A 101,237-nucleotide genomic window follows, 5' to 3' on the forward strand; every position below is an offset into this window, starting at 1 on the left:
TGTGAGCACAGCTGAGCGGCCCCCTGAGCTCTGAATAAATCACCGTGTTCATCAGCAGGAGCGCGAGGTTCCAGACGGCTGGATCTATTTCTCTGCTGGTTTAGGCACTGGAAACAGACTCTGTGGTGTTTGCTACAGGTTGGTGTTGATGCTCTTTGGGTGAAATTGGCCTCTTTTCATCAGGAACCCTGCACGCCAAGCTGGAGGGAAGCCCGGTGCTGTTGCCACGACAGCAGCGGGTCTGAAGCTCTGCAGCATCCCTCCAACCTGGCGCCAATTAACGACGCAATGAACCGACAGGTTCGTCAAAGGTGTGTTATCAGCCGAGGTCGTTACACACACACACACACACACACGCACACGCACTGTACTGACAGGGACTACAAAGAGAGAGAGCCTGGTTCTGCAGGTTTCTTCTTGTTAAAAGGGTTTTTGCTTCCCACTGTCACCTGTAGGGTCCACCTTATGAAGTGCCTTTATGCAACTGTTGTTGTGATTTGATGCCGTATAATAAAGATTTAATTGAAGCTCTGCAGCTGCAGGTCATTATGAAACCTTAAGGTGGAATTTCTCTTCTGTCGTGCCTCCTTAAACACTCGCAGCATCCAGAATAGATGACCTGGTTTGTGAAACAGGGGCAGAGGAAGTGTCCTCCAAGTCTGAGCCGTCAGGCTGATCTGGGGTTAGTTTTCGTCTTTCTCTTCCTGTTTCTTTGTGTTGCCTGCTGCAGATTAAAAACGTTCCTATTGGCTCTCTCTGCTGCCTGTCAGCCAATCAGATAATTAACCTCGATTCTTCATTTTCTCCTCTTTCCTCCATCAGTGCGTGAGTTCATTCTTTCTGTCTCTCTCACACACACGCGCACACACACACACAGGGTGTTACTCCACTGTGATGGGCGGAGCATCAAAGTGCCTCTCTCACCTCTCGGCTGGACTGTCACTCATCCCTGCTGTGCAGGTGGTTTCCATGGAAACGGGAGGAAACTGGACTCCAGGTCTGTGATGATGAGTTTTAAAGCCTCACTACAGCCCATTAAATACAGAAATCATGAAGAAAATGTTTTATTTTGGAAAAAGTTTTGAACCATTTATTTATTTAGTGATTATTATTATTAAATAAATTATTTAAAGGAACTGTGGTCAGTAGTAGGACCCTACATTCTGTTTCTCTTAAATACTTTGTTGACAACTGGAGTCTTCCCTGAAAGTTTTAAATCAGCTGTGGTATGCTATGAGGCGCGCACATAGTAACATTGTGTGGATTTTCTAAAATGTTTTGTTATATTAATTATGTTTCTCTTTCTTTGAGTTACCTGGGTTTGGGCGGTGGCTGTTTCCTGTCTGGGCAAAAGGCGTGGCTTAGGACTCTGGGAACAAAATGCCTGCTCTGCAGGACCAACCATGGGCTTACCAGGTGCAGGGGTGTTTTAGGTTTAGTTAGGTTATGCTGTGCTTAGTTAATATTAGTGTGTTTTTGTTTTTCCCCCCTATTGTGTGTAAATGGTTTGGCCAAATCATTATAAAAGCTACCCTCATGTGTCTTTGTAATTAGGTCAGTTTGTGAGTTAAGTTGTGTCTCACTTTGTTTTGTTTAAGTTTCTGGAAATTCCTTTTTGTAGAGTTATAGTTAGTTGGCCAGGACTCTGGCCTTCTAAAGGTTCCTAGGGACAGAAAAAAGACAGTTGGAGAGCTTTTACTTTTCGTGCCCCGTTTCTGTGGAACAACCTCCCTCAAGATATTCGGCAGGCTGCTCTGTGGAGGTTTTTAAAACTAAGCTGAAGACACATTTGTTCACCCCATCCTACAGGTCTTAATTCTGTGGCTTTTAGTTTTTAAATTCTTACTGTTTTTAACTTGTATAGTATTTTTTACTTGTATTGCTATGTATCGCTTTTATTTATCTTTTTAGTTTCAAATAACCTTACAGTTATTTGAAAGTGCTTTTTATAAATAAAGTTATTATAATGGCAGGGCTATTATTATTACCAAAAATTACTTTATTTTGAAAGTATGCTATTGCTTCATGCTATTTTTAAGTTTTACTTTTCAGTGTAAAAGTGTTTGTGTGCTTTTAAAATTTAAATAATTTTATTTTGAAATGTTGTGCTTTTATTTGAGAAACAAACACAATCAAATCTAAAGATAAACAAGTGAAACTCTGATGTCGCCATTCTCGCAATGTAAAGTGACTCATTAACTGTCATCAGGTCGTTTGGGCGTGATCACTTATTAATAGTTAATCAATAATCCCAAAGGACACAGTAGTGCTGCTGCTCACCCCTCTGTGACCTTTGACCCCGTGGCTGTGAAGCAGCTGATTTCATTTATTGATGGTTCGAGCCTGAGCGGCTGCAAAGCAGCCAGAGGCCAGTCAGCAGACTTCCTGTGATGTCAGCAGATCTGAGGTCAGATTAATGCGACATTTGACCTTTCACCCTGCATTTAGGGCAGAGGTACAGAGTAGTTCAAGTCGGATCCATGCAAAAAAAACAGAACATAAGCTGTTCAAACCGCTGCCTTCAGGAGGCGCTACAGAGCGCCGTTTGCTAAGAGTGACAAAGCGGCATGAAGTCATTGACCACTTGTCCTTTGACCATATTGATAATTTATTGCTCGTTATTTTACAGATGACCGTAATGCTTTGATTTAGATGCTGCTGGTTAACACACTATCACGGGTTTGTCTGTGGCAGCAGTCGTTACATCCATGCATGTTTTTAAAGCAAACACTACGAACCATCAGGTCATTTCAATTTTCTTCTGTTCACAGGCAAAAGTCTCCTAAATGATGTTTCTTCACGTTTGGTTATACTCACCATGTTCGCCCATTTATTCAGGTCCTATATTTAAACAGGTGTGTGGGAGGGGCCGCCCCAGTACTTCCTGTTTATATAGGGTCATGAGGTCACGGATTGGCTCATTGGGTGCAACCAAATGAAGGGTTTTTCATTTTGTATAGTGTTGTTTACTTTCTTTAAATTAGCCTTTTGAGTTGTATTGCATGCAGTGTTTTACTTTTCAAAACATTTAGCCGAGTAAATGAGTTTCATGCATAATCTTATTGCTGTTCTTTGTATTGTTTGACCTGTTTGTTTCAATGGTAGAGCCTAACGAGGCTCAGGTGTATGTCGAGTCCCGTACAAAGCAAGTGGGACCAGGTTGGTTGTTTTATGGTCGAATGGAAAAATAAAGAGAAACTTGACTAGTATGCTGATGCTGGCCACTTATCACCTTCTGTGGTAGGACTCGACTTAAGCGGGCAAAGAAGTGCAGGAGACTGATGCTGTCCAGTGTAGCCAGTGATTTATTTACCATTTTGTGACCCAAACAATATTTACAAAGAAACAAATAAGAAACTCAACTCTATAATTAACTCAGTCAAATAAACATAACTGAACTTAAATCAACGGAAATTAAGGTCAAACTGCACACAGCTACACTGACCTGAACCTCTTGAAACACCCGAGTTCTTCTGCTTAAATCGTCCACTTAACCAAACACTTTCTCCTCTGGACTATTTCACTCAGTAGGTAAGATGAACATGATTATATTCAAACCTCTGCTACTCCTCTTTACTGGCAACATAAACTCTGTGGTGTAATCAATACATATTCAATACACTATTTCTCCATAAACCCTCTAAAATCAACTTGATTAAATTATAAGAGTTCTTCCCCTTCTCCACTTGGTCTCTTCCTGTGACCTCAGATGAACCCAGAAGCTATAAAGCAGGAAGTAAAACTACATTTCCTCCTTTTGTTTCTGGAAGACAGGTAGGTAAGGTAAGTTTAAACAATACAAATTAACAGTTGAAATAAATAACATGTTAACTTAACAAACTTGTAGGGATTGATTTAAACCAAGATGTTATATAATCTGTTGAAGTGCAAAACATAAACAAACCCGGGATAGTAGATGTTTGCCTGTTGCAGACGACATGTGAAATATGGTTCAATCAAAACAAGAATGTTAACTAAGAATATGGACAAATGCTCTTCTCACCCACTTTGTCACACCTTCCTTGCTGCGTGTGTTACCTTGCTGTACGCTACCTCACAGGAGACTGTTTCTTCCCTCAGGCTGTTGCTCGGTGATATCAGACATTTACATTCACACGACTGCTCAGTTACAGCTTCATAAGACTTGGTGCAGCTTGTTGTTTCTTACTTGTTATCTCTCTCTCGGTCTGTATCTACCTCTGGAACGTATGCACAGCTGTAACTGATCTCAGGTCAGCAGCCAGCGTGTCCCAAAGAACAGAGCACTGAGATCTGACCCCAGAACAGTTCAAAGAACTGCAGCTGATGGCCTGAGAGGTGAGATGTGCTGAACCACTCACAGCTTTCTGAACTAACAGAAGGATTTAAAGGTAACTCTTCAACACCGGGGTAGTGTGGTCACATGACTGTGGTCACATGTCATGCACCTGTGAGGTCGACCGGCTGATGAGTCTGAGGGTCCTGCAGCGTTACAGTAATCTGAGCTGTGTCAGAGGCAGTGTGACGTTAGAATTCGTAACCTCGGACATTTTGAAGTGACAGAAAGCAGTTCTGGCAACATCACCGATGTGATCATCATAACTCACATCATGTCAAAGTGACTTAAATATAAACAGATTTACATCAGAGGAAACGATAAGTACGCCTGTGTGTCATCCTGAGGCACTGAGCATGAGCAGCGTGCCTGCAGTCAGAGGAGCGTGTCACAGTCTGAGGGGGCGGGGCCAGACCTGCTGCTCTGCGTGTGCGTTCAGTCAAATCAGCTTCACCTTTACTCTGAATTTGAATGAAAACAAAGCAGAACTTAAAATACCAGCATGACACACACGCACACTCACGCACGCACGCACGCACACACACACACACACTCTGCAGGACACAAGTGAGTATTTCACTGCAGTTTTGTTGTACTTGTACTTTGATTTCTTATTCTGTACTTTTGAAACATGAAGTTGTTCTGCTGTGTACGAGTCACAATCATCCAATAGGACTTCCTGTGAGTCCACGGTCTGATTTGTCTCTGTGTACTTTGTGAAGCTCGTATTAACCAACCCGGATACCTGCGATCCGTCTGTACGAGCCTCATGTCTCTGTCCTGGATTCCTTCCTGCTCAGATGTTGTGGTTCCTGTGGACGCCCTGATGTGGACGCAGGCCCCACTCACAGGTCATGAACTTGAACGTGGCTGTCTCCTCACTTGGCAGCCGTGGGGGTAAAGCCTCTGGGCTCTTATTTTGAAGGTAAATGTCTGATGTGACCTGCAGCGCATGTCTGAAGGTTCAACCTTCGCTGCTCAGGCTGCACCTCTGATCTCTTTGAGGACGCGTCTCTATCAGACACATGCTCCTTGTCTCCATGGTGACAGAGTCACGTGTTTGTTTGTTGAGCTGAAATATAAAGTGTGTGATGTCATCGTCTGGAATCTGACTCCATCTCAGCCCACAAGCACCGGAAAACATCAGGCCCAAACTAAGTGCCCCCCACAAGGTATCCAACTCAAATAAATCCTCTCTCACACACACACAGACACACACACAGCTGCTGTGAAGGGCAGCAGGGATTTGCTGTATGTGATGGTGTTGAGGGAGGCGAGCAAATGGTTGGAGAGGGGGTGTGTTTCTGTGTGTTTCTCTCTCTGCGTGCGTGTGTGTGTGTTTAAGGGCACTCTGAAGGATTTTCAGTGTTTCCTGTGAGCAACACTGCAATGATTTATTTCTCTGTTCCCTCTGAGCCGACAGCCTGATCCTCTGTGTGTGTGTGTGTGTGTGTGTGTGTGTGTGTGTGTGTGTGTGTGTGTGTGTGTGTGTGTGTGTGTCGTCTTGCAGCCAAACCTGCGGCTCAGATGGAAAAACAGGGAAAAAAAGTGAGCTGGTGCATTCAGGCTCCTCTGGAAAGCGTAGCATCTTCTTCGTGCTGTCAGTGAAGCTGCGGTGCAGACTGATCCGTGATAGGTTCATCCTGGGGACACTGTTTTCAGCATCAGTGCTTCCTGATTGTTCCCCCGGGAAATTCTCCAGAGTCCAGAGGGAACGTGGACAGATTAGCTCGAGTAATTTCACACAAAAGAGACGAAATCTGCTCGCCTGCGAAAGCATCAGAGGGGAAGAGCGAGCGCTTCTGCTGCACCTTTGAAAAGACGCCCGAACGTTTCATTTTACCTTCTCACAGCTGTTTCCTGCAGTTTAAACATGATTAGTTGTGTTTTTGTAGATTTGACTTGTGTATACAGTTTTATGTAACATGAACTACAGCCACCTACGTCCCCGTCCGGCCGTCATTCAATGAGACCACGCCCCTAAAAACTTAAACTTCAAGCCTTAATGTGAGTTCTAAAACCATGGTGGGCCCGTGATGCCGTGACACCATCTGCAGTTTGTGTATCAGGCTGTAAACATGTTTATTTTAACATGGGAGCCATGAGGACCGCCGGAACCCCCGGTGGACATTAGAGGAACTGCAGGTTCTGGTGATTAAATAGTTAATTTGTTAATGATTTAATTTAATGACGTGAAGCAGCTTTAACGTGAATCTGCAGCTGGACTGTGTGAGCGTGCTCGCTGTGCGTGCACGTTAATGCAGTTCTTATCAGCCGAGTCTTCAGCAGTCGACTTCCATTACAGTAATGATCAGATAAAAGCCATGAGTAATGACCTCACACACACACACACACACACACACACACACACACACACACACACACACACACACACACGGTAAGAATAACAGTAATGAGGTCGACCCGCCCCGTCAGCGTGCAGTGTTTGAACACGTGCACGCTGCCCTGAAAATGCAGACGTGTCTGGACATTCGTCTTCATTTTTCCTGGCATCTGACTCAGCTCTGCACACAAAACCAGAGGTCAGCACACACAGGCAGGAGATGTGCGGACACGTTCAACTTCAGGCTTTTTAGACCTTTTAAATGAAATGTATACAAATGCTTCACCTGCCTGTGTCTCACCTGGAAGCCCACAGGCCTCAGTCTTTCACAGTCAGTCAGTGCCGCTGGACTCCGTCTCTGGCTGTGTGCCCGTGCAGAGTCTGCAGCGGCAGGATGATGATCCCGTCAGAGTCAAACAGAGCCTCAGTCTGCACATAGACTAAGTGCTGAGGACAGCGGTTGCATGGAAATGAGTCTCAGGAGAACACACACAAAACTCCGCCTCCTCTTTACGTTCAGAGGAGGGACCAGCAGGAAGTCTGCAGACTGATGACGCCACGAGGAGAGACAGACGGACGTTTGCAACACGACGTCGTCACAGAGAGGAAATCAGCTGAAGCATGCAGACTCTGTGAGACCATCTGGACAACCATATGTGTACACACACACACACACACACACAGACCTGTGTGTGTGGAGCTCCATCTGATCCAGGATCAGAGAGCAGAGCGTGAAGAAACCAAACTGAAACATTGACTCACACCTGTTCTGGTGTCTGAAGGTCTGAGGACGAGACCTCGGCGGATCCTGGTTCCTCGCCGTGTCGAACGCTCAGTGAGCACGCCGACGACTCACTCAACATGTCACGTTTCGAACCACCAGGACGGCAATGACAAAAACACAAATCAGCGGGTCCAGTCCATGGATCTCTTCCTGTTAAGATGGAGTTCTTTCTTCCCACTGTCACCATGTGGTGCACGCTCACGCAGACTTACCCAGAGTGCTTTGCCCCTGCTGTACAGACCCACATGATGGCTTCTCCTGCATGGCTGTTATATTTATTGTTTTGAGCTGCTTTCTTACCCGGCTGTGTAAATAAAGCTGAGTCTAAATGAAAGTGTGTGTGTGTGTGTGTGTGTGTGTGTGTGTGTGTGTGTGTGTGTGTGTGTGTGTGAGAGAGAGAGAGCAGAACAAAGGTTTGTTTGAATAATGAAGCTCAGATCAGACGACAGCGCCGGAGTCGACATCAGAAGAATCAGATCAGAGCTGCAGATTAAATTCTTCAACTTTCTCTTGAATCCACGCACTCAGCTCTCGCTTACATAACCGATTCATGCGGTGGAGAGCCGGCGTGTGTGATGTGACGAGCTGAACTCGCTCTGAACTCTCTCTGAAAACAGCACGAAGATTTGTGGTTCCACTAATTACAGCCATTAGTCATCGCTCTGAAAACACGGAGCTGGTTACAGCCTCCGTGGTGAGGAACAGTCAGGCAGAGCCACGGCAGCTCTCTTTAACCAACTGATGAGGCATCCCGAGAGCGAGGAAATCCTGCACAGCCTTCAAATACGGTTCAGACAAGGATGCATCATAAGAATCAAAGGCGATGAAACAAACCCGGACAATGACGCTGTCTTCATGTCCACCTGGCGCTTCACAGGTGTCTGCGAGGAATCTCTGACTGCAGCCGGAGATTCTGCAGAAACAAAACGTCAGCGTTTACAAAGAAACAGGTCAGAGATCAGTTTGAGGAAGGAAATGACACAAAAATATGGGCATCGACCGGTTGGCAACAGGTTGCCGGTTTTCTCCGGGTGAAGTCTGCAACCAACATGTTTCAAAAGGCAAAATTTCCACGTCTCGATTCTCAGTTTCACTCGTCAGCGTCTTCCATGCAGACGTCAGGCGACCGCACCAACAACCCATCAGGGAATACAGCGACCGACTTTCTTAACGTTAGCCGGCAACACGAAGCCACAAACTTGTCACTGTGTAAACGGCACGCTCACTAATAGCAGAGCAGGACTAGGACTACCCACCAAGCCACGTATGCACATCCTGGGACGATAACAAAGCAGGCCACGAATAGTCTTCATCGCACACAGTGTGAACATTGCATTACTCACATTAAACTGAGGCTCTGACCCGAGTCAGACACGTTAGAGATCTGCAGAGTTCAGCTGTTCAGCTTCACAGCTAATTTAATTTTTTAGCCATTCACAAGTTTCCACCTTGAAGGCAGCTTCTGTTGGCAGTGCCGCCGTCAGTCGCACAGACACATAAAGCAGTGTCATCAGTGTAATGATGAAAACATCCCACCAATACTGACAGCTGCATCCTGCCTGTGAAGCCGGACGTTATCCACGACGTATGCTGCATCGGCGTCAGCTCATTGACGAAAGGTCCAGAGCTGCATCAGGATCACACGCTCCGTCACGTGAAGCACGGAGGTCGTTTACCGTCACACTTTCTGTGCTGAACAGACTGAAATATCTCAAGACGCGTTCGTTTTTAGTGATCCTGAAGCAGAGACGCTGCCGTCCTCTCCAGGACGTTTGGAGATCACAAGAGTTTCCAAAAAAGCTTTTGGCCAAACCTTTTCTTACTTTAGCTCATGTGTCAAAGTCAAGGCCCGCGGGCCACATCTGGCCCGGCGTACATTTATATCCGGAGATCATTTTATACAGAGTTATTATTATTGTTATGCATGGCCCGGCGATATGAGGCGCTAATAATATACAAACTACAGTTCATGGACATGTATGATGCGGTGAAGGCATTTCACGTGAAGCTGTCACAAATGCACCAGTGCAACCTGCCTCACTTTCCCTGTTGCCAAGTAATGTTGAACCAAGTCAGCGGACTTTGCTGAGCTGCACCTGTGCAGATTCAGATGGAGCTGCAGTGTAATGATGCACTCAGGGAAAGTACGACACTGAATGTCCCGCACAGTTTATTAGCTCCACTCCTGCAGCAACGCCCAGCTCCGTCTACATGCGGCTTCAACCTTGTGTTTGCTGTCATTTATTTTTTCTGGGGTTTTGGCAGCATGTTCATATTTCTAACTTGCATAATTTTGACAGTATATATTTTTATGAAGAGCAAAATGTTTAAAGTTAAAGTTTATTTTTTAAAATTTATTTAATCTGGAACAGGGTTTTAATAGTTTTGCAATTTTCATTAGTTTTTATTTTGATTTAGTTTTGACTTCAGATTTTCAATTTTGTATCAGTTTTAATTAGTTTTTACCAATTGTTTGCTAGTTTAGTTTAGTTTTTATTTTTTTGAAAATCCTTAGTTTCAGTTTAGTTTTGATTAGTTTCAGTTATAGTTTTAGTTGTGTTTGCAATAATTAAGTGTAACAAAATCCCAGTTTCATCATATCAGTCATGCTCTTCTGCTTATCCTTGGTATGTTGCTATTCCAGCTACCATACCCTGCACAGGTCGTAGAGACAGACAACTCACATTCCCACCTATGGGTTCTTTACATAAATAAATAAATACATAAAGGCAGATGAACAACCATTGATACCAGGCAACTATAAAATGTATATCTTGGCCCCAATGAGACTATTAACTCTTGCACCACCGGGTGTTCGTAATTTTGGTTCAAGTGAATTGATAAACTTTTTGAAGGCAATTGACTCACATAGTTATGTGGATGTCCCCGTCCTGTTGTCTCGGGATGCATCACGCTGCCTTGCCTGGGGTTAGCGTCTGTTTCTGGGGATGAGGGTTGAGTGTTCTCCCTTACCTTCTCAAGGTAAGCTAGGTTAGCTTTCTTGTTTGAGCTTTTCAAGTGCACTTTTAAGGTTTGTGGGATTTTTTTCCCTTTAGAAATGTCCCTCATAATTTGTCTCTTTCCACTACAAGACACTTGCTTTTAGAGCAGGGCGATATGGCCAAAAATATTTATCACGATATATATTTGAAAATTTGCGATAACGATATAACTGACGATATAATTGATGCGAGACAAAATACAACTCCACAACATTACTAGCGCAAAAACACAACCTTCCATTTATTTTCACTTAAACAAGAAGCTGGTTTTTATGTACATTAAAGCCTTATAAAAATTTAACAGTGCAAATGCAAATTCCTTGCTGAAAGTTTAACCAAAAGGCATTTCCAGTAGAAATGGGCTGACATATCCTGAGCACAGTGTTGGGGAGTAACGGAACACACGTACCGCCGTTACGTATTTAAAATACAAAATATGAGTAACTGTATTCCGTTACAGTTACCGTTTAAAAAGGTGGTATTCAGAGTACAGTTACTTTGTCTAAATAAATGGATTACACTGCGGTACTTTCCTGTTTCATTTTGTCGCGGGTCAGGACTGTTTGGGTTTTGTTTGACAGCTACGTTCTGTTGTTCCAGGCGGCAGCGTTACGGTTGCCATGGTTACAGGGCGACGCGACTCTCTCTCTCTCTCTGCGACTGTGTTTCCTGGGTGAGAGAGCGCCTTTTCGTTGTTGTTGTTGTGCTAAGCTAACAGGCAGAATGCTACAAGCATAGCTCTAAAGAATGAAGCATCATGGGCAGTGTAGTCCGTGTTGCAGGGAGAATGGACTGCCATACACGTTATGGGTCTGTGAGCGCGAGGAGGGAGAAAAAGGGGAGTGGAAAGGTACGAGTTGTCATCGAGGAAAAACGGGAGCTGGAAGCATGTAAATATAATAATAACCACTTCAGCCAAGAAGAGAGCGTGACGAGCCCAGTTGTAAGTAAGCTATTAAGACTCGACTGTACGCTGTGTTCGTGTTTTCCTCCGAAAACAATAAGTTCCGTTGGAGCAGTCTTTCAACGCCTCTCTCTGTCTCTCGCAAGCAAACTTGACCCACACAACAAAGTAAAGCTATTTTTCGGCTACGAGCCGACAGGGACCCCGCCGTATTAGTCAGAGGTCCCTTTACTACAGTTCGGAGTCGCGGACCTTCAGTAATAGTAATAAATCACACAGCAATAGTACATTCACGTTGTTGTAAAAAGCATGATAATATATTAAGTAATCCAAAGTATTCAGAATACGTTACTGTCATTGAGTAACGTAACGGAATACGTTACAGAATACATTTTGGGGCATGTATTCTGTATTTTGTAATGGAATACATTTTAAAAGTAACCTTCCCAACACTGCCTGAGCATAACCATGTATAATATCCATTGAAGTTAAAAAGAGGTGCTTTGCAACATTAAACTGCAGTGTGCAGTACGTATTTTTTGGACCATAAGGTGCACAGGATTATAAGGCACATTAAGCGAAACAAAGCAGTCAGATAAATCAAACTTTATTAAACTCATTCTTCTTGCTTCCTCCACTTCTGTACCATTGATTCATTAATGTTGAATTCTCTGGCAGCTGCTCTATTCCCATGTTGTTGCAGTAGATTAATAACTAACCTTGTATTGTGGATGGATTATCTCAGTTGTTCTCCTGACTGAAGTTTGGTCCGTTTACAGCATCCTGCCATGCGATTGCATTTGTCTATAACTATCAGGAACCGTAACATTAATTTTTATAAGTGGAAAAGTGTTAGTTCGTCCTTCAGCTTCACTGTTTATGTTATGCTAACATAACTAAAAGCAATATAAGTGATAAATATTACCATTCTGTGGAATATTCTTATATTTCACTTTTACTTGTTCCCATGTTCTAGTGGGTCCTGTTGTGGCTCTAATGTGAAAGAGGATATAATGTAATATAATAAATTTACCCTACCGCCTACTGGTGTTGGCCAGAGGGGCCGATGGCGCGATATGGCAGCCTCGCTTCTGTCAGTCTGTCCCAGGGCAGCTGTGGCTACAACCATAGCTGCCTCCACCAGTGTGTGAATGTGAGAGTGAATGAATAGTGGCACTGTAAAGCGCTTTGGGTGCCTTGAAAAGCGCTATATAAATCCAATCCATTATTATTATTATTAAATTACTTACGAGTTTGATTTGTCAGCAACTTTCTGCCAGCCCTCTCTCCTTGCTTTTGCAGCCTTTGCAGTGTTCCCTTGTGTTTTAATTAAACTCTGAAACTCCTGAAATCCCTCAATCAAGAGTTCTTGCTCTGCTGCCGGAAAATACTGAGCGCGCTCCTTTGACATTTTCGCCGACCAATCAAAGGGTTGCCGATCAATGTTTCTACTATCGATGCGTAGCCCCTGTTAAGCCACCCAGTGATCTCACATTACTTCATCCAGCTATACTAATCGTCAACAACAGGTGTGTTCGGAGAACCGGAATAGCGAGCTCAAAATTGGCGCGATGATTTGATCTTGGATGTGTCATTTGATCTTGGATGTAGTAAGCGAGGTACGAAGAACGGACCCCAATTGTGGTTCATCTGTTTCACTCAACAATCGGCCATGTGCGTATGAAAACAAAGGCACTGCGCATGCGCGTTTGACTCATATTCTATCGCGATATTTCATTTTCCTATCGTTGCCTAACATTATACCGGTATTACCGTGAACGGTATAATATGGCCCAGCCCTACTTGCTTTATCCAAAGCACAGTCATATTCAAAGTAATCCCAAATTGGACTCTGGCGCTTTCTCCCGACTTTTCCTGACATGATTCTGCGCGTGGACGGAGCAGCAACACAGACGACTCGACTAACGTACTGCCACCTGCTGGCATAATGAGACACAGCAAGAACAAAATCTGGAAACTAAACTTCATTTTCACCCTTGACTATTGTAGGACACGCACAATAGTCCGTTAACGAAAATGTTTTTTCACTTCTAGTTTTCGTTATTTCGTTAACGATAATAACCTTGATCTGGAATAATATTCCTGTCTGTTTTTATTCACATTTATGTTTTAAAAAAAAACATTGTTTTAGTGTTCAATAAATGTTTATCTTGTTTGGCCCGCGACCTAAAGTGTGCCTTGAGTTTGACGCCCCTGCTTTAGCTCATCTGGACCTGAGTCATCTGATTGTGTCATCTTTGCCTCATAAAGCACCTCAGAGCGACTGTTGTTGTGATTTGTTGCTAGATGTAGAAAGCTGTGTTGTCTGTCCGGCTCAGCGATCCGCAGGCCGAACGGTGAAAAATGTGCCGATAAAAAGGTTCGATGCAAAGGTCAGAAGTGTGACGCAGCTTAAAACACTTGTGATCAGGCTGAGCAGCAAACAGGAGCTTACAGCTGGGACAAAGCCCTCACGGGTCAGAGGCAACACAGAGTCAGGACACGGGCGCTGAAAGTCCACATTTAATGAAGCATAGAAGGTAAAGCACCATTGTTGCCATACACAGGTTTTATACACAAATCAGTAACAGTCGTCTCCAGCTGCATATGTGAACATTTACAGAGTGGAGGTGGTGCAGGAAAAAACAAATAGCTCAACACAAAGGGAGAACAGCACATGGCAGCTTTAATGAGCTTTATATGGCTTTTAAAAGCTGAGGAGCTATTTATATCCTGAACATGTAAACTGTGGCCCCGACCAATGAGAAGAGAGGACTGGAAACTGAAACCTCTCGAATATCTTATTTGAATCCTCTTCGTTCCGTCATCGCAGAATCAGATGAGACGACGGAGGAGAGTGCGTGAAACATCCCTGCAGGACACGTTTAGCACAAACACGTCCACAAGCAGAGCTGAAAACTGACATTCAACCGACGTCCACAGACCTCACACACTGATACTCGTGTCAGAGTTTGATTACAGGATAAAAACGGGAGAAAACCACAGAGTTTCCATTTCTGTGTCTACATCCTTAAACATTTCCTGCTTCCAGCTGAGCTCGGTAAACACGCTGCTGTGTAACTGTTAGTATAAAAAACAGATGCAGTAGAAACATTTGTGTTAAAAAGTTAGACTCGAGTATAAAGTCATAAAAGCCCAGATCAGAACCTGTCAGTACCATGTCGGCTTTTCTCAATGCACCAAGCAAATATATTAGGCTTTAAATAGATTTCATCAAAAACATCTCAGGACCTGAAAAAGAGAGAAGCATTTACAGGCATTTGGCGTGCTGCGCAACAGCAAAGGTCACGTGATAATAAATACAAACCAAGGCTACATACAAACAACAGAACACCAGCGTTACGCCGCCGCCCTGTCCGCTGACAGCTCATCTCAAAGTGCAGGAAATAAAAAGGTTACTGTGGTGAGAACCTCCTCAAACCTCACACCAGGTTTTAAAGGAGTCCAACAGAGCCGCAGTGACGAAGAACCACGGCAGGAACCACCGTGGGAACCACGGCTGGAACCACCGCGGGAACCAGGGTCCAAATTAAGCTCAAAGAGCCAAAAAGTCCAGAAGTCTGACGGCAGAAAGTTCTAGACTAATTTCCTGCATTACAATCAATTTTTTAAAAAGGCAAAAAGGTCCAGCGTGAAGCTACAGGAGGAACCTGCTGACAGTCCACGCCTCGAAGTCGGAGAACCCCAAAAATGTCACTGTGTTCCTCATTATTTTGTCCTGACACACATAACAAACCGGAGGAACTCTGACTGCCCGGACAGACCCTGGACAATCAGTCCCTTCAAGTTCTTGGACTTTTGGTAGAACGTTGGAGAAACTCTGAGGAACCAGACTAAAGTTCCACTTCTAGAACAGATCAGAGGACACAAGGCTCGAGTCCAGGTTGCTTCTGACAAATATGTCGTCCGACCGAACCGCCGCCACCGGATGTTTCCACACATTTGCTCTAAATTATTTCTGGTTTAATCAGTGAGTGACGCTGTTGTCAGTGAATCTATCACGACTCAGGTCCACTGCTTGGCACAGACCGAGGAACCAATCGGGGAAGCCAGACGGTGGTGGCGAAGGCGGCCTTCAACGCGTTTGAAGCAGTGCGGTTCCGGGTTCAGCCGAGTCACGTGTTGGACCAAAGTAAGGACAGTAAAGTGATTGGCTGGACCCAAACCACACCTTCACGTCATTACAGAAACAAAGCATCTCATGCTGCGTTTGAGGGAAGTTGGAAATAGAAAACTTTTACAATCAAAGCGTTTTTAGATTTTTGGATTGTAAGAACAGTGAAAGGATGAAATTCAAAGATGCTTTTTTAAGTTTAAGAAAATTATGCTTGTTTATACATTTCCTACTTTAACCGATGTTAATTTCTTTGATGTCCTGAACTATTGTACCCAGAGTCCAGGTGAATCACTCAGTGTTGACCTTCAGGTTGCTTCCCTAGATTTCTGAAGAGTGGGACCAGTAAGCAGGTGGTGTGGTTTCCAATCAGGTGGCCTGGTTTGTCGCATTTAAAAATGACAGTGAAGACCACAAGCAGGGGAAGAAACACATTTACTAGGTCACCGAGCTGAGCTCGACTGTGTTTGCCTAAAATGTACTTTAATTACAAAAGATCCAATCAGAACGGTTTATTTGTAGGGAATCAACAGATAAACCAGGTGAACCAAACTGTGCCGCCACCCTGCGTCTGTCCACCGGGTTAGTGTTGGAAAGAGTCGGGTCTGGGCTGGGTAAACTGGGTTTGGGTCAGGCCCACCTGAGGCACGTGGGTAAGGCAGGTGTGGCTACGGTCCAGTCTGGGAGGTTACACGGTGGTCATGAGCTTCAGCGAGCCCGACCTGAATCGCAGGATCTTCTTCTTCAGGTTGTGAGATGCCTTAATCTTAACAAAAGCCTTTGCCTGAGCTGACATAATTTCCTGCCCCGTCGCCCTGACCCCAGCTCCCCCCAGCTGGCCCCGCCCCCTGCCCATGCCTCCCCCACCACTCTCCTCCGTATCGCTGGTGTTGGTGCTCTCCTCCACGCACTCCTCCTCACTGGACTCGCTGTCTCCAAAGCAGTTTGTGGTGTAGTTCGACCTCTCGTCTTCACTGGTGTCCACGATGGTGGAGTGAAAGAGTGAGGCGCACTCAGCTGAGTACTCGGAGTCACTTCCTGCTGTGTATGAGTACGGGCTGGTCAGCCGCGCTCCGGCGGGCGGGTACACGCTGCTGTTCAGCAGCTCCTTTCTCTGACGCCGCTGAGCACGTCTAAACGCCTCGTCGTACGGGACTTCCATCATGGCTCGTAACCGCCGGTAATCGTTCCTTTTGTACTTTGGTTTGGCCACGACCACGACCTGGTTGCGTCCGTGGTGATGGTGGTGGTTACCACTGCAGCAGTGATGGTTTCCATGGTGATGGTGCTTGGATATGCTCGGTCGTGCGCCGTGTAGTGCCGATGGGGGCTGTCTGTCCAGCACTCTGCCTTCTGGGATGGATGCAGGTAGGCGCTTTATTCTTGAGGAAGCAAATCTCTTGGAGACTTTAACGTGGGCGGAGCCTCCATCTTCCAGGAGGCGGGACCTGTGGCGGAGTTTGTCCTGTCTTCTCTCTGGTGGAGGCTCGCTGTGCTCAGAGACATGACTCGTCTTCATCAATGAGCTCCTCACCTTCACATTCTTGAAGCCGCCCTTGCGAAGTCTGTGCTGGTGGGCGGGGACATACCTGTTGGTAACCGTGTGACAGCTTCCTCCTTCGGCGGCTGCTTCGTCCTGACTCTGGGAGGAGGACCCCACACTGGTGAGCTCCAGTGCTGACCTTCCTGTTCCTGGACTATTCCTGGGAGTACTCGACTGTGTTTTCATGACTGGAGCAGATTTCAGGAACATCTCCTGGTCCGGGGGGCAACATGGCGGTTTGACCTCATTGGGGGCGGGGTTAGCTTTGGGACTGCCCAGGTCCCTGAAGTTTTTAGGGAGAGTTTTGGCAGACAGCGTGGCGTGAGGAAGATCTGCTTTGCTCTTCTTTCTCAGACTGTTGGTGCTGCTGTCATGGTTGTTGGCAGTGCAGCTGCTCTGTACGTCGTACCGAAGAGGAGAGCCGGACTCGCCGCTGCCCCTCCTGAAGCCATCGTGCGTCGCCTCAAAGCCGCCATCCTTCAGTACGCTCTGGGTCTCCTGCTCCTCCAGTTTCCCGTCCACAGACCACTGCCTCTGTGGAGACGAGGTCCCAGCTCCCTCTGCCGATGTTCCTCTAGCCGTCCACAAGGCTTTAAATTCGGATGCACTCAGAGTCCCAAAACCAGAGCCAGGGCCGGACACCTGCCTCACACACAGACTAGCCTGCCTGAGGATGCTCTTTGAGGGGTCGGTGCTGATGCTGGTCCTGGGTTTGCTGGTCCTGATTGGCTGGGCCTTCCTCTGGAGCAGACTGTAGATGTAGCTGTCCAGTCGCTTATGGGAAGGAGTCTGTGAGGAGGAGGCCGGCCAGGAGTAGCTCTGAGATACATGGGGGGCTGAAACAGAGGGGGGAAGAGCTGAGGTGTCTGCCTCATCTCTGCCGGGACCTCCGAAACCCAACATCTGCAGAAAGGCGGGGCTTTGGACCACCACGGCGTGCAGAGGACTCGGGTAGCGATAAACATCGTTGCCATTTCGGGCCACCAGGTCACAGTGGTATTTAGACTGAGGCTCAGTGGAAAGAAAGGACGAGGCTGCATCCACAGTGGGCGGGTTTGGAGCCGAGAGCGAGCGGCGGACCGTGCCAGAAGACGATGACTCATCACAAAGCCCTCCAACCAGGACGTCACACTCCAAACAGCTGGCCAGCTCATCTGCAGACAGAAAGAAGGCGACATTAGCGAGCAGTCGGGGATGTTCGTTTACATGGCGAGCGCGTGTGATGGTGAGCGTGTGCCCTCCCCTCACAGCTTCAAACGTAAACACGGTGAGCTTATTTTAACGCCGCTGTGTTTGCTAACAGCTGACAGGAAGTTCAGGGAGAGCGGGCCGTTTCCAGGCAGCGCTGCTCTGACGAAATGCTCGGCTGTTTGGGTCGCTGTGGAAGCTCGGGCATTAGTAAGTGGAACATTCTTTCAGTGGAGACAGTGTGCTGTGAAACGCTAACCCTCCACACCCACTGCTCTCCCTGCAGTGGAAATCAGACTGAACACAGCGTAACCGCATGGGCCGCCTCACGGCCGAAAACGCCGTTTATTCAGCAGCTGAAGTCTGAGAACAAAGCCGAAGCTCCGCCGACCTCGCGGGGCCAACGAGAACGCCCACGCTCGCACATCAGACACAAACACGACCAGCGGCTCGATCAGCTTCACAGCAGCTCTGAGCTCCCACAGGAAGGATGGCGGAGCTACGAGGCATCCACACACACACACACAGAAAACACACACACACACACACACAGAAAACACACACACACAACACACACACACACACACAGAAAACACACACACAGAAAACACACAGAAAACACACACACACACACGCAGAAAACACACACACACACACACGCAGAAAACACACACACACACACACACACACACACACACACACACACAGAAAACACACACACACACACACACACACACAGAAAAAACACACACACACAGAAAAAACACACACACACAGAAAACACACACACACACACACACAGAAAACACACACAGAAAACACACACACACACACACAGAAAACACACACACACACACACACACACAGAAAACACACACACACACACACAGAACACACACACACACACACACACACAGAAAACACACACACACACACACACACACACAGAAAACACACACACACACACACACACACAAAAAACACACACACACACACACACACACACACAGAAAACACACACACAGAACACACACACACACACACACAGAAAACACACACACACACACACAGAAAACACACACACACACACAGAAAACACACACACACACACACAGAAAACACACACACACAGAAAACACACACACACAGAAAACACACACACACAGAAAACACACACACACACACACACACAGAAAACACACACACACAGAAAACACACACACACACACACACACACACACACACACACACACACACACACAGAAAACACACACACACACAGAAAACACACACACACACACACACACAGAAAACACACACACACACAGAAAACACACACACACAGAAAACACACACACACACACACACACAGAAAAAGCACACACACACACACACAGAAAAAGCACACACACACACACACACACACACAGAAAAAGCACACACACACACACACACAGAAAAAGCACACACACACACACACACAGAAAAAGCACACACACACAGCTTCCACAGCGACCCAAACAACACACACACAGAAAACACACACACACAGGTTGTTACTCCACTGTGATGGGCGGAGCATTAAAGTGTGGCGGCGCTCTGGCAGGCGTCGGTCAGCTGCAGCCGATAACGTTAATGAAGCGTCGCTGATGTCTTTCTCGCTGTGATGCGCCGCGCTCCGCAGCGGGGTTGGGTCTCACGCCGGCACTCGGGGGCTTCGTGGACACAAATAATCAGAGAGGCAGGAATGAAAGAGAGCGTGAAGCGGACGTGCAGATGGCCCGCGGTGCCTGAACATGACCATAGAAGGTGACGCTGCAGCGTCTGGCGGTGCGTTCGGGCTGGTCGTGGAGTACTTGTTGCTGCAGATCGGTCGCACAGAGACAGAAATGCGTGGGCGTGTTCACGCCGCTTATCTGATGATGTGTTAGTGCCAAGTATGAGCAGTGCCTCAGGAAGCCTGCAGCGCTCGAGGTTTGTTTAAAGGAATCTTCTCTGTGCTGCCAGAGGAAGCCGGCAGACTCCCGCTGGAGGTCAAAGGTCACAGAGTGGCTCATTTTAATGCAGACAGACTGGCTTTGGGGCGCTTTTTCAGCGTCCTGTGGGATCTGCAGGCTTTGCTCACGCTGAGCAGCGAGACTTTAAACTGATGTTAGTTAAAGTGCTCCACGAGGTCTGCATCTTTCAGCCTCAACAATCACAGTCCAGCCTCCAAACATCCCCAGCTGTGACCCAACACATCCTTAGAGACATGCATCTCGAGGACATCTTGATGAGCGCGAGGAGGCTGCAGGCCTGCTGTAACCGAGGACCGAGCTGGTCCTCCACAGCTCCACAGCCAGCCGCTTCTAAACCAGCTGCCATCATCAGGAATCTAACACGTCCACCCAGTAATCTGAAAGCTTTTATTCTGAAAGTCCAAGTCCTCCTCTGTGTGTGTGTTTGTGTTTGTGTGTGTGTGTGTGTGGGGGGGGGGGGGGTGTCAAGTCACTGTGTGTGTGTTTATACATCAAAGTGACCAAATGGATAGTTGAGTCATGTGACATCAAAGAGCAGAGGTGAGGAGGGGCTGTGTGTGACCTCACAACAATCAGCTGTTTGGCAAACAGCTGCAGCAGCTGCAGCAGCGCACATCTGGACGCCACGCTTGTTGCCTTGAACGAACGTTTTAGGGTCCGCGGCAGGAAGTGGCACAGCAGATTTTGATCGGACGGTTTTCATCAGCACGGGTCTGTGCGAGGTCACGGCAACTTCCACCATCTTTTACATACAGTCTATGAACAGAGTGGCGTTTCCGCCTAGAGGGCACGGGTACCTGTGGACGGCAGGCGTCCGTCGGCGTCGGCCGTCGAGCAGAAACATTCGCTGAAGACCGAGTTAGACGAGTTGGAGAGCGAGCCGGACACGGCGTCGCTGAGGTCGTAGAAACCTGAGGGAGGGAGGAGGCGGGATTAACAAAGCTCAAATTTACATCTATCGTCATGGCAACAGTTAAAGACCTCACTTTCAATCTGACATTTTTTATTTTGAAACTTTTTCTGCTCAGCTCAAAACTTCTGAATCTGAAAAATCATCTCACTTCCTGTTTAATCAGTTTAACCTCCACCAGTCTCAGCGTGCACACACACACACAGACACAGACACACAGACGCGCACACACACAGACACACAGACGCGCACACACACAGACACACACACACACACAGACACACACACACACACACACAGACGCGCACACACACACACACACACACACACACACACAGACGCACACACACACAGACACACACGCGCAGACGCACACACGCAGACGCACACACACAGACGCAGACACACAGACACAGACACACACACACACACACACACAGACGCACACACACACAGACACGCACACACACACAGACGCAGACGCACACACACACAGACGCACAGACACACACACGCAGACGCACACATACAGACGCAGACGCACACACACACACAGACACACACACACACACAGACACACACGCACACAGACACACACACGGCGTACCTGAGCTCGGTCGGCTGTCGGGCTCATGTGACGTCCCAGTGTCCAATCGCAGGTCACTGATTTGTCGGTCGAGCTCCTGCAGCTGAGCAATGAGGCCGGCGTCCCGCCTCCTCAAACAGTTCTGACACACAAACAGCTGAGATCGCACACCGCCGTGACAACAACACACAACAACAACCACAGTCTGAATGACTAACAGAGAATAAAAGGGGACAATCTGGACTTTTGATTTATGTTATTCACAGACGACCTTTGACCTTTGTATTAAAATCAGTCAAAAGTATTTTTCTTCATTTTAAAAACATTTTTATGGTTTTTATCTTTGAGGTTTCTGAACTTTTAAATCTGGACTTTTGTGTTTTTGTCATCACGTGTGCAGCAAAAGTCAAACTCAACTTTTCTCTTTTCACGTATTTCTAAAAAAAAATTTTTCTCTTTATTCTCAGGTTTTTATTTTCAGGCTCGAACTTTTTTCTTGTTTTGTTTTAACTGTCAAAAAAAGACCCTCCATCTGAGGGTTTCCTCTTCATCGCCGTGGGGTCCGCTGTTTCCTGTTTCGTCTCTGCTCCGAACAGCAGAAGAAGAACAGGAGCACTCATCCCAGAGAGAACACACCTGAGATCAGCTGAAAGATCAAACTTCAGGAGCACGCAAGGGAGGCGGAGCTGATGTGAAGACCTCAGACTCAGAGCAGTAACGCTGCCCCTGATTGGTCCTGCTTATAAAAATAAAAGCTTTGAGCACAAACAGAAGAAAACCAGAGACTCTTATCAGTGTGAGACCAGACACTGAAGGTCAGAGGTCACAGAGACACCAAAGATCCTGGATGGTCATAGGACAGACCACCGGGCCTCAGACCGTAAGATTATTGATTACTGATTATTGATGGAAGAACAGGAAGCAGCTCAGACTTCAGACAAATCAGCGTCGACTTCACAGGAAGTACCAGCTGACTCTAACATCCAAAATCACCTCAAACATTTTTCACATCGAAACGTCCTGAAAGGCTTTAAGGACAAACAGGAAGTCATGTGACAAAACATGTCGCTATAAACAGAGACCGAAGGTAACAAACTGACACACACAAACACACACACACACACAGACACACAGGCTGAAGCAGCCCCTCCCCCGCTACAATGGAAAACATACGGGCTATGCGGCGCTGCTGCGGGTCATGTGCTGCATTCCTGCAACTGAACTGCAACACACACACAGCTGCTGCCACCAATACATCATCAATAGTCGATCAATAATAAAGGATCATGTGTGTGTGTGTTACTCTGTGTGTGTGTGTTACTCTGTTGTGTGTGTGTGTGTGTGTGTGTGTGTGTGTGTGTGTGTGTGTGTGTGTGTGTGTGTGTGTAACCCATCCAGCTGTTTTCTCTATCAGCTGCCTGCTGGCTTCAGTCTCCACGTGGTGATATTTTAAACCAATCGGGACGAAGCGGCTTCGGTCAGATCGATGCTGAGGCTAAACACTACCTCACACACACACGCAGCCGTCCTGCAGCACTGAGCATGCTCCAACTATAAAACACACATAGAGGACTTAAAGGTTTAAATTCACTATCTACCTGACACCATTCAAAAAACACGGATTTTAGCTCAGAGTGGCTTCAGTGGCCCAGTTAATGCCCGAAAAGACACAAAAACACAAACGAATCGGGACAGCCCACCTGTTCGCCCAGGTAACACTGTTTCTACTCGTAGCTTGCTGTATGTCTGCTCATTCAGCTTTACGAATTCACCCTAAGAAACGTTTAAAGGACCTCTGTGAGCCTTCAAAATAAAAGCCTGCCTCTTCACCATCATGCTGTTCCAATAAAGAGCGAAGAGCTGACCTCATGACTGCGTCGGTCCTCAGCGCTTTAATGTGCAGCAGCACGAGCTCCGTTTCAAGCCTGGAAGCTCCTCCCTGCTGCGTTCAAACGCTCTGCAGCCCACCACAGAGCAGCCAATCAGGCGCCAGCGTCGGTCTGATCGTAAAAACAGAGCTGATGTCACAAATCAATCAGCTGTTCCAAAAAGAACAAAAACACCATGTTTAACGACACTGATGTCCCTATAAAGTTACAGGTTACTGTAATCAGATTACTCTGTTTCGACACCTGTGCAGCGATCGGCTGGTTTCAGTGAAGAAGCTCGAGCGGCACTGCTGCCGACGGTCTGCACAAGCCGACAGCGAGCGGCATGAGCCACGGGCCAATCAGAAACCTCCAAACAGCAACATGGCGCCCAGCCTGACGTCACAGCAGTACATACTACAGTACAGTACACACAGTGCTACTGCACACAGTACACACAGTACACACAATACTACTGCACACAGGACAGTACACAGTAGGTCAGAGGTCAGAGCAGCCACTCGGTTCAGAGTTTGTGGACATTACGGGTCGGACCAGAATAGCTGTGAGACACAGAGCGTTCTGAGCGCACTCAGTCCGTTCTGAGTCTGATTTTAGAGAATGAGTCAGCCGCCTGGTTTGTGTCTCAGCTGAAAGTCGAGCTGCAGAGTTTCCAGCCGCTCGCAGGAATCTCCATTTGTTCGTAAGGGGAGGGGCAGGGCTGAATGTGGTGGGAGGTGGGGGGTCACTAATGCGATCCAGACTGCGAGGAAGAGCTTCAGCTGCAGGACAGACAGCAAACAAATGCTCGACCAGCTCAGACATGTGAGCCGGGAGCAGATCTGAGGTCAGATCCTGGACAAGAACACAGCGCCCGCATGTCCAGGCTTCCCAACGTGCACCTGAATGCGCCTTGACCGAGCAGATGAAGACGAGGAGACTCTTCCTCCCCTCTGTGCGCCTCCATCCTGTTTGACTTCACGCCCACACTTCAAAGCTCTTACTGACACGCCGGCGTGTGAGGAGCGGCACCTGAACGCAGCACGGGGACAACAGCTGACGGTCAACTGACAGGAAGTGCTCTCAGTGGAGATCCAAGTGAAGGCCGGGCCCGTTCCAGCGTTTCCACATCTTCAGCTTCAGCCTGACATCAACCTCGGTGTGACATCACTTCCTGTTTTTCTTCTTCCCAACTTGAAGCTTCCTTGGTCTCTGACCTTTGACCTTTTTGGTTTTAGCTTCACGTCAGCCTGAAGCTGTGTTCGTGCGCCTGTGTTTGGGTCAGTGAAGCTCTGGATTGTGGGAATGAGGCACATGATTGGTTGCAGCCGTCCACGTGATGCCGAAGTTTGAGCGACAAAACAGCCGATTTAGATGTGCCTCACACCTTCACTTCCAGCTCCGCCCTCAGTGAACACCTTCCTGATATGTTTCTGAACTCAGTCGCTCATTTCAGGTGACGCCGACTCAAACAGGAAGTCCAGGTTTGTGCAGGTACGCAGATGTTCTCAAGTCCGACAACAGAGCAGGAGACATTCAGCCACAGAGGTGTGACTGTCCCACAACTGATGTAGGAGGCGTGGCCTGACAACAGGTGATTTTCCAATCTGATGGATCAGCAGCTTTGAGGCCTCATAGAAAATCTTCGGGAAAAATCAGAAGCCTGTTCCTCTTCCTCTGATAAATTATCGCCATGGGAACCACTGCTCTAGCATACCTGCCACAGGTGAGCTGATCTCAGGTCAGCCTGAGGAGTTCCTCAGGGCTCTGTGCTCAGTCCTCATCTCATCTCTGTCTGCTGCACACCCACTGTGAGGTTCCGCCTCCTCGTCTCTGCTGTTACCGATCGATCGATCAATTCTGTGTTTTCGCTGATTTTAACCTAAAATTTAAATTTAATAACTCGATTTTCTGAAACCCGCCCAGCAGGTTCAAATTCACCAGAAAGAAATAATTGATTTTGAATATTTATTGATGTAAATAACAACATAAAGTTATTTCTTTATGATAACATAATGATAAAATAAGTTTGTTTTACTCATTTTAATATAAACGTATACTTTTAATTATTAATGAACGACATTTTTCTTTCACAAACACATTTTTAGTGTTTTTCATGTAAAATATGGAGAAGTGTAAATATTAAATGGTTTTTGCTCACATGTCATGGGAGATGATCAGCTGACTACCTGCAGCTCTGCACGTGACCGTCAGGCTGACCACTCCCTGCACCCTGACCCAGGCTCACAGAGGTCAGAGGTCATAGACAGACACAGGTGAGGACCTACCAGCTGTTTCCGGAGCAGCAGGATGTTCCCCTCCAGCAGTTTCTCCTCCGAGCTCAGCTGAGCCTCTCGCCGTTGCCGCTCCTCCTCCTCTCGCGGCTCCCGGAGCTCCAGCGCGGCCCGGACCAGCACCTCTTGCCGCCGCCGCAGGAGCTCCAGCTCCCCAAGCCCGGACACGGAGGCCTCCAACCGCTCTCGGACCGCCGCTTTGTCCCGCCTGGAGGTCCCGGACGGCAGCATCTCCCAACAGAGCTCAGGGCGGGAGCATCCCGCGGAGACACACCTGCCGAGCCCACCTGGACCTCACCTGAAAGCCCCGGAGCGCGAACCGGGCCCTCAGGTCTCCGCCGGTGCCGTCCGCAATACGCTGCGGGGTGTCCTCGAGCGGTCCGCAGGGAGCTCCGAGCCTCCCCGGAGCCGCCGCACGCACAGAACCCGAGAGAAGGCGCAGAGATGCGGGCAGAGCTGGGAGCTGCTGGCGCCACCGAAGCTCCGAACACACTGAACCTCCGCTGCACCCTCTACCGCTAAACCCCGCCCCCTGTGTACAGACAAGCCCAGCAGACAAACGCGCGCTTCCTTTCCTCTCCTTCAAAATAAAAATACCTCAGTTTCACTTTTTATACTGCAGAAGAGCTCATTCCATACCCCTAAAGGATACGCACGCTGTGAACCAAGAACACGATTCAAGCTTTCATGTAGATTTTGAAAATGTGTTTTGAGACTTGATTTTTGAAGAAATTCAAATTCAAATTTTATTTGTCACGTACACAGTCATACACAGTACGATATGTAGTGAAATGCTTGGACAACTGCTCGTGACCTAAAGAAAACAAAAAAGGAAAAGGCTATGAATAAGATAGGAAATAAATATGAAAAATTAAAAAGGGTAAATTTAACTAGGAAGGAATAAAATATAAATTAAGGTTAAAAATGAAATAACTGTACAACACAAATTAGAATGAAGGGTAAATTTAACTGGGAAAGAATAAGATAAAATATATAAATTAAAGTTGAAAATAAAATAACTGTACAACAAAATACACAATATAGAACTATATAAGAAATCTAAATATAAATAAATATATACACAATAACAGCAGCTGTACAAGTATTAACCGGAAATGAAGAATGTAGTGACCAGTGTTGTGCAATCCACATTATGTCTTGTGCAGTGCAAATATGCTTAAAGTGATTTAAGTGATGAAGTGAAAACAATGTCCAGTGTGTGTGTAAGAACTATATGTGTGGGTCAGTACTGTGTGGTGGTGTGATTGAGAGACCGTATCGCCTGCGGGAAGAAGCTCCTCCTCAGTCTCTCTGTGTTGGTCTTCAGGGAGCGGAATCGCTTTCCTGACCTCAACAGAGAGAACAGTCCATTGTTGGGATGGCTGAGGTCCTTCACGATCTTCCTGGCCTTGGTCCAGCACCGCCTGCTGTAGATTGAGTGCATGTCAGGGAGCTCTGAGCGGATGGTGCGCTCAGCTGACCGCACAACCCTCTGTAGAGAAACGAGGCCCAATCGTCACAGTAAATATGAACAAACACAGTCATCAACATGAGCATCAGGACAGATGATCAATAATATCAGTCATAAAGTTCATTAAAACTACAAACACATTCGATCCTTTTCAGGAAATGAAGCATATAAAAGAGAAACCGTCCCAGTGGATAGTGAGCATGCTGAAATATGAATTTATTATCATTTACGTTTGTGTCTGCTGTCCTGATCTCTGCTCAGCTGTTTGCAGCAGAAACGAGTTTTTAACTTATGACTGGAGTCGAATGACTGCAGACGAGAGCAGCAAAAATACTGAACCACTGTCAAGGCTTTTATTTTAACATCGGACCGAGCATGGGGTTTTATTTTGGAGGGCGGAGTCAGGGCACTTCCTGCCTGATCATGTTAATTATCGTTGGCATGATGCGCTGCAACTCAGGCCGGTCTGTTCTCTGACGGTTTCCCGCAGGTCCTAAAGCCGTCAGCTATGCGATGTTATTAGAACCGCTTCGTGGTTTTAATAAACCACAAAATGGAAACATTTAGTTTCTATTTTTTATGTTACATTAGAATTTATTGTCACTAAAAAAGGAAATAACTGCAAACAACAAACAAGTTCTACCAAAACCAAACTTTTTATTAGAAGCTTTTATTTTTCTACCAGTTCATCTGCAGAGGCGGGGGGCGTGGCTGAGAGCTGAAATCGTGTTTGTACGCGTCATTACTTTGACTAATCTTTATTGTTCTCCTGCAAACAGCTGAACAGACAGTGAGAGGTCCTTTGTGTGGTTTTTGGGTCACAACACTCTCAGTCAGCTAATGAGGTCATGCTTCATTAACACGTTAAGGAGGCGCTCACAGCACAGCGCCCCCTGCTGACCACGGTCGGCAGTCACTCACTGTCTGACAGGCCGAGACCTCGTGAAGCTGATCAGAGATCAGACAACATAAAACAAATCATCAAAGTGTAGCGAGGCAAGGAGAGTGTCTTGGAAACCTCACAGTGCCAGAACGTGGCCTTTATCTCAGACTGGGCGGGGCTATGATGGCGTGTGAGGTGTTCCTCTCACAGGTAATGATGATGGGTGGATGATGTGGACGGCGTACCGGTTTGTCGTGGTGGAGCGAGCTGAGCGTGAAGGTGAAGTTGACCTGTGGTAGGACACGCTACACTTGACCAATCAGAGGTCTAACAATGCTGCGCTGAGAAGCCTTTGTTCTTCTGTGCAGCGACTTCCTGTTAAGCTCCTGTGATGTCCTGGCGTCGGGCCTTTTCATGAGGAATAAGTAATCTGCTGAGTCTGAGACCCAGAAATCCTCCTAAAAACCTGGAGCCTGCTCTCTGCTGCAGCTCGGGACAAAACGTCCTGTTAGAAAAAACTAATCGGCTTGTCACCTGTCGACCAATCAGGCGAGCCGGCAGGCTCAAAGACGCCGCTGAGCCGGGTACGGGAACACAAAAAGGCAGCAGAACGGTGCTCCTTCAGGTTCAGCCTGAAGGTTTAAAGGGACGGGACCAGCTGCTGATGGGGGAGCAGGAAGTGATGCGTTGCCCTGACGACCCTGCATGTGTTACCTGGTGATGGTTCCCGGAGTCCTCAGGGGGATGCAGACTTTAACGTCCAAATCATCCACATCTTCAGCTCCAGCTCGCTCTAAGGTGGAGCACTTCAGACATCTTGAAGGTCACGAGAACCTCCTTAAGCCGTCCTGAGCCCCGCCTCCTGCGAAGGACAGCCCCAGTTTCAGTCAGCTCAGACAATCTGTCGATGAGCTTTAGTTCCTCAGATTTTTACAAGACAAACTAATTTTTAACCATCAGAGCTCCAGACAGAGGGCAGCACACGATGACCACACGATGACATCTCATCTTCTGCTTTGGTGGAGCTGAACGTCATGACAACAAACTTCTGTTTTACAACAAAAAAAACACAGGATGGAATATTGATCAGGACCAGAGGAGCAAACGCAGCTCCATGAAAGTTTCTGTACATATTTATGGATCAGTAACACACACGCACACGCACACACACTGTTCTGCTCAGTGCAGCACTCGAAGCATCCTTGCTCTCATGTTTGTCTTTAATCCCTGCAGAAAATCATTTTTTCTGATTATTTCTCAGCTGACCTGAACTTCAGCCTCGTTAACTGTGAAATGAGATCTTTGAGTCAGGGCTCAGCTGATCAATCAGAAACACGACTGCAGGTAGAGAAGCAGTGTGTGTATGTGTGTGTATGTGTGTTTCCTGTGGCTGGAGATTCGCTGATCATCTGCAGCTTAGTTAAACCTGCACAGAGTTCAAGCCTCTTTCTGAGAACATCGCTCGTCACACAAACACACGGACCCTCAGAGAGCCGATTGATCAGCCTGATCGATACTCTCTCTCACACACACCAGCAGACGTGCTGGATTCCTCACACTGTCAGGATCGTTTCACTTCTGATGAAATCATAAAATATTTATTTCGTTTACATAAAACAAATTTCTGTATTTTCAGCTCAGCTTTTATTGTGAAGAGCTGACTTTATCGCTGAGCTCTTATTGTCGTAAATAACAGCTTCCTGCGGGGTTTTCTGTGCTGGATTCCTCACACTGTCAGGATCAGTCTGCTACCACATGACCCAGAGGCCCCTGCAGATCTGTGTGTGTGTGTGAGAGCCCTGGTCAGTGTCAGTCTCACTGTCTCCCTCGCTGCTTCACTAATCCCATTTCCTCCCCATCATCCTTTTATCTGCAACACAGTCTGTGTTTGCTGAGTGTGTGTGTGTGTGTGTGCGTGCGTGTGCTGTGTAATAGGAAATGTTCCCATGGTTTGGACTTGCAGGCTGACTCTGTGATTTCGAATGACTGATGAGTGAAATTCACCGTGAAGGTGAAATACAAAGAAACACATTTTCCAATACGGCGATGCCGGGATGGTCCATCTGGTAAAGTAAATCCGTTGGGCATCTTTCTTCGCCTTTAGACAATAATTCTGATGGCCAAAGAACCAAACGGGACAGGCGGAAAAAAATTAATAAAAAGAAACATTTTCACATGAAGGCGACACCTGGAGAGTTTGGTTTACGTCTTTAAGCGTCGTCATGTCACAAAAGCAATAGAGTCAAACTATCGCTCTTTAAATTCCATGACAGATGTGACACGAATCCTCCGTGGCCAGCAGGTGGCGCTGCATTTATGTAATTTGATTTTAAAGGTAAACTGTACAAATGTTTTTCACCATTAGATGGCAGTAGATCTGTTTTCCTACCCCTTCCCCTGGAGCCGTTGAATGGAGGAGTCGAGTCATCTGCGTTCTTACAGCGTTTTTACAGCAATGGCGTTTTATGGAGCCTCACATTAGTTCCACATGTTAGCAACATACGGTAGCTGTGCCACATTTATATTTACAGGTGAGAAGTTAAAAACCATCAGCTTGTTATCAGCACACATTCTAACTGTCCGATAAGAAGTTTCGGGAACTTTTTGAAGGCTACGAACGCCCGCTGACAGGACTGACTCACACAAAGGCCCCGCCTCTCCAGATTCAACTGCATAATCCTGGCTAAACATGTTTTAGTCATTCAAGAGATCAAAAACATTAAATATGATCATTAAATATGATCGTACCGTTTACATCAGCTGTCTATGCCGGGGGAGAGGCGTCCATCTTTATTTACTCTGGGGGCTGTAACGCTTTGTGAAAGGAGCCGATACGAGTCAGCGAGTCAGCGAAGCTCACTGCTGACCAGCTGTTGAACATATGCTGAGCTGTCTGTAAGGGCTGCTGTTTAGCTGGGATCTCTGTTAGCTTCTATTAGCTGCTGTTTGCCCGGGTTAGTGAAACTTTATTTGAAGTATATCTAACATTATTTGAGTCTCAGAGAATAAACTCAAAGAGGATGGTGTTTGATTAAGATGTTCACGTGTCTCTTTGGGTTTTTGTTTCTTTGGTTAAGTGTAGCATTAAGCTTTTATTGCTGTGAGCAAATTTTAAAAATGAAGTTATTATAACATCTGTTTGGTTTCCATCAGACTTTATTTATTTGAAATGAGTTGAAATATAAAAATATTCTTTTTAAAAACCATCGCTGGTGGAGGAATCCGAGTCTGCCACCGCACTGACCGACGCCTCCATCACCTCCTCCTCCTCCGGAGGTCTTACGGCGGGCAGGTGGACGCCCATCTTCCTGCTTCCTCCCTCCTCCTCCTGCTGTCGAGCTGCAGATACAAACACATAAGATGAATTCAGCTGCGTCCACACAGGAAGCTGGGCCCGCCCACCTTGCCGTTATTACACTCACGTGGTGCGAGCAGAATCATCTGCAGCTCAACGTGGCAAAGACCAAGGAACTGATAGTGGACTTCAGGAAAACCAGGAAACACTTGACCCCTGTTTCAATCCAGGGGGTCAGTGTTGACATTGTGGAGGATTATAAATACCTTGGAGTACACACTGAAAATAAACTGGACTTACAGGAAGGCCAGAGTCGTCTCTATTTTCTGAGGCGGCTGAGGTCCTTCAACATCTGTCGGACAACGCTCAGGATTTTCTATGAGTCTGTTGTGGTCAGTGCTTTCCTCTACGCTGTTGCATGCTGGGGCAGCAGGTTGAAGGTTGCTGATGCCAACAGACTCAATAAACTGATCAGCAATGTCGTGGGGATGGAGCTGGACTCTCTTAGGGTGGTGCTGCAGAGGCCATTGTTGTCCAGGATAAAGACAATGTTGGATAACACCTCCCACCCACTCCATGACATGCTGGTCAGTCACAGGAGCACGCTCAGTGAGAGACTGAGATTACCCATAATGCACCACTGAACGACACAGGAAATCATTCCTGCCTGTGGCTCCCTGTACAACTCCTCCACCCAACACACTGTTTACTGCCATAGCTACACCTTTTTTGCACACGCTCTTCTTTCTTATTCAGATATTTATTAGTAAGTGACTTATATGTATATTGTATATTTTGTATATGTGTGTGTTGTCTGTTTTTATTACTGTTTATACTGGAGCACTGTAAACAACAGAACTCTGATTCGTCCCGCTGTTGAATGTGCTGAACTTCTTCCTGCTGAATCTTTTATTCTGGAGAGCAGCTTTGCATGACTCCATTAGTAATAAACTCCTCAGCTCCTCCCCCCTTTAACCTAGCCTTCTTCTGACTGGCTGAGCTCTGGAAGCCTGCAGAGGGGCAGCACTCGGAGCTGCAGTGTTCATATCTGCTGAGTGAGTAAAGCGTTTACATAACGCGCTGACATCAGAGCACTGTGAAAGGAGAAAGAGGCTCGCTGAGGTCACAGCCGAGCATTATGGCGCGCTCGAGGCGAGGAAGAGGAGGTGACGAGAAACCCTTTGACGCGTCCGTTTCCTTCTGCCGGCTCGGCTCATGAGGTTAGTCTGAAGCCTGAGAGCAGCAGGAACTCGCTGACCCTGAGCTGCCACCAGGAATGGAAAAGCAGCTGTGGGTTTCTGGGACACACTGAGCGGCTGTCTCCAGCAGGGAGGAGCATGAAAGAGGAGCTCTGACGGGGAGACGGGAGGCGGTGTGAGGAGCTGCAGGACACTGAGCTCACTGTGAGGAGGAGCCGCCATGATGGAGGTCTGGACGCCTCACTTCCTGTCCCTGAAAACGATTTATTTTTGTTTCAGTCACTGAATCGAACCCTCTGTGAAACTGCTGCTCCTCACTTCCTGTCACATGACTCCTGCCGCTGGGACGGGCGTTCAAACAGGACAATGAGCTCAGTGTGAGGACAGTAACGACGCTGCCTGCTCTCAACACTCAGGGGTCTGTGTGATGTCACAGAACGGCTCCTCCCGACCGCCGTTCAAACGCTCCTTTTAATTGCCTTAAAGGGGGCGGAGCTAAGACCGCTTGTTTCACACAGCAGATGAGCCGAGACACAGAAGGATTATTATGTACTGAGTTATGCAGAGCTGTTCTCACGGTGTCCAGAGATAAACCAATCAGAGCGAGTGGCCCATGAGTCTGCGTCTCTATGGCGATCAAGACAGAGCCATCGCTACTACACATGCCTCCGTTGTTATGGTTACTGAGCATCTTCTAATTAAAGAGACGAAGGTGGACCTGACGAACCTTCACACGCACAGATGTATGTAAACACGTGCTCTGATTGGTCGGTGAAGCCTGCGCGCACTAGAGATGGCACGATACCACTTTTTTATGTCCGATACCGATATCATAAATTTGGATATCTGCCGATACCGATATGAATCCGATATAGTGTGTTTTAATCAACAAAACTGTTTTTTTTAAATATCTTGCTGCATTTTGTATAAGTTCATACTCAAGTTTAAAACAACAACTACACTAAAGCTATTCTGTTATACCTGTATGCAAAAAAAAATATTTCATAGTTCAGCAATACTGATCAATCTAATAAACTTAAACCTACACCATCCTCCCTATTCTGGTATTTTAAAGAGTACTTAGCATAAATATTAAGCAACCTAACTAATAGGGTTCCAACTCCCAGCAACAACAAAAATAAATAAATAAAAAATAGGGAACCACCCCTCACGCTCCACCTCATGATGCTTAATCGACGTAATCAACCTTAATTTGATGCAGTGTGAAAAAAAATGCACAGAAATCAATTATTTTTCAAGAAATATTAAATAGATTCAACATCTTTCTTCAACAAAATTGCAGACTGCACAGATGGTACCTTCCCAAAGGAAAAAGTACTATAGCTTACTAGGGTATATATATTAGACTTAATAGTCACTATATACAGTAATTGACTTCTATTCATTTTACATCAAATTAAAACTTTGGGTGTAAGATTCGGATAATTATTTATTAAAAGCTAGACATTTTAAATGAGAATAAGAAAGAAAAGTATGTCTTTGTGCCCCCTTTTCCCTGTTCATGCCCTATCGGCCCCCCTGGCTAAACTTTGCTAGATCCGCCCCTGCACAGTTACCAGCGTCAGCTACGTAGAAAAAGATCCTCGAGTAGAAAGTAATATTAAATAAATTCTTACAACAGCTGATCAAGCTTAAACGTGCTGCTGTTGTTCAGCCGTTGGTTTCCTCTTTCTGGTGCAAAGTGGGCCAAAAAGAAACAAGAGACACGGACTCGCGACAGAAAAGCCGATCAGCTGATCATTAAGCAGTTTCATGATTGAAGTAGCAGCAAGAAGAGGCAGTCGCTCCATATATCGTTTGTTAAGCTTAACGCAGGAATGCTTTACAAACATTCAGAGATGGACTTACACACTTGCTTTACTTCTCTCGGGATAACTTTGTCGGAGATGAAATGCCGGGTTGCTAGCGAAGCTCCAAATGCTATCCAGACCACCGACAGGTCCCGCATGCCACAGCCGCTCTATCACGTGATGCATACTGCTCCGATGTGCTAACGTTCTGAGGTGAGTTACGGCGTGTTGCAAGTTTTGTGAGGTGCTTTCGTGATATTTAATGGATCGGATTACATTTTTTATTTTTCTCCGATATCCGATCCAGTAATTTAGGTCAGTATCGGACCGATACCGATACGTAATATCGGATCGGTCCATCTCTAGCGCGCACACCAGCTGTGATATATTTCCATGACAACCAGAGCACAAAGAGAGAGGTTGATGTTCTTCGTCCTTGTCTTCAGGCACGTTTCATTCACAGGAAGTGAACCGCAGCAGTTTCTGGTTCCTGTAAGGCGCTGGTTGTATGATGTCACAACTGCCTCGTTGTTGAGATCTAAAGCTAAGAGTACACGCCCACATGCTCCCATTTCCTCAGAGCGAGTGTTTGACCTGCTCAGCTTCCCGTTAAAAAGTTTGCCTTCACCACCTGACACCTCGCCGAAGGAGGCGGAGTCAGACAGAAGCCTGTTCCTTAAACACTTCACCCAACTCAGAGCGCCCCAGCTCGACGTCCGTGACCCATGTGATCAAATTCCAGATGTAATAAGAGAACACCTGGTCATGTAACATCGACCTGAGCACCGTGCCGCCGTGCGGGGACGCCTCGGTGGCGTCTCGCCGCCGTGATGCGGTGTTTGTGTCGTGTTACAATCAGCATCACCAAATTTCCAACTTTAAAACAAAAGCTGAAGAGTGAGGAGTCACCTGATCTCGTTAACAGCTGCGGCTCTCAGCAGGTCAGTTTCATACTGATCTACCTGTCAGGTGTTTCCTGTGTCTGATGTCATCTTTAGGAATCAAACAGGTCTCAGTGGGCTGCCCTGGTTCACTGGGCAGTGAACCAGGGCAGCCAACTGGGAGACTCGGGCTGGTTTTTGTGTGGACACTTGACACCCCCTGCTGCTCACACGATGAAGAGCAGCCATTTTATTCTCTATGTGACCAAAAGTATGTGGACAGCTGACCTGGGGTCAGTTTCTGTTCCTCAAATGTTGTTCCAAACTCGCTCATTTCATTTCATCTCCTCCATCGTCAGCCGATAAAAAGTGACTCACTTTTTATCGGCTGACGATGTTTCCTGTGCTGCTCCAAGCTCGCGGCGTCCGTGATCTCAGCTAAAAAAAAAAAAAAAAAAAACAGCAGACACACAAATCGTTCAAGAATCACAGACAGGTGTGTTTCTTACCTGTGTGACTGTTGGACGTCCTGACCAGCAGCACCTGAACACACACACTTATCAGCATAAAAATTAAAACACACGAAAACAGCCAACGTGTGTGTGTCTGTGTGTCTCACCTGTCCTGGAGTGTGTGTGTTCTCCAGGTGTGGAGGAGGAGACAGCGACAGCTCTGTGTGGAGGTCAGAGGTCAGTGTACCTATTAGCTCCCCCGTCAGGTCGCCCAAAGTAAACGAGCCCTGATTGGTGGCTTCAAAGCTGACCTCTGACACATCTGCAGAGAATGGAAACCGAGTGATGTCAGAGGTGAATCAGAGGCGGGGCCAGTTTCTGACTGAAGCCAGGTGAGAGTGTAAAACCTGGAGGTGTCTGAATGAGAACAGTGTGAGTGGCTCTGTTGTGTTAAACGAGACAAAACTTGTGTTTTTGTCCCTGAGCGTCGTCTGAAGGCAGGCGTACCTGCAGCCTGACTGATCTGTCCAGGTGAGCCGGACTGACCGCTGTGGGTGAAGCTTACTTTCCCGTCCGCCCTCTCCCAGGAGCCCTAAGGACATACGAGGTCAGAGGTCATAAGCTGAGGTGTGGTGCCTCTCACATGCACTCTGATGCCTGCAGGCTCACCTCGGGCTGAGGCCTCTCTCCTCTCTGTGTGACTCCCTGCTCCATTTTGGTCAGCAGGGCCCGCAGGAGGTCGCGACCTTTCACCTGTCCTTCACTGGGGGGGTCAAAGTCCTGGAGGGGGCACATCATTATATTAATATTCAGCTTGTGCTAAGCTTCCAGCAGTGCCTTGCTCAGCGGTTCCTCACCATATCCTGCAGCTCCTGCAGAGAGCTGTTGAAGCTGCACACAGCCCCGCCCCCTGACAGACAAACAGAGCACAGAGTCACACCTGCAGGCTACAGATGTCCTGCTAACACACACATGATGATGATGGTACCTGTCATGGCTGCCGGCTGGTTGGCACTGATGAGCAGCTCTCCCTCTGAGATGTGTTTCAGAGCTGCTTCAGTGCCGGCCGTCACCGTGCTGGAGCTGCTGGACTCCTCGGAGGAGGTGGAGGGGGACGCCGGTCCTGCCTCAAGAGGAGGAGACGGGGAGTGAGCAGGGGGGAGGGAGGGAGGAGGAGGAGGGTGAGGAGAAGAGAGAGGAGGTTCCTCCTCCGCTACTGACATCAACCTGCAGGAGAAGAAACGTGTTAATGAACCAGGAAGTGTGTGTGTGTGTGTGTGTGTGTGTGTGTGTGTGTGTGTGTGTTGGACATACAGAGGTGGTTTGTGTGTGGTTATGTCTTCCACCAGTCTCTCCTCATCCAATGGAAGCTCAGTTTCTTCCCAAGTGAAGGGAGGCGGGGCTTGGTGTACAGTAGCTGGGCTTTCTGCAGAGGGGGTGGGCTCTGGGCTGAGAGTGGGTGTGGCTACGAGCTCTGAGGTCACCAAAAGACCTGGTGGTGCGATTGGTTGAGGAGGCTCCTTATTCAGCGGGCTTGTCGGTTCTGATGGAAGGGGTGTGGTTACTGCCGTAGTCTCTCTGCTGGGCGGGGCCGGGCTGGGCGGTGGGGTTGGTTCCGGTGTGGGGACCAATGGGAGCGGTTCGTTCTGGAAGAGAAGCGGTGGCCTTCAGAGACGGGGCTTAACGCTACGACGCTACGACAGAGTTTCCGTACCTCCTGAGGGTCTGCTGGTCCAGCTGATTCCAGCGCCGTGTCTGGTCCTGCGCCCAGCGGGTCTCTCTGGCCCAGCATCAGGGCGATAGTCTCAGCCAGAACCTCGTTCACAAGCTGCCGGATTAACTCAGAGTCCACGGGCACGCTGGCGTCCACGAACAGCTGCAGGCCTGCGTCTCCTGCTGCCTCCACTGCAGACACACAGAGGAGCAAACAGTCAGGGAGCAGCGGGGGAGCAGAAGAGGAGGAGCAGGAGGAGGTACACCTACCAATGTCTGAGGTGACGCTGCGCTCCTCTGGATCTGACTGGTCCACGTCGCTATTGTGGGCGTGGTCAGAAGGCGGGGGCCAGTACAGCTCTGAGATCATCCTGGACATCAGCTGCTGCTCCACCCTGAACACAGAAACCAAAATGGTGACAATGTGGCGTTGTTTCCACGGTCTGGGGTTCGTGCTGGTTTCTCACCATTCCACCAGCCGGGTCTCCAGGACGTCCCGCTGCAGGGCCGTGCCCAGGACGGGGACCTGATCCTGGGCTGGGAGGGCAGAGGGAGCCTGGGGAGGGAAGATGGGACCCTGGTAGAGGACCGGAGGGGGAGACGGACCCCCGTCCAGCTCCACGGCCTCCTCACCCGACACGCTGACCTCCTGCTGAGAGGAGGTTCACTATTCAGTGACATCACTACACCTGAGCTCAAGATTTCTGCACGGCACTGTAACCTACATGTGCCTGACATTAATATTAATGAGTCAATAGATTATTTTAAAACTCTACACAACATCTTCACCTTCTTCATGACTGAAAACCTTCCAAAAATCGTAAAAACCCCAAAATTCTGAAACAGCGGCTCAGTTTTTAAAGTTTTCTGAGATTTCTACTAAAAGTCTAAAAAACCCAAAAAAACATCACAACTGAAAATCAGTGAAATGACGGGATAAAGGATCAAGATATAAATCAGATGTTACTGAAATCACTGAGAAAAAACGAAAAATGAGACCAAAGGATTAATTAATCAAAGTCTCCATGTGTCCAAAAACATGAATAGTAATAGCAATCATCATCATCATCTTCTTCGCTCTGAGTTGCTGCTGTTCTGTTTTCGTCCAGCAGGTGGCGCTGCAGCCTCACTGAAAACACTGACAGTCTACAGCAGAGGTCTCAACCTGGCGGCTGCATGTTGACGTGAAGAAATCGAATGCAGTGACTTTTTTGTTAAGGAGGAATTGTTTTTGTTGAGTACGATGTTAAAATAAGTTCTTTAAAATGATGGAATATGTCATGAGCAGAGAGCACAAACATGCTGAGGGATGTCTGTTAGCTCAGTGAGAGTCACAAACTCACGTGTTTACTTATGTCTGATTTAGTTAAGAACACAATGACAGCAGCAGTGCTGCCACGTGTGCACAGAACAAACGTCCAATGAAAGGCTTCAGTTAGTGAAGAGGGAACAAAACATTTCAGGAAGTATTTGTGGGCATTTTTTTGTTTTTATACTACTTGAAGACTAAAGTGGCCGTCCTATGAGACGACGGTGGCTGCTCTAAAGCACAGAGGAGGGGGAGGGGCTTACCTGCACAACATCAACAACAGACAGGAAGTCAGTTCCAGGGAAGAAGTCGTCTTCTTCCACTTCTTCCTCGTTCCCTTCGATGATGTCAATCGTGTGTGATGGAGCACGGGGAGGAGCTTGTTCTGCCTCCAGGAGCTGCTGTGAACACACACACACCTGTCAGAGCTCACACCTCCACCCTTGACTGACTGAAGTCCTCAGAGGCTCAAAGCTGCTCACCTGGTCAGGTGCTTCATCGCCCACAGAGGCTGTTGGAGGGGCAGCGAGCGCTGATGTCACTTCCTGAGGATGCTCACACCTGGAGTCCATCCGGGGTGGACCTGCATGGGGAAGGTTGTGTGTGTTATACTTGACCTTTGACCTGGAACTGTTGTTTATGTTTATTTTAACCTTTACAGAAACAGGTTACTATGTTACTGACCCAGTGGGATCGCTATGGCGACAGGGCAGCTGTTTGCAGGGGTCATGCTGAGGTCATCAAAGTGACCTGAGGTCAGGTGTGATGAGCTGAAAATGTGAGATCGTCCAGGTGAGGAGGAAGCAAAGGGAGGGGCTGAAATGATTGGTTGGGGCTGAGTGAGGGGTGGGGCCAGGCTGGTCTGAGTCTTGGAGGACTTCAGCTTCACACCTGAGACGCAGAGCAGAATGTTTGACAACGCCCACAGGTCAACCTTTACCATCACACTTACTGATGTTGACTTTCTGACCTCGGACACTCTCCACTAGTCGGGGGCGGGGCTTCCTTCCGAGTGGTGAGGCAGGTGAGCTGAGGCGAAGGTACGGACTCTTCTTCAGGGTCCGTCTCAGACCTTCATACGGCGCCCGGCCATACAGCCGGGTCAGGTACGATTCTCCGTCCACTTCCAACTGATGACGCTCAGCTGCTCCACCTGTGCCTCGGTTAGGCTCCACCCCCTGCAGGTGCATAAACACATAACCAATCAGTGATCGCTTGTTTGTTATTGATGAGAAACTAATCAATGGCTTCCAGAAGAATCCAGCCTCACCGCTCTGATTCCGGCTCTCTGCCCTCTGCTTCCTCTCCTCGCTGTCCTCATACTTCCTGTTCCTCTGAGCGCGCCCACTGGCCTCTCCTTCCCTGAGTGGGCGGAGCTATCAGCGTCCACAGCTGAGTGATGGTTTCTGATGTTCCCTGAGGACATCTCAGCCTGATGGCAAGGCAGAAAAGGGTCAGTCCCCGTTTTACTTCTTCTGCTCTTTCTCTGAGCACCGGGGGAGGAGCAGAAGAAGAAAAGTTCAAAGAAGAAGAAGCGTTTGTGCTGTCGTATGAGTGAGAGAACAGATGGCGCCACATCGGAGTTCTAGAAGTGAAGTTTAGAAGAAGCAGAAGAAGAAGCAGACAAAAAGAAAGATGAAGGTGTTCCCAGCCTGCTGGAGCTCACCTGGATGTCTCTGCTTAACCTGCTGATCCAGGCGTCCACTGTCTTCTTGATGCGGACCTCCTCGCTGTGGTCTCTGCCGGTCAGAGAAACCATCCTAAGTGTTTAAACCTGTCCTGTGTTAGCGAGCACACCTGAAGTCAACACTACCATTAGCTACCTGTTAGCAGCTAGCGCCTCCAGCTGGCAGTGCAGAACCTCTCCGGTCCGGGCTCTGAGCAGAGCCTCCAGGTTCTCCTCCAGAACTTTCTTCTGCTTTCGAACCTGATGGAGAACCTGACCCGCCTCCTCCAGCAGGGACGGGACCGCGGACCTCCTCTGGACCAGCACAGACTGGGACTGCTGGGACCAGAGGTTATGTTCTTCATCAATGGTTTTATTGGGCTGGGGTAGTCTGGACTGGTTTTGCTGGGACTGTAAACTGTTTTCATGGGATAAGTTTTGTTGGAGGTGGGAAGATCGGGACCTCGGGCGATTTTCCTTTGAGGTGGTTTGTTGGGACTGGGTTTGCTGGGACTGGGACTGGGTTTGTTGGGATTGCTGGTGCTTCGGTGAAGGTCTGCTGGTTTTCAGAGGGTCTTCTGGCTGCTGGGGGACAGAACGTGTGTCAGGCTTCAGTATTACAGACTCCCGTTAACTCGAGCTGAGCTGAACTGTACACTGACCGTCAGCAGCATCTTCATCTCATTCTTCAGATGCTTCATCTCCTGCAGTACGTCATTGGCTCTCCTCGCTGCCTCCCAGCTGTGATTGGCTAAAGACCGGAGCTGAGACCTTTCAGGCATGTGAGCATGTCTGAAGCATTAAAAACATGCAAAGGGAACAGATTTAACTTCCTAGATCGCTCAGCCTGAATAAATGACCAGTGTAACGCTATAATATTAATATCTGTTAGTTTTTGAGTGTCTTATCTGACTAAACACTCACGCCTCAACAACGCTGTTGTTACTCAAGAAGTGAAAGTAACAGCCCATCCAGCGCTCCGCTCCACGCAGCGTCACATATCCTAATACACAATCTGACTCACATCATCATCATTTAGATAGCACTTTAAAAACACACCTGGTAGACCAAAGTGCTGTACAATACAAATATGCATATAGTAATAAGATGGTAAATGGTAAATGGCCTGTATTTATATAGCGCTTTACTAGTCCCTAAGGACCCCAAAGCACTTTACATATCCAGTCATCCACCCATTCACACACACATTCACACACTGGTGATGGCAGTCACTACAGCCACCCTGGGGCGCACTGACAGAGGCGAGGCTGCCGGACACTGGCGCCGCCGGGCCCTCTGACCACCACCAGTAGGCAACGGGTGAAGTGTCTTGCCCAAGGACACAACGACCGAGACTGTCCAAGCCGGGGCTCGAACCAGCAACCTTCCGATTACAAGGCGAACTCCCAACTCTTGAGCCACGATCGCCAGGTTGGTGGAATGAAGCTGACACTGAGCTGAGCCCCGCCCTTCAGGCTGCTCCCGATCACCAACGCTTACACTCTTAACCGTGTTCTCGCGTGGAGGGGCGGGACTTATGATGTACCCTACAGCCATCCACCAGGGGGCGAGAAAGCTACCCACCCTCCGAAAAGCACACGCTGCTGCGATCACACAGCAGCACTGAGGACCGACAGGAAACCAAGATCAGAACCATTAAACAGAAGTAAACAAACAAATAAATGATGCGACAGCGTGGAAGAAAACTACTGACACTGAACGTTACACTGATTCAAATTAATGAGATCAAACACACAACACACAGTGTCACATTCTTGGCAATTCAGCTGAGTCTAAAGCGCGCGCGCGCACACACACACACACGCACACACACACACACACACACACAGCGGGCCGTCGGAAGCGTCTGGAATCACTCTGAGGACAGTGTGACTCATGCAGCGAGGACATTGATGCGTTGGCGCCTTCACATCGTGGGGAGTTTGCAGGTACAAACTACATAAAGTGAAAAAAAAGCATCACAAAATGGTCTCAGAATATCAAAACTAAAATATACAGACTGAGGAGGATGTACGCAATGATGCGAGCTCGGAGAGGAACGCCCCCCCGAGGCTCGCAAGCGAGTCCCACCGTAACATCGCGACTATGGCCTGACAGAACAGAGTTCGGTTATTTCTGATGATACAACAGAGACGTTCTGAGGTCCCTCAGAAACGTCTGACCCAGGGCGATTTTATGAATGAATCATAGCATCCCAGCTCGCCTCTCCCCTGCTCTGGCTGTAGCGCCGTTGCTGCCAGAGCGATGGTGGCTGAGACGCAGCGGAGCGGAGGTGTAAGTGCCTGGCTTAAAACAGGACGTTAGCCGCATTTAACCTTCAGTTATTCTTTATATAGTTGGTAGGAGTCAGACCATGTTTCTGTTAGCTGAAAACATTACAGCAGGTAACCTGTAGTGTTGGAAACGTGTTTTCCGACGATGTTTGCTACCCTACAATCCGTCCTGCTCTGTAGTAAAATCAGCGACATTTGACCGTCCTGTTGCTCCCATTGAAATTTATGCAGCCTATTTAAAATCTAAATCTTTAAACTGTCCGCAGCCTACTGCTGTTACCACTGTCCTGTTTGAAATGGAATGGGAGAAGCTGGTTATTTTGTCATATGTGCCAAGATTAAACCCAGGAGCCACATTCAGGTAAAAGTGTAAGAACAAATGATCAGTGTTTCAATATTTATCTTTTATTAGATGTTCATGTGGTTTGGTTATTTGCCTTTTGGTTGAAAGTACACTGAGAGAAGATTTTTCATTAGTGATCTTAATAGTATTTGTTTTTTCATATTAATGTAATTTTTTATCTAATTGAATACAATCTATTTAAAAATAATAATAATAATAATAATAATAATGGATTGCATTTTTTATAGCGCTTTTCAAGGCACCCAAAGCGCTTTACAATTCCACTATTCATTCACACACAGGTGGCGGCAGCTACGGTTGTAGCCACAGCTGCCCTGGGGCAGAAGCGAGGCTGCCATATCGCACCATCGGCCCCTCTGGCCAACACCAGGCAGGCGGTAGGTGAAGTGAATCTCTGTCAAAAAAATGCAGTCAGTTTACTTCTTATTCACTATGAGCATCATTCATTATCCTCCCCCAGTAATTAAGGTTAGGATATGTATTTTTTCTATTCCAATCCATTCTTCTTTAGCAGCATCTAACCTTGATCAGATTTGATGGTTTTGTTACAGACTTTTCAAAAAAGTGTTTTGCTTTTCTTTCACAAATGTGGGATTAAATTGTGTTAAAATGTACAAAACAGTGATGTTTTTTTTTTGGACGAGGACCCAGGCACAGAGACACTTGATGAATTCAAGAATCTTATGATTTAATAAAGAAATTTGCAGACTTGCACAGAGAGGGTAAAATTATGATGACTGATAACAGAGATGAAGACAACAGACGACGAGGACAGGGAGGAACAGGGGTTTAAATGCACCAAGGAGACAGTCAGAGGGAACTCGGGACAACTGGAGACATGTAGGGATGCAGGGACTGACAGAGACGGGGAAGACGTGTCATTGTAACGAGTAAAGTTTATCTTGCCTGGCTGGGCAGTTCTCTGGGTGCTCAGCACGCCCAAAGCTCTGATCCTAGAATCGCCCCTGGTCTGACCTTCATCTCAGAAGGTCCAAACGCCCTCAGCTAAAGTCGTGACGCTCGCTGAAGCTGGAAATGTGGCGGTGGGTGGGGATAAAATGGGCGCCGCTGTCAACTTGCCCTCTGTCATTTAATCGCTCAGAAACTATCACAAACAGCTGCTGCAGGCTGTCTGCTGCTGCTGTTGCTAGGCAACACCCCAGTGGTTTCTCATGGTGACAGCGAGCAGAGATGCTGATGGAGGAAACGGGCGGGGGGAGGGGGCCCGGGCCTCCCCTTCCTCCTCTCTGTAGACCTTTACATGCCAGCAATAATTCATGAGCGCCGTAGTAACGGCTGCGGATGACTATTAATGCCGCGTCTTTGTGCTTCACCCTTTTCTTTGTCCTTGTGCTTCCCTTCAGCGCTCCGAGCACGCTGCGTGTTCGACACACGAGCTAAAACCGGATCGGTGCAGGCCCACGTGGACCACATTCCTTCGATGATTAATGCTGAGCACAGGTGGACTGCTGTGCTGCCTGAATGTGGACCCGAACAGGCTAACCTGCCTAGGACAGATGTGGAGCCACATGTGTGGTGGGGTCTGGGTCTAATACTTAAACATGTTAAATAAAGAGAGTCCCCGTGTGTGGCACGAGGCCCTGTGGGTGAGTTTCAGCAGGCAGACCCGGCTTAACTGCTGAACTACCTGAGACAAAATCCATTATGGTTAAATGTGGACCAAAAAGGGACACTTTGTGGACGTAGACCCCCCTCCCCCTTTGCTGCCGTACAGGCTAAATGTGGACCTGCCACACACAGCTGGCTGAATGCTGACTGAACCTAAGTGGGGTACATGAAGTGGAATAGACACACAGCGGGTGGAAAATGTCAGGTGGGCCAGATGTGGTTCAAATATCATGACATAGCTGACATCTGGCCCACATAAAGCGTTTTAGCATCCGGACTCCAAAATACGGATCCACCGACTCCAGATGGATCCGCTGCAGGTGTGGAGCTAAATCAAGTTTGCATGAAATCTGCAGCACGAGCTGAAGTGGACCAATCGGGCAACATAAAAACACAGCGAGACGGAGGCTTCTGAGCGGGCCAGTGGGGGAGGGTCGACACCACAAACAGTCATAGGTGTGTGTGTGGGGTTGGGGGGGCCGGCGGGGAGTGCTGATGGACATTAAAAAAAAAAAGTTTAAAAAAAAAAAGAGTGCTGACATCATCGTCTTAAATGCAGTCAACGCCGTGACACGCAGAGAGGGGTGGGGGCTTGTTTATCGGCACAAATGTGAAGTTATTGACGCCTACGATTATGATTCTGTCAGTGTTTAAAGAGCGGCCGATCACTGCAGCGCTTGTCTCTGCACATTCCTGAATAAATTATGTCTTTAAATGTGAAGCTGGTAACCATGGCAACAGCATCCTCCTCCACGGCTACAGCGAACGAAGAGGAGGGGGAGAGAACCGACCGCGGTGCTGCGCAGACAGATGAATCAAACCTCGCTGCGACTCCATGTCTTTATTTAGCTCTGCACGTTCAGCCCACGTGAGCGCCGACTCACTGACGGAGGCTCTGCCCACTCCGCCTAACTCAACCGTGTCTGAACATGGAGACTGATCCAAGCTGGCATTCTTCACCGCACTGTGCCAGACTTCAGACTTTTCAGTTTTCGAGCGGATGCTGTCATGCTTCTGTGGTTCAGGATAAACATGACGCTTCTAACAATGAGCTCAGGCAGGGAGCCCCAGACATCCCATGAAACCACCTATATCACCTGTTATTGCAATTTATGACCTTTCAACTGCAAGTGAACTTTGTCAATATCTACGTTTTATCCAGTAAGGATAGCTCGCAGAGAGGCTGCCTCCTCTGTGATCAGAACAGCAAGCGCGACACCCTCGAGCTGTAGGCAACCGTGTCGTCCCCACACGCCGCAATCAGCCACAGAATGTGAAAACATTCAGAGCAGCCGCTGATGTTGTGGATGTCCCGACTCGCTCTCAGAGCGCGAGAAACGAGCTGCAGGTTTGAGAGCAGCTTGCTGTAAATCCACACACCTGCAGCATTGTGTCTTTGTCTGAGCCGCTTCGGCTGCTGCAGCTGCACGCACAAAAACACTCTGTCAGACACTGCGCGGCCAATCAGAGCGCAGCAGAGGTGAACTGAGCAGATGCAGTTTCTGGATCTTAATACGACGCCGTGTCTTTAATCAGAGTCCTTGCTGTCTCGTTAACAAACTCCTGATGCAGTACCGGTACTACCATTACTGCAGTACTCGCTGTACTTGTAGTTTCTTGCTGCATTGCAGATTTTCTCTTTGAACAACAAAAACACCCCTGGTGTGTGTGTGTGTGTGTGTGTGTGTGTGTGTGTGTGTGTGTGTGTGTGTGTGTGTGTGTGTGTGTGGACAGTGATGGTTAAGGTGCCCTTGGCTCAGTGCAGCAGCTCGCTGTGTGAATGCTAACCACGCTGATCTGCGTTTCTGCTGGTTACACTTTGGTGCCGCTCGGCTCCTTCTCACATGATCATTTCTAACATTTGTGACTCCAACATGTGGCTCGGGGGCCACATCTGGCCCACCAAACAGTCCAACACAGCCCGAAAATGGACGAGTTCCTCAAGCTTTCATTACAATGCTGATCACGTTTGGTGACAAAGGAAAGGTCACAGTTCAAGTGAATGTAAAATGAAAAGTAAGGCTCAACATTTCGAGTTTCTTCATCAACGCATAGACAGCAGAGAAAGTTTCGCTCTTGGCTTCAAGTCAATCAAATCTGCATCTTTGTCAAATACAAATGTTGGAATTACAAGAACATAAAAGCGTCCATGTGAAGACGCTGAGTGCAGGATTTCAGGAGCTGACAAATTCAGAAAATACCTGTGCTGTGTTTAAGCTCCACAGCGAACGGTGGAAATGTGGCTGTTTTCCCTGAGAGGCCCGGATTTGATCCGAACACAACTTCCTGGAGACGTAAAGATCAATAAGTGAGACGCTCCAGTGTTCTTACTTTAGCTGGACTTCTGGAAAAACAGGTGAGCCGCTCCATCACAGCCTGACTCAGTTTCTACTGAAAGAAGCCTTTAGCCACAGGACGTGAGTGATTCCAGCACCAGAATTTCAAAATAAAGTCGAGTGTGGCATTAAAGAAACGTCACGTTTGACAGAAAAGGAATTTATTACAACCGACTCAGCTCCAAGGCACGTTACAAGATCAAATGTGTTAGTTTCATTTTTATCTGAACAGAAACACAAAACAAGCTGAACCTTAATGTGAGGCAGGAACAGAGAGGAGGGGCTTCTTATTGCAGTACAAAATATATTAGAAAGGAAAAATTAAATTCAAATTCAAAATGATAATATGAATAAATTATTTCTATAAAAATAAAAAAAAATTGCTTTTTTTGTTGTTTTCTTTACAGACACGACTTTCTAATGTAAAAATGGAGCATGTGTTAGTGACTACCGGCTGCCTCACACTGAACCTCCTAAACACCACGGCACTGACCACGCCTTCATCTCCACGACAACACAACACGCTCGTTTCTTTGTTAAACACGTTTTCTAAAACATCCACATGTAGAATATTTATAAGTTCAGCTGTCTGCTCCAAACTCGGCTGGAACCTGGACGGAGGGAAGACGGCGTGTGCACGGTTTCCTCTTTGATGTCCCAAAACATCTGACACAGTTTAAGTACAAAAGGTTTTTTTCTGTTTTACATTTAGATCATGACACAAGGTAGAAACGAAACACAATTCCAAGGGTCGTTTAAACATGACTCTACGTCCTGCTCGTCTGTTTTTATGCTGATTTATTCGTTTACATCTGCAGTGAAACGTCGGCATAATTATACTCTGACACCGTTGGCTTTCCGGGCAGAAGAAACAAACTTCCTGTTTAGTCTCTCCGACAGCCGTCAGAGAGCTAGCGTGTTCACGGGTCTTACTTCCTGTCCAGTTCAAACAGAAGAAAACCAGCAAACGAGCAGCAGATGTGTTCCTCGAGGTGACTTTACCTTCCAACTGTCAGGGCCAAAGTCGAGGCGTTTTTGGTTGGTTCACTTCAAACCACTGGAACCAGTTTGTCCACAGTAGAAACTCTCTGCATTTGGGAGTTAACTTGTTTTAACTTGACTGAAAATGAAGAATTCATCAGTCTGACCGCCATCTTTGCGTTTGCTTTGTGGATCCAGGTGCAACAGAAACATAACATTTATTCGCTGGACAAATCCAACTATGAAGTTTGTTTGTTTTTTAAAGCCCAGAAAGTTTCTATAAGCGAGTTATGAGGAGCAAACACGCACAGCTGAACGGTGACGGCTCACGGCTGCAGCGAGTCAGAGTCTGTACTCGTCTCAAAGCTGCTGCAGAGATCAGAGTCACGAGCGAACGCGGCCGCGCCTCCTCTCAGCCATGTTGGGTTAGAGGAGGTGAACTGATGCTGCAGCTGTTTCAGGCGAGGAGCGGCTCTGTAAACAGCATGACGCCTGTTTCATCCGCACGTCCAACAAGCCTGAGGTTACAGTTCAAGTCTGCACACAGCCAGTTATTGTCTAATCATCTTAAGCTCAACCCCCCCCGCTTCTGTCGACGTGCCACAGGAGTGACGGTCTACCGCCGAGAACGTTACCGAGCTGATCTTTGTGCGACGCCTCGTTAAAGGCACCAAAACCACGAGCAATAACTTAACAAAGGCTCTGTGAGCTCACAGCGGACGGTGGCGATCGTTGTGACGATCTGTTCAAGACGAGTGTGTGTGCACGCTCACAGTGAGGACGCCTGACACAGGTATGGACCTGCTGTGAGCGTGCTCCACAGCTTCAGCTGCATTTCTGGAATAACCCTTCATGAAGAGCCCCTCCAGCTGCGGCGAGTGCGGCTCCACAGAGTGGGAACGTGGAGCGACGGATTGTAAGTGAGCGCTTTCTCCTCCTGAAACGGCGTCCTACCGGCCGCTTCCTGCAGTGGGAACGTGCACAAAGACGCCCTGAAACTCCCCGCCGGTCTCATCGCTGCTAACAGACCTTTGCTTCACAACAGTCACAGCATGATGTCATTCTGAGATCACGAGCTTGATGATGTCCACGGCGTTAATTAGAAAGAGTCAAAGGTAATAAACGCTGAACGTGAGCAACGCCTCCCCTCGCGTTTCTCCACCCGGTCGTCAACGGGTTCGTTTATCAAACAGGGAGAATTTACGACCGTTTTAAACAAACATAACTGATGTGAGTTTCACTGTGAGAAGTGTGACGGCAACTCGGACACAAACTGTGACTGTATGTTAACCAAACTCCAGACGAACATGAGCAACGGTGGGAGCGACACCTGGACCCACACAACAGGCACAGATTAACATCAGTAATGTTCCATGTTTCAGTCAAACTGTTTCAGTCTGTGAGCACATCGTCCTGAACAACAGACAAAAACACAAACGACTCATTCACAAAGTAAACGCACAAGTTTAAACGCCAGATGAACCAAAGATCACTCTGATGTCATACATTGGAGTTTGGATAATTTGGACGATTACATTTTTCTTATAAATTTTAACATATTTCTTTGTTTCAAAATAAGAATTGCCTGCTTGTCCGAGACGTTTATTAAACTGCATCACGATAATCTCCGTTTCAAGCCTTCAACGTATTTTTATCAGGTTTTCTTTACAGATGCAGAAACGGGCTGACGGTCCGGCGCAGTGGTCACACATTTGTACTCATGGGTGTAATGACTGACACACACACACACACACACACACACACACACCTGTAATAACATGAACTCATTTTAACAGAATATTGAGGTTATTTTAAGCCTCACAGTAAAGAAGACTGAGTGTTGGACAGAAACTATAGCATGCATGATCTTACTGCACACACACGGAGCTGGAGGCAGCTCGACGTATAAACTGAAGAGTGTCAGCGCTGCTTTGGATCAGTAACACTCATTTATTTTACTGACGCCAGGTTGAAACTCAACCTTTGACCTCCGTCACATCGAAAACAGACACGATGACAAAGGAAGGTGGAAAGTGTTAAATCAGAAAAGCTTTCACGTGATCACCAGTCCAGACTCTAAACGACTGAAACAGTTTGCTGTTCTTCATGGTTTGAATATTTGACTGAGTTTAGGTTAGAGCGAATCTCTGTGGGGGGCAGGCTGAAGTACCTCGACCTGGGCTGTGATCCAGGGGAATATAAAAAACAAAGTCTGGGCTTGAGGCTCCAGCACCTCCTCCTCAGGGGTCCCTCTCCTTCTTTACCTTCACATCTCCAGCCAGGATGGTGGAAATCTCCCCCTGCATAAATGCCCAGGGCACGTTGGAACCGACTAGCGGGCACTTGTCCCCACTGGGGCAGTACACCTCCCCGGAAGCCCCTTGGGCCTTGATGCTCTCCCGGGAGCAGGGGAAGCAGAACTTGTGTCCGGGGACGGAGGGACACTGCACGAAGTGAGTGTCCTCCAGGCGCTCGTGGCAGATGGTGCAACATAGCGGTCCGCTGTTGGCCACGGGGGAGTCGGGCACGCTCTGCGCGTGCACCTGGTCCTGCGCGGGCAGCCCGAGGTCCCCGTTGCGGGAGGAGAGGCGCCTTTGGCCGGAGGCTGAGGCCGGGGACGCCGGGCTGCCGGCCGCGTGCCTGGAGTGCGCGGCGGAGTCTCTGTCCTTGCCGGGCGAGTGCGCGTTACCGAGCGCGTCCGCCACTGACATGAGCGCGGCCATGGGGGACTGTCCGTTCTGCGGCGGGGCGGTGGCGGATTCCGGGGGGGTCTTGAGGGCCTCGCCCGGGCCCCCGAGCCACTGCTGCCGCTGCTGCTCGTCCGCAGAGTCCGGCTCCGGGGAGGCCTTCCTCTTCCTCAGCCCGGGCCGGGAGCCCCCCGCCCGTCCTGGCGGCAGCGGGAAGCCGCCGTCGGCGTGCGGCTGCGGTAGCAGCTCTACGGACAGCGGCTCCCGAAAGAAGCGCAGCGGCTCCGGCAGCAGGTCCCCGAGCAGCCGCCAGTCCCCGGAGCCCGGCTTCTTCTCGTACTCCAGGTACTTAAAGCCGGACGACAGCCCGCGCCCGAAGTCTTTCATGCAGTCCTGGTACATCTGCTTGGCCACCCCCGAGGCGCTGGAGAACACCGTCCCGGAGCCGCTCGGGTACTCGATGAACAGCTTCAGCTCATGCTCCGCGCCGGGCTTCGACGCGGCGTCGAAGGCGAACACGCGGCCCAACAGCGCGTGGTCCTTCTTGAAGCGGACGTCGAAGGGCGTGCTTCCGGTGAGCGCAAGCAGCGTGTCGCGCACGGCCTTCGGCCGGCCCGCCCACTCTTCCTGGCGGCTCCGCAGGCTGTCGCTCAACTCTGCCAGCACCTCCGCGTTGCGCTGCTTCTCCTTCAGCTCCCGGTCCGGGTCGGCGGCGGAAACCGAGGCGGGCCGCTTCGCCCCGGGCTCGCCCCGGCCCGTCTGCGGCAGCAGGCTGGGTGGCACGGCGGCGGACGGCGGTCCGGCGGGGGTCCTGCCGCGGGAGTTCGGGCTCTGGCGGTTCAGCTCCGGCGGGCCGTCGTCCTTGAAGCCGTTCGGTCCTCCGAGCCCGGTGGGCGGCCTGCCGCCGTAGTCGAAGCGTCCCAGCGAGTAGCGGTCCGTCCCGGGATGCTGGGGCTTGGCTGCACCATCCGCCGGGTGGTGGTGGTGGTTCGGCGGCTCTTTGCCGCTTAGTATGGCCGCCTGGCTCTTCGTCGCCCCGGGCTGCTGCTGCGGGGGCGCTCCCGCGGCGCCGCGGGCCTCCTGGAAGCCGTGAGCGCGCTTCAGGTGGCGGGCAGTCTCGATGACGAACTCGATCCGGTCCGCGCCCTCATAGTTGACGCATCCGCGGCACACGGGCTCCGTGAAGTCCCAGATCATGGCCCAAGGCATGCGCGGCAGGTCGCACAGGTAGCACGACTGCCGGCGGGACACCTGCGGGGAGGACATGTTCCCTCTGCCGGCCCCCTGCCTCCTCCTCCGGGCAGCCGCTTCACCAGCTCCCGCTAAAACTGCGACACGCCGCCGGACTGCGGAGCCTCCTCTGAGCTTATTGTTCCTCCTCCTCTTCCTCCTGCTGCTGTAGCTCCGTGTGCTGCTGCAGAGATGGAGGAGGGAGGAGGAGGGAGCTCTGCCTTTTTTTTCCCTGCATGCATCACTCCCGGGGAAGCGGAGGAATTCAGATTGTTATCCCCTCTCACACAATGCCACCTGGTGGAGTAGCTGACGTCACCGTCCCTCCCCCTCCGTGATCTCACTTGTTGCCCTCGTTCTTCCCCCATCTGTGTCACCCCCACCTCCTCCTCTTCATCCTGTATTTGTCACATCCAGGTAAAGAAGAAGCCCGCTCCACCTGCAGCACTCCAGCTGCCGGGGTTCACGGGTCTGACCCCAGCACACACGGGTCCGGAGGGGGCACACAGCGGGAGGGCTGAGGCCTCCCCCCCCATCATATTTTTGTCTGTAGTTTGTGGGGCTGTTCACGAGTCATCATAAAAGTATCACGGCTTGTTTCTTTAAATAACTCCTGCTCCTTTTACCAGTCTTTGGCTTTTGAGGGTGGGGGTCTGCTGCCATGAGAAGAAACTCTGAGATCAACCCCCCCCCCCCTCCTCAGAGGAAACAACAGCATAGGTGTTTCATCACCTCACAGCAGTTTAAGGTGGAATATTACAGGTGGACCCTGGGGGTTTGGGCTGCAGAGGCATCCGTGTTGCTAGGCAGGTTTTACCTCTCTGCTCCAACCCACCCCTCCTCTCTCTCTCAGTATGCACTGAGCCTCGATCGCCCTCGCTGCTCTGATGTTTCTTTGGTTTCTGTCTTCAGAGCTCAGCAAAGTTAATTTATGCTCTTGTTTGAACCCTCAGTGTAGCTGTGCAGCACAGTTAAATAAATAAGCGATAAGTAAAAATGAGTCTTGTGATGTGTAACACATGCAGTATACTACGGTAATCAGCAAAGGATTACTGTGGTATACTGTAAATCTCTTTAGATTAAAGCAAAGAACTGACCAATAGGAGAGGTTTGTTTGCCTCTTTCCTTCCCCTCGTGTGTCTCCTGATCGAGGTGCCGTGCAGTCAGACATGATGTGACGTGATGGGCAGCTCTCTGACCCGAGCCTCTCAGTGCTCAGAGCACGTCTGACTGTGGAAAATATCCCGATTCTCCACACAGCAGCTTCAGCTCTGCTGCAGACAGCAATCACATCACTGAGCAATGAGTCTCTGTGGAGCTGTCCGCACGCAGTTCATCAAACAGGCGGAAAAATAAAAACTACACTAGTTTCAAGCAGAGTGTGCACAAACAGGATGGGGTTACCTCACAGCCTGTAACTCACAGAGGGACTTGGCTGCAGTTTGGCCTTGGCTGTCACAGTCACCTGCTCATTCATAACAATAAAAGACGTCTGTTCGTACAGAAACCTCACAGCAACACAAACACGTCCACAGTCCAGTTAGCACGAGCTAGCAGCTACACCCACCTGTCAGTCAAAAAGGCCACGCCCCTGATATGCAACCTTGCCTTGACAGAGTTTACACAGGTGAGTTATGAAAATATGCACTACACTGGTGCATTCTGGGAATATTGCGGTTTTTCAGTTATCAGCAGTGGGTGGCGGCTTTGGCTTAGTGCCATCTCCATAAACACACAAAAGCATCTGCGTGCCTCTCATGGATACTGCTGGCGTTGCCATGGAAACGTGCGAGGAGAAGCTGCAGAATACAGGATCAACTGTACCACCCCCCCCCACACCCCCCCACACACACACACACACTATGAATGATTATGCAAATGCAGCGACGCAGACCTGCTGTAGCATTCAGACGCTCCCAGGCTCCTTTATGTCTCCACCTGCTCCAGTCTTCACACAGCACTCCGACTGACCGAGCAGACCAATCAGCACCTCCACATGCTCTCACATGACCTTTCATCGCTTTAGCTGAAGCATCACTGCACAGGAACTAATCTAACCTTTGTCTCTAAAACACACGAGGGCTTCACTCTGCTCTTCCACTGCAGGAAAATCACTGGCTTGTTTTTTCATAGGTGGGTTTAACTGACTCAGACCAAACGGTGACCACATGCAGATCACTGATAGTAATGTGTGTCGACACCTCTGAAGGCTTCTTTAAACCAGGAGAAAGCCCGTGTAGAGCCCGGCAGTCAAACCAGTTCTGTGCACATCTGAATCCAGCTTGGAGTCAGTTTGTGACTTACAGGATTTTATTTGCCTCCATTTTCAGCTTCAGCTGATTATTTGGTTCACGTGGATCTGTGCGAATAATCAAACATCTTTATTTTTCTTTCTTAAATAAACACACGAAAAACGTAATAAAGATTTGTTTTTGTGCGGGCCCTGCATCCCTTCAGATCTCCATGTGTGCTCACTGAACGCGTCACATAAATGAGAACAACCACAAAAACCAAGAGTCCTTCTGAGCGTGTTGATTGGTGGCTGTTTAATAAGCAGGTTTAAGCTTTTCCAGGTGTGTCAGGAGTGCACCTGAACCCTGAGCCTGTTTCCTGTCTGTGTCTCTCAGTCTCTGTTTAACAAAACCGCCTCCATCAAACCCACAAAAACATCCTTCCCCCACCCCCCTTCACCTGGTTTGATCTGCCCATTGGTCAAGGCGATGCGTTTCCATGGTAACTGGGGCAGGAGGGACAGCTACATTTGGCAAGGAGCTCGGTGGCTGGGCGCCGAGGCTGTTTGCTGCTGCAGTGAAGAAGAAGACAAATCAGAGACGGAGGTTAATCATCCATTAAGTTTCAATGTTTTCCAGGCCTGGAAAGCCTGGAAAGGTGTACAAGGATTTTCCAGGTGGATCTCATGAAGATGTTGAAAGCATATTTCAGAATTTCAGACATGAATTCTGCGATATTTGCCTCGACAGATGTGCACACACACACACACACACATCTAAATTCAGCATCTACAAACACTCTGGTTACCATGACAACTGTCTCCATCCGATTGTTCAGTCTGACGTCACTAGCCGTGTCTGGGTCTAAACTCCGCTGCAGGTCCGTATATCAAACGATCACTATGACATTACTGAGAGTTGAAAAACTGTCTAAAGTCTTTCATCTTTAATAAAATGATCAGCGTTCTGCTCTACCAGGTGTAACAATTGAGTTTAACATCCAGGCATCCATGAAAACGGAATTTATGACATTTAACGGAGTTAGAAGCTAGCGAGCTAACTCCCTGCTAGCTTCTATCTAAATACAATATAGCATGTCCTGACTGCGGGGTTTTAGAAAAAAATTAAAACGTACAGCTCTGCTATCACTTCCAGCATAAATGAAGACAGAAAACTAGACAGCAGTGACGTTTGTAAGGTTACTGCTGGGCTAGCTGGTATATAATGATGTGCTACATGACCGCTAGCGACACAGCTATGTTAGCATAATATAAACAAGCTAACTTGTTTTCCACTCGATAAAAGTTAACGTGAGTGTTCTCGGTGGTCAGGAACAAATGTAATCGCATGGCAGGATGCTGTAAAAGGACCAAACTTCAGCCAGGAGAACAACTGAGATAATCCATCCACAATACGAGGTTAGTCATTCATATACTGCTGCATGGGCTGGGCTGTAGTTACATCCTAAGGTTTTAAAAACTGAGCTTAAATAAATGATTAGTGGTAATAAAAGCCGAGGGAGGTCAACAGTGATTACTGACTGTTTTAGGAGCTTTTTGAGATTAAATAGAAGAAAATACATAACATTAAACATGTTAACAACACAAAAGCCATATTAAACGCAGACTTTTTTTTTTTTTTAATATTAAACTTTATTAAGAAACAGTATACAGAACATGTATACAATCAGAACAAAATTAACATATGCCAGGGGGTGCAATACAAAGAATTTCAAACATTCAAATAATTTGTAATTACTACAAATACTACTAGTTTTCATAGCCTTTTTGTTAAGTGATCCACTAATCAATTTTATGTAACATAAAACATGATTATAGTAATGTTTAAAATTAGGTTAAACGCAGACTACTTTAGACCCCGAAGTAGGATTCGTCGCGTCATCACTGAACAACCGGATTGCCTGCAGTACTGACACACACACACACACACACACACACACAGCTGCCACCTGCTGGTTCACGTTCCTCATTACACCTCGGGACTGACAGTCCAAAACTTAGTTATTTGTTTATCATTGTTTGTTATACACAAACAAATAACATTTTTATCATTTTAAGACCTCAAAAAATTCTCTGTATTTCTGCACTTTAAGTCCAAACAATGTGTTTTTAAATCAGCCATAAAATGAAAAAAATATTGGAAGATTTTTCAGTTACTGGATGAAAAAAGAAAATGATTTTATTTTTTTACAGGGTTTTTGAAACAATTATGTTTCAGGTGTTTATCAGGCAGACAAACAGGTTGATATTTATAATCTATTGTTTGCTAAATAATTCAAAATGTCATGTGTGGGTCGGAACAGTACACAGCACAAACATGCAAACTGCTCTGCTGTTGGTAGTTTCTGAGTAGTAGCACACTGCAAACTCCACCTTCCTGTGACCTCCCCTGTACCGATATGTGTAAGCTCCAGGCTGACCCACTGAGCTGATGTCAGGACTCACAGGACGCACCTCATGCTGACCAACACAAACTGCTGTGTGCTTACCTGCAGCATCCAGGTGTGTGACCTGCAGGTGCGTCGGCGGGTCTGAAGCATGGCCGCTCGCTATCCTGAGGGCTGATTCCAGCAGCTGGCTCTGATTGGAGGAGAGAAGTGCCAATGAAAGTTTAGAAAGAGACGCAGGAGGCGTCGCATCTTTATTCCTACAATTCCCAGGTTTTACATTTTCTTTGATTGGATAACACGTCTGACACGCCCTGCTGCTATTGTTCAGCACGGTGACATCATTAAAGGTGTTCCTGTACTCACCTGCAGCTGCACCTGCTGGCACTGAAGCATCTCCAGGTGCTGCAGTGTCTGCTGGCTCATGCTCCGCCCTCTGTCCCCACCCTCCCTGATGACACGGTGATGTCACAGTGATGTCACATCTCCACTTCATTTAAAGTGACTTTTTATAACACAGAATTATTTTTCTCTTATTGTTTTTGTTTTCAGCATAACGAGGCGACAGGTGCACACAGTTTACCTGTCAGCTTGCAGCAGCTTCTGGATGCCGTCAGCCAGCTGAGCCACTCGAGCCTCCATATCAGACTGAGCCTGTAAACAAACACAAACAGAGGTGCTAAACATTAGCTGCAGTTCCTCTGATGTCCAGCAGAGGCAGCAGTGAGTCAGTCCCAGAGACTCACATGTGGAAAAAGCAGAAATAAACATGTGTACGGGCTGAATCGATCTATCAGCTGTACTCACCTTGAAGAGAGGAGCAGCAGCTGCCAAAGCTGCAGTGGCAGCGGCGGCGGCAGTGCTACTGGCATCTCCCAGGTCACCAGAGGACAGCGGCGTCTCCATCTGGACCCCAGCATCCTTCGCTGCATCCCGGGAGCTCAGAGCAGGGGCGCCCGGGGGGTTTCCCGCAGAGTGGAGCGGCATCGGGTCCAAGAAGTGAACTTTGACCTCCCTCCTGCGGGGGGCGCTGTGAGAGCTGAGCATCACAGATAAGATGAGATGTGTTTTTATGAGCAACCTGTAGCAAGTCTGAGGAAACACGTTTCACTCACCGCTGCTTCAAAGCCGCCAGCACGACTCCTCGACCCCCAGATGCAAACCGTGATGTAAGGACGTCGTCACCTGATGATGCAAGCAGAGGTGGAGTCAGTATTGTGATGATTAAAGATAAACACAGAACGTTTTACGACTCAAATTGAATTGATTAATTATGGTGAGAAGTGTGAGAGTCTCGGAGGCTCACTCTCACACCGAGTCAAACTAAAATACAAAAAATATGAATTTTGATCTTTTTACGATCATGTGTGAAGAAATTCTGTCTAACGCAGGGGTGGACAATCTCAGTCCACGAGGGCCGGTGTCCCTGCAGGTTTTAGATCTCACCTTGGGTCAACACACCTGAATCACATGATTAGTTCGTTACCAGGCCTCTGGAGAACTTCAGGACATGTTGAGGAGCTAATTTAGCCATTTAAATCAGCTGTGTTGGTTCGAGGACACATCTAAAACCTGCAGGGACACCGGCCCTCGTGGACTGAGATTGCCCACCCCTGGGGTCCGTTCTTCGTACCTCGCTTACTACATCCAAGATCAAATGACACATCCAAGATCAAATCATCGCGCCAACTTTGAGCTCGCTATTCCGGTTCTCCGAACACACCTGTTGTTGATGATTAGTACAGCTGGATGAAGTAATGTGAGATCACTGGGTGGCTTAACAGGGGCTACGCATCGATAGTAGAAACATTGATCGGCAACCCTCTGATTGGTCGGCGAAAATGTCGAAGGAGCGCGCTCAGTATTTTTCGGCAGCAGAGCAAGAACTCTTGATTGAGGGATTTCAGGAGTTTCAGAGTTTAATTAAAATGCAAGGGAACACTGCAAAGGCTGCAAAAGCAAGGAGAGAGGGCTGGCAGAAAGTTGCTGACAAATCAAACTCGTAAGTAATTTAATAATAATAATAATGGAGTGGATTTATATAGCGCTTTTCAAGGCACCCAAAGCGCTTTACAATGCCACTATTCATTCACTCTCACATTCACACACTGGTGGAGGCAGCTACGGTTGTAGCCACAGCTGCCCTGGGACAGACTGACAGAAGCCAGGCTGCCATATCGCACCATCGGCCCCTCTGGCCAACACCAGTAGGCGGTAGGGTAAATTTATTATATTACATTATATCCTCTTTCACATTAGAGCCACAACAGGACCCACTAGAACACGGGAACAAGTAAAGTGAAATATAAGAATATTCTACAGAATGGTAATATTTATCACTTATATTGCTTTTAGTCTCTTGAAAAGAGACCCTGAAATAATCTGTTTGTTTGTTTATAACAGCAACCAAGAAAAGGGCAGAGCAAAAAAAGACAGGTGGTGGTCCTGCACCCCCTCGTCAACAAGTTGGTTAAGTAAATAATACCCTCACGGGAAAATCGATATCTCTCTATGAGCACACTGTCGCGCTGAGCTAAAGGATCCTGTCTGTCCCGCAATATACGCTGAATTCTGAAAACTCTCCTTATCAATCTTGCACCTTCCGCAATGGGTGGCTCGCGTATACGGACAGGACATGGCTGCGACAGACTTCCCAAATCCACCTTCGCTTTTATAGCCGTGGTCTCTCATCTTGATTACACGAAGTAATTTACTATTACTACTCTAAAATATGAATTACATCTGAAACAATCAAATACATGAAATAGAATGATTAATAGTACATTTCCCTTTTTTTAGGAAATGACCTGTATGTATTAGAGGTGGCACGATACCACTTTTTTATCTCCGATACCGATATCATAAATTTGGATATCTGCCGATACCGATATGAATCCGATATAGTGTTTTTTAATCAACAAAACTGTTTTTTAAATATCTTGCTGCATTTTGCAAGTCTGCAAGTTCATACTCAAGTTTAAAACAACAACTACACTAAAGCTATTCTGTTATACCTGTATACAAAAAAATATTTCATAGTTCAGCAATACTGATCAATCTAATAAACTTAAACCTACACCATCCTCACTATTCTGGTATTTTAAAGAGTACTTAGCGTAAATATTAAGCAACCTAACTAATAGGGTTCCAACTCCCAGCAACAACAAAAATAAATAAATAAAAAATAGGGAACCACCCCTCACGCTCCACCTCATGATGCTTAATCGACGTAATCAACCTTAATTTGATGCAGTGTGAAAAAAATGCACAGAAATCAATTATTTTTCAAGAAATATTAAATAGATTCAACATCTTTCTTCAACAAAATTGCAGACTGCACAGATGGTACCTTCCCAAAGTAAAAAGTACTATAGCTTACTAGGGTATATATATTAGACTTAATAGTCACTATATACAGTAATTGACTTCTATTCATTTTACATCAAATTAAAACTTTGGGTGTCAGATAATTATTTATTAAAAGCTAGACATTTTAAATGAGAATAAGAAAGAAAAGTATGTCTTTGTGCCCCCTTTTCCCTGTTAATGCCCTATCGGCCCCCCTGGCTAAACTTTGCTAGATCCGCCCCTGCACAGTTACCAGCGTCAGCTACGTAGAAAAAGATCCTCGAGTAGAAAGTAATATTAAATAAATTCTAACAACAGCTGATCAAGCTTAAACGTGCTGCTGTTGTTCAGCCGCTGGTTTCCTCTTTCTGGTGCAAAGTGGGCCAAAAACAAACAAGACAGACGGACTCCCGACAGAAAAGCCGATCAGCTGATCATTAAGCAGTTTCACGATTGAAGTAGCAGCCGGAGAGTGAGAGGCAGTCGCTTGTTAAGCTTAACGCAGGAATGCTTTACAAACATTCAGAGATGGACTTACACACTTGCTTTACTTCTCTCGGGATAACTTTGTCGGAGATGAAATGCCGGGTTGCTAGCGAAGCTCCAAATGCTATCCAGACCAGGACAGGTCCCGCATGCCACAGCTGCTCTATCACGTGATGCATACTGCTCCGACGTGCTAACGTTCTGAGGTGAGTTACGGCGTGTTGCAAGTTTTGTGAGGTGCTTTCGTGATATTTAATGGATCGGATTACATTTTTTATTTTTCTCCGATATCCGATCCAGTAATTTAGGTCAGTATCGGACCGATACCGATACGTAATATCGGATCGGTCCATCTCTAGTATGTATCTGTATGGAATCAATAAAAGAATCAAATACTGCATTATCTTTAGTTACATTGATGTTATTTATTTATGGTGAAACAGTGGTGGAATATCGCTGTTGCTTTCGTATAAATGAAGCGGACATACCTGAGTGGCCGCGATCTAATCCTGTTTACATAAAGTAAGCCTGCTCCCGAGCAGGTTTACGCTTACGGATCTGTTGCTATGACAGCAAGTCCCGGATGAGCTTCGGAGAACCGAACGATCCAAGATCAGCGAAATCGTCAACAATCAAATCCAGCTAACTTACTTAGCGAGGTACGAAGAACGGACCCCTGGGCCCTGTTTCAGGAAGCCGGTTTAGAAAACAGAGTGAAAAACGATACTCAGGGTTGAGTAACCCCGAACTGTCCAACTCGGAATATTCGGTTTCAGAAAGGCTGATAACAATTAGTTCAGTCAACGTGGAGTTGCTTTAACCCCAAGTTAAGCACGCGCACGAGGATACATAAAGCCCTGATTAGTGGAGCACAGATTAAGCGAGTCACCATGGAGACGGAGGGAAAGAAGGCGCGGTCAATGTATTTTACAGCGCTTGAGGCCGAAATTCTGATGGCAGCATATGCCGATAACATGCCAATTTTGCGGGAAAAAAGTAACACAGCCTCAGCTGCAAAAGAAAGGGAGCATGCATGGCAAAACATAGCCGACAGAGTCAATGCGTGAGTGTTAATTTAAACATTGATCTAGGGATTTCCACCCATTTTACACGTTATTTTATTATTTTTTCTTTTATACATTTGATTTTGTGATGTGATGTGAGCGCAGGTGCAACCCAACAGGCCCCAAACGTTCCTGGCAGCAAGTAAAAATGAAATATAAAAATATAGTCCAAACAGGTAAGGTGTAATTGTATTATGAGCCATAGTGCTTGGTCTGTTTGTCCGATGTAAATCAATTGCAGTTAGAGGCTACATTAATTTTCTTTCTGTAAGCACTTATTGAAATTATCTGAGCACATTACAAGTACATATTTGCTTACTCTGTATGCTCAAATGTGGCCCGTTATAGCCAACAGAAAAAAAGCGGAGGCCCGAAAAACAGGTGGGGGTCCTCCACCACCACCACTCACAGAGGCTGAGCAGTTGGCTTCCACATTTGTGATAATGTTGGCAGCATCACATATGATCTTCACAGTGCAAAGAACACAAATTAGCATCCATTACTATAATGAAATAATTTGTTAGTTTGAAATGCTACAGGGAGCTATGTACCTGTACATTAATGCTGTGGAAAGACTTCCTGTTCACATAGTCTCCTTCATTTACTGAAGGAGCAATGATTGGAATGTGATTGCCATCTATACAGCCAATCACGCCTGGGAACCGTGGGAATAAATGTAACATTTAAGTAGTAGTTCAAGTATCACCACATCATGGGGTCCTTAGGGACTAGAAAAGCGCTATACAAATGCAGGCCATTTACCATTTACCATGTCTGACACTTCCTACAGTCAGGTTTCCGGCGGAGAAAGTTAGGGTTAGTTGAAGTAAACCTGCTAGGGGGCAGGTTAGCTTCACGGAGTGTGTCGTCATAGTGACTCACTCAGAATTAATCTAAACTTGCTTTGTGAAACCGAAAACCCAGAGTTTTCGTTAACTCAGGGTATACTTACTCAGAGTTTGCACTAAACCGGCTTCCTGAAATAGGGCCCTGGTCTAACGTCTAGAGACGTATCTGTAACACGAGGCTGCTGATTGTTGGCTGAAATGCGATCTTCACTGCTTTTAAAGGACCGTCTGGTTTAATGGCTTTAGGTGTAGCAGAGTTATTAGTTTTGTTTTTGAACGTTATTGTGACCTGTATTGCTGTATAGAGGGTGTGTGTCACAGGCACGATCTATGACACTGAACAGCGATCCTCAGCCTCAAAGATGTCCATTAAAATCTCGTCAGTCACGATGTCCCAGAATTATTTCAAACCAACAAAGATTTACACTATATTTTTATCCTATTTTATTTTCCACGTTCATTTCAGTTTGAGTTTTTAATTGTTATTTAAAAGACTACAACTAAGAATTTTTACTTTAGTGAACTGAAATGTGCCGACACAGCTAGTTTTAGTGAACTAACCCTACTCCTACCTCAGTGTTTCAATGTGCTGCTGGCTTTTAAACCTCACCCTGAGCTAAAGTGAACGGCACAGCTCCACGCAGCTGTGAGTCACGTGAGCAGCTATGACTTTATCCAAAGTTTCTGGATTTCTTCCATGACCCTCACAAACTCCCCCACACCCTGATGCACGGACACACCTTCAGTCTGGGCACGTTTTAAAATAATGAACACATCTGCCAGGTATTATATTACCCCCCACCTGTGTCCATCGCCTCAGCGAGTTTTCCGTCTCCTCCTCCGGAGATCTTACGGGGCTTTAAGTACGCTGCTGACCGATGTGAAGCAGCGATATCCGGGTTCTGTCTGGGACTCCGCCGCCGCTGCTTATTCTGTCTCAGTTCGGTCAGAGTAGGAGGACGAAAGTCCCGCAGTTTTCGGACGGTTATCTGGACGGATCCGGGTCCCGGTCCGCCCCCGGGACCGGTCCGGTCCGGGTGGAGGACTCGTGTGGAGCGGATTAAAACGTCCCCGGTGTCTGAGCTGTTGGAGGACTGATCCGGACTGAGTGCAGCCGGAGAAGACATGACGCTGTTTACCTACAGTGTTAATAAAGCTTATTTAAAGCTGCACTGTTAGCATGGAAGCTAACTTCGTCCAGACTTCCCGCTCCGGCTCTAAAACCCGCCGCTGGCCGGGTAAAGGAAGGCGGCGGTCAGCGTCGCGGGGGGCGAGGAGAGAGTTAAAATAATTTACACCCCAACGAGACGCCAGGAAAAACCCCCACAGAAAGTACGACAGAAAAAAGAAAATGTTCAAACACAGCAACTGTTGCTGACAACAAACAACCGAACTTCCGGCTTCCGCTCCAGACAGGATGCTGAAAAAACTCCGCTTCAAAATCAAAACACGAAGAAGAACAAACGGCATTGAGAAACAAAGTAAACACAGCAAATTAAAATTTTATTTATTAGCCGAAAACTGGACAGTACACCTCTATCATAGAAAAATCAATGAGTGCGAAAATGACTGAAAAAATGTATTCAAACGAATTCATTCATAAATACTTGAAACACTCGTCTCACTCGTTCTGGAAGCTGCAGTTGTGAAAACAGCTTCTTTGTCAGAGTGCACTTTACTGCTTGCGAGAACTCTATGTTTTTCTGAAATGTGTTTGAAACGACCCTGTAAAGTTGGACTGGTTCAGGAGAAATTATGATTGAAGATGGTTTGCCTTTATAGAAGGACTTACTGATTGAAGGAAACTGTTTCCAGGGCCTACTCCGTGGATCGGCTTCCTCCGAGGCGTGGACGTCTATCAGCAGAGAATGTACCTTCACCTATCAGCAGAGAATGTCCCTTAGTCTGTAACACAGTCAAATATATTCTCAAGTAATATTCAAGCATGCCATTCAGCGTGTTAGTACGAGCAGCTCGGGAGCAGCTTGGGAGAACAAGAAAACAGAGACTGCTTTAGATTGTCTTCCCAAAGTGACTCAACTTTATTCACAAGTACAACAGTTTATATAGAGGGTAAAATTCATGAGACAGCAGATTTATCAGTTTAAACCAGTACAGACCAAGATAAGGCAGCGTCTTCCTGCCCTTGGGTGAAGAAGCATCCTTTGTGTAGTTTATTAGTTCAGCTACAATTGTGATTATCTCAGCGACATATTTTCAAGGCACAAAACGAAGAGTTCTTACATTAGTGAAATCTGAAACAAACCATTTGGCCTTCAACAGGCGTCTAAAAGATTAAGAAACTAATGTAGCTGAGGGAGTGATCTCTGTGGTATTTCAACCTTGTACCAGCCTGTGATTCTCACACATCAATTCTTGGGTCAAAGAGAAAAATAACTAAAACAAAAGGGGCCTTATTGAATGACAGAGTTTTCCTGCATAATGTCACTATAAAACAATATCCAGTAAATGCTACCATGGTACTAAAATACCTAACACTGATGAAGTTTAGATTTAGTTTAATGCGATTATATTTGGAGGACGGAACACCAGTCACAGAACTTTTGTTGCTCTTCGGTAAGTTTCGGTTTCTGACCTGAACATTCGTCACATTTTTCTCTCAAATGTACATTTTTATTTGTGTTTTGAGTTTAAAATTATTAATTAATAGCTGAATGTTAAGCTTAATGTAAGCCTCATGTGGTTTTTTTCTTTTTAATTTAGATGAAAAGTCGCAAAAATATCGGAGAGGATCTGCTGCTCTGTGCGCATGCGTCCTTCAGTCCGTCACTCGGAGGTTCCCCTCAGGCAGCTCGGAGCTCAGGTGGAATAAAAACTGTCCTCCTTCTGCTGTAAAGGGAAACTGAGCGCTGCTGCTTGGGAGGCTGAAGAACATCCCCAGGAGAACAGAGGGACCCTCATCACAGGGCGGGAACACGGCGCTAACCGGGCTAGCCGTTAGCAGCAGCAGTCCGTTTAAAGTGCTGTTTTATCAGGTAGGTTTGTTCATCATGTCACTAAAGCCCGGGTAACCTCTGCTATCTGAAGCGTTACTAAACCAGCCAACCTAAGCTGAACGGTACACCTGTAAAGTCACATTGAAAGAATAACACGTGAGCGCCGGAGGAGCTTTAAAAGAGGCGGACCACGAAGTGAGCTAAAATGGAGGATTTATGAATGGAGTCTGGTGTGTTAGCATTACTGCTAATTGTCGCCCTGTTTCCCCTCCCACAGAGTCCGAATCATGGCGGTCCAGGTGTCCGAGTTCGACCAGATCAAACAGGTAAGTGACCCCAAGAGTTTTCATGTCGACTCTGAAAAAAGAGGCTCAGAATTCAGAGGCACAAAGTCCGGTTACTGTGGCCTCCAGGGTCCATAGAAAGCCCGCACTGAACTATACAGCAAGGAGTCGAAGGGGCTTGGAAAGAAAAGCGTCTGGACTTCTTTAGGTTGCTGGAAGACATTTCACTAGTGATGGGTCTAGCAACACCGACGCATGTATCAAGCTAGCGATGCCTGTATCGGTGCGTGCGTCGCTTTAAGAAAAAGTCACGTGATCGATACAGCTACTGTATCGCTCATTGCCAACGCGCCAAACCGTGTTTAAAAGGTACCGCATTTGCCAACGGAATGAGTCGCCACCAAAAAACACAAAATTACTCTCGCAAAGACTAAAAAACAAAACACATCAAAATGGAGCCCGAAAGAAAAAGAAATGTTTCTGCTGTGTGGGATCATTTTGATCTTTTAACTGCAAATAAGTTTGTCTGTCTTTGTTTCAGTGTAATCTATCAGAACAGGAAAAACAGCAATGTGACTTGAAGTTTAAATTATTTATTTCATTTGATGCAGGATAAATGTTGCATCTGTTCTGCGGAGCTTTCTTACACAAACAAAAGCACATCCTCAGTGTTTAGGCATTACAGAGCCAAACATGAAAATGAGGAGACAAACACACCGAGAATGAACACTGGTAGGCCTATAGACACTAAACATCTTTATCATCATTTTTTTTAAATTAATGTGTTTTATTATTTTCAAATCAAGCATCTAGGAAGACTGCTCTGGACCAGGCAGTCCTGAATTTTATTATAAAGGACTGCCAACCCCTTAGTATTGTGGAGAGAGAGTGTAACGTACTGAGGGAATAGGAAGACATCTTATCAGAACCTTTTCCACCTGGCTTTACAGTTTTTGTTTACCCCAGCTGTATCTGTTCCTGTGAGTTTTCCAAAGCTGGGGAAATGGTGTGTTTTAAAAAAAAACAAAAACAAAAAAACGCAATAGACTGAATGCTAAAACATTGGATAAACCTATTTTTCTGAATAGAAATTTATAATAAACTCTGAGTCAAATACATTTAAATGGGTAATGTTACATTCACAATACTTTCATTTTAATTTTCACATCATGTCATTCATAATATATTTTAAAGATGTCTACAATATTTGTAATATAGAAGATATAAAATGATTCCATGGAAAGTACAATACCTTACAGTGTACAAGTATGACTAGGTCATTGAATCAGTGTCTGTTGTGAGTCTCAAGTAAGTTGCCTGTAATGATATTTAAGGTCCAGCAGGTGTCAGTATGGAGCAAAACTGTGCCGACGCAGTGTCGATACAGTTTGGGGAATGTGCTGAAACGCTTCACGAGGCCTCATCTACCCATCACTACATTTCACCTCTCGTCTGAGAAGCTTCTTCAGTTCTGGGTTAGCTTCTCGAATGAGTACTCCTTAGACTACGATGACCTGGATGACTGAGAACCTTCACAGATATACAGCAAGGAGGCCTGTGAGGGACAAAAAAGGAGAGAGCGACAGACCCGTAGGTAAAAATAAATAGATAAAAACAGAATCAATCAAAACAAACTCAAATACCGTCAATGCCAGAATACTGTGCCAGCTTATTGGGACCAATACATGAGGGGACAAGAAAGTAATTAGTTTTAATTTAGAAATGAAAAATTCCTTTAAAGAGTAGCTAAAAGCAATGCACATAAATAATAAATAAATGAAACCGTATAATTGAGAGATAGGATCATGAAATGTTTTTAAAGTAAAAAATTAAGCACGTAAATTAGAACGTATGATAAAAGTAACTTCAAAGATAAAGTATTTAAGATAAGATAAAACCTTATTAATCCCTCGGCACAGCACCGACAGAAGTTACAGAGCGTGAGCAGAATAATATATATATGCAATAGACCTCAATACTTGAAATGTGCAATTCACTTGTATTTTTTATTTGTATTCCTATTTATCCCCTTCGTATAAATAGTGTTGGGATTCAGAGATTCTTTTATTGCTACCATATAATCTGCCTTATGAAGAATGTATTAATAACATGTTTTACAGTATCAGTTATCAGTAATATTTCCTGCAGGGTTTATAAAATTGCATTGAATATGTCTGTCATCACATTGACCTTTCTATTTTTACAGGTTGAGTTCATTTTATACACAATGCATAAATGTGCTTGGTTAAGAGTTGATGTTCCACTCTAGAAGGTTTTAAGCTTCACTGGTGAGAGTGTCCAGATGATACATGCTGAGGGGAGATGAGAACATAGCAGGTTAATTGCATGCATGCTTACAATACACATATTAATCTAGTAGCAGGTTTGAGTGAAGTCCTAAGCGTCTTCTACTTCAGTTTGAGACTGGCTGCAAAAGTACTCTACTTAGGGATTAATGACGAGGGTCCATTATTAGCTCTCAGAAACGCTAAGACCTGAAGTTATTACCTTAAAAGGCAAGTAATGTAGAAAAGAGAAGTTATATGTCAGTTTATAGTTATTAAAAGTATATGTGATGAACCCTTGTTTGTACGAGTTGAACTTTTGTCTGTCTGTCACCAGGTATTTTTGAACTGTATTGACGTAGGTGTGATATTTTATCCTATAAAACCAAAACCCATTGTATTTTTGTCAGAGCAACACATTCTGTATGCTGATGGTTGGTTGTTCTCCTGTGATAATAAAACTCATCGTTTGATTGCACTTTTCCGGAGTCTCCGTCGTTTGTTGTCTGGTCTAAAGTTGATCGATCTCGCAACAATAGGAATACAAATAAAAAATACAAGTGAATTGCACATTTCAAGTATTGAGGTCTATTGCACCGCTGACTATTAACAAAAAGTATTGCACAAAAGGTATTGCACAGTGAAGTGAAGAGGCACTACAGCTTAGTTGTTCCCCCCTCCTTTGTCCTCCAGAGAGGAGTTAAACAGTTTGATGGCGTGTGGGACAAAGGAGTTTTTAAGTCTGTTGGTGCTTGTCTTTGGGAGAAGCAACCTGTCACTGAACAGACTCTTCTGGTTGTTTATGGCCGTGTGCAGAGGATGCCCAGCATTGTCCATAATGTCCAGCAGTTTTTTGTTTTGTTTTTTAGTGTCCTTTTCTTTGCCACTGTCACCAGAGTGTCCAGCTTCATGCCGACCACAGAGCCAGCCTTCCTGATCAAGGAATTTGTTCATTTCGCTTCTGTCAGTGCGCCCCAGTGCAGCTGTGGCTACAATGTAGCTTGTTATCACCAGTGTGTGAATGGATGGATGACTGAATGTAGTGTAAAGTGCTATACAAATACAGGCCATTTACCATTTATAAATGAAAATAAATTAAATAAAAATAAATCAAATGAAACTAGAAAATATTATATGGCATTATGAAAAATTATAGTTAAGAAATGAATATCTGAAATGAAAAGCAAGTTTGTAAAAAGGGAGGTAAATGAATGGAAAAAGGTGAAACTTCAGGAAATGAAAACAGAAGAAAATAAAAAAACAAAATGGTTAAAAGTTTTTGAAAAAGAATATTGAAGGGCTTATTTATGACAAATACACTATTCTTTGTAATACTGTTTTATGAACGGAAGCTTCTGTGCTGCACTTCGCTGAACATTTACTTTTTCAGAGCAGTAGACTTTTTTTTTTTTTTTTTATTCCTTCACAAATGTGCTTTAGTGAACAAAAGGAGCAGCTCTCCAGCACACATGTAAATCTAATGCCAGAAATTGCACTAACGGTTCTACTTATGAGCTCCACCTGTAGTTGAATCATATTTTTTTTTATTTTTAAAACTGAGCGTGCCTGAAGCAGCGAGAGGACGGAGGTTAAAACCTGTTTGAGGAAATTTCTTCCCAGACCTGAACCTCGGATCCTTCTCGGTCGTCTCTCAGATTGTTTTGCTGAGTTGCTGCTCTGCAGCCGTTTTCTGAGCCGTGTCTGTTTCCTGTGTTCAGTTTAAGGAGTTTCTGGGGACGTACAACAAGGTGACGGAGAACTGCTTCATGGACTGCGTCCGAGACTTCACCACAAGAGACGTGAAGCCCGAGGAGGTAAAAAAAGATGATTGGATGACGGAAACATGTGAGTGAAGGAACATCTGGATAAAATCCTCACAGCCGTTTGTGTTTCAGTCGAGCTGCTCCGAGTCGTGCCTGCAGAAGTACCTGAAGATGACTCAGAGGATCTCCATGCGTTTCCAGGAGTATCACATCCAGCAGAACGAGGCTCTGGCGGCTAAAGCTGGCCTGCTGGGACAGCCGCGCTGACCCTGAACCTGGGCCAGGCCGGGCCGTGCTGGTCCAGCAGATCCTCCGGCGCTGTAAAAACCACTCTGAAGCTGCGCGTGAGGACGTTTTGTTGTAGTTTCTGACCTGAAGCTCCGCCCCCTCAGATTCTATCTGCAGGGTTAGTCGGCTGTTCTGTGCATCATGGGAGATGTAGTTTCAGATTCTTTATTAACATGCAGAATATTCATTTAATGTGCACATTTGTCATTTTATTGAACACAACGACCGACCGATGTGGTGATGATGATGATGATGAGCTGAACTCATTTTTCATGTCTGGAAATAAAAATAATCCGACATCAGGAATGTGTGGATGTTTTCATCCCTGTTAGGAAGTGCTTTACTGCATCCGGCCTCAGTCTGGCTCTGCTGCAGATCACACAGTCCTGAGAAACGTTCAGACCAGCTGCAGCGTTTCACATGATTCACCTGCTCCGGCTGGAGAGCTCGTTATGTCCTGAAAGTTACTGATTAACCTGCTTTTAGTACTGAAGTGTTTCTGCAGCAGACCCTCGCTGATGGCCTTACTCTAAAGTCAAAGGTTAGTTTTATTGCAAGTTGCATTGCAACTTATACCAAATGTACACTGTATAAAACAATCACTAAATCAACATTGAATACAGACTACAAATTACGAGTAAAGACTGTGGCTGCATAATAAAAGCCGGGGTGTGCGGCTCTAACAGACCTGAGAGCAGTTGTTTTTTGTTTATAGTGACTTAGAGTTCGGGCAGCTCTAATGTGAAAAGCTAAGTTTAGCAGCCACCCCTGAGAAGGCTCCATCGCCTCTGCTTTCAAACCTGGATCTCTGAATCTCCAGGAGCAGCAGTGCCTCAGTGCTGTGGTAGAACTGAAGGGTTTCAAACGGTTTGTCGGGTAAGGCGGTGCCAAACCATCGACGCTCTGAGAAACAAATAATAGATTGTTAAACTGGATCTGAAATGCACTGGGAAGGCTAGAACAACAAAATGATCAAACCCATGGAGACCATTCAAGTGTAGAACACATGACTGTCTCAGTTACAATCCAATAATCTATTTGGGTACATTTGATGTACAATAGGACTTTTATTTTGGAAGTCTGTGGTATTTGTCATTATTTCTCTGAGTGAGCACGACCACCATTCTCTGAGCCAGACTGGGTGCCAAAAAGTGATTTACTGAATCTGCAGCTTTTATCCCACCTGTCCGCACATTCTCATCGAATTACATTCCTCACAGTGAGTCACTGATGATGCACGAAGATAATCACAGCAGGCAGAAGTTAAACACAGCACAGCTGACTGAACAGATCACATTTATGAGTGATGTCATGAAACTGACATCACTCAGAGTAAACAACGAGCGAGGTAGAGGATAACTTTATTTTCCCCGTGTGGTTGTTTGAAGCAGACAGCAGTCCAACGAGCTGCATACATCCAAGACAGGGTACGGAAGACTATGACTTGTACTCACCTGAAGACTTTAAATAACTCTTTATTTATTTATGATCAGAACCCCCCATGTTGGTGTTCTTGGCCCCCTGTTAAAAATCCTGGGGAAGCCCCTGCTTTACTTTTAACGCTAACCTCGCTGTGCTGCATTCCATGTAGCGGCGTGTCTCATTGGCTGACACCAAATTCCTTTCATAGGCGCGTCCAATCAGCGTCACCGTGTTATCTAGCTGGTGGCTCGCTGGCCCCGCCCCCTCTCTGGAGCTGGGAATGACAGTGAGGAAGAGGAGGGGAGGTCTCCGGTGGTGTCCGAGCAGCAACTTTGCCAGAGAAACGGAGAATCACCGACAGAAAGTCCGCGAAGCGAGTGGCGGATAGGGCTCAGAGCGGTGCTGTGACCCGGCAATTTCCCGGGGGATTGAGTTGTGAGACAGAGGCCGAGGTCGCGCTGAAGCAGGTGAGGCTTCCAGCGCTTTCTGTTCGCTCTCAAGTGGCTTTGTTATCAACAGGTGCCGCTAGCAGCTAGCAGCTAACGCTAGGCTCGAATAAAGTGCGTTTCTCCGAGCAGGGCGGCTCGCTGACGGGCCAAACCGACCCAGGTGTCCGAGTTTAGGCCGTGAACGGAGCCGGTCCGCCCCGGAGCCCTGTCGCTCGGGTGAGAGAAGCAGGAAAACGCAGAGAGGCTCGAGAGTGAGCTAAGGTTAGCCAGCTGTCAGTGAGACAAACTCCAGGCTGGGGGAGAGGTACCTGCATACACCGCTCAGCTTATCTTTATTTCAGTTATTCCACCTCAGCAGCGACTAAAAGCGCCATTTTTACTAAAACGCCGCCGCGTAGTCCTGCTGAAGTTAACCTGAGTGCTGGACAACCTGTCAAACTACAGGAAGCTGTATTTACAGTGAGCTTCTTATTTCCTTGTACAGAGAAATAAAGCGTTCATTTCCTGTTCCCTGCCGCTCCCCGTGACTGCCGTGGAAGGAAATGTGTTTTTGAATGGAGCGTTATCAGGTCCGAGATTACCGAGGACTCAGTGGCAGTGGGCGGCTCGGATTCAAACCTTCAGTCGGTGTGAGGGACAAGCCCAGCCCGGCCTCCTCACGCAGTCCTCTCAGCGTTTGGGGTTTCTTTATTTTTTCTCTCTTGTTTGTTTGTTTTTACCCCGCATATATGTTCCCAGTCATGTTTTGTGCGCTTTTTTTGGGCTTTATTCTTCAATTATTTGTTGTTTTTTTTAAAACAAACAAACATGTGTGACGGGCATTCAGTAAATAGTTACTTTTTTCCTAATCTGTTTTTGAATTTCTTTGCTTTTATTTTTTGCCCCACAATTTTATTAATTCTTTTTTGGTAAATTGATTTTTTTTTAAGTTTACATTTTCCTCATAAATATTTGTACATTTTAGTCATTTTTGGAGGGAATTTTTTGGGATCTTTTTGTGTTTTATTTTACATTTTTTAAAGTAACGTTTTTTGTCAATATTTGAATTTTTTCCATTTTTTATTATTTTGATATTTGAGTTTAGAAAAAGTCATACCTTTATGAAAAAACGAATTAATTCATGGTATGTGTTTCTTGTAAATTTGTAGTTCTCTGCTCTTGTTTTGGGGGATTTCTGTCCTAAATATTTGAGTTTCTTGTGAATGTGGGCGGTGTTAAGATGTGACCCCGCCCTCCCAGCAGCCTGTCGCCCTTCACTGTGAGTCGCTGCATTATTATTAGACTATTTTCAGCGTGACCTTGTGCTGGTTTGTCTCACTGCTGTGGACAGAGTCGTGGTTCTGCAGTTTCAGCAGATAAAATTTGGAGAAGTTTACCTGTTTAATGTTTACCTGCGTTTGCCTTCCAATCAGACATGTCTGTGGGCGGGGCATTGCTCCAGAGAGAGTGGTGGCTCCATCAAAGCAGAGTCGCAATATTTTAAATTTTACTTGTTCATTTATTATTTTTTAATAGCCTTTATTGGATGGAGACAGACAGGAGGCACAGTGGGGGGGGGGGGTCGGACTCATACCCGGCTTCCTGGCCATGGATCACACGGTCGCCAGCTCACCCTCTGAGTAAACTGGTGCCCAGAATTCATTTATCTGATTGAATTTCTGTGAATAAAGTTACGATGCAGTTGCTGTGAATGTTGAGTCTTACAAAGAGCGTAGTTTGGATGCGAGCGCAGGTCCCACTAAAGGGCGTCACGCCCTCACGCCACCATCACAGGGTCTGTCTGGGAGATCTCAGTCAGACGAGGAGCCGCTGGAGGTCCCCCGTGCTCCTCCTGTGCCTCCTCACACTGTGGAGCGGATGCTGGTCTGGTCCCGGCGTCTACTCCTCCTGATGCTGCTGGCAGACGCAGCAGGTGTGGAGGAGCTGCATTACCTGTGCAGCATGAACTGGTTGCAGCAGGCACGAGGACACAGAACACTCCCCTTCCTTGTTGCTGCCGCTCTGATCACACCTGTGCAGGTGAGACAGAATTTGTCACCTTTCAGTGTGAGCTGTTCACAGGGCAGCCGGCTCTCGGGTGCTAGATGTTTCATCTGATGACATCAGGACTGCCTTGGAGTCCCACGGCGTGGTGAAGTGACCGCGGTCGGTGGCTGGTTGGATGTGACTCATTGCTGCATCTGCAGTTTCCTGCACATGGTCACGGTTCAGCTGCACATGCGTGTCTGGCGTGTTTGTGGAAAGTTTTCTCACCTGTAAGAGTTTCACATCAGGGCTCCAGACTCTGAGTGCTCTCCACCTTTAAGATGCAGCTCCCCTTGCTGTATGTTCGGCTCTCAGACCTCAGACCCAAATGAAGAGATAAGATGAGTGAGGCTCTGCAGGAGAAGTGAGTTTTCTCTGAGAACTACTAGTGTTTATCTTTTTGGAGAAGGAACCATTGGACTTGTTTTGTATTTTTCTGATTTATTTTGAAGTCAAAGCTTTCCCTGAAGCTCGTCTTTGTTGTCCTTAATAAGGCTGGTGTTATCTGTGAGGGTGCTGTGGAAGTCAGGTTGGGTGCCTGTGTTTGGTTTCCTCGTCAGCGGATGTAGGTTTGCGGATGTAGGTTTGCTTCTGCAGCACAGAAAGAAAGCTGCAGGTGTTGTGCGAGCTGGATGTGGAGGGTCATTGGCTGAATTTCAGAGAGCGGTGGGAGCCTCACTTTACCATCCACGCAGAGCCCTGGTGAAGCAGTGAGGTGAGGACGGGGCTGAGGGCGTCCGGCCAAAGAGAGACAGACGTCCTCTGTTCTCAGGAATGCTCGCTCGCTCGCTTCTTCTCCGGCCTGATTGGGGGGCTCGTGCCGGGGCAGATTGGTCACTGCTGTCTGATTTGGTCCATTTGCGTCCTCAGGCAGTGGGACGTTGCTGAAGTCCAGGTGTGTATGAGGACTGAGTTTAGTCCTTTCCATGCTTATGTTTTTTTTTTTTTATATATTTTACAAAATTTCCTTATTTAATCTGCCAGAGAACAGCACCTTCTACTTTTACTTCACCGGACAGTCTGATTGCTTTTATTTTGAAAGATCCAGCCCTTCCTGTCTCATGCTTCCTTTCTCACAAACACGGCCTTGCTGACCAGTCTGTGCTGCTCAGGTGAGCTAGCTGGTTAGTTAGTGGTTTAGGAACCAGTTCTCCACCTGTTGCAGGTTCTGGTTCTGGTGCAGGACCTCCAGACTAGAACCAGGACTACATCACCAGCTGCAGTCCAGTGCAGAGGTGGAGGACTTCGTCCGCAGGATGAGAGCCTTAGTAGGGAAGCAGCAAAGAGACGTGACAGGAAGGGCTGGGAACTTTCAGAATAAGAGCCAGGACGTTGCTCTCCAGTCAACCGATCAGATTTTGTGAGAGAACGTGAAAGGCTGTTAGAGGCTGTGGTGTTTCTGGAGGGTGGGGGAGGAATCGGTGTCACGTTCAACATGTTTAAATCCACTTGCGTGTCCATGACTCAGATGAGACTATCTTTCAGTTTGACGGGCTTTTGTTGCTCACATAAAATAATTGAAGCTGTTTTTGTTCCGTTTCAGTGTGTCCACCCTCCACTCCCTCCTCTCTGTTTTCCTGTCTGGTACAGGCTGGTACAGCTCTGTGTGTGTGTGTGTGTGTGTGTGTGTGTGTGTGTGTGTGTGTGTGTGTGTGTGTGTGAGTGAGAGAGACAAAACTCATTCACACTCATAAAGTTCTGAGAACAGCGGGTGGAGGAAGGTGGATGGGAGGGGCTATTATCAGGATTGTTATTGATTGTTTATCTTGATCAAGTCACATGATCAGTAACATAAAACAAACTTGGATTAATCCTGTCGCTGCAGTCTGTCAGATTAAACGTTGGACTGGTTGCTTCTGGGAACAATCTCGTGTTGGTTGTGTGAGCTCGTCTTTGTCATAGTTGTGTAATTGTCTCGGTGGGACAAATGTCTCTTCAATCTCTGAGGAAGACAAACTGCTAACACACCGATGACTTGACCTCTGTGTTTTTACAACCACTGGAGGCCAAATTTGAATGATGACAGTGAAACGTGCCCAGAGGGCGGCGTGCGACAGGACGGGTGGCGTGTTGAGTTAGAACATGCCCTTTCTGATGGTTTGAGGGCAGCAATCCAGCAGGAAACGGCTTCAAGTCCTGATCAGCTTCAGGCTTTTCCAGCCAAACTGGGTTTCAAACCAAGCTCCACCCCTTTCCCCGCAAACCAAAACACTCAGCAGGAGGGCTCGTCCACTCTTCCTCACCCCCTCAGCTGATTCTCTTCAAGCACTGACTTTTTCTTTCTGCTGTAGGTCAAACACCTGCAGTCGTACCGGTCTTTAATGAAGCCATCAGTTTTACGCTCCCGGAGTCACGTTTGCTACAGGAAACCTCACAAAGTGCGTTCTGAGTAACGGTCAAAGGCTGGTGTCAGCCTGTGGGAGAGGTGCGTGCTCACCGTGAGTAGGAGCACATGCATCCACAGACCAGGATCATCTTCATCTGCTGAATTTTGTAAATCTGTCAGGTGTCTCTGAGGCGGTTAGGCGGAAACTGTTTCTCTTTTTATTCAGTCAAACCTGTGATTTCACTGAATTAGACAACGTGAGCGCTCAGTGCAGCTCCTCGGACGTGTAGGTTTCTGAAGACTCAGGTCGGGACGCCGTGCAGTCAGAGATGGAGCCGGGCGCTTGATGGAGCGGCTCGGGGCTGCAGTGCATGTGTGAAACCCGATGAATGAGTTGGTCCGTGTGATTCATGAGTGCACAGAGCTGCTTGTGGTCCAGGAAGCTGAATCCAGCGAACTGTCTGCAAACCCTAAGCTTTGAGTATCAACTGATACTCGAGTACTTGTCTGACTGCAGCGGTCGTTAGTACTCAGGTGTGTTTACCTGGACACACAGTTGAGGACAGATTTCACATATTTAATTCTGTAAGCAGAGCCTTGCTGGTTATTGTGTTTGCACTCCTGTCACTGTAAACGTAGATGACCTCTGCGAATATTAAAGATGATGGGGGGGCTGAGAGCGGGGGTCAGGCTTTGGTTGCATATCTCAAGATTATTTTGTGTGTATGTAACAGTGTGTGCCTGTAAACGAGCACGTGCCCTCATCAGGTCGGTGTGTTTGTGCACAGCTCAGAGACGAGAGCTGAAAGTGTGGATCAATGTTTGAATCCCGGCTCTGTGTTTTTGGGACACGCTCCCTTCCCCCATCACAGGAATGCTGTTCCCAGGCTGCCTGGCATTCTTCACTGTGCATCATGGGCCGTGTGTGTCACAGTTAACATACAAACACGTTATTGTGTTACTGAGATAAGGCCTCCATCCGTCTGTTTATTTTTACCATCTCTCTCTCTCTCTTTTTTGTTTTCCATTCGTCGTTACCTCACTCGCTCTCTGCCTCCCCTGTTTCCTGACCTGAGCGCCGGCCCTCGTCCCTCCCACCTACCCGGACCACCCGGCTGCAGACAAAGCCATTGTTGTTATGGTTACGTGTATGGAGTGGGCGGCGGTCTTGGTATTGTTGCCTTTGAACTAATGACCGAGCTTCATCTGGCGCTGCTGTTAACCCGCTGCACCTGTCACTAAACCAGTTGTTTGTGTCCCGCACATCTGGCTGAATGTGCGGCAGCGAGAAGGTTCCCATTGTGACATTAAAATGCTGTGATGGTGAAACAGGTGTGTCATGTGAGTGTCCTTACTTCCTTTTTAAAGTGATCCTGCTGTGCTTCCTTAGCTCCACCCTGATGAAAAGCTGCTGAGTGTTACCTGGTTGGCGTCACGCCTTCATAAATGTATTCGGTTTCCTGTGACCTGTCAGTTAGGGCTGCCACAAACGATTATTTTGATAGTCGACTAATCAGATCATCATCCATTGGACGTAAAACGTACAGCTTATTGCACCAGCAGCATCTGCTCTTATAGAACTATCATTAGCTTACAGCTTTAAGTGTTTAAGGTGCTAACTAAAAATAAAGACAAGATGGTAGTTTATTAAATTTTAATGAAATTTGCACTAGAGCAGGGCGATATGGCCAAAAATATTTATCACGATATATATTTGAAAATTTGCGATAACGATATAACTGACGATATAATTGATGCGAGACAAAATACAACTCCACAACATTACTAGCGCAAAAAGACAAACTTCCATTTATTTTCACGTAAACAAGAAGCTGGTTTTTATGTACATTAAAGCTTTATAAAAATGTAACAGTGCAAATGCAAATTCCTTGCTGAAAGTTTAACCCAAAGGCATTTCCAGTAGAAATGGGCTGACATATCCTGAGCATAACCGTGTATAATATCCACTGAAGTTAAAAAGAGGTGCTTTGCAACATTAAACTGCAGTGTGCAGTACGCATTTTTCGGACCATAAGGTGCACGGGATTATAAGGCACATTAAGCGAAACAAAGCAGTCAGATAAATCAAACTTTATTACACTCATTCTTCTTGCTTCCTCCACTTCTGTACCATTGATTCATTAATGTTGAATTCTCTGGCAGCTGCTCTATTCCCATGTTGTTGCAGTATATTAATGACTAACCTCGTATTGTGGATGGATCATCTCAGTTGTTCTCCTGACTGAAGTTTGGTCCGTGTACAGCATCCTGCCATGCGATTGCATTTGTCTCTAACCATGAGGAACCTTCAAGTTAACTTTTATAAGTGGAAAAGTGTTAGTGTTCGTCCTCCAGCTACACTGTTTATGTTATGCTAACATTGCTGTGTCGCTAGCGATCACATAGCACATCATTGTATACCAGCTAGCCCAACTTCAGTAACCCTACAAACGTCACTGCTGTTTAGTTTCCTGTCTTCATTTATGTTGGAAGTGATAGCAGAGCTGTACGTTTGATTTTTTTCAGAAATCTCTCAGTCAGAACATGCAATATCATGCTTAGGTAACTAGCGAAACTAGCGAGCTAACTTCCGCTAGCTTCCTGCTAACTTCTAACTCCGTTAAATGTAATAACTTTTGTTTTCATGGATGCCTGGAAGTTAAACTTTATAGTTACACCTGGTAAAGCAGCAATGCTGATCGTTTTATTAAAGATGAAAGAATTTAGAGAGTTTTTAACTCTCAGTGATGCTGCAGTGTTCGTTTGACCTGAAGAATACGGAGTTTAGGACCCAGATTACTCCCATCTTAGTCCGACAAATACGACAATAACGACGGCCGCTTGCATGTTCAGCAAAAAATGTGCTTTGTTGTGTATCTGACGGACAAACACCAAACCAGTTCCACATCACGGAAGTTGCACCATTTTTACAAACCAATTCTGGTTCATCTGTTTCACTCAAAAATCGGCCATGTGCGTATGAAAACAAAGGCACTGCGCATGCGCGTTTTACTCCCAGTCTATCGCGATATTTCATTTTCCTATCGTTGCCTAACATTATACCGGTATAGAGATTGACAGACCACGTGACTTTCGCGCATTGCATGCCATGAACTCGTGACAAAACAATCCAAGTACCGCATCAAACACAAGCATTTGCAGCTAGTGATGGGATTTCCGGCTCTTTTTAGAGATCCGGCTCTTTCGGTTCGGCTCACTAAAAAGAGCCGGCTCTTTCGGCTCCGAACCGGCTCTTCGGGTTGTTTTGTTGCTTTAATTAATTTATTATTAACAATAATATAAAATTATGCACAAAAGGAATTACTAACGTAAAAACAAGTGGTTTTATTTATATATGTTTATATATAAATATATGCAGTGGCCCCTAGAGACAAAACACGTACAAACTCCAAAACACATTTCTAGCATGAACTGAACTTCCAAAGCAGAGCTACTAGATCACTTAAATTACACAATTGAAAGCATGTGTGCATTGTTTGTGTATTTATACACAGGCACTCATATATATTCAAATAATTAAAAAAAAAAAAAAAAAAAGTTCATTTACCTGTTACTACCACACACCAAATCCGGTCGTTGGTACTTGCTGGCTTGTGTAGCCACAAGATAACAAAAGCTCAACACTGCGCCTAGCATCCTGGAGCACTTCTGTTGTGATTTGTACGTGTTTTGGAGTTTTTACGTGTTTTGGAGTTTTTACGTGTTTTGGAGTTTTTACGTGTTTTGGAGTTTTTACGTGTTTTGGAGTTTTTACGTGTTTTGGAGTTTGTACATGCTTCAGAGTTCGTACTTGATTTGAAGTTTGTATGTGCTTTGTCTCTAGGGGCCACCTTAAATATACTTTTATTTATTCACTCCACATAAAATGCAATAAATAAATCATATAATACAAAAATCAACTATTCACATTTCAACTTTTAACTATTTAAATTTTCAGCTTTTTCCTTTTACAAATTTAAAGTGAAAACAACACAAAACACTGCAAGACATAACACAATTAAATATAAATTATAATATGAAAACAAAAAGAACATGCACATTCTCTGTCATATGGACCTGCATGAATAAACTTTCTGAATCCTTTATCACCTGCAACCGAAAATAGCTGTGGATGATTACTATACCTTTCTAATGTGACGTTGTTGTCCCTGGCTCTTTCTCTCTCTCTCTCCCTCTGGCTCTGATCCTGTGCTACTGAGTGTAACTACCGCCCCTCCCCCCTCTGCCCAGCGTAAAGCACAAGGCTGGCGTGCAGAGTGAAGCGGAAAAAAAGTGCGAGAGAGAGGGTGAGAGAAGAAAAAAAAAATACAACCCACGTGACGGCTCGCGATAAGGAGCCGGCTCGCGTCGTTCACGTCAAAGAGTCGGCTCTAAGAGCCATTTTGTTCGCGAACGACCCATCACTATTTGCAGCACCGCAAAACGTTCATTCTTCGGTTCCAATAAATTCTTGCTTTTTCTTTGCCCCCCAAAAAGGTATGTACAAAACGAAGGAGAACAATGCCGGTCCGTACAAAGACAGACTTGATGAAAAGTCAAAGAAAAGATACGAGGAAAAAAATCAAACCAGTGAAAGGGTCAGACCCTTACGAGCACACAAAGGGACAAAAGACGTCAGCGTGCTGCCCAACTTTCACCACGCTCATATTTATAATTATACGCTTCTTGGAGTGAGTGCATACACTCATGAAGTTTAGTAACTTCAGGTCACTGCAACAAGCCCAGGTACAGTTTACCGACGGATGGGTGCAGGACCTTGAAATGCACCGTGTAGAAAGAAAGACCATCGTACCTATCATAAGTTTACCAGTCTCACAAATCGTCGTCATAAATACACATTCCTTAACCGTTTATTAATAGGACCTTTTGAGCTCAACGGTAATTAATTAGTAGTGGAAATAATTTCTGGTACCCATCACAGAAATGTAGCAGTGACAATAATATTGTATGCTGTAATCGTACTGGGCAATTAGTGATACAAAAAACCGGTTTTATCCTGTGAATATAAGTATATGTTTTTGTCAATGTACCATAATAACAGAAGCGAAACGCAATATTGTGTCAGGATAATTCACTATTTATGCACAATAAACAAAGGAGCATAGCGCGACAATTTCTGTTCAGCGCCAGACTTGCTTGTAACCTATATCACCAATTATGTTATGAAAATGACGTATTAACTACTACAGCAGACTGACCTGTGTGGAAATGCTTGGAGCAGACTAACCTGTGAGCTGGAGTGTTCTGGGACGTTATATTTTGTCTTTGAATGGCTGCAATCCAGGCCACTCTTTGTTACTTCGGAAACATGGCTCGAACAATTTCTCTTCAACGACGTAATCCGATAACAACCGATCTCTTTACCCGTCGGCTTCCCATGGCTGTCATGCGACCGGCTATTGCAGTTAATAATACAACAGCTTCTTGACATTTTTTGTGTTTCTTTTTATCGCTGTATAACTGATTTCAATTGAAAGCCTACGTGCGCTAGTACCTCTTGCCACGAGTTCCCAGAATTCTTTGCGGTTTTACCCCTGAGTGACGTCACATTTTCAATCTCTATTACCGTGAACGGTATAATATGGCCCAGCCCTAATTTGCAGATTGTTTCGGTGAAGTTTAATAAACTCCTTGCTAAAATATAACAGGACACCGGAGTAAATTCTGGAGCATCTCACACTTCTGATAATCAGCTGTCTGCTTGACGTTTATTCAGCTGTGTAAAAACTATAACTTTAATCTCAGCCAAACCGATTTACTCAGGAACAAATAAAACACTTAAAAAAAAAAAAAAAAAGCCAAACAATAACATTTTTAAGTTATCTAAGTGACTTATATATGTTTAACCTGAGTAGCGAAAGACGGCGGTGGGTTTGAAGCCGGGAGTCCGGTGTTCTCACGGCTCTGGTGAGCCTTGCCCCCGGCTAGCTATCGAGCTAGTGGGTAACAAACGTCTCCGAAAACGCTTTCGCAAATATGTGGTGTCTTGATAAACTGAGCAGATATTTGAGGTTTACACAGCTACATTCCCTGAAAATATGTTAAACGTTTATTTTATGACCCAGAAAGAATAATAAGAGTAATATTAAAACTAACTAGCTGCTGCCATTGTTGGAAACTGAGCTGGGCTGCGCTATGAATTCGGGGTTTAACGGCAGCTGGCATCCTTGTACATGCAGTGCTGCCGTCTTCTGTCTCAGTCCGTTATTACACTCTTAAATCCTACTACTTATTCCTGCGTCTTTTGGGATCTTACAAAGCTTCAAACGACATCAGTTAAATCAGTCATCGACGATTTTAATAGTCAACGTAATCGTGACTAGTCGACTAATTGTGGCAGCCCTACTGTCAGCAGATGTAGGGCTGTGCGATATGACAAAAATGCCATATCCCAATATAAGACATTTATCGTTCTGACAACGATATAAATCACAAAAATGTAACATTTTCTGTAAATTCTGTGAATCTCGGGCAGCTCGACTTGCGTTTAGTTTTTCCAGCTGTGCGTCTTTTACCTGGATTTGAGTGTTTTAACCGATGCATGAAACGATACATTTTTAGACATAAGTTGTAACGGCCGCCGTTGTCTTTCAAAGTTTGAGTCCAAGGTTGATTTTTTTTTTTTTTTTTTTTTTTTTTTTTTTTTTTTTTAGCACATCAGGGGTTTTTTTTTTGCTTCTCCTCCGTAAACTCTCTGCATGCTCTTTCACGTGATTCAGTTTATTTTGAAAAGTCTCAACGGGATCTTGAGCTTTATTGTGAAAGGTTTACGTGGAAAACAAAACAAGCGGACTGCGGAGCCACGTGATAGTTTTACCGTCATTGTTGCTAACGACAACACGTAAAAACAGGCGCTTGTCCGTCCGTAGTGTGGTTATATTAAATATAAGCGAAAGAGAGAACTTTAATAAAGCCGCTACCATCAAAACCATGAAAAAATATTGCTGTAAAGTTTATTTTGTGACTCCATGAAACAAACGATAGCGTAATAGGAAACGATAGACGTTTTTATATCCGATATATATCGTTATATCGAACAGCCCTAAGCAGACTCATCTGCCTCATCTGCTCCTTCAACCCAGGTGACCTTGTGTGTCTGCTTCCTGCACAGGTGACGGTGTCATGGCTGCCTTCTTCACCGACTTACCCTCCTAAACATCTCAGGAACATAACCATCGTAGAAACTGCCCGTCTGAGGAATCGAATCAAACGCATACAGTACAAGACGTGCGTGCATGCGAGGGATGACGACCTCCCATCTGAATGGCCATGTTGCTGGAGAGGGAGGAGGAGATGAAGAGGCGAGGGGAGGACAGCAGCACCGAGAAATGGCCGTGGACTGTCCGGGAGACCTGGGCAGCCGAACGCTGCCTCTGCGACGCTCCGCTCAGCTGGAGAGGATACGACAGCATCAGGTACGACACAGAGACACCTGCGTGGGTGGGGCCTTTATCGTCAGGTGTTCCATTTGGGGCTGTGCATGTTTCACTGTGACAGGTTTTGTGTAACGACAGTGGGATGAAAGCACGCCTGAGCGAACCCTCGGAGGCTCAGGTTAGTTCCTGCAAACACATCTCTGATAATTTAGTGCAGGAAACTTCACTAAGTGCATTGTGGGTAAACTTTCAGGCTGATTTGAGCGTGTGGGGGAGGTGTTGGCTCAGAATGAGCTACAGCCAACACGAGGTTTAGTTTCCTCGAGTGGGCGTGGGATTGCTCCGGCTGATTTTTCAGTCCTGAGCATCGTCAGGTTTTACCTGATGTGGGTTTCATTTACATAACACACTCACGTGGGCTTTTAGCACAGAGCCAATCACAGCTCAGCGTGCACAGGTCGGTGCAGAGGACGCCATGTGTGCTCTGATGCATGAGGAATATGGAGGGCCTCCTGTGTAACTTCCTCTGCTCTGTGTTTGTGTGTCAGGAGGACCTTCGGCGTCGTAGAGAAGAGGAGGGTCGGCAGCTGGATCTGAACGCCTCACTCAGACTCAGGAACCTCTCCCAGAATCCCTACAGCGGGATCGACAACCCCACATTCCTGCAAGACACACCGCAGCTGCCAGCGCTCAGCAGCCAGCACACACACGCGCTGCTGGGTAACACACACACACAGCCGTTATTACTGTGCAGATCTGAGGGGTCAAAGGGTGAGGAGGTGGAAGTTAAAGAGATGCTGACAGCGTTGAAAAATGAGGAAAGTGAACAAGAATGTCAGACGCCAGTCAGGGAGGGAATTCCTCAGGGAGGGAGTGAAGCACCCGACTTAATTAAGAGTTTGTTTGTTGGGCGGCAGCGCTGACACACACAGGAGGACACACTGTTCGTCTGAGGTCAGCTATGTGTGTGCTTGCTTTGAACACGTGTGCTCTGTCTCTGCAGAGTTGGAGGAGCTGCTGCTGTCGCTGAAGCAGGTCCGGGGCAGCCTGTCGGACCAGCAGAGTCACAATGACATCGAGTTGGTCCTCGCTCTGCTGAACAAGGTAATATTAGCGAGCGAGGCCTCGGCCCGCTGTGTAATTGTGGCTTCTTTGTGAGACTCTGCGGTCAAAGACTCGTCACTGCTGTCTGAGCTGCAGCTTTGTGGTCCCGGACACTTCGAGGCGGGGCTCTCTCCTGACCCAGGGCAACTTTTAGCTGCTGGGTCCGGTCCTGATGCGCGGTGAGAGACCCTCGGGCTGGTGGTGACTCTGCAGACGCTCTCACATGGTGCAGGTGTGCACTGACTGTGTTTGTGTGCTTTTCTGAGCAGCAAACAAACACAGACCTGGCAAACCGCACGTTTCAGTGCACGAAACCGGAAGAAGGAAAAGGCTCGCCGTCGCAGCGTCAGCCTCGGGTTGCACTGGCGTTTGAAAGCTGTCACTCAGCAGGGTGACACCTGCAGTGTGATTGGTTTCTAACAGAGCTTTAATCCAAAATCATCCTTCAGTGGGCCTGTAAAGTGGTCATCGTGACGCCGTCTGCCTGCCGCTCTGTTGCACTTAAAGCTGCAGAAACATGGAGACGTGAGGTTTTTAAAATCCGCTCAGAGCGTTAATCTTTGTCACAAAGCCGTGTGGAGACATGTGGCTGTTTTCAGCCAGTCAGATGCATGAAAGAGCGCATTCCTGCGATGCTTTGGAGTCAAAGTCGACCCTCCTGAGTCGTGCTTCAGAGCCTCGCTGCTGCCTGAAGCCATTCGCCCACATAGAGACGTCTGAGTGGTTTTTGCTCTGCTGAAGGTTTGTTTTATTTCTGCCACACGGATTAGTGCAGGACTTCCTGTGAGCTCATTAAAATAAACTGTACTGATCATTTGAGGAAACTCGCGCTCTGATTGGACTCATATTTCCTCACAGTCATGAGCTGAACCGAGGGTTTGTTTTCACAGCGTCACTCTGCAGCTACGCAGCAGTTTGAGCTGCGTTTAATGAGCAGAGCCACGCTGTCTCTGCTTCACAGGTTTTTATCTGAATCATTCTTTTCTCTTCTGGTGACATAAACTGACTTCCAGCATGAAGCAGACCTGATGCAGAGCAGCCTGTAGCTTTACTGTAGCGTCTGTTGTTACCTGTGCAAAATGTCTCACCTGTAGCTCAGGCGATAAACGAGCGTCTCTTTAAAAAGTGCTGATGTGTGGTGATGCAGCATTAATCTCATTATTATGATAAAGTTCATGTGGAAATCGACTGTTGCGAGCTCTGAGGATACAGAGGTCTTCCTCCAGAAGCTCGGCCATCTTTATGCTGACTCTGAGCCCTCGACTCGCCGTCCACCTGAGTGACCTGTCGGTGGGTTAACAGTCAGAGGTCAGCACTTCAGTCATAAAACTGGAGCTTTTGCTGAGTGTGAACTCGGTTTGTGAGGATTTAAATCAGCTTTTGACTCAGCGCAGCGTCGAGTGGGAATAAATGACAGCTCGGAGTCGCTGACGTCTTTGTTTTTCTCTCTGCAGTCGGACTTCCAGTCGGCGCTGAAGATCCACAATGCCGTGGCCAGCAGCATGCACCGACCGTCTCCGCCGTACCCCAACACGCAGCAGGCGCTTCCACTCGCCATGGAGGTAACACACCTGCGGTAATGGAGCAGAAAGTTTAGCTTCATCAGTCTGGATGTGAGCTAAACACTTAAAGCTGGTCTTTAATAGTCGATCCTTTGTTATTTCTCACCTCTTTGTGCTGCAGATCAAACTGAGTTAGTGGTTGTCTGTCCAAAGCTGCTGTGAAGGGGCAGCACAGCGGGGACACGTTCACTGTAGTATGTTTGTAGAGCTGCAGTAGGTCACACACTGTTTCCTGCAGGACCATTTTCAATTCACCAACATCGTTCATGATCTTTCTTTTCCTTTGCAGTCACACAGGTGATTGGTCAAAGCAACACCTGATCGATTCACTGCAGGTGAATCGATCAGGTGTTGCTTTGACCAAACTAACACAAACTCAGCTGAAACAACCCAGTTTAACCAAACTCAGCTAATCCAAACCTACAAAAATGTTGTATGTCGGACTCGTCCAGCTGCTCCACGATGTTCTGCCTGATGTCTGTGTCTCATCCACATTTGTCCTGGGATCAAACTTGTGTGGTTCCCTTTCCCACTGAGCCCACAGTCTTCCTGAGGGGCGGGGTCTGGTTCATCACACCGTCGGTCACTCGGGAGTTTTCTTGCATGCTGCGAAAGCGAGGCTAAGCTCGGTGCTGGGGTTTGCGCTCCTCGGGCCTCGTTTCAGAGGCAACTCATTAAAAGCAGCACACCATCCATGTTGGCGTCTCCGCCCCCGCCCTGCGTTTGGCTTCCAGAATCAAAGAGAAAAGAAGAGCTGGCGTGCACGCTGTCCTCACAAACATGCTGTTTCTTCATCAGGAACGAAGCAGAAACGTGCTGCAGCAGTGCAGGAGGACGGCTTCAGTGCAGCACACCGCTGTTCACGTCAGAGATCTGCCTTTGATCTTTAATACAACAGAAATATGAGCGTGAGAACCGATCTGTTAAAGTCCTTACTCACTGCTCGTGCACTTACCCAAAGTTTCCTCCTCTTCTTCTTCTGTTCTTCCTCACGTCACCCCAACGCTGATCAATCAGCTCTGTGTGTGTACTTACTGTACACACACAGAGCAGACGTGTAACAGCACCACAGCAAGGCCTCTATGAAGGAAAACACGGGTGTGTTTTTGTCTGTCCGTCCATTTTCTTATGGCTGGGTCGCGGGGGCAGCAGCCCAGACCTCCCTCTCCCCAGCCACCTCCTCCAGCTTGTCCTGGAGAACACCAAGGCGTTCCCAGGCCAGCCCAGTAATGTAATCTCTCCAGCGCGTCATGTCCCTGCCCCGGGGCCACCATCCGGTGGGACACGCCCGGAACACCTCACCCAGGAGGCATCCTTGTCAGACGCCTGAACCACCTCAGCTGGCTCCTTTCAATGTGGAGCAGCAGCGGCTCTACTCTGAGCCCCTCCCGGATGGCCAAACTTCTCACCCTATCTCTAAGGGAGAGGCCGGCCACCCTTCGGAGGAAGCTCATTTTTGCCGCCTGTATCCACGATCTCGTCCTTTGGGTCACACCCACAGCTGGTGACCATAGGTGAGGGTAGGGACGTAGATCCACCAGTAAATTTAGAGCTTTTACACTCCGCTCTCTCTTCACCACGACAGACCGGTGCAGCGCCCGCATCCCTGCAGCCGCAGCACCAATATGTCTGTTTTTGTCATTAAACATGACCAAAGTTTCTAATAATGTAAAAAATACAGTTGGACATGTGACAGGAAGTGATCAGAGCGGGGGTGTCTGCTGCTGTTTCAGGTCAGGAACCTCCTGCAGGCGTGTCACAATAAAGAAGGCCTGGAGCTGCACAGCCTGCTCTCAGACACACATCTGCAGGTACACACACACCTACACTCGTTTCCATGTCCCCACAAAGATGTCTAAACATTTACAGTCACACACAGATTTCTCAGTGTGTGTGTGTGTGTGTGTGTGTGTGTGTGTGTGTGTGTGCGCGCGCGTGCGCAGTCGTTGCTTCTGACCCATGACAGCATAGCAGAGATGGAGATGCAGCTGGAGCCGCTGCCCGCCGAGGGCGAGATGCTGACGCAGTGGGGAGGAGAGACCGTGAAGATTGTTCGCATCGAGAAGGCCCGAGACATCCCTCTGGTACGCACACACACACACACACACACACACGTTTGAGTCCAGATTTGACCCATTTTAATTACATGTGAAATCTGAGGGCTGGGAAACAGTCGAGCTCTGTTCAAAGCGACAACAACATCCTGGTGTTTGATGCCAGGACTCCGTGGCTGTGATGAAATGCATGGTTTGCTCTGCAGGGGGCGACGGTGCGGAATGAAATGGACAGCGTGGTGATCAGTCGGATCGTTCGCGGCGGCGCCGCTGAACGAAGCGGGCTTCTGTCTGAAGGAGACGAAATCCTGGAGATTAACGGCATCGAGATCCGAGGCAAAGACGTCAACCAGGTGTTTGACATCCTGGTGAGTGTTTCGCGTACGAGCGCAGGTTGGACTCCGGCTGAGCGTCGTCTGTGAGCTCAGGCGCTTTCACGTCAGTGGTTGGAGATGATTTTGTGTCTTTGTGTCTAAACAGGCCGACATGCACGGCCTCCTGACCTTCGTGCTGATTCCCAGCAATCAGAGCAAACCTCCTCCCGTCAAAGAGAGTGTGGTGAGTGCTGCGATATGAGAGGAACGCCTCGTTCCCGACGCGCTGAAGTGATGAGGGTGGAAGCCTTCCTCTGACCCCATGACTCTGCTCCGCTCCTCAGGTCCACGTGAAGGCTCATTTCGACTACGACCCCTCGGACGACCCCTACGTGCCGTGCAGAGAGCTCGGCTTGTCCTTCCAGAAGGGAGATATCCTGCACATCATCAGCCAGTCCGACCCCAACTGGTGGCAGGCGTACCGGGACGGAGACGAGGATAACCAGCCGCTCGCCGGCCTGGTGCCAGGTACGGTGGTCTGACGGCCGGAGGTTTTTTATCTTAAGGGTTTGAAGAATGCTGCACGGTGTGAGCGCGCTCAGAGCGTTTGATTTGGATAACAGAAAGCAGATTAGCAGCAACCTTTGACCTCCGTGACCTCTGTGATCACGTGACCGTTGGGACGGTTACTCGTGGCTTCCCTGTGTTGACTTCACACCAAACAGGAAGTGACATTTCACCTCATGTTCAGTGCCACCTTCTTACCCCCCTCAGTCCTAAGGTCCAGCTGCCCTCAGAGGGCGTCAGTAAGCTCCGCCTTTGTTTCCAGTTGCCCGTGGCATCAGCAGAATTCCAGCTGATGTGCTTTTCCAGTTGTTCCTGGATGATCCCGGCCAGATGATGTCAGATCCTGGGGTCTCCCCCATCTGAGCGTGCTCAGAACTCCTGCAAAGGGAGAAATGCTGCGCTCGCGCAGAGGTGAGCGTGGGCTCACCTCTGTTTGTTTTCATACGTTGGACTGAAACATTTCCTCGTGTTTGGCGTGATCGTGTTTTCCCTGAGGTCAGCTGTTCAACATTTGGAGGAAAACTCGGTTTGTTCTCGTGTCAGCTGAGCAGCTCTCTGCTTCTGTCTCCACAGGGAAGAGTTTCCAGCAGCAGAGAGAAGCCATGAAGCAAACCATAGAAGAAGACGAGCCCGAGAAGTCCGGTCGGTCCCTGCTTCGCCCATGTTATGACCTCATTGCTGTAAAAACCCGTGTGGGGTTAGAGGTCATGTGACTCGTGCACTGAAGTGGTGTCTGTTTGCAGGGAAGCTCTGGTGTGGGAAGAAGAACAAGAGGAAGAGGAAGAAGCTGCTGTACAACCCTCACAGGAACGACGGTGCGTCAGTCTGTCCCTAAACTCTGACAGGCAGCGAGGAGGCGGAGCCTCAGCTCCTGCTCTACCCTCACTCAAACTCCAGATGTCTCTTTTTCTTGTCTTTTGCTCCAGATCTCGATAATGAAGAAATTCTCACCTATGAGGAGATGGCGCTGTACCACCAGCCGGCCAATAGGAAGCGGCCAATTGCTCTGATTGGTCCGAGCGGCTGTGGGCAGGAGCAGCTCAGGCAGCGGCTGCTCAACAGTGAACCAGAGCGCTTCGCTGGAGCTGTGCCTCGTAAGGATGTGTGTGTGTGTGTGTGTGTGTGTGCGCACGCGTGTGTGTGTGTGTGTGCGCACGCGTGTGTGTGTGTGTGTGCACGCGTGTGTGTGTGTGTGTGTAAACTAACTCTGTGTGTGTGTGTTGTAGACACGACGCGGAGCCGTCGCGAGGGCGAGCAGAGCGGTCGGGACTATCACTTTGTTTCTCGGCAGACCTTCGAGGCTGAGCTGGCGGCTGGTGAGACGTTTAAATCTGAGAATGTTCGTGAGGACGTCGTACAAATGTGCTCGATTTAAAGTTAGAAGTGTTTAAACGTCCTAAAGTGCAGCTGCATCAGAGGAGAGCAGGGTGACGAGCGTGTCCCAAACATGCTGAGGCAGAAATATGGCGCTCTGGTGTAATACCAGTTTGTACCACAAGGTGGCGTCAGTGCTTTATTTAAACTGCAGCCTGTGAGGCTCAGGGTGTCTGGAGGTCTTTAACCTCCTGTTGGTGTGAAATGAGTTGTTTTTGTGTTTCAGGGAAGCTGATCGAGTCCGGAGAGTTCGAGAAGAATCTGTACGGGACGAGTACGGACTCAGTGAGACAGGTCATCAACACCGGGAAAATCTGCGTGCTGTGTCTGCACACACAGGTGTGTATGTGAGCGCGCACACAGACATGTTTCTGCTGTATTGAACGGTCCTGCAGGGTGTAAACTGTAAGCAGAGCTGCATGCTTTGTGTTTGCTGTCAGACGATCAGGCTGGATTAATGTGGCAGGAGGCGGGGTCAGTGTGAGCGCTTTCATTGGAGGAAACGCTGATGTGTGGCCTGTGTGTGTTCTTACTAAAGCAGCAGTGAAGGGGTGAGTGGGGAGCTGCGATTGGTCCACCTGCTGCTTGTGTTTTTATGTTGGCTGGGACTTCAGCAGAATCTTAATAATTGCAGTCTGAAGATGATGATCAGCTGATCCACGTGCTGACTTCAGAGCTCTCAGGCCCACGTCATGCTGCCTCCACCTGTAGCACAGCTGCAGCACTGCTTTTATCTGCACTGGGTCTCAAACTGATTTTACTGGAGAGGCTGAAGCAGAGTTTAAATATGAGGAGCAGCTGATTCCAGCTGTGTTATTCTTATTGATCTCATCTTAAGATGAGGCCAGCTCCCAAACTGCGTCTGAAGAACACGAGCTGTGCTGCTTCAGTGTGAAATGTCACAGGTGTGTGTTTTCTGCTGAAAACTGAGTGATGAATGAGTGTGAGGTTAGTGCAGAGCCTGCAGACAGTCACATTTGCATGAAATAAACGGAGTCTAATCAGATGAAGTTCTTTGCAGCTTTCAGACTTTATTCAGAAAATCAGACACATGAATGTTTTCAGCATTTCAACAGAATTGAAATCATCAGCTTAACAGTTTGGAAACTAATCATGTTGGAGAAGCTTCCTGTGTTCTGTCACTCAGGATGTGGCTTCAGGGATGATGTCAGACAGCTTGATGTTAAACTCTGTGCTGCTTTCACTGTGAGACTCATTTCTTTGCAGCGATGCCTGGGTCTGATGAAGGCTGCTTTTTGCTGGCTGCACTTTAAATACAGTTACCATCAAATTTGTTCTGTTCTGGGGAACATCTGATACACTCAAAAGTATTGCCTGGTCTGTAACACCTGAATATGTTTGCATAACCGATCTTTTCTGCAAGAAGTTTCTAACTCATCATCAGAAAACAATAGATTGCCCTCTTTATCTGTTGTGTATGGTTGTGTAAACACGAGGGCATGCTGTGGCCAGTTTGTCATCAGTGTAATCAATTCCAAAATGTTTTCTAAAGGTTTGTCTGGGTTTGCACATCTGTGTGCACGTGGCGACAGGGATGTGTACAGAAGTATAAAGTTATTTTCATATTTTTTGCTCCACGCATCGTAAATGTATTTCAAAACGAGGGGTACTACACTATATGGCATTTTATGTAATATACAGCATTGAATTGAGCCACTTCAAATATATTAATCCCAACAGTGGCTAACTCTGGCATGTTAACCTGATCAATTTAAGTGTTCATTAAGTCCTATGCATCATCCCTTTTTAAATAAACATGCTTAGCTGAGACACTGCTGGACCTGAATCAGAGCTCTGAGGTCCCCGTCACTCTGCCTCCACCTGCAGCCCCAGGACACACTAGATGAAGTTCTCCACCTGATTTTACCTGCACCTTATTGAGCTCATCTTAAAATGAGGCCAGTGTGAAGAACAAAAAACACAAGCTGAGCTGCTTCAGTGTGAAATATAGTATTTATTCACACAATCAGAGAATCAGTTTCAGTATTTCTAACAGAACTGAAACCATCAGCTTTACAGTTTGAAAACAAATCATTCCTAACTGCTGCTGGATGCCCCCGACTGTAGATCAATGCACTCATCAAAAACTGTGTTCTGTGGACCTGAGAAGCATGTGACACAGTGAAACGCACCGATCGCTGGCTTGTAACAACGTAATATGTTTGTGTAACCGATTGTTTTAGCGAGTTCAGAAAGAGCAGTTTTTAATTCTGCTTCAGAAATGGGAGCTAAGTCTTTTGGATGAGAGTAAGGTTTCTGAAACACCAGGGCATACCCTTTCCAGCTCGCCATCTCCCGATTGATTCCACAATGGTTCTGCTGCTGCTTGGATTTGCACATTTGTGTACACATGGAGAGAGATATGTGTAGACAAGGAGGAAGTTATTTGTGTGGTCATTCATCCACTTACTCTCAATATGTTTCAAAATACGGTATTCAGCCCTGGTGTGGCACTTCTACTGGTTTTGCTGCCACCACAGACAGACCAGCGTAAAATTTCTCAGGTTCGTTGAAATACTCTTGCATGTTTGCATCTGTGTCCTGTGAAAGCAGCGTTGCAAGGTCTGGATTCTGCTGGTTCACCAGCTTCTCTGGGATCTTCACAGCAGCACAGAACTGACCCCTTTCTGTATACCTGCCCAGGAAAGCATGCTTTACACGACGCCTTTAATCTGTGACTGATGCTGACGTGAGGTGCTGGTGTACTCACCTTGTCCTGATGATTTCTACAGTTTTAGTCAGCCACTGCACATCAACTTCACCCAGACTGGTTCCAGCTGACAGCAGCAGGGCCAGCACGGTCCAGGACAGGACACACCTCTGCACACCTGACATGATGTAAACTGCACACCTGCACAGGTCACACTGGTGTTACAGCTCAGCACACAGTGACCTCTGCTAAAGTTTTCTCCACGCTGAGGGACAGAATCAGACTCACCCGATGAGCCGGAGTCGAAGCGTCTCACCTGTGGAGTGGGGTCGCTGTTTGGTGACTGAGGCTCAGTGTGGCGGCTCGAGGGTTTTATAACGGGCGCGCTGACGCGTCTCAGCGGCTCCTCTGTCCAAAATAACATGTAAATGTTTCTGAGTTACATTAACATTATCTCCTCTTCATGGAAATGAAAACAAACTGTCTCCAACTGTTCTCGGGAGGACTTTACAGGTGATAAAGTAGAAGGACTGGAGTTGGATGGTGCATCAGAGGACACTGAGTGAATGAGGCCTTTACTCTGACATCTTTAACCTGCAGCTCTGACACAAATGCTTCCTCCAAACCACGCCGAGTAGTTCCTGATTCCAGCTGTGAGAAACATCCCAACCTGAAGCCTGACCAAGTTCATGCATACAGGGTTGCAGCTCCGATAAATCACGTTTTTAAAGAGGAAGCTAAACACGAGGAACTCTGAAAATGAGAGACGATTAATGTGGCACTGTCACTAAAACCTTGGAATCATTCACGTCTTTGATTTTAAAGTCCTCTGAGTGTGTACTGAGGCAGAACGAGGTGGATGTGCCCAGGTTCAGTTTTATGCTTTCCACAATCCTTTGAGAGAGGACTGCGTCATGTTTTCTTTCAGCTTGTATATGAAGGTCAAAGTTCGAAGCAGTGTTTTCAGAAAGTAGTCTATCCCAAAGGTCTGCGCATCCAAACACAAGGACGATTCTGTGATAGCCTGGATGGAGCTGAGCCCTGAGAACATTGCAAATGTAATAAATTAGCACAAAGTGCATCAGTTTACCTGAAGTCCTGTGAATGCACCGTTGGACCTCACCATGCCGCTCAGAGTTGAGCTTCTGTGCTTCCATGATGAAGATCATTCTGCTTATCTGGGTTCCAATCACAGTGACAACAGTAACCATCGAAGCCCAGACCTGCCTCACCCGCCCACCTCCTCCAGCTCGTCCTGGGGTCACAGAGTCGTCCCCGGGCTGCTGTTAGATACAAGCTGTGTCCCAAAACGTCGGCTGCATCCTCCTGAGGACCCGGCCTTCACGGTCTACGTGGGCCGGGTCCTTCGAAGACAGAGAAGGCCGGAAGTGCGAGGCTGTGAAATTGGACGGTCGAGCCTTCTGATTAGCGTCACTGCTGTCTCGGTGGAGTTTAATAAACTCGGCTGTCTGCTCCTTGCTGTCTGAAATATAACAGGACACCAGAGTAAATTCTGGAGCATCTCACACTTCTGATAATCAGCTGTCTGCTTGACGTTTATTCAGCTGTGTAAAAACTTTAATCTCAGCCAAACCGTTTTACTCAGGAACAAATAAAATACTGAAAAAAGCCAAACAATAACATTTTAAGTTATCTAAGTGACTTATATATCATGTTTAACCTGAGTAGCGAATGACGGCGGTGGGTTTGAAAACGATTTGCCGGGAGTCCGGTGTTCTCACGGCTCTAGTTAGCCTTGCCCCCGGCTCGCTATCGGGCTAGTGGGTAACAGACGTCTCCGAAAACGTCGGAGCGCTTTTGCAAATATGTGATGTCGTGATAAACTGAGCAGATATTTGAGGTTTACACAGCTACATTCTCGCCTGAAAATATGTTAAACGTTTATTTTGTGACCCAGAAAGAATAATAAGAGTAATATTAAAACTAACTAGCTGCCGCCATTGTTGGAAACTGGAATTGGCGCGCTGTGAATTCTAAGGAGTCGACAAATTGGGACAGCCTCCGTCACCTGGCTGTGACGTAATTGTTCTCCAAAGGATGCAGCCTACGTATTGGGACTCAGCTACAATCTCACCCGTGAGTCCTGGATCTGCTCCAGCATCTCCTCCCAGTGAGACATCAACTCGTCATTGTGGAGGAGTTCAAGCTAGAGCAGGGTGATATGGCCAAAAATAGTTATCATGATATACATTTGAAAATTTGCGATAACAATAAAACTGACGATATAATTGACGCGAGACAAAATACTTTACAACTCCACAACTGTGTTTTGTTTTGTTTTGGGGTTTTTGGGGGTTTTTTTCACTTAAATAAGCAGCTGTTTTTTATGTGCAATAAAGTTATATAAAAATGTAACAGTGCAAATGCAAATTCCTCGCTGACAGTTTAACCAAAAGGCATTTCCAGTGGAAACCGGCCGACATATCCTCAGCATAACCATGTATAATATCCACAAAACTTAAGAGGTTATACACACACAATACGGTAACATTATGTTGAAGCACAGTACGTATCACTCCGCGAGGCTCCTGCCTACGATAGCCGTAATGACAATCCATCAAGCGGTGCGGCTTCGTAGCTTTGCAAAGTCATACTGAAACATTTGACATTCGAGCGCCGTGTACGACATAAAATCAGTTCGATAATAACGACGGCCCGCTAGCATGCTCTACCAAAAATAGTGCTTTGTTGTGTATCTGACGGACGAAAGCTAAACCAGTTCCACACCAGTGAAGTTGCAGCATTTTTACAAACCAGTTCTGGTTCATCTGTTTCATTCAACGATCCGCTTTCGCCTTTCTCATTCTGCGTCGCCGCCATGCTTTTTCCGCCATGTGCGTATGTAAACAAAGGCACTGCGCATGCGTGTTTTACTCATATTCTATCGCCATATTTCCCGCGTATGGGACTAATAAAGGTTATCTTATTTTCTTATCATTGCGTAACATTATACTGGTATTACCATGAACGGTGTGATATGGCCCAGCCTTGGTCGCAGCTCTGCTCAGCTTACCCCGAGCTTCTTTAGAGAGACCAGCAACGCTCCAGAGAAAACTGATTTTTCCTTTTTATATCTGCACGATTTTGCATAAAATGAGAATCACGATTTTTTTGGCTTAGAATTGAGATCACGATTCTCTTTTCCAGTATAAATATTTATTGCACTTATTAACTGCACATCAACTTCGTAACAGTTGAGACTGAACATAAAAACAATAAATGAACATTAAAAACAACAAATGTCTCACGTTTTGTTGTTGCCGCAAAATGTTGTACTGCTTGAAATTCCGTCTCCACCGTTGCTCGACGCTGCGTGTATAGAGCAGGTAGTGCAACAATAGAAAAATAGTTGCGGGACAGCACTGTGTAGCGTTTGTCTAGGGTGTTGATCATTTTCCTAAATCCCTCGTTTTGCACAGTGTTGATGGGAGCCATATCTTTGGTCAGGTGATAAGTGATAGCCTCCATAATTTCTTTGTGCCTGCGGGAGTTCGACGTGTATAGGGAATTTGTTGAGCAGGAAGAGTGAGCGCTTGTTTTCATGCAGATTACGTCCCGGATCAAAATGCGGTACAATCGTCGTCGTCTTTATTTATTTATTTTTTTTTTTAAATCGTTGTCATTTGGAAATGAGATCGCACATAAGTATGAATCGAGATCGCGATTTTCTAACGATTAATCGTGCAGCCCTATTTGTGATGTTGTTCTTTTCAAAGCTCGTGACCATAGGTGAGGGTGGGGACGTGGATTGACCACTTAATCATCATGCTCGGCTCTGTACTCACCACAACAGATCACCTGTCGATCTGCCCTCACTCGTGAACGAGACCCCGACATACTTCCTCTCCTCCACCTGGGTCAGCAGCTTGTCCCTAACCTAGAGTAGCCACTCCACCCTTTCCTGCTGAGGACAGTGGGCTGAGACTCGGAGGTGCTGATTCCCTCCTGATGAAGCCAGCAGGACCACGTCTGCTTTGAAGACTCAGCAGCAGCTCCAGCACTCAGAGGACAAGGGTTACGTTTCTGACTCTGCTGATTGAGATAAAGGCACAGACACAGGAAGAGTGTCAGACAGCTGCCTCGGAGGCTCTCCATGCAAATAACAGCTCATCATCACGTCCACTGATGATCCACGTTACACAAGCTGCACTCATCACAAACGGACCTCGTTTGCACTGCGGTGCAGGTGATCCTGATAAACAGACACTGAAGTATGAATGTGAGCTGTTCAGATGCTGCAGGTCCTCGGCTTTGAGCCAGCGAGCCAATGGGAGCTCTGTGGAGGTGACCGGTAGGGATGGGTACCGGTGCGTTCTGACATAAACGGTAGTAACCAGACCGAAAAGCAGCGCACATTTCGGTGCTTTATTTCGGTGCTTTTTTTTCCTGAGCTGTGATACACTTCTAGCCAATCATTTTACGTTTACGAGGATAGTAGGCGGGGCCAGGTACGTACGTTCTTTTAGAGCAGAGCTAAAGATTAAAAATGCCCAAGGTGAAGCGGTCAAAAGTCTGGCTGTACTTCACAGCAAAAGATGCAAACTCAGCAGCAACAAGTGATTTAACCTGATACTGTGATACTGTCAAAGGAGGTAACACCTCGAATCCGATGAAACACCTGGCGACGCATAGCGTTTTTTTAAAAGCCCAGAAATGCGCCGTATTTGATAGCTTGCTGCGAGAACTCACACCGAGCACATCTACTGCGGGTGGGTTGCCTGTTATCGGACCCAGAGCAACATCCCCCAAAAACACGAAGAATAGAGTCCTGGCCCCTAGCCCTGCCAGTGTAGCAGAAATGATGACGGATGATGACGGCAGCAGCAGCCGTTCTTCTCTGCGTGAGTAGCTTAATGTTGTTCATGTGTAATTTACGTTGAGTAGGCTAACCACGTTATTACATTAATGCACGTAAGGTGAACTAGCAAACACAGTCGTAGCTACATCCGGCTGTCTTCTTGTTTGATGGCAGATGCTCCCTTCACCCTGGCCAAAAAGGCTAAAATGACCAAAGAAAAAGTGGAAAACAGTTAAACATGAGAGGTTTAGGACAAAGTTTGTGTTTTTTCCATTGTTCAAGCACTGCTTCCAGCCAAGAGTGATACCATATATGCCCCACAGCTGCAGAAAAGGCTAACATTGTTATCTTTTTACAAAAAACCAGCTGAATATGGGAGGTTTTTGGACCAATTTTGTGTTCTCCATTTATTAAGCACCAGTTCGAGCATCGTTTAAGCACCGGCACCGTTTAAAAAGTACCGGTTTGGCACCGGTATCGGATAAAACCTAAACGATACCCATCCCTAGTGACCGGGTACACCTGCAGAAAGCCATGAAGGTGTTCATACCTGGGAACACCTGTGCTGAAGAGCTTTCTCCACTGTTTGCTTGTTCTATACATGACATAGAGTGTGTGTCTGTCTATGTTTCCAGGCTCTGAAGGTGCTGAGGAGTTCAGACTTGAAGCCTTACATCATCTTCATAGCTCCGCCCTCCCAGGAACGACTTCGAGCTTTATTGGCTAAAGAAAACAAGAACCCCAAGGTGCTCATCCGTTTACGTTTGCCCATCAGCTGTGTTTATACATGTGTGTCTCAGTACTGACGTGTGTGTGTGTGTGTGTGTGTGTGTGTGTGTGTGTGTGTGTGTGTGTGTGTGTGTGTGTGTGTGTGTGTGTGTGTGTGTGTGTGTGTGTGTGTGTGTGTGTGTGTGTGTGTGTGTGTGTGTGTGTGTGTGTGTGTGTGTGTGTGTAGCCCGAGGAGCTGCGTGACATCATCGAGAAGGCGCGTGAGATGGAGCAGGGCTGCGGTCACCTATTCGACTCCATCATCGTGAACACTGATCAGGACAAAGCTTTCACCGAGCTGCTGAGACTCATCAACAAGCTGGACACAGAGCCGCAGTGGGTGCCCTGCTCCTGGCTGCGCTGAACGCGCACAGACACACACACGGAGCTCGGGGTCGACGTCAGGACAGAAATCATCTGAGATTTTGAATCAAACTGGATCATAACTGTTCGTGTTTGTTATTAAGGGCAGAACGAGTCCTGCTGAGCAACAATAAAAACAATAAAATCATAATCGACTAACGAGACGGAGTAACGTCACAACGAGCTCAAATTATTTCCGTTATCTTAGTGGGAACATGAGTAATCTAGTCTCTGACCAATAAAAACCCATCTCAGCATCAGCATTAAGCTCCTCCTCCTCCCCGCAGCCCCTCGGTGTACCAGCAGGGGGCAGGCTTCACAGCCTGTAGTGTCGCTGCCGCTCGATTGGTTCACATTTCGGCGTGTTTCTGTCCTCGCTCGTGGTCACGTGCAGACGGAGTTGTTCACTCACATTTTTGGAGATGCAGAGCTCTGTGCCCCGCCCCACTGAGGCATTCTTGGATACCTGAGAGCGAGCAGGCTTGGAGCAGCGAGTTTAAAATCCTTTTTTCTTCCTTTTTTTTTTTTTTTTTTTTTTTTTTTTTTCACGACACAAACGTAAACTTTTGACCTTTGACCTTCTGCTCATTTCTCGTTTTTAAACGTTTTGCTGGAATATTTATTGTGTAAATCGACACTGATGTCGCTGCATTAAAAACTTTATTTTGGAAAGATTCTGAACGTCTTTCCAGCTTTATTCTGAAAGTCTCAGATGTTTGTTTCCTGTCGCTGACTCTGAATCAGTTTATGAACACACTCTGACGTCAGACTGTTTCGGGATGTCGTGTTTTTCTTGGAGTCGTGTTCGTGTTGGACCTCGCCGCCGTCGGCGCCGCCTTGTCATCATTTCGTTTGTTTTTAATGTTTTTTTTATTTGTTGTAAACACACCCACCTGTCCAGGTGAGGCTCCTCAGGAGGAAATGTGAAGCTCAAACACTTTGGCTGCTGACTCTTCCTCGGCCGGGCTGAGAGCGCAGACTTCCTGTCTGACTGACTTTTACTGCACTTGTGATTGTTTTTGTATCAGCTGATTCTGTTTGACCTTTGACCCGACGGCCTGCAGGTGTGTGTGTGTGTGTGACTCTGAGCTGAAGTAAAGACTCTGTATCATCACCGTAGAGCTTTTATATATTTGTAATATTCAAAATAGATTTATGAAGACCAGAATGCACCAATAGGAGTGCAGCTTTCTCGCCCTCATCCCCTGCTATTGGTCCAGGAGTAAGAACAAAAGGAGGGGGCGGGGCTAGCTGTACTGAATGTAATTGATTCCACTTCCTGTTTCTCACTTCTTCCTGAGAGAAAATTTTTTGGTATGAATATTCACCACAAAGACACGAATAATGAATAAAATAATCATCAGTAGAAAATAAACCTGTTTGTCTTTATTCAAACTTTATTATTATAAAAACCATTGACACTGGCGTGCACAGATAGAGACGAGGTGGTGCTGAAGCACTTGCCCTTTTGCCCTCAGTCCAAAAAAGTGCCCTTTTGAAAGACGTGATTTTTTTTTTTTTTTTTTAAAGCTGCGTGATTTAAAAAGGTGTGAAAATAATGGCTTGATTTGTGCCCCTTCTTCAAAGACACCCGAACCCTGTCGCTTTTTCACTGTCACCGTGTCACGTGAACACGCTTGCAGTTCATTTGTTGTGAGGCGTGTAGCAGCGGCATGACATAGGACTACTTGGAGTAGGCATAGTAGGCTAACTATAGCGACTGGGAGCCACGGCGGACAACACGGCAGCTCTTTCCATTCCCAACCAGTCAGGTAACCCATGAATCGAGTGAAATTATTCTGTTTGCCCTCTAACGGTGTGTTCACACCGAACGCGATGGACGCGAATAGAGCGTCAGGTTTACATGTAAAGTCAATGGAAAGGCGCGATGACGCGCGATTGCGGGTCCCGCGAAAATTCGGAAGCAGATTTGTATGGCAAGCCGTTAGAGCCATAAATCGCCACTTTC

At 46.9% G+C, this 101,237-nt stretch overlaps 5 protein-coding genes across 15 annotated transcripts; 2 read left to right on the plus strand and 3 right to left on the minus strand.

Annotated features, from left to right (window-relative positions):
- Nucleotides 1-13,859: 13,859 nt before the first annotated feature.
- On the minus strand, nt 13,860-26,544 carry dact1 (dishevelled-binding antagonist of beta-catenin 1). Of its 2 annotated transcripts, none has more exons than XM_026152298.1 (4): nt 25,886-26,544; nt 21,751-21,886; nt 21,031-21,144; nt 13,860-18,181 (listed from the first exon to the last, which is right to left on the minus strand). In XM_026152298.1, the coding sequence occupies exons 1-4, from the start codon at nt 26,120-26,122 to the stop codon at nt 16,173-16,175; spliced, it is 2,496 nt and encodes an 831-aa protein (XP_026008083.1). In that variant the 5' UTR covers nt 26,123-26,544; the 3' UTR covers nt 13,860-16,172. The 2 variants fall into 2 exon arrangements, with proteins under 2 accessions (XP_026008083.1, XP_026008084.1); XM_026152299.1 differs by having other exon boundaries at nt 21,751-21,871; nt 25,886-26,543.
- Nucleotides 26,545-30,674: 4,130 nt separating this feature from the next.
- On the minus strand, nt 30,675-64,028 carry kiaa0586 (KIAA0586 ortholog). 8 transcript variants are annotated; one of them, XM_026152025.1, is made up of 27 exons: nt 63,279-64,028; nt 57,846-57,915; nt 57,538-57,769; nt 57,314-57,384; nt 57,097-57,181; nt 56,833-56,923; nt 54,784-54,895; nt 41,234-41,363; nt 40,729-41,156; nt 40,572-40,644; nt 40,176-40,391; nt 39,876-40,083; nt 39,590-39,796; nt 39,388-39,488; nt 39,169-39,303; nt 38,064-38,248; nt 37,867-37,991; nt 37,598-37,788; nt 37,198-37,529; nt 36,872-37,110; nt 36,741-36,793; nt 36,553-36,663; nt 36,391-36,475; nt 36,051-36,205; nt 35,941-35,974; nt 35,810-35,869; nt 30,675-31,584 (listed from the first exon to the last, which is right to left on the minus strand). In XM_026152025.1, exons 1-27 carry the CDS (start codon nt 63,601-63,603, stop codon nt 31,442-31,444), a joined length of 4,197 nt encoding a protein of 1,398 aa, XP_026007810.1. In that variant the 5' UTR covers nt 63,604-64,028; the 3' UTR covers nt 30,675-31,441. The 8 variants fall into 8 exon arrangements, with proteins under 8 accessions (XP_026007810.1, XP_026007808.1, XP_026007813.1 ...); XM_026152023.1 differs by having other exon boundaries at nt 39,169-39,306; nt 54,784-54,892; nt 63,279-64,027; XM_026152028.1 differs by having other exon boundaries at nt 40,729-41,153; nt 63,279-64,027.
- On the minus strand, nt 47,339-52,284 carry irf2bpl (interferon regulatory factor 2 binding protein-like). Its single transcript, XM_026152031.1, has one exon. The coding sequence runs from the start codon at nt 52,126-52,128 to the stop codon at nt 50,416-50,418; it is 1,713 nt and encodes a 570-aa protein (XP_026007816.1). The 5' UTR covers nt 52,129-52,284; the 3' UTR covers nt 47,339-50,415.
- Nucleotides 64,029-65,199: 1,171 nt separating the features above from the next.
- On the plus strand, nt 65,200-70,301 carry timm9 (translocase of inner mitochondrial membrane 9 homolog). 2 transcript variants are annotated; one of them, XM_026152034.1, is made up of 4 exons: nt 65,200-65,472; nt 65,711-65,759; nt 69,721-69,816; nt 69,898-70,301. In XM_026152034.1, exons 2-4 carry the CDS (start codon nt 65,721-65,723, stop codon nt 70,030-70,032), a joined length of 270 nt encoding a protein of 89 aa, XP_026007819.1. In that variant the 5' UTR covers nt 65,200-65,472; nt 65,711-65,720; the 3' UTR covers nt 70,033-70,301. The 2 variants fall into 2 exon arrangements, with proteins under 2 accessions (XP_026007819.1, XP_026007820.1); XM_026152035.1 differs by lacking the exon at nt 65,200-65,472 and adding an exon at nt 65,479-65,628.
- A 39-nt stretch (nt 70,302-70,340) lies between these two features.
- Nucleotides 70,341-100,643, plus strand: LOC113012069 (MAGUK p55 subfamily member 5-A-like). Of its 2 annotated transcripts, none has more exons than XM_026152030.1 (17): nt 70,341-70,594; nt 83,408-83,711; nt 84,221-84,392; nt 84,676-84,776; nt 86,231-86,338; nt 88,072-88,149; nt 88,282-88,422; nt 88,599-88,760; nt 88,873-88,950; nt 89,051-89,234; nt 89,847-89,915; nt 90,017-90,088; nt 90,200-90,367; nt 90,500-90,589; nt 90,874-90,986; nt 98,773-98,883; nt 99,093-100,643. In XM_026152030.1, exons 2-17 carry the CDS (start codon nt 83,532-83,534, stop codon nt 99,267-99,269), a joined length of 2,004 nt encoding a protein of 667 aa, XP_026007815.1. In that variant the 5' UTR covers nt 70,341-70,594; nt 83,408-83,531; the 3' UTR covers nt 99,270-100,643. The 2 variants fall into 2 exon arrangements, with proteins under 2 accessions (XP_026007815.1, XP_026007814.1); XM_026152029.1 differs by lacking the exon at nt 70,341-70,594 and adding an exon at nt 71,707-71,942.
- Nucleotides 100,644-101,237: the final 594 nt, after the last annotated feature.

This window comes from Astatotilapia calliptera, chromosome 19 (genome assembly GCF_900246225.1).
Source record: "Astatotilapia calliptera chromosome 19, fAstCal1.2, whole genome shotgun sequence".
NCBI lineage: Eukaryota > Metazoa > Chordata > Actinopteri > Cichliformes > Cichlidae > Astatotilapia > Astatotilapia calliptera.

Excerpts from the sequence above, each read along its gene's own strand:
- LOC113012069 (XM_026152030.1), top strand. The coding sequence starts at position 83,532 with ATGCGAGGGATGACGACCTCCCATCTGAATGGCCATGTTGCTGGAGAG. Across the intron at positions 88,761-88,872 it reads ACCAGGTGTTTGACATCCTG|GCCGACATGCACGGCCTCCT; the intron begins GTGAGTGTTTCG and ends GTGTCTAAACAG. Across the intron at positions 88,951-89,050 it reads CTCCCGTCAAAGAGAGTGTG|GTCCACGTGAAGGCTCATTT; the intron begins GTGAGTGCTGCG and ends TCCGCTCCTCAG.
- kiaa0586 (XM_026152020.1), bottom strand. The coding sequence starts at position 63,603 with ATGTCTTCTCCGGCTGCACTCAGTCCGGATCAGTCCTCCAACAGCTCA. Across the intron at positions 38,249-39,168 it reads CTGTTGTTGATGTTGTGCAG|CAGGAGGTCAGCGTGTCGGG; the intron begins GTAAGCCCCTCC and ends ACCTCCTCTCAG. Across the intron at positions 36,664-36,740 it reads TGCAGGAGCTGCAGGATATG|GACTTTGACCCCCCCAGTGA; the intron begins GTGAGGAACCGC and ends TGCCCCCTCCAG.
- irf2bpl (XM_026152031.1), bottom strand. The coding sequence starts at position 52,128 with ATGTCCTCCCCGCAGGTGTCCCGCCGGCAGTCGTGCTACCTGTGCGAC.
- dact1 (XM_026152298.1), bottom strand. The coding sequence starts at position 26,122 with ATGCTGCCGTCCGGGACCTCCAGGCGGGACAAAGCGGCGGTCCGAGAG. Across the intron at positions 21,145-21,750 it reads CGACAGCCGACCGAGCTCAG|GTTTCTACGACCTCAGCGAC; the intron begins GTACGCCGTGTG and ends TCCCTCCCTCAG. Across the intron at positions 18,182-21,030 it reads CGGACGCCTGCCGTCCACAG|ATGAGCTGGCCAGCTGTTTG; the intron begins GTACCCGTGCCC and ends TTCTGTCTGCAG.
- timm9 (XM_026152034.1), top strand. The coding sequence starts at position 65,721 with ATGGCGGTCCAGGTGTCCGAGTTCGACCAGATCAAACAG. Across the intron at positions 65,760-69,720 it reads AGTTCGACCAGATCAAACAG|TTTAAGGAGTTTCTGGGGAC; the intron begins GTAAGTGACCCC and ends TCCTGTGTTCAG. Across the intron at positions 69,817-69,897 it reads GAGACGTGAAGCCCGAGGAG|TCGAGCTGCTCCGAGTCGTG; the intron begins GTAAAAAAAGAT and ends TTTGTGTTTCAG.